A 144,179-nucleotide genomic window follows, 5' to 3' on the forward strand; every position below is an offset into this window, starting at 1 on the left:
TCTCACTTGTGTTTCCCTGGGGCAGAGACAGAGGGAATGGGGACTATGGACAGTTCATCACATCTCTGCCATTCCTTCTTCCTCATGGAGAGGAGATCTCTCCCTGCCCCAGCAGCAGACAGTGCTCCATGAACTTCTCCAGAGTGAGTCCTTCCTGAGGGCTGCAGGACCCTTCTCCATGGAGTGTGGTCCTTCAGGAACAGGCTGCTCCAGCATGGCTCACCCAGGCTCACAGCTCCTGCCAGCAAACCTGCTGTTGTGTGGGCTTCTCTCTCCATAGTCTGCAGCCTCCTTCAGGCACCCCCTGCTCCTTTGTGGGGCCTGTAGGGGCTGCAGGGTGATCTGAGATCCCTGCTGGACCCCAGGGCTGGGGGGGATGGATCTCTGGTCCCTGCTGGAGCCCAGGGCTGGGGGGGATGGATCTCTGGTCCATGCTGGAGCCCAGGGCTGGGGGGGATGGATCTCTGGTCCCTGCTGGAGCTCAGGGCTGGGGGGGATGGATCTCTGGTCCATGCTGGAGCCCAGGGCTGGGGGGGATGGATCTCTGGTCCCTGCTGGAGCCCAGGGCTGCAGGGGATGGATCTCTGGTCCCTGCTGGAGCCCAGGGCTGGGGGGGATGGATCTCTGGTCCCTGCTGGAGCCCAGGGCTGCAGGGGATGGATCTCTGGTCCCTGCTGGAGCCCAGGGCTGCAGGGGATGGATCTCTGGTCCCTGCTGAGCCCAGGGCTGGGGGGGATGGATCTCTGGTCCCTGCTGGAGCCCAGGGCTGGGGGGGATGGATCTCTGGTCCTTGCTGGAGCCCAGGGCTGGGGGGGATGGATCTCTGGTCCCTGCTGGAGCCCAGAGCTGCAGGGGATGGATCTCTGGTCCCTGCTGGAGCCCAGGGCTGCAGGGGATGGATCTCTGGTCCCTGCTGGAGCCCAGGGCTGGGGGGATGGATCTCTGGTCCCTGCTGGAGCCCAGGGCTGCAGGGGATGGATCTCTGGTCCCTGCTGAGCCCAGGGCTGCAGGGGATGGATCTCTGGTCCTTGCTGGAGCCCAGGGCTGGGGGGGATGGATCTCTGGTCCCTGCTGGAGCCCAGGGGCTGCAGGGGGATCTGTGATCCATGCTGGAGCCCAGGGCTGGGGGGGCACAGCTGCCTCTCCCTGGGCTGCACCCTGGGCTCAGGGGAACCTCAGCTCCAGCACCTGAAGCAGCTCCTGCCTGGGTTCTCCTCACTAGTTCTCCTTCCTCTCTCCTGGCTGCAATTCTGCAGGGTTTTCCCCCTTTCTGAATGGCACCAGAGGTGCTGTTGCTGATGGGCCCAGCCTTGTGTGTTCTGGACCCACCTGGGACTGGCTCTGCCAGATCTGGGGGAAGCTTCCAGCAGCTTCTCACAGAAGAACCTCACCAGCTACCAAAGCCTTCCCACACAAACCAATATAATTCTGTCAGACTGTCAGTGTGCAAACTCTTGTTCTTAGAGTTAGGGATTACTCATTTCAGGGAGGTGCAATTTCGAGTGCTCTTTGCCTCAAGTGTTTATTCCTTGCTTTTACAGTAATTCTAACAGTGATATTTTAATTTGTAGAGAGCAGCACAGAAGTGCTGTCTGCTTGCAGGTATGAGGATTGGTGCATTTTGTGATTCCCCATTTAGTGGCTTCTCTTAGGGGACTGCAGAAGCCTGGCCATGCTGGGCAGTAATTACATTTGTGCTTAAAGGCAATGATAAAGGCAGATGTGGCAGCTCTGCAGAGTGACCTTGGAGAGGGCTGCCAGAGGCCCCGTGCTGTGGCACCGACCTTGTGATAAACACAGTCACTCTCCTGTGGAAATTAAACAGGTTTAATAAGGGACAATAGGAGACAAGGACCACAGAGCAAAGGTTGTTACAGCCAGGTGCATCTTGGCACTGAGCCAAGAGCACATTATTGTGTTTGTGGGGTTCCCCAATGAAGGCAGGAATGATGAATCTGACTCCATGTTCTCAGAAGGATTATTTATTATTTTATGATACTATAATATATCAAAGAATACTAAACTAAACTATACTAAAGAATACAGACAGGATACTTACAGAAGGCTAAAAAGACAATAATGAAAACTGGTGACTCTCTCTAGAGTCCTGACACAGCCTGGCCCTGATTGGCCAAAGAGTGAAAACAACTCCCAGCAGAATGCACTGGAACAATCACCTGTGGGTGAACAATCTCCAAACACATTCCACATGAGCACAGCACAGGAGAAGCAAATGAGATAAGAATTGTTTGCCTTTTCTCTGAGGCTTCTCAGCTTCCCAGAAGAACAATCCTCTGTGAGGGGAATTTTCAGAAAATGTGAATGCCACAGCACACTGTTATCTTGAGGACACCCCTTAAATACCTTTTCCCTTCCATCAGCCTGTTGCATATTCATAGACCCTCATGCATAGTAAACTTTTCCCCAAACTAGTTTACACATTCCAAGAACTGTTTAGCCTGGCTCTTCCTTAGGTCTGCCTTTTCAGAGCACGCAGATTCCTTGGTTGTGGTTTTAGTCCATTCTGATCCCCTCCAGTGCTGGGCCCTGGTGCACCCTGCCTTCAGAGGGTGAGTGCTGCTGGCAGCAGAGCTGTGCAGGCCTGCTCATGCTGCGTGCACTGGGTGTTAGCCCATCCCAGCAGGCGTTTTAACACAAGCACACTGACATCAGCTATTTCACTAAGCTCAATTAACAACAGAAATAAAAATTATAGCAAAGTTACTTTAACATCACATACATAGAATCCATTTTAATATATGCTAAAAGCCAATATTATAATATGCATCTATAACAGACCTCATTATCTGTGATGGCCATGCCTGGGCCCTGAGATAATCAGACTTTGGAGGAGTGGTGTGCGGGGGGCACCTCATGGCTGTCAGGTTTCCATGCACTCATTACCATGCTCTCTGTGCTGGACTGTGTGAGACCAAGGAAGATCCACCTGGAGGCATATCAGCCTGTCTGGCTGGAGGCATTAGAGACCTTGACAGACTAAAGCAGTGTGTTAAGAGCTTTCACTCTGATGATCCTCTTAAAAATGAGACTTCAGAATATCTAGTGCATAGCATGATTCATCTAAGACATCAAATAACATATGTTCTTAGCCTTTGATGGCAGTCCTAGTGTTATGCTTCAGCTGAAAAGTAAAATTAGTCATAAGTTTTTGAAATGCCAAATTTCTCTGCAGTATTTTTGCATGTACATCTTGTGAAGAGGTTGATTTCTGTAATCAATCATTGAAGCAGTGAAGCGCTGCCAGAGTGAAGTAATTTTTAGGATAAAATATAAAAACACCACCCAAATTATAAGCTTGTTTTTTATGCTGAAAATTAATTGAATGAAATAATCCTTTATAAGGTTTCTGTGTCTGAGGTCTGTTATACTACAGGTCCTGTCCCTTGACAGCAAAACATTTACTTGGCCTTTGCACTATCTTGTGAATCCCTGGCAGAGTAAATCCTTCCCAGGACAGCATGAGCTTGGGAATATTTTTATGAGAGGTACAGCTGACTTCTCAGAATCTCAAACTTCATTTTTCTTTGTCCTCAAGTACAGAATATCCTAAACTGGAAAGGACCCACCAGGATCATCCTGGCCCTGCACAGACACCCCAACAATCCCACCCTGTGCATCCCTGAGAGTATTGTCCAAATTCCCTGCCTAGGAAACCCATTAGGATACCCATGTTTGTGATTTTAATGCAAAGTTAGCATAAGATTGATGCTGTTCCCAGAAGATGTCTAAGTACTTGATCTCCTTCCATAATGCCATCTTCCCAAATAATCTCACTGTCTGGTAACTGACTGCTCTGCATTTGGCAGCTCAGAGGTAATGTGTGATTTTTGTCAAGCTTATGTAACAGAAATGCCTTCAGTCTGATAGTTATGCACTGTTTGTCAGAAAAGAGCTTGAATGAATTCCCACATGTTTTGTGAAGGCATTTTCTCCTCACTGAGAACATAAACACACTGAAAATCACTTGATTCAAAGGTGCTTTACCTATGGCACTTGTCCTTCAGACAATGCCAGTTATAAAACACAATTGGAATTCAAGAAATTCATTCACTCTAAGTAGTGTTGGTCTTGTGATTTCTGATTTTAGGCAGAATTATGAAGAATGAAATGCTAAAGACTATAATTCTTTCATAAACAGTGAGGGAAACACTGGAGGACTAGATCCAAAAAGAAAAAAAAGAGAAAACCAATACTTTGGCTATAATATTTTACTCAAATTTTTCCTTACAGTTATTAACATCTTATTCATCAGTGCTCTATTGTAGTTCTACGATGACAACAGCAAAGATATCAGCCTTTATCCCAAGTCTTTTATCAGAAGACCCTAATTCACTGATGGTTTGAGAGAGAAATATTTAGATTAAAGGCAAGGAGTAGGTTTTAAGATTCTCAGGGAAAATAAGTAGCTTGTATCAAAAATTAAAAGTTTGTAATGGGCACTCATTATTGAACTTTTGTTTTGTATACAATGTGGGTTTTGATCTATTTGTTTGAATTAGGACTCCATTGGTATAACCTGAATCACCAAATTTTGATGCAGGCCAGTATCAGTTACAAATGTGGTCTGTTTGCATTTGCTGTCACAGTGGAGATGTTATATACCAGAGTTTTTAGTCCTGTGAAATCTACATCTGACAGATTTGCTCTGAAATTACCTGATGTATTTCATGCATCCTGGAGGAATACATTTAAAAAGATATCCACACTGTGCTTTCTGTCCTGGCAGTAATAATGAGCTGACTGTTTAGCTTTGAAGAGTTCTTTGTTTTATTTTCACAAGCAATTTTCTCTCTGTGGAAAAACCACAGTTTTAATATTATGCTCTGAAGGAACCCTGGGCTTGAAAGAGGCTGTTGAAGGTTATGTGGTGCTTTATATCTGCATCAAAATACCTGAAGGGGACACACACTCCCTGAATATTGTATAGAAATGTGCTGGGTTTAAAACATCTGGTTGAATGCTAAATGAATATTTGTCTTGCCACTTGTAGGGTTTGGAGACCCTGAAAGGCAACTGAGGCAAATATTCTATGATAATGGTTGGCAAATATTTTAAATGTACATATGGATGTTCCAAAAAGTAACAGCTGCAGTAGATTGGGGTTTGGAAGCATTTAATAACTTTTGATAAAAGAAGTTCATCTCAAAAATAAACCATGGCCTGCAGGTCTCTGTAGCTGTGTTGTCTGACTTGAGCCAACAGTATCCTGTAAACAGGAATTTTGTTGTTTCTGGCCCTCATCCTCAGCTTTACACCCACAACAGTAGTAGAGGAATGTTTGAGTATAAATATTTGTAAGTTTGATAATTAATCGTGTGATAAGTGAAGACAAGGAAAGCAAACCTGACTCTATTGGCTTGAATGAATTATGATTTCACCTACAGCAGAATTTCCACCAGCTGTTTAATGCTATATAGCTCATGCCTGTGAAATTGGCCATTTGTTACCTTTAAACATGAGTAGAAAAAGTCATAAAACATAGCTGGCAATTAACATAATTTTCACATCTCAGCATTTAGTGATATGCCAAGATAGTGTGTGCACTGCACTTAGATGAAATTCAGTAAGTCATAATAGGTTATGGCAATGTTCCTTGTAAAACTTGCCTCTTCATCAGAAATATCTGATTATCATATATTGCTTTTCATGAGTTCTTGAGGGTTTTATCTGACAAATCTTGTGGGGAAACAAAATTTAGTTTAATGCTCAGCTCCTGTGTGTGGAGTTCTGACTTGAGGTCACGGTGCTTCAGATGGTGGCCGAATCCATTCAGATTTTATTTCTGACTTGAGTTTGTTTGCTGTGATGAGATGTATTAAAAACAGTGCAGCATTTATACTTTTTATCATTTAATAATGTGGTCTTAGCTGTAGTAAGAAGCAAAATAGGAGACTCAGTACTGGCACCCACATGTGTGCAAAAAGTGCTCAGGTGCACACTGGCTTCATTTTGAGCCATGAGTTGGTGCCCTTTGAGCAAATCTGGAAATTTATAGCCCAGCCTAGTCCTGTTAGGGCTGAGATATTAACAAAAAAGGGAAGTCAATTGTCCATATTTTTACTAAATATATTTGACCTATAATGCTGGAAATAAAGGTTACACTATTAAATCATTCATTTCTGCATTCTTATGGTATTTGCTTCATTTTCCCTTGAAAGGAATAAATCCAGATTTTTACAGCATCTGGTATATTTAGAGCAATTAGTTCTGGACAGGTTGCACTGCTGTCATTCTAAGTTGCAAAGTCCAAACACAAACAAATTGGGACTAGAAATGATTTAGTCAATGAGTAAGTAGTTTATCTTACTCACTTGAATTGGAAAGCTTTCAAACCTGATAGGTGTGACTGTTTTGATGCTGTTTGATTAAAACAGAGGTTTTTATAAGTGCTGAATCTTTTAAGCATGCATGTTAAACAACTGATGTAAGTATTGTTCAGCAAGATGGCTTTCTTTGAATAAAATATACAGCAATATATAAGAATTGTTGATAAAATAATGCAGAATAAAATACATATTTACTTGTAAAATGGGTGTTCTTATGAAATAAATGGACCAATTATAATACTAAGGCTACTCGTGTGGAAAAAAGGTGATTTATCTTTCAAATTATCTTGTAGACATAAAGGTTGCTGTCAACATCATTCTGTTAAGTCATCTGACAAGTTTTGCTTTTAACTCTAATAATAATGAAAAGCATTTACAGGGCCTACCTTAGTGGATTTCCAACATCATAAAAAAGAACTATGTATATTGGTTGTCTGAAATTGCTTATTATTGGAATAGATTTTGACACCAAAGACAATGACCTGGGCCAACCCCACTGTATTAAGTCCATACAGGGATCAGTAACTGCTCAAATACAGACTTTGGAAAAAGGTTCAGTAACAGAGAAACATTTTTCAACTATGGGAATGTCAGTGTTTCCACTGAAGCTGCTGTAATTTTCTTGTTTGGGAAAGCTGATTGGTAGTTTAAGGTGTGCTATATTAATTGTGGTAAAACATGTTTGTTGGAACTCAGGGCATTCCTCTGGGAGTCTGGAGTTGCCAGGACCCCTGCCAGGGGGCTCAGAGACCCTGGCACACAGCCCAGAACACCAGCGGGTTCGAATATGAACCATGGAGCAAATTGCCACCTTTACATGAAGAGATAAAAGCCATGGCAGTTTAAATAGTGTAAAAATAAAGTACTCGCAGGGTGTAAATATAGTTTTTAGGATTTTTGGTATAGGGGTTTCTAGGGACAAGATGGAGGGATTTGGGCGTGTCTAGTCTTTCTTCTTCTTCTCTACCTCCATCTTGTCTGGTGATGTTGGCACTTTTAGATTGGTCTAGAGTAGAAACCCACTGTCTAATATAGATGATAGGAACTGGAAAATAATTTTAAATATTGTACACGTAGTTTGTAGTATATAAGGATAACACCACCCTGGGGGCAGGCAGAGTGCCTCTGGCTGTCCTGCCAAACGGATCTCGGCTGGACAGGAGAAAGAATTTTATAGATAAGATACAATAAACAACCTTGAGACTGAGAAATGAAGAGCTCTGACTCCTTCTTCAAGCACCAGGCTGGGAAAAGAGACTTTCGAGCTTTTCTCAGGGTCACTCTGACCAGGGAGAGAGACCCTGACAATTGGTGTCCCTTTGGTGGGCTTGCTGAGAAGAGCTTGGCGAGCGGCCAGAACAGCCCGGGTGGGCTGGGAGAAAGACCCAACACATGTCAAACACACACAAATTGAGAATCACAGAATCCCAGGACGTTTGGCTTGGAGGAGACCTTAAAAGCCCATCCAGTGCCACCCCAGCCATGGCAGGGACACCTCCCACTGTCCCAGGCTGCTCCCAGCCCCAGTGTCCAACCTGGACATCCTTGGGCACTGCCAGGGATCCAGGGGCAGCCCCAGCTGCTCTGGGCACCCTGTGCCAGGGCCTGCCCACCCTGCCAGGGAACAATTCCTCATTCCCAAGATCCCACCCAGCCCTGCCCTCTGGCACTGGGAGCCATTCCCTGGCTCCTGGCCCTCCAGCCCTTGGCAATTGTCTCTCTCCATCTTTCCTGCAGCTCCTTCAGGCCCTGCAAGGCCACCCTGAGCTCAGCCAAAGCTTCTCCTGTGCAGTGAGCAATGCCAGCTGTGCCAGCCTTTCCTCCCAGCAGAGCTGCTCCATCCCTCTGCTCATCCTCCTGATATGTGGTGTAGCAATATATGAAATATTTCTTGACTTTTTGATGACAGCATCACTCAAGAAGGGAATTCTAAGGAGCACCTGCATTGTGCTCCTGTCCATATAGGTGCACAAACCTGTGCATCTCATCAGCAGTGGAATACACAAGCCTTGAAATCCATTTAAATCTCTGGGGTTGCCCTTTTCCTCTATCTGATAAAGAAAGTTTGCTTGCTTAAGTACAAAATAAAGGACAAGAAAAGTATGTATTATGGAAAAAGTACTTTGAGTGGCTTGTTAGAAGGGAAAAAGATGTATTTGTGAAATTCCCCTCCATTTTTCAGTAGTTAGTTACTTTAGCTTTTGTCAGTGTAATGTATATTTTAAGGTTTGTTTTTTTTTTAATTTAAGTGTTCAGTAAGTAATTTAATTGGCTGGCTGCACTGATCAGGGGTTTGCTTTTGGCTGGCAAAGAATTCATGTGCTCAGATAATGTTCTTTGTTATCTTGAACAGTCTGATTATGTTGTTTTATGATGCTGCATGCAGCAAACCTCAGAGTGGCTGCTGAGTTGTGGATGTGAGGGCTACAGAGCAAATGTCTTTAAATCAGAAATGTGAAATGCAGAAAAAACCAGCAGTTTAAACTAGTCAGGAGTGCGTCAGCAATTTAACAGCTTTTGTGTAAACAGGTGTTTGCAGCTGGCCAGGAATTGAGATAAATGGTAAAGCAAGTGTGCTTGAAAGCTTTCCTCTGACAATCCCTAGACAAAGGCAGCCTTTGTGACCTCTTCATGTCTTGTTTTCACAGCAAACCCACGGAGACACAGAAATGGGCTTGCAGTGCAGGGCTGGAATGCCTGGGAGTGTTTCCCTCTGAATGCTGCTGTTCAGTGATTTATTGTTTGAAATGTCTCCCTGCACGTGGGACCAAGGCAGACTCAGAGCAGCAAAGGAATCACTTATGATGTGTGATAACAACATATCTCAACACTTGTGTTCTCATCACTTTTCTGCTCTTTTTAAATGGAGGAATTTAGGAACTGTGCAGTTCTTCTCTGGTTCAAAGCAGATGAACAGAACTGGAGTCAATGGAACTCTTTTCAACTCTCCCATCTGTCCCAGAGTTAGAAATAGGCCATATTTTTAGGTAGAACGTGAGTATAAAATATTAATTTGCAGTCCTGAGTAGCAAAGATGTTCAAGGAAAGTCTGTCTGTTGTTGATACCATAACTCTGGATAGGTAATAGCAGTTCAGTAGCAGAAGAAATGGGTAAAGGTATTGCCCCTGTGGATTGCTGATGTTATTCCACACTAGTTTTTCATTACTTGAGGCAATTGGAGTAGCTCTTTCTGCCAGTATAGTTCTATACCAAAATACTTTCCTGGCCTACAGACCGACAGATGGAACAGTTTGCATTTTGCAGTATTAAAATGACAACATTTTAAAGGAGAAAGTTTTATCCATACCTGTGGACAGTTCAGTTTAGAGACTCAGCTTTCAAGGTTTCCATCTGGGTTGCTTTTTACATTCAAGTTCCAATATTAATCCATGCAATTTTTTAATTTGTGAGCTTTCAGCTGAATGATATTTGCAGCCAGTAGAAATTTGCTTTGTTTTGTACAAGCCAGAGTTGCTCCAGGTTAGCTGAGAATGTTGGCCTGAAAAACTTTTAGCTCCTGTCTTGAAGCCTTGAGAATTTCTACCCTAGAGGAGATAAGCTTCTGCAGGAAGACACCCAAGAGATGCCAGAGCTTTAAAATAGTGGTTTACAAAAGATACTAAATTAATGTATACTTTTGGATTTAATTTTTCTGATTAATATACTGGTTTTTAAATCACCACAACTTTTTACATAGATGCTTTCAAATGCAAATTAGTATAAGCAAGTGGGAGAATATGTACAGAGAACACTAAAGAGTGGCAGTTATGCACTGTGTAGGATCTCCTGTGAGAAAGAGCTGCTGGGAGGAGGATAATCCTTCCAAGGAAATCCCTAATGAGCCATATTTTGTCCAGCTAGATGTTACCTCTCTCTGTGGATGCATGTATATGAAATGATTTTCACTACTGTTCCTAGGATGTATAATGCAAGAACCTGATGTGTGTAAAATCCTTCTCTAATGCTCTGAGGTGGTAATTCATAGTTCTATTTGATGTTTAGGTAAGATGCTTGCTCTATCAAATATGGTGATTAGTCCCTCTTGAATATAAGAGAGGGATTTCTGGCAGCAGAATTCTGATTGACTGTAAAGCCTTGGAGGCTGGGAAGAAATCAGTCATACAAAAAATGTCTCTATATTTTTGCTCATCCACCAGATTCTAAAAAGAACCTCTAAGCTGTCAAGAAGTACAATAATGATAAAAGCAGGAATGATGAAAAGGAAATGGCACCTTGCAGCTGACCGTATAAAAGCATGAATTCCTCCTGGGACTTCTGCATATAAAAGATAGGTTTCACTACTTTTCTAAGAACACTGGATCATATTAACTTATTCAAATAGGAGGTCAGATCACAGTGTTTAGGTTTAAAGCTGTCCCACACAGCCCTTGATAAGAAAAAATTGACAAATCACACTTTTGAATAAACTCATTTTAATCCCTTTCTTCCTTTTGAAGTAATAAAAAATATCCCTGTCATGCAGTTGCCATTGCATTTAATAGCTGTCATTTAGTGAAATGGAAAAATGATATCAGAACATAATGCCTTCAAATATGGCTAATAGCATTTTACATGAGGAAAAATACTTTTATTTTACATGAATATGGCTGTTAGTCTATGATTATTATTGAGATTTTTACTGCTTTGCCTATTGCAGCAGAGTGATAAGAATAGCTATAACTCCTGTCATCTGTGTATAAAGACAGAGATTACTTTTTCCTAAGTTCTATATAATTTTAAGAGCTTGACAAATTCTTGGCCAATTATCACTTTATTTTATTTTTATTTGGTATAGTAAGCAAAATATCCCAAACTATATTTTAAAACAATGCAGTGATTTTTGTGTTAGGACCTTCTGTTTTTATCCCAGAGCACATCACTCTTGTTGAGATTTATGGCAGTGCCCTTGTACAAACAGGTATTAATGAATTTTAAATCACAGTGGGTTACAGATGGAATTACATATGATACCAAACCAAAGCAAAGAGTTCTTGGTGATTAAAGTTCCTGCTGCTTCTAATGAACCTGGGTGCACTGGACATAACCTGCACAGATCCTCTGAGCTGCAAACCAGTGCTGGCCCAGAGATGGCCACACAATGTGAATAAAGGTCCACCTGTAGCCTGGGCTGACATCTGAAGGAACCCCAGACAGACCTCTCTGGGATCCACTCACAAGGAAAGTCAAAAAAATTGCAGAGCCATGCAAAAGGCATCTTTGGAAGGCTAAGCATGCTCAGGTGCTCACTCTAGGCACTACATTCTCTGGAGTTTTCACTAATGGAGCAACTAAAAGATTTTACCTTCTTTGTGCCAGAATGACTGTATTCCAAAGTGGGGAATTAGACTCTGATTTGTAGTTAAGATGCAGCAGATCAACTCTTAATTATTGGAGGATTCTCTCTCCCCCTAAGTAATCTGAAGCTCAGTTATTGGGAATGGTTTCAGGAGCACATGGAATGCTGAGTCATGACAGGGTCTGGCTGGGAATTGAGCATGGGCTTACTCCAGTCCACAGCTGATTTTTCTTGGAGCATATGCCTGAAACCTCCAGGTTTTATTTTGTAAGTGGTAGTTAAAAATAAAAAACAGCAGAAAGAAACTAGAAATGTTTTAAAGCATGAAGGAAATACTAATAATACTTCTGAGCAATGCTGAAAGGTGTTTGCTCAGAATGGGGGACTTGAGTCCTGTGCACTGTTTATTCCATGAACCTCAATCAGCTTGCTGTTGCTCTCTGTGTCCACGTTGTTGCTTGTGTGATGCCACAAAATCATTAAAATGGATAGTTTCATGCAGGTGAAACTGGCTGTTCTCATGAATTGCTGGAGATGCTGATGTCTAGAACACTTCTGATGCAGTTTCTGTTAGTTTTAAAAAGGGAGCAACTCCCTCATGTTCTTTGGGGTTTGTAAGTTCTTCCTTGGAGAAAAAGGATGAATGGAATGTTCAATATGGAAGAATGCTAACCAGAGATAATGAACAGTAACTACTGAGATCTCCAGTCAGGGTGTGCTGTTACTCAGTATTTTTCAAAAAATGAATTTAAATTGTCTTCTGTATTTCTCATTCATCCACTGCCTCCAGCAATACTGCTTTGCATTTAGTTGGTAAGATAAGATGCCAAAGGTTTTTAGATAAACAGGTAGCCTTTACTTTAAATAATGCTCTAGATCCGAGCTGTTAACTTGTATATTAAAATATCAGTGACATCACTTTTAGTTAATAGGTCAGAAAGTTTAAGGATGATTGGAGTGTGCATAAACTTTCCTATCTGTTAATTAATTTTTTTCACGATGTCACAAATGTCAAATATGAAACCTTAAGCTACAGTGCTGCTTTCTAATGCAATATGTTCCCCTTGTGACTGCAAGTATGGGATAAAAGGATTTGCTTTTCATCATAGGCCAAATTAAATTTTAATTGCTTGTGAAAATACAAATGTCAAAAGCAAATCTTCAACCTGAGATTATGATCCTTTGTCACAGATGTTATGTCCCCATTTAAAAGTAAAATAAGTGTTTTCTTCACTTGAAGTATGTTTTCCACAGAATATCTTAAAATTCTATTTCAAAACAGTGGGCTGTGATATGTATGTGATGTGTGTTGTTGATAGCAGAGGATAATCTCAATTTGTTTATGATATCAGCAACTGTTATCCTTAAATGTCAGGTTTTTTGATGTCCTATCAACATGCCAAGACATCAGATGGAGTATAAGGTATAGCTGCTTAAATGGGCCCTGAGCAACAGGAGGCAAAGGAGAATTTTCTCTGTGGATATAAATCAATGAAACTTCAGCACCCTTACTGCTGAATTCAGGAAAGAAATGGACCTGAAGTTCCTTTGCTTAATTATAATTGTTACTTATTTCCTGTTATTGCAAGCTGCCTTAATCAGAAATGTTGGTTCAGAACCACAGGATCTGACAGGTTGATCTGCTTGAGCTGTCAGTGTGTGCTGGGACCCCAAAGCCCTGCCCTGGGCTGAGTCCAGCTCCCCCTGCCCCTCAGGGAGAGCCCACCTGCAACTCCAGCCTGGGCAGCACAGGAGGGACCTGGGGCTGCTCAGAGAGCCCAGAGGAGGCTCCAGGGTGAGCAGAGGGATGGAGCAGCTCTGCTGGGAGGAAAGGCTGGCACAGCTGGCATTGCTCACTGCACAGGAGAAGCTTTGGCTGAGCTCAGGGTGGCCTTGCAGGGCCTGGAGGAGCTGCAGGAAAGATGGAGAGAGACAATTGCCAAGGGCTGGAGGGCCAGGAGCCAGGGAATGGCTCCCAGTGCCAGAGGGCAGGGCTGGATGGGATCTTGGCAATGAGGAATTGTTCCCTGGCAGGGTGGGCAGGCCCTGGCCCAGGGTGCCCAGAGCAGCTGGGGCTGCCCCTGGATCCCTGGCAGTGCCCAAGGATGTCCAGGTTGGACACTGGGGCTGGGAGTGACCTGGGACAGTGGGAGGTGTCCCTGCCATGGCTGGGGTGGTACTGGATGGGCTTCAAAGTCCTCCCAACCCAAACCATTTTGTGATTCTCTATAAAACACAACTCAGTAACTCTTTCATACCAGAAACTGCTGGTTCCTTATGATCCAGCCAAGAAAATCACCAGAATGTCATATTTAAAATGCTTTTTCTTGCAAGTAAAGCAATTAAGAACAAGAGAACATTAGAGATTAATTTAGACCCTTTCAGGCACTGGGAATTCCTGATCCAGCACTGAACAAGGCTTTGTTTCAGGGCACAGCCTTCTGTGCAGATTCTGACCATGAATGGGACCTGCTTTTTCCCTCTGCAGAGATTGGATGTGGGTTTTGTTGCTAGGAAAGAACTCATTTATCATTTTTTTCTTTCACACAACAATCATGGTCACATAACTATTGGCTGAAATCTGATAAAGACAAAAGCTAGAAGTTGTGTTATTGCTGGAGTAGTGAGAACAGGGTACAGAGACTTCTGTAGTAAAGCTGACCCTTGCTGTGCACAGCTCCTTGGACTGGCATCACTACAACAGCTATGACTTTTGTGAATGGAAGAAAAGAGGGAATATTATTTTTAAGTCTTTGGAAAGACAGACACGAACATAATGATTTTGTTTCATTCAATTATCATTCAAATATGGCATGTAATTGTAAAACGTAGGGAACTATGAAAGTGGAAATTTATAATGATGCAGTCTTAATTTTATTAATTTAATCCATAAAGCAGATATTACACCGAGACAGACATCAAATTAAAACTCTCAGACTCTAATTAGCTTTAGAAGTCTCTTATGTCTAATTTATATGGCTGTCATAATTAATTTAAATACTGACTTCAACCTGGTCATGATGCAGAAAACTCCATTCAGTGGCAGCCATTAAAGAAATATTAAGTGGGATCTTGTTTTTTAACCTTGCTTTAATTTACTGTACTATGTCCAGTTGGCTTCCATGAGTTGGACCATACTAAGGTCCTTTATAGGAGAAAAGAGATCTTGAAGAGTGGACCACACCAGACTGTAAGGATTGCTTGGCCAGTCATGCAGAAGGAATGTATTGAAGTAGAGAATAAAATGTCCTTTGCATGACACCATGAAGTCATCATTTTTGAACTTGTGAAGATACATTTGTGCTCTTTTGCTTAAAGGGATGCAGGAGCAAGATTTCAGTGTCTGTGAACCAGATTCAGTTTGTGATCCAAGGATCACAGAAACTTGTGTGGAATTACAGGATCAGCTGTTGTATAGTGCTTAAAGCTCTCTTGATGTGCAGAATTCTTGTTCTGTGCATACCCTAAATGCAGCAGGTTTTGAGCAGTTCAGTGCCCATCATGCAAAAAATTAATCCAAATTCTAGAATCCATTAATTATTCCAGCTAGCCTCCCAGTACAGCCCAGTTCAATAGGTATTCTCTGGCTAAGCCCTGTTGATTTGGCATAAAAAAAATATTTATGGGTTCTTTGTATTAAGTTACAGCAGCCAACTGTAAAGTGTTGTTGAAATACAGTGGAATAATTTTGCCTCTATTCTATTACTCAGGAATTTTTTTTTCTAACAGAAAAACACAACTGACACTGAGTAACAGGTTACAAATCTTGGTAGGCTGCAGGCAATAAGGAAATCTTGCCTTCAAATTCAGAACAAGAAAATATCTTCTTTATGCAACAAGAAAGAATTTCTTTGGACTTTAGATACCTCTAGACACAATTCCTCTGTCTTTGGGGGGGAAGATCATCTTCCAGTACATCTGTGGCTTACAATGAGCTTCCTTCAGTATGACAACTAAAGGAATCAACATGACAGAAAACACATTTGCTTGGAGGTTTTTCTTCATTGTTATGTTAAAACACACATATATAACATAAACACCAAGAGAACAGGGTCCTGAAGTGCCTCACCTGAGTAGTTGCTAATCCATTACTGATGTTGAAGCCACTGATAGTAATCTGAATTTGCCTCTGCAATGGTGTTCATAGGGATCACTGGCTGAGATTGGAGGCTTTGAAATTTGCACATACAACCTGGTTAATCCAGCCCTTAAAGAGTCCTGTTAGGCTGCCTTAAATTCCACCCTCAAGTGATGTAAAGCTGCATCAAATATCTCCAGCTATTCCCAAATGGAAAAGTTGGAAAAGTTAGGAAAGAATCATTGATGAATAATAGAATAATTATAAATAGAATAATTCTATATAAAATAATAGAATAAAAATAGAAAAAGAATAATTATTGTTTTGTTGGTTGCTAGACACTCTATAAGTAGTTGTGTTGAATTTGCCAGCAGTTTTGGAATGTCTTTCCTTAGTTTACATAATCTTTAAAATACTATTAAGGTGGAATTGAGGCAAGTGTTTGGAAATTTAGGTTTATATTTAGATTAGGATACTTATCTGCATCCTAGTTTCTTTTTTTCTGATCCACCAGAAAGCAAGAATTAAATCTGTCTGGTCTGACCTTACTACAATCTTTCTAAAATGTATGAATCTTTAAAAACTGGAAAAATCCTTTTAATCCTGTGCTTAAATGAAAAAAAAAAACCCTCTCATTTTGAGAGAGGCTGTGTAACAGTGGATTAGGTAATTGTGTGAAAATGAGTTTAGAAAAGCCAAGGCAACATAAAGACAGTCGTATAAGACTAATTATCACTTCTTTGGCGTATGATAGCTGTCACATTTTTCCACTGAAAATACAGATACTAAGCATCAGAATAAAAGGGAAGGGAAAAACAACTGCAGAAGCATGTAAAAGCTGTATTCTTCCTTGCTAGATGCAATAAAGAGCTGGCACATGAGGAGCCATTCATCGTGGAAATGAATGGAGTAATTTGTTAAACTTATTTCACAGATGTGAGAAGAAGTTTAACTGTCTTCATTTAAGTTTATATAGGCTTTTTCAACTTCCCTTGTTTTCAATGAAATTGCTTCCCTTCAGACTGAGGGGGGGAAAAACCCACCACATTTATTTTTAGATCTATTGCAGCTGACTTGGTTTTTGATGGAATAGTTAATTTGGATCAATTTATGGTGACACAGCATCTGACTTGAGTTGAAAGAGGGAGGTGATTTTGTTATTGCCTGGCAATTCAGGTAACATGACAAAAACATTGTCCCTAACAACTGGTGTGAATAAAAGTTGACTCCTTAAAACTTTCTATCCAGTTAATAGTCTTGACTGTTAGTCAAGACTATTAACTGGATGACTGTGTGTTTTCAAAAATAGGCAAATAAGGACAAATTTCTTCCCAGTATGAAATGGGTTTTTTTTTACCCACAATACCTTGAATGTGGTAAGAAAACACCATGAGAGAAGGAATAGTTAAGGGGACCTGCACTTCATGATTTTTATTTATTTTTTTAAGGAGATATCAGGGACCAAGTTCATGCTGTTGTGAGAAACATTTAAAAATTAAGACTTTTTTCTCTATGGAGGATGCCTTTTGGCCAAGCTAGTGTGACATGTTTCCCTCTCATCTGTAGCTGTCTTTTAGAAAGGGCAAAGTAAAGCTTAAACTGTCTTGTCATGTAGGAAAGAGCCATGCTCCTTTACCTCTCTGATTTAAAATTCATGCTTCTTCATGGCTGTCTTAAAATGCTTTTGAAGGCTGGTTCAAATCATATTCTTCCTACACCTTTTAATCTATTATTGCCACTCGGCCTTGGAGCTCGCTCTCCAAGTCTCAGATCTCATTCCAAATGTCAAGAACCTTTCCCTAGAACAAGTCTGTTATGCTTAGAACAAAATAAAAACGCTGCCATTCTCTAATTTTTCCAAGAGTTCCACAGAGAAATTCAAAATGTTTACTGGAAAAATGATCTATGACCTATAATGAGTCTGGTATTTCCCCCTTAGTTATCCAGGGGAAGCATGGAAACCTTGCATCAGGAGGAAATGCCTAACATTAGGAAAAAAAATCTACAGGAATTCAGGGTATGATTTTTTTAGCAGAATACTAGGGGCACAAATTCTAATATTTGTCAAATATTGTAGATTCAGGTGAGGAGCTCATTCAAGCTGCTGGAGGACTCACAGAACCATTGATGTTGGAAAATCCCTGCCAGTCCATGGAGTCCCAGCTGTGCCCGATGCCCACCTTGTCCCCAGAGCCCTGAGTGCCACCTCCAGCCCTTCCTGGGACACCTGCAGGGATGGGCACTCCCAAGCTCCCTGGGCAGCCCCTGCCAAGGCCTGAGCACCCTTTCCATGGGCAAATTCCTGCTGGTGCCCCCCCTGAGCCCGCCCTGGCCCAGCCTGAGGCCGTTCCCTCTGCTCCTGTCCCTGTCCCTGGGAGCACAGCCCGACCCCCCGGCTGTCCCCTCCTGGCAGGGAGTTGTGCAGAGCCACAAGGGCCCCCTGAGCCTCCTTTTCTCCAGGCTGAGCCCCTGCCCAGCTCCCTCAGCCCCTGCTGGGGCTCCAGCCCCTTGCCCAGCCCCGTTCCCTGCCCTGGACACGCTCCAGCCCCTGCAGGGCTCTGTGGCCATGACAGGCCCAGAAGCGGCCGCAGCCCTCGAGGTCCCTCAGCAGGGCCAGCCCAGGGGCCGGGCCCTGCCCTGGGCCTGCTGCCACCCCAGGGCTGGCACAGCCCAGGTGCCACTGGCCTCTGGCACTCCTGGCTCTGTGCCCAGCCCTGTCACCAGCACCCCCAGGGCCTTTGCCACCAGCAGCTTTCCAGCCCCTCTTTGCCAGCCCAGCTCCATGGGGCTGGGGTGAGCCCAGGGCAGGACCTGGCACTTGGCCCTGCTGTCCCTCAGCCCATGGATCCAGCCTGTCCCGATCCCTCTGCAGAGCCTTCCTGCCCTCCAGCAGATCCACACTCCCACCCAACCTGATGTTACCTGCAAACTGCCTGAGGATGCCCCCAACTCCCTCATGCAGATCATCCATAAAGACACTGAGCAGGACTGGGTCCAGTAGTGGTCCCTGGAGAAGTCACTGAGTGCCAGCAGGATGTGGAACCATCCCACCATCACTGGTGAAATTGGAATGGAAGTTCCCCAGCATATGAGCAGAAAGGCTCCGGTTGCTGAAGCACAGCAGGCAGTGACATTCAAGAAGTGCACAGGGAATGCATCTTTTCCACCATTAGAGCAGAAGTGCCTATGTTTCTTTGTAGTTGCTGGAAACATGAGGGATGATCTGAGTAACTTAGCAGTGGGAGGGATAAAGGAAACAAAATATGACTGTTGCAGTTAGCAGAGCAGTGGAATTTGAAATGCTGATGGTAAATAAATGAATCATTAGGAAGTAATGAACCTTGTTAATTTATTCCTACAACATGATTTCATAATTTTTGATGTTTTAGTCCTAAAACACCCAGAAACCTGCAGCTCATTATTTTATCAGTGACACGACCTCTCAAGACTATTGGTATTTCAGAGCTGGGTACCACTTCAATCACACAGGGAAATGCTGTAGGTAGCCCATATAAAATTCCTTTGGTGTGCCCCTGTGACTCTGGAGTGCAGTGGAACTGGCAGCCTGCATTGTTACACTTGTCATGAGGTACATGAGAAGCGTTCTGTGCAGGATCATGGGGGGTCATGGCATTTGCAACCAAAAAAAGCAACTGGAGACAAGAATGAAACCCCACATGTAAAAGCTCTTAGAGGAAAGGAGTTTTGCAAGTCTCCATGAAGCCATTATAGCTGAGGTCTAAAGTTAGCATTAAAGATAATAATGTAAATGCAAGTCTGTAGTGCTTATTCAGAGAATTATAAAAGGATGTATTCATATCTGTAGCTATAGCCAGCTGCTGCCATGCATAGTCCAGGCACACTTTTGAATTTAGTTTTTTTTAATTGCTTTTTAATTCCAAGAGATGTGAATACTGAAATGTTTAGCCTGTCTTTTCATAACCACCCATGTCATCATAACCGTTATGGATAAGGCAAAATAAGGGCAGAGAAACACCTGACAGAGAAAACTGCTGGGGAAAAGGATGGACTTCAGTGCTTGGGCTAAACCTGCCTCACCATGGCAGCTTTTAGACACAGGTCAGATTGAAAAATTGAAAGACTGTTCTTTCTGTGTCAGTAGTTTGATAACCTGCCAAAAGGGCAATGATTTTTAGCACAGAACTTCATATAGGATCATATAGAAGCTGTGGCTGCCCCTGGATTCCTGGAAGTCTACAAGGCCAGGCTGGACAGGGCTTGGAGACAGTGGGGTGGTGTAGGGGGATAGAATATAAGAAAATAAAGATCGTGTAGAGAGTAACCTTGCCCCTAAGGAGTTGCAGCTGGGCCAATTATCAAAGATTAGGAGCAGCCCTGACTTTAATGGCCACAGCTGTAAGCAATGAGAGGAAGAGTGCTATAAAAGGGTGGGGTGGGTGGTGGAGAAGGGAGCTGGAGTCAGTTGGCTGCTTTGTGGAGAGGAAAGAGTCAGTGCTCTGAGGAGCTGCCCACAAGAAGCACCAAGAAGGTTTGGAACTTTTGTGATAAGGAGACAGCAGTATGGAACCACTGCAATAAGGTGACAATGGGAAGGGGGAAGGTGTCCCTGCCTGTGGGTGGAACTGGATGAGCTTTGAGGTCTCTTCCAACCCAAACCATTCTGTGATTCTGGGAATTTCCCTCACTTCTATCCAAGGAGATGCTTTAAAGCTGCTGTAAAAGGCACACACTTTTCTGCAGCCAAATTAGCCTACCTGTACCACTTCAGAAAAGCTCTGCAGTGTTGTGAATCCATTAGAGGAGTGCTAAGGAATAGGAAATAATTTCACGTTGCCTCAGGTTAAAACATCTGGTTCAAGTGCAAATTGCATTTGTATTGTCTTACAGCTCCCGGGAGCAGTACATGGGGGAGGGGAAAGTCTGGTGCACTTCTCCTGAAATTCATTTCTCTTTTGAGTTTTTACAGACAGTAAAAACTGAGTTCAGAGCCCCTCTCCATAGTCCAGTGCACAGCCTGGAAGGTTTTGTTGGCAGCTGCCTTTGGCTGTGAGTGTGACCTGTGGCGCTGCTCCCCTTGTCTCCTTGGCAGGATCTGGAGATGTCTGGCTTGTGGAGCTCTCTGCTGTCCCTCACTGAGCTCCTTCCTTGTCAGTTCACTGACAGGACATGGGTGCTTTGCTGAATTAATCAGAAACCTGTTTAAATGTTGTAGATTCAAAAAGTCCTTCTTAAAAATTGCCCAAAAACCCCCAAATCCAATATTTTTGAGAATACAGTGAATTTGAGAGAAAATGATTCAAATAGTGTTTTTTTTTCTTGTGTCACTACTTGTCTACCTCCTACACTGCACTAATAGATAATTTCTGCTCTGAGCTCTTTGAAAGAGTTCTAATTGTAAAAAAGTCAAAACAATTAAATGTGTTGTTCCTTTTTCTTCATTATTTAAATAGAGTATGACTATTTATTTAAAAAACCACAAATCTATTTTTAACTAAAGACTTTGTTGATTTGGGTTTAGGCCAGTGTTGGGCAATTCTTTCTAAGAGGGAGTTTAAAAAAGTAAGAACAAAATCATGCTCACAGGCACATCTTGCAGGTTAATATTTCCAGCTTAATTTTAAAATTACATTGTCTGGTTAAAGTGTAGGGATCCAAAATTTAATTTTTTAACTTTTTTATTGTAACTTGATAGTCCTCAATGGTGTTTTTGCTGTTCTATTGCACAAACCAATTTTTCACTGGACTTCAATCAAAATATGAAGGGACAGGGACTCAAACACCACTAATAAAGACCTAAATCTGTATTCATATCAATAAATCTGCATGAATTTAGGAAATGGAAAAACCAGGATCTAAAAGTGTTTTCTCTTACAAAAGTTTCAATTTCTTATGGATGCTGTGAAGGATTCCCCAAGCCTTGACCTATTCCTATTAAATATCTTTCACTAGCATTATTTGCCATGGGTTTTAGCTCTATCTAATGTAACTTTTCACCCAGTCAATAGCATCTGTATTTGGTTTATATCTATCTATATCTTTGTTGCTCTTTTGCCTGTGGGAATACCATCAGGCTTCTCTTGTCATGGACTGATATTTAGGGACAATTATAATCTAATTCTTTTTATCAATATACTATTTCCACCACACAAAAAAATAATCTAGGATAAAATACCACAGATACCCAAAATAGGCTCATTCTCTGTATGTATCCTGTATTTAAAACCCCAACAGCATGACACAGGGAGCTCCAGGTGTGCCTTGTCTTTTGACTTTTGCTTTCAGGCCAAAATTAGGTTGTCTTTGAATATTATTGGCAAATTATTATTATTGTGAATTATCTCCTTATGCTTACCAGACTTAGAGATTCAAAAGAAAGATAATTTAAAGTTTAAGAATGTAGTGCTCAATTCCCTTTGGAATGCTTCAGAAATTAAAGAAATTAAGAATTAATGTAAGAATCAAGTAGAGATAGAAAGGAGTGCTTAATGCAAAAATAGCTAAAAGTTATCTTAAATATACTTGCTCTACCCTGCATGAAGTTTTTTTTTGGGTGTGCGTTTTCTTGGGTGCATTTTGAATTTTTAAAAATGGTTTTTGGGGTTTGATTTCCTTGTTTTTTAAGTTGTGGGGTTTTTTTTTAATCTTGCTGTCTTACTTTTACACATCTGTCTGGACTCTAAAGTGTTCATGCTGATGCTTCAATAACTGCTGGCTCTAACTGATTTGAATTCTGTGCCCCTCTGGTTTTATTTTAATGAATAGCCCATGGGCTGTGTGCAAGCCATGAACTCCCAAACAAAACCACTCTTGCCTCTTGGGAGGCATTTTTCTCCTATTGTAAAACCAGGTTCAGTAGGAGTATAAATTTGTTTTCTGCCTGCAGTATTCTTTTTGGCTTCAAATGGGAACACAGCATTGTCATTTAAACAAGAATCAAATCAGTAGATGGTGCTGTAATCTTAGTTTTAGCTAGTTAGTGCAAGTCTGGAGTGGCTGGCTGCATGGTTTCTTTGCACCTTTGAAAAGGAGACTATAAATATGTAATCAGCATGATGCTATAATTATTTTACATGTTTGACATTTCAAATACTTTAATATGGTCTTTACTCAGAAGGCCATGCTATATTTAGGCTTAATTCTTGATGAGAATCTACTGGACAAGCAACTGGTGTGATTGTAAAGAAAATGCAGGTTTGATTGTGCCCACTGTGGCTTTTTCCAGAGCCCTGCATTGGGTTTGCTGTGCTTCCACCCAGCCCATCTTGCAGAGTGTGTGAGAGAAGGAAATCTGCTGCTTCCTGAGGCTGCTCACCTCCCTGGAACCCAGGATATCTCTGCTTGCTCAGTTGCTCTCTTTCTCCTCTCTTTTTCTCAGAGGGGAAAGGGAAGAAGGGGTTTTTGGAGGGTTGACTGAGGTGTTTGTGCTCTTCAGAGAAGAGGAGCAGCAAATGCAGCCTGTTGCTCAGATGCCCCTTTGGGAAGGGGAGGGTTTTGTACCCCCTCACTGCATGATGTGTGTGATCTGACTTGGATGGCTAAACCCCATATATTTAAATATATGAAGCTGGAAGCAGTGGCAGTGATAAGGGTTCAGTCACCAACTGCAAATGGATTGAGAATTTAGGAAAGCCAGTGGCAAGCAGAGGCTGCATCTGGTGAGGAACCAGACTTTGCTAACAGACTTATCCTGAGTATCTGCAGTCTGTGTGGCATGAGAGCTGTGAAACAGCACAGGTACCATCAAGGAATGGGAAATGTAAACTAAAAAACAAATATTCCTGGAGTCTTTCTAGTTCTAGAGCTGAAGGCATTCCCTATTTCAGAGACTCATGGGAGATCCTGAGCAGGTGCTGTGGGCTGGAAACCCGCAGGACAAACTGGGCACTTTGTGCTGAGGTCAGGAAACTTCTAGCCAGAGTTTCTGTCAAATTTCAGTGCAACTTCTTTGGATGAATCTCTCTCATCTCCTTGTAACTTTGCATGAACCCTGCAGTGCTCCAGCCCCTCTGCAGGCACATAGCAAGCAGAGACCACAATTCCTGTTCTGCACTGGTAGAGCTGTGGGAGGGTGTGGGGTTTCCACAAGGGTACAGTTTCATAGATGTGCTCCTGCATTGATGGCAGGTGGCATTAGAGATGGAAAGAATTGGCTCCCATCTTGTTTTGCATTTCTTAGCCTGTTCATTTGTCTTTACAGACTTGGTCCTTTCAGGGAGGGTGGCAGTGAGAATTTCTGTAAGCCTCTTTCAGGTAAGACTCAGGGTATGAAAACTTTCATATTAATAGCAAACATTAAGTTAAGTTTCACATCTCCTGGTCAATGACACATAATTATATAAGTTATTTATGCTGGTGCAGTAAGAGTAGTTGAAAAGCAATTTTTATGGAAGAATTACTGTAATTTAGTATATAATGTTCCTGTTCTAGAATGATCCAGACTTTGTGATTTTCTCAAAAGTAAACAAACAAAACAACAATTACAAAAAGCCCCACCAAAATTAAAAAAAAAAAAGCAGAAAGCAAAACAAAAAAAACCCCAACCAAAAAAGCATTAAATGCTGCTAATTCTGGCATGCCATGTTTCCTAATGTAAGTTTTGGGTAAAGAATCTGATAAACCAATCTTTCCATCTTTCCTGGTGTGTAGAGCACAGCTGGAACATGGTGTCCAGCCCTGGGGTCCCAAACACAGGAATTGCTTGAGCAAGTCCAGAGGAGGCACCAGGATGAGCAGAGGGATGGAGCAGCTCTGCTGGGAGGAAAGGCTGGCACAGCTGGCATTGCTCACTGCACAGGAGAAGCTTTGGCTGAGCTCAGGGTGGCCTTGCAGGGCCTGAAGGAGCTGCAGGAAAGATGGAGAGAGACAATTGCCAAGGGCTGGAGGGCCAGGAGCCAGGGAATGGCTCCCAGTGCCAGAGGGCAGGGCTGGGTGGGATCTTGGCAATGAGGAATTGTTTCCTGGCAGGGTGGGCAGGCCCTGGCACAGGGTGCCCAGAGCAGCTGGGGCTGCCCCTGGATCCCTGGCAGTGCCCAAGGATGTCCAGGTTGGACACTGGGGCTGGGAGTGACCTGGGACAGTGGAAGGTGTCCCTGCCATGGCTGGGGTGGAATGAAAACCATTCCAACCCAAACCATTCTGTGATTCTACATCAAAACTATTTTCAGTTCTCATTGAAGAACAAGCAGGAATGGGGAACAGTTCAAAGGAAAAGGTCAGTCTGGTCCCTTAGCCCAGTGGCTGTGTGCTTGAGCAGGGAATGCAGTTTAGAGACCCTTATTTGTGACAGCACCACCTGTGACAGTAGCTCCAAGGACACTGAGCAGTTCCTAGAACATTTGTTTATTAAAACACTGGCACTTTTGTACTAAGATATGGATAGCTGTGAATGCAGAACCATTTTAACTTTGGGGGAGCCTTAATACAGCTCCTAAATAGGCACAGAAGATCTTATTGGGTGCATGTGGAGTCTCCTCTGTACCACTTAATTGCTGCTAAGACTTGGGAGGGCCACAAAGCCAGCACACTTTATAAAGTACAAGATTATTTTCCCTCAAGAAGATCTTCACTTGTGGGAGATCCTGAAAGGAACATGTGGCTTACACTAATTTTTGCTATAGCTATAACACAGATGTAATACAAATGCTAACCTGCAAAGGCTAACAGTATGAAACTTGTATTTTGTTTTATGTTGCTGATAGGTTTTTTTTTTTTTAATGAGAGTTCCATATTGCTCCCAAGCAAAGAAACATTGCAATAACACACAAGTACATTGTATTGTTAGAAAGTGGCTCATTATAACCTCATCTTATCATATAAACCACGAGCTCAGGGATGCATTAAAGCACTTAGAATGTGCCTTATGGGCCTGCACAAGAAACAGATTAATGCTTGTGAAATCATATTTTAATTTTTAAATATTCTTTCAAGATGAAAGGAATCCTCTTAGTGCCATGGGTAAGCAATATTTTAAATCTGTGTGATTGTAATGTGGTTATTAATTTAATGTATTATTCTCATACAAAAACACATATTACCCTAGGTCTGGTTTAAAGTGACAATATTGCAGGCACTGAGCATTCCTTTTCTGAGCAAATACAGGAACACAGTCAATCAAAGCCAGGCAATTAGTTTGGTTTACTTTTATGCAGCAATATACATCCTGATGCACTGGAAAGCACTTAATTGTTCTTAATACAGTTGTATTTCATATGACATGGCCAAATGTAGAACACTTTATACACTGGGGGGGAAAAAAGATAAGATAACCTTTGAGCTCGTGTGATGTAACTACACAATATCCCTCTCCACTCTGTGAAAACAAAAGGAGTCTCCTGAAATACTTTATCCTAGTTAGAAATGGAATTTAAAAATTAAATAAGCAGTAGGTGCTTCTAAATTCTTCTTTTTATCTCCAGAGTTATCACTTTTGAATTAGAATAGAGAGCCACCAGGCACTAAAGCCCAAAATTCAGTATTTCTTCTGAGCATTCTAGGCTGCTGCAGATAGGCAAGGACAGGGAAAAAATATCAAAACAACAGCAACCAAAAAAAAAAACCAACCAAACCCAAAAAAATCCCATCCAAACAAAAAAGAAACCCAACCTTGCAGAAATTTATGATGGTTTGCAAATGGTTCAGAGGAAAAATCAGCTGAACTTCTAGAATTTGTCGGAGTTGCAGCTGTTGCCAGGTAAGCAAGTTATCCATGGAAGGATATGGCCTCAGTTGTCTAGAGCTGTAGGAAAGAATAGAATTATAGAGAAGACAACATTAAATCCAGAATTAATCTTGCCAGTTAATCCCAGGAATGTAAGAATCTGAGTTCCTTGATTGTATGTTGTTGATCCTGATCAGGATCTTGTTGATCCTGGTTTGTCCTTCTGCTGAACTTCATGCAAGGAATTGCAGCTGAAGTGAACAATCAAATTTGTAAAGGTGCTACTGAAATTGCAATAGATGTAAGTGATACTTAAACATAATAAAAATTCTCTGTTCCTTCTTCATATTGTCAGATGGCACTCATGAGGGAAATGTTTACTGCACAAACAGCAACTTGTTTACCAATATTTTATAGCTGAACCACTTCTGTTAGGAAAGAGCAAAAATAAATACTTCTGGTATTCTGAGGAAGCTCTGTAGTCACAAATTTCTGCTGAATAAGAGAGAGGTTTTATTTTTTTTTTTATTTTTTTTTTCCTGAAAGACTTCAAGAATCTAACTCTTGACTTAGACTTTAAGTCTTGATCTTCAAAGAACAATTTAGAATAGCATTACTATAAGAAAAGATAGTCAGGATTTTGTGTGTGCCCTCCCCAAACCTCCCTCTCCTTTTCCATTGTTTCTGATGGACAATGGGAATTGTCCTGGGATAAGGGTGGGAATTGCAGGAGGAGCTCTGGGTGCTTCATTGTTTTTAGCTCCCTCTAATTCTCTTGGTAACAATTTTATGCAAGGTGCCAGATTTCTCTAAGAATCCAAAGAAAGAAATGATTGGCATCCCACATCTCTAAAAGTTAAAGAAATATTAATGGATCAGTGTAAAGGGTGAGGAATTTTAGATCATTAGACTAAGCAGAGCCTGAATTCCACATTTCCTCATTCACACAATTAAAGGATAGCACTGTAACACTCCTGAAAAAAATATTTCCTTTTCTTGTCCTTGCATATCTTTTTCAGACTTCCATACCTCAAGCTCCTTCTCTAATGAAATTATGAACTGAAAGGAAGGAGAGAATGGATTTCTTGTTGCTTTTGTTTTGAAAAATTTTAAGCTTGTTATTTAAGTGATCACTGAATTCCTTTAGAAGTATGACAAACTCCAGCAATTTACATCTATTTGCCTGAATTACTGTGTCATTTAAAGCTCTTCACTTTACTTGTTAAACACACAAAACCCCCCTCCTCTTATAGATCCAGTCTATCATGGGCTAAAGGCATAACCAGAGTAATTACACATTCCAGGGTTGTAAGAATATTCACATATAGCACATAACTTACAACAGCATCACTTCTTAGTGCCTGTGGGTGTTCAAAACTGAGTATAATTTCTGCTCTGAAATACTTCAGGATTCACATATTTGATCTACATTTTAGTAGAAAAACATTAATTTTTAAGTCAAAAAGGAAACACAAGAGATACATGAAAAGTTTTTAGTAAATTATTGTAAAAATTTCATTATTATCTTAGCATACTCTATCTCTATTCAGTTCAAAGCATTAGGAAAAGTAGAATCTCTACCTCAGATCTGTTACTTGTGGTGATTTGAGACATATTTTTTTTATTTTGTGTAAACTGAAAGTAAATAAATAATGCCTGGCTGTTGTATAGCAGATATTTCAGCTGCTCCCAGTGCACAATGAGCAGAAGTTGATTGTCATTACCCCTTTTACTGATGAAAAATCTTAATCCAAGAATCTGTTCAAATATCAGAAGGCACATTTATCTTCACAGCCTGGTTCTCCAGGAGCTGAGTTTTGTTGCTGATTGCTTTGAGCTTTCAGGGAAGATCTCAGTACCCTTCCTGATTAGCCTTCCCCACTGGTGGAGAACAGGTTTAGTGTTAGGAAATTTCAGCATCTTTTGGCACGAGCATGAGAATGGAATTCTAAGAAACGGGTGAAATTTTGTAGAAATACACATAAATTGCTGGTATAATGCAAAATCTAATTGCCTCTTACCATGTCATGAGACTGTGAGGAAATTGGATGTAAAAGCCACTAAAGTGGTTTTGGGGACAGTGCCCAAACCCTGTTAGAGCTGTTCAGTGCACAACAGACTGCCATGTCAAACTCTGGGGACTCTCAGCATTCCTGGCCTCAGTTTGTCAGGCAGGGTGAGTCCTGAGGAATCATCTGAAGCTGAATATCCCCAAAACATTTCTGAGAGACAGAGTCAGCATTTCTAGAGCTGGATTGTCACAGGCAGTAAGATTGGGCTGAGGGGAGGAACTGCCTTTGATGCCAGTCACAGTTTCCAAAGGCTGAAGCCCTGCCTTCAAGCTGATGTGCAAAGTGAGGGAAGAGTTTTGCTTTTACTGCATTCATAATTTTTCTACATTTTTCTTGATTAAAAGCCTTATTCTGCCAGTGCTTAATCAGTCGCACCTTTTTAGTATTCTGTGACTATGCTGCTGAGAATTTTTAAAAGTTCTGAAAGTCTTAATTTAGGCAGTGGATGTGCTCAGATACATTGATCTGTGCTGAGGATTGAGGGAAATCATTGTAGGAGTACCAGAAAGTGCAGGGACATCACCCACAGTCTCCATTCATTTGTGTCACTCATCAAAAGACACCAGAGGACTGTGTAGGAATCTCCTTCAGCTCCAGTATCCACCCCCCCAGGTGGAGTTTTCAGTAATGCAGCTCCTCAGAAATCAGTTCAATAATTGTTTCTGCACATTGATTTAATTTCTCTATCAGCACACCATTGTCCTTGCAGGGAGCCTAACTGGCTTCCATAGCAAAATAGAAGATGAATAGGAATAGGTCAATGCTTGTCCATTCCATGTAATGAATATTTTGTTGAAGTCAGTTTGTAATAGGGCAGAACAGAATTTCTCTCATTTAGTGTATGGATTATGGTAAATAATTCACTTATTTGCCACTAAGATGTCCAGAGGATAAATAAAATTAGAAGTAGAAAGAAAAAGCTTGGTAGTATGTCAGAGAGCAGCTAGGCAACCATACTCTTGAATTATTGATATGGCTTATGTAAAGATGGAACCTGGAAAATGGAAAAGAAAGGACTATTATTTATTTATTCTACTGAAGAGTAGCACATGTAAGTGGAAATACAAGTGGGGTCAGAATTGTAGTTCTATCATCTTTTGTGTTAACTTTATCCAAGTGCTTCATCAGAAATTTCTTTGGTATTTTCTTCTCCCTTCAACCTATCCCTCACATCAGCTTGTCCTGTGCAGAGACTATCAGCAATCATGATTTGTTTTTTGTTCCCATTATTCAAAATGGTGCATTAAATGTGCAATTCACATGGGTATACTTTGTATTTTTCCTATCCTTTTTGTTTTGTTGCTAAAGGGCTCTGCCAGCAGAAATATGACTGATAGAGGAGATAGATCCACACACTGTTACTAATGGTGGAAATGTTACACTATTTTGTCAACAGAGCTCTATTGTTGGGAGCAATTTCTCTCCCTGTGTCAATATAGATGCCATGCTGTGTTGATATTAATGGATCTGCCAGGAAAGGCATTTAATTAATCAGTTCCCACAGTAAACTCTGTCAACTTTAATTTCCTAGCTAACAGTAATGCTTGGACCAGCATGGTGGGTCAGTCAACAAATGTTGTAGTTACTTAGATTCATGTTGGAAAAGCCTTGGTTCAGGACCTCAGAACGGTGCTGAGGTCAGCAATTTGTTTCTTTCTTTCTGTGACTGTGTTTCAGCAGTCTGACAGCTCTGACATTTGTACAAGGAAAGAAAAGAGTGGTCTGCAGCCTTCCAGCAGGCCAGAGCAGCCTCTGCCAGACTCTGGAGGAAAACTAGGAGTACATTCAGTCACCTGGAGATCAGGAAGTTTTACTGTTCAGTGTAAAAGGAGTGTTAATTGCAAATAAACTTTGTATATACCTAATCTGGGGTGTATGTGTGTGGTAGTTATGTGCCTGCAAACTATTTAAAATGCTTCTGTTTTTTTCTCAAAATTCTGAATTTACTAAATGTTGATCTTATCTATCAGCCAGGTTGGTGGAATGGCACAAAGATGACATTCATGTGCACAGTCTTTATCATGCATAGCATCTGATTTTTATTGTCAAGTGAGTGGAAACTACCTCATTATTCAAGCATGCTTTATTTTGGCTGTCAAGTTTCCAGAAAATTAATATTTCTTGAGATAAAACTAGTATCTTAAATATTTGTCCTTGACATGTTTTTACCCCGACTCAGAATGATATACATTTTAGTGTAATTTACACAAACACTAACTAGTCTTTTTAAACCCTTAGAATTGTAACATCCTGTTATATCTGGTTATTTACTCTTGGATACTGATGTGATGAATGGTTTTGCATTTTGTCTTTGTCACAGGTAACAGGACTTTTCTATTTGATTATCAGTTGGTTAGGCATGGTAACATCTCAGCTCTGACCAAATTCCTGTGTAACTGGAAGAGGGGAAAGGGGGCTGGGAGCCAATATGGTAATTTGATAATTTAAAAGTTTTCACTCTTTTGGAAGGCTATTTAATCCTATGGCCAAGTATACAGGCTTCAGGCTTGCCTTTATGACTTCTTTTAGAAATAAAACAATCAGAATATCTGTCCATTTAGTATTTAGTTGAAAACCAAACCCAAATTAACAAAAACTCTTCCTCCCAAAAAAACCAAATCAATTTTTGAGTCTTATTTGGCTATTTGTAATATCAAAAGCCTTTTCCAGAGAGTGCAAGTGGCAAATTCTCTTACAAGTGCAGCAGTGGACATGCTTGTGGAACCTGGGGTCATGACTGTTCTACTAAAATCTACTATAAAGTACATTTTGCTTGCTAAATGAAGTAATAAATGAGATTCTCTGTCTCTTGGCTTCTTTTCCCTCCAACAAGTACATTATTTATTGACAGGAAAACTGAGCTAAATGCATTTTATCTGCAGAATTACAGATGGGCATTGTTAAATTGCAATGTTTTTTTAGCAAATTGAATTAAAGGGCTCACCATCATTTGTATTGATGGAAAGTAATAAGAACTTTAATAAAACTGCTTTGTTACCAGAGTAAAGTAAGGTATTTCCTGAAAAATGTGTTTTATTGACAGAAGAGAAATACGATCTTGGAGGAAAGTGCAGGTCAACAGAGTATTGTGCAAACCTTGGAAATTCTTTCTGGTGAAAAATTGCACCTCTAATTCTGCTTCCACTTGTTAAAGCACTGTGCTGGATGTGATGATTTCACCCAACAAAAGGAGTGCCACAGACTCAGGTGACCCTAACAGGTGTCATACCCTTGAGCCAGTGGAGCCAAGCTGGCTTAGAGTGGATAAATATTTGTCAAGTTGAGCTCATGAAGATCTGAAGTTTTGTATTTCTACAACAGCATATTCTTTGTGTGGAAGGTGAAGAGCAATTTAGCAGACAAGGATGAAAGTACTACACCATGTCTGCCTCAGTGTGGTGTTAATATTTTGTTGTGTAGCTTAGTTTAATTCACCTCTAAGTCTGAACCAGGATGGTCTAATTATAACAACTTAAATGTTATTACACTAAAAATAGGGCACTAAAAATACGTTGGATGACTCTTTTCTCATATAATCCATTGTGAAGGTTTAATATTGAATCCATATTTGCCCAGTGTGTCTCAGCAAAGAGAGCACACTTTAGAATGGAATGAAAATCTCCAGCAGAAGAGCTGCACCACTATTACATTTTTCTTCAAATATGTGTATCTAAGGTATACATTCTCAGAACCATAAAAGGTGACTGTCCCAGTGTATTAGGTAGTGATCCAACTCATGTACTAAAATAACAGCACTATTATAGAGTTGAACTAAGATGGGTCATTTTGGGTCTCTTAATCTTTTGATTGCAGTTCTTCTCTTGCATCCTTGAAGTCCTTCAGGGACTTCATTGTTCTGCTTTCAGAAACCAGGACAAATGTGTTATAAAAATCTTCAGCTGGAAATACTGTAATGGAAACCCTGTTAATGTAATATGAAATGGAGATGAAGATAAGGTGATGGAGAGGAGTGTTGATGAATATACTGTTGGGATTGAGTGCTTGTGAATATATTTTGCATTTCTGTTTCTAAAGAAGTTCAAATTTTCATTTTACAAGCATCCATGGAATGATAGCAGTTAAGCTTGAAGCATTAGAAGAATTGTCATTCTGGGGAACTGGTGGAAACATACTTTTCCAAGGAACTCTGCAATCTAATCTCATCTGGGTGACCAAGTGTCTTGTTGAGTACAGTTTAGTAGCCCCTTCACCCTTTGCAGAACAGAATAGACTTCATGTGCAATAGAATTTGTTGCAGATAAAGGTACTTAAGGATGTGGACTGAACTACTGGATGTGAGAATTGAAAACAGAAGTTACTTCTGTGTTTAAAGTCACTTAAAAGGTTTAAGTTTTACAACCACCATTGGACAGTCTTCTCAGTTAGAAAGCAAGCTTTCCTTTGTAACCAGCAAAAACCTCCTTGATTTTCAGATATCCCAACAGAGTAGATACTGCAGTATATTCTGTTCTATTTACATTTTTCTTAATGCATTTAAGACTTGTTTTTAGGGCATGTAGAAAAAAACAATTGTAACAGGAAATAGGAATCAAAATGAAAATTCCACCAGATACAACTGAAGTCTATTGCCTGTTGTGAGCCTGTCAGTAACAGAAGCAGTGCCTCTGGGGTAAAGTACTTAAGAACAAGGGGAAAAAACCCTGCAGAAGTGAAGCTGGAGAAAGGAGTGAGAAGATGTGAGGGGAACAGCTAAGCAAAGGCCCAGGGCAGGAGGGGCAGGAGCTGTTCCAGGTGTTGGAGCTGAGGTTCCCCTGAGCCTGGGGGGCAGCCCAGGGAGAGGCAGCTGTGCCCCCCCCAGCCCTGGGCTCCAGCAGGGACCAGAGATCCATCCCCTGCAGCCCTGGGCTCCAGCAGGGACCAGAGATCCATCCCCTGCAGCCCTGGGCTCCAGCAGGGACCAGAGATCCATCCCCTGCAGCCCTGGGCTCCAGCAGGGACCAGAGATCCATCCCCTGCAGCCCTGGGCTCCAGCAGGGACCAGAGATCCATCCCCCCCAGTCCTGAGCTCCAGCAAGGACCAGAGATCCATCCCCTGCAGCCCCTGGGCTCCAGCAGGGACCAGAGATCCATCCCCTGCAGCCCTGGGCTCCAGCAGGGACCAGAGATCCATCCCCTGCAGCCCTGGGCTCCAGCAGGGACCAGAGATCCATCCCCCCCAGCCCTGGGCTCCAGCAGGGACCAGAGATCCATCCCCCCCAGCCCTGGGCTCCAGCAGGGACCAGAGATCCATCCCTGCAGCCCTGGGCTCCAGCAGGGACCAGAGATCCATCCCCCCCAGCCCTGGGCTCCAGCAGGGACCAGAGATCCATCCCCTGCAGCCCTGGGCTCCAGCAGGGACCAGAGATCCATCCCCTGCAGCCCTGGGCTCCAGCAGGGACCAGAGATCCATCCCCTGCAGCCCTGGGCTCCAGCAGGGACCAGAGATCCATCCCCCCCAGCCCTGGGCTCCAGCATGGATCCCTGATCCCCCTGCAGCCCCTGGAGGGCCCACAAAGGAGCAGGGGGTGCCTGAAGAAGGCTCTGACCCTGGGACAAGGGCTCAAGTTGGAGAAATTAATGTAGGATCCCCTCCCATGGGAGTGAGCCCACTGTGGAGCAGAGGAAGAGTGTGAGGAGTCCTCCCCATGAGGAGGAAGGAGCAGCAGAGGCAACATGGGCTGAGCTTTCCACAGTCCCCATTCTCCATCCCTCTGTGCCACTGTGGGGGAGGAGACAGAGAACTCGTGGGCAAAGCTGATCCCAGGAAGAAGGGAAGGGTAGGTGGAAGGTGTTTCAAGATTTAGTTTTATTTCTCCTTTTCCTTCAAGCCCCACCTCAAATGCTGGGTGCAGTTTTGGCCCCTTCATGACAGGAGAGCCCTGGAGGGCCTGAAGCATGTTCAGGGCTGGGCAAGGGGCTGGAGCCCCAGCAGGGGCTGAGGGAGCTGGGAAGGGGCTCAGCCTGGAGAAAAGGAGGCTCAGGGGGCCCTTGTGGCTCTGCACAACTCCCTGCCAGGAGGGGACAGCCGGGGGGTCGGGCTGTGCTCCCAGGAACAAGGCACAAGACATGCCTCAAGCTGTGCCAGGGAGGTTTAAAATTGGATATTAGGAGATGTTTCTCCATGGAAGGGGTGGTCAAGCATTGGAACCAGCTGCCCAGGGAGGTGATGGAGTCACCATCCCTGGAGGTGTTGAGAAAACTTGTGGACGTGGCACTTGAGGACATGGTTTAGTGGTGAACATGGTGGTGCTGCTGGCTAACAGTTGGCCTTGATGATTTTGGAGATCTTTTCCAGCCTCAATGATTTTATCAGTCTATGACTCTACTGTGAGTTAATTAAATTACTTTCCACCTAATTGAGTCTATTTTCCTTGTGACAGTAACTGGGGAGTGATCTCTCCCCATCATTACTTTGACTCATGAGGGTTTAGGTATATTTTCCCTCCCTGTCCAGCTGAGGAGGGCAGCAATACCTGGCTGGGCACTTGGCATTCAGCCAGAGTCAACCCACCACAAGCAAAGCTCCTAGAGAATTAGAGTTTTGTTTTTATGTTTTCATATAGTACTATAATACTGCAGAGTGAGTCATATAATTATTGTGTTACACTGGTTTTGTGAAAAGACTTAAGTCTACAGAAAGAAGTCAGAGTTCCATTTGGATGTCATATTATGAACCAATTAAATTGGGTGATTACAAAGTGAGAATAAATTAGTTTGTTAATGTGTGTCTCTGGAGGGAAAATTTTGCCTGTTGCATATTGCAGTGGACATCCAAACAGCTACCCAAAACCTACAAACCTACAAGTTTTAATACATAGCAGCTTTCCAAATGACTTGCTCAGTGCTGTGTCAAGACCACAGTGGTAATGATGCTTCATGCTGCTACTAAGCAGTGGTTAAAGCCAGTATTTAAATGACCATATTGAGTGCTACTGAAAATCAGCATCACGTGGGTGGCAGTTCCTAAAGCTGTCAGTGCACCAAAGCCTTCAGCAGCGCTCACCCTCTGCAGGACCAGCTCTTACCTTCTGCTCAGAATGGGAAATTAGAGTGGTTATAAACCTTTAATCTTCTTCCATTCCTTAGAAATAAAAACACAAAGCCACAACAATTAAAAGTAGAAGTGGCTGAAAGGCGCGATTATGCAAATCCCCTTAGGTGTCATGTTAAAATTTACCCAAAAACTGCCAGAAATGAGAAGGGAGAGGAATCCAGGAGGAATCCAGAAAGGATTTCCTTAGCCAGTAGCCATGATGGAGTTGAGATAGGAACCAGCTGTGCTACTGGGCTGCACCTGGAATGGGAAGGAAAGCAAGGAAGAGGGGACAGATGACAATGCAAGCTGTTGGACAAAGCTTTTTCATTGGAAGGAATGAAGAGAGGGATATCTAGAAGCCTACAGAAGGGCAGGAGCAAATGGAAAACAAAAGGAGAAAAAATTGAATCATGCAAAATCAATTTCAAAAAATGTAAAAAGGCAAAAGAACAAGAGAATTGTATAAGTACTGTAGCTTCAAATATACCTGAATGAAAAGAGGAAAATGTAAAGAGAATTATTTAATTGGAATTATTGGTGAATTGATTTAAAAGTGATTAAAATTAGGACTATAAATGACACTGAACTAGGGTATTGGGGTTTTTTGGGGCTTTTTTTTTTTTGTTGTCTGTCTAAAGCTATCCAAAACTCAGTTCCTGCTCCATGGACTACCATGGATGAGGATTCCAGTCTATAGGTACACTCTCTCTATCCCTTTATATATACTTAGCCCCTATTCTCCAAATAATTTTTCTAACTGAATTTTCTTTACTTTCTTTCTGCAAGACAGATACAGAACTATGTAAGATACAAATTAAAAGTGCAAATTTTCCTGCTTTTTGTGCTGTTTTGCAATGGTGTGAGTGGTGTGTATGAGCAATGGGAGCAATAATTACATGGAAAGCTAAAATAATGAGGAACCTAAATTTTGAAATTCATCCTTTGCAGAAGGATCTTGGATCATGGTGCAGGCAAGGAGTCAAATTACAGGAAGGAAAGATCCTTCTATCACAGAACGAGTTGAGAAATGAGTAGGAAGAAGCAGGTTTGTTTTGATAGAGGTGGAGTTGTTAGGGGCTGTATTTATCATGTTATCATTGTTGTGTTTGTTGATATGATAGCATATGGGCCTGTCCTTTCATTTGTTATGGAAAATGATCCTGAGTTCATAATTCTGTATCTGCCTTGCTCCTAGGCCTGACATTTCAAGCAATGCTCTTGAACGAGTGTGGTAGATCCATCTGCCATGGAAATTCCTGCCAGTCTTGCCCTTGCTCAGGTCTAGGTGTTGTTTTGCCATGGTTTGAGATACTGTGCAAGAACAGCTTTCACAGCTGTTCTCCAATCCTGAGGGACTGGTGGGACCCCTGGGCTATCATAGAGTACTTGAATATTCTCATATCAGAGGGTTCTGGTTTGAAAGCAAAACCAGTGAGAGACTCCAAGTCAGAAATACAATTTATTAGGAAAAGAAAACCAAAATACATGCAATAATACAAAAGAAGAACCACTGACAAAGTCAGAATACAACCTGAGAGCCTGTTGGTCAGGGTGTTGGTAGCAGTCCACTTGGATTGGTGGCTGCAGTCCTCCCGGAGTGGCAGGTGTGGGTTTGGTGGAGCAGTGATCCTGTAGAAAGGGTGTCATCTTCCTCTGAAGATCCAGTGGAAAAGACAGCTGTTCCTCTGGGAATCCAGTGGAAAGCCTGACTGTTCTGTCCCAAACCCCAGATTATATCCAGGTGGGGATGCTTAGCTGCTCCCCCCTGGGCGGAGCATCTCACAATGGGCTGATATCATTCTGTGGGTCATGAGGTGGGGCCACTAAAGAGAAATGGCTCCTGGAGGGAGTTATCTCTGAGTCAGGCAGAAAGGCATTGATGGCCCCATCAACAGGAGATAAGGAACAAAAACAATGCCCCTCCTGGTTTTAACAGCTCTAGAGGGTGTGAATAGGATACATCTTTATTTTGTAACCTAAGACACAGAGTTAATAGATATTCCTGCATAAGTCTCTCCTTTGTGGTGATAAAATTAATGTATTTTGAAGCATTAAATCTGAAAATTTGAGTGCTTTGCCAGTGCTCTTTTTATTGCAAGGTATCCCATTTTCATCTTCATAAAATTAAATGCTTACATGTACCATATAATTAAATTTAGGTCTAGCAGAGGAGTTTATTAACTTTTGGCTGCATTACTATTTAATTGCTTTGGAAATTTTATCAGACTAAAATGTGTCCAGGATACATTTATCAATGAAGAAAAAAGTGAAAATGTTGACATAAGAGGAATGGTAAAATTTAAGCCCCAGATAATCTCTATGCTTTACAGTAAATTACAGAGGAGGGGGAACATGAGTCTGCCTCCATTTCTGCTATCAAATCCTAACCACTATTTCCAAAATGTCAGAGGTAGAAGAACCAGAATTTTATTTTGCTGCCCAAGATTTTTACAACTTAATGCTGAGGGAAGTCCTATTCAATTTTTTTTTTTTTTAACGTAAAACTAGAGACTTGATGTTTTGACAGGGATAAATTTAATTCAATATAAATATTAAGACACAAAAGTCTAAAATTATGCAATATTATTAAAGATATTTTCTAAATTTATGTCCTGTGTATCACATGGTGCCCTGGAATTCTTTCATCTTCTTTTTATTTTGGTGGTGTTTTCTAAGCTGCTATGAATGAACTTGGTCTTTTTTTTATTTTTAAGTTATTCCTTCACTGATCTATTTTGCTTCCACTAAAATTTGTTGTACCCTGGCTAGCATTTTCCTACACAGATCTGGAGTTGCTTTTTAAATGTCCAGTCTGGATGACTTTCCCCTGGCAATAGTGAGGTCCTTGATCAAAATTTTATAAGCCTCACCAAAGTCTTGCATCATTCAGTCCTAATAATGGTGTCTTCAAGGTTGGAAACCTTAGTAAACTTTGCAGGTGTGCAGTAGAGCAAATAACAGTCAAGGAAATCACAGGGAGCAAATTTTCATAGATAAATAAATAAATGATTTGCCAGTTCTCAAGCGCATCTCAGAGTGTGTGCACACTTCTGCATGTGCTCAGCAGACCTCACAAGGGAACAGCTAAAAAGCATTTGAGGCACCCCTGCACATGATACAGTGTAATCCAATGATTTCCATGTAAAAATATTTGGTTCTCTTATGAACGCTGAGATGAACTTACTGTATTTACATCTTTGTTTCTTGATGTTCTTTTTCAATTGTTTTTTCTTTTTTTTAATCCTTCTAATGCTGTAAACCTTTTAGCTCTCATCCATCCTGAGGCTGATACTTGCTAAGTGCTCTGGGATGCCTTAGATGATAAGTCTTTAGAAGAAGTGGAAGTTGTTATGATTGTTGTCCTGTTTCTCTTGTAGAGCTGATTTTCTCCCAATATAAAGCCACATACAGAACTCTACTGTAAAGATTATGATAGACTTTCTATTGTAAACCTCATTTTTAGACTTAAAGTGTGAGTAAGAATATATTTTTGAGTGCCAATTCACTTTGTGGGGAATTTTGAAGGAGTTTTGAATGAGTTAGAGATGGGACCTCTGAGTTGGTTTTGATGATGCAGTTAATTTTCTTATCTTCTACACAGGCAGGCAGGGTGAGTTCAGCTCCCATCTTCACCACATGGTTCAGAAGGTCCCAAGACCTTTAGTTACAGGACCTTTTAAGGAGTTATTGACCAATAAAACACTGCCAACAAGGTTATTTATGTTTTTGACCCAGTCCTTAAATATTTCATCTAATGGACCCATGGTACAGTGTCAGCTTTCTTAGCCAATCATGTTATAACACACAAACCTACAGTGCTGCATTCTAAACTCCTTGTTTACCTTTGTAGCTACTTTTATTTTTGCTATATCTTAAACTCTAAAACTCTAAACTTTCCTTAACTTAATGTGTCTCTGCTTTAAACCATAAATCCACATTCTCACTTCTGTCACCTCAGTTTGGAAGCCTTTTCCAAGGTCTCAGATCAAATTCTGTGTTTAATTCTAAGCTAACCAGGCCCAAAGTTCTGAGAGTTCCTTGCATTTCAGATTCCAACAGCACTCCCATATTCTTCATATACTACAAGCAAAACAGCAGAAAATACCAACTATTTGTTTTCAAAGTGGTTTTTTTTGTCCTACAGCAAATCATTATCTTTAGTATGTTATAATTCAGTAGATGTATTTGCCTAATTCTCAGTAGTTATCTTTTGGGTTGCTGCCAAAGGTTTTTAAGGATAGGAAGGGACTGTTTTTCCAGAAACTGTTGGTTGGGGTTTTTTAAATAGGAACATGAAAAGAAAATATTGAAATATATTTCAGCTGTAACTTAATTCAAAATAGTGAAAATTTGGAATATAGTTACAACTCTCTCTCTCTCTATATATAAAAACCAATATAAATATATATATAGAAATAAAACTATTTATAGATATATTTGTCTATAAATATATAGATAATATTATATATTTTAATATATAAAATATATATATATATTTTATATATTATCTATATATAAATATATATTATATATTTATATATAGATAATATTTATATATTATCTATATATAAATATATAATATATATTTATATATAGATAATATATAAAATATATATATATTTTATATATATATATATTTTATATATATATATAATATATATATATAAAAAAATATATATATATTTATAGACAAATATATCTATATATAGATATATTTGTCTATAAATATATAGATAATATAGTTATATCTATATATAATATACATTTATATATAGATATAACTATATATAGATATAACTTAGAAACTTATCGTTATATATAAAGCATAAAACCATATTATTTTATATCTATATATGAAAAGATGCCCTTACTGCTATTTCTACAGAGCTAATGTAGCTAATCTTGATATGGAAAAAAAGTAATGTATGGTCTGGGAGAGCTCTTAAAAAATATGTATGACTTAATTTCCATGATAATTTTATTTTAATTAATAACTTAAAGTGATGTGGTCAAATCTGCAAATATTTCAAAATTATAAGTATCATATAGTTCCCTACCCTTTAGGTTCTTGAATTTGAAATTTAGGCAATGAAAATATTTGAACTTTGAGGTGAATCTGAGCTTGAAATTATTCAATGTATGTGGCATAATTTCTGAGTGACATAATCTTAAAGCAGTGTGGATCAGCTCAGTCAGGAAAAGGTCAGCTTAATCAGTATTTGTGGGTTTAAATCTCCTGAAATATATTTTTTTCAGATGTAGTGTGTCTTCAAAGTGCCAACCAGCTCACACCTCTTGCCCAGGTGAGCCCAGGTTAGCTCCAAACCCTTTGCACATCACATCTGTTTGGAAGTCTGAGGCTGCAGTCTTTGGAATTAATTGCAGTGCCATTGCCTTACATACAATCTCAGATCCTTTTTGAAAAACTGTTAAATTTTAAATGCCTTCCACTGATAAATATTAATCTTTTTATTAAATACATTTTTACTTTATATTTGACTACAAGCTGTACTTGTAAAAAGACTCTACTTCCAGCACTGTGAGAGAGAGGCACATTAGGATATTTCATTCCTTGGAGAAATAGATTTATATTCTATTGTAAAGTTAACTGATTTTGTCTGTATAATAGTTCTGTCTTTATAGCATTGCTTTTTAGCCAATACACTGTGAATTATCTCACACTTATTCTTCTCTCTTAACATCCATATTGCTGATAAAAACCTTAAAAGTTACTTTGATATCTCTTTTGCCCAATGGCAAAGCTCAGCTGTACTCACTGTTGTTCCTGAACAGAAGTTTAAACATTACTCCATTAAAAGATCTCTCTTTATAGGGACTAGGAAAACCTCCCAAGGAGGGTATATTATCAATTCCAATGTTTTCTATCTTATTGTTAAAAAAAAAAAAGAACATTTTTGGAAGCAAAATCCCCTATTTCACTTCCTTGTAGCAGGAATCTTCTTCGTTTAACATCAGTAATACATTTTCTTGGAATAAGCCCAACTTGTTCAAACTGCCTCCAGCTTTGGGCAGCACAGGAGGGACCTGGGGCTGCTCAGAGAGCCCAGAGGAGGCACCAGGGTGAGCAGAGGGATGGAGCAGCTCTGCTGGGAGGAAAGGCTGGCACAGCTGGCATTGCTCACTGCACAGGAGAAGCTTTGGCTGAGCTCAGGGTGGCCTTGCAGGGCCTGGAGGAGCTGCAGGGAAGATGGAGAGAGACAATTGCCAAGGGCTGGAGGGCCAGGAGCCAGGGAATGGCTCCCAGTGCCAGAGGGCAGGGCTGGGTGGGATCTTGGGAATGAGGAATTGTTCCCTGGCAGGGTGGGCAGGCCCTGGCACAGGGTGCCCAGAGCAGCTGGGGCTGCCCCTGGATCCCTGGCAGTGCCCAAGGATGGCCAGGTTGGACACTGGGGCTGGGAGCAGCCTGGGACAGTGGGAGGTGTCCCTGCCATGGCTGGGGTGGGATGAAATGAACTTTAAGGTTCCTTCCAACCCAAACCATTCTGTGATTCATTCTATTCTTGTTGTGAGTTTGTAAGGATGTTAGGAAATAAGAGCTGTTACTTAATCACTCTTTACAAACTTCCTTAGTGACTATCTTCCTTAAAGTATATCATGGTTCTTTCAGACATGCAAGGTCCTCACCTTCTGATGAGCAGTTGAAATGGTGTAAAGTTGTGGTTTAGAGTACTGAAAAGTAGAAGAACCCATTAAAGTTGGAGATTTGCTGTCTGGAAAGGGAGTGATGCAGGATAGGCTGCATTGCAGGCTTTAGGTGACAATTTGTTTTGGTTGATTCCCTCACGTTTCCAGTCAATATAAAAGGGAGAGTTTTAAACAGGAGAGGATGGAGACTCTTTCTGTTTCCATTCATTCAGTCATCAATTACAATGAAACATTATTTTATGAGTTATAATTTTTGAATTATGTATTTAATGTGGGATTTAAATTTTGTTTTAGCTTCAAAAATTAGGCCATTTTAAGGTGTCCTGATCTGAACAATCCCCCCACTCTGCAAGTTGTGTAGCCTGAAAATTAATGTTTTAGCTGAATATATATGCAGCCCTAGCTGTGTGATATCTCATTTAGAATTATTTGGTTTAGTACCATTGAGGTCTTCACGTTTTCCAAGCTAGTTATACAGCAACAGTGTATTAGCCATGCAATTTATCAATATTTATTCATTATCCAAATGGCAGACTACTTGTCATAATTAATTATTGAAGTAATAAATAGTCTTATTAATAAAAATGGATGACAAGAACAGAATGATTTCCTTGATAAAGACTGATGACAGGTTCTAGTATCTGACACAACACCCAGAACACTGTGCAGATTGAATCTAAGGCCTCCTGCATGGATAATAAATTGTTATTTCAGAGAATAAAATGATTGATACATTTGCTTTGTGTGGAAAAAGCACCTGGGAAAAGATTCTACTCCCTAAGTTATTTAAGCAGACTATGGTGAAATTTTCTTTCCTTGTGACAAATTTAACTTTCCAAGGAAGTGACAGCTCTTTGGCAGAGAGAGAGAGGAATTGATGCCTGCTTGGGGTCCTTGACCTACAGCTTCTCCTCGAAGTCACATTCATTTGGAAATCTCCTGGCACTGCCTCTCCCTGTGCCTGCTCCTTTGGCAGCACGCAGAGGAGGGGCTGTGGCAGAGGCAGCTGGGACAAATGAAGCCTGGCACACACTTTGGGGGCACTTTGCTGTTATTGCTGAGTGGCTGAGGTGGCCTCTTGTGGGGTCCCAGTTTTGGTTTCTCTGGCTCTGGATTGAAGGCACTCCAGACAGCAGTTCATGTTCACACTCAGGTGTTTATTATTTCTTAGCCATAAAACAGTCTCACTGCTGGGAGTTTGGCAGTTTTTCATTAGAAGGCACAGAATGTCCAACAATCTCTTGTTCCAAGGGCTTTTAAGACTAAACTATCCAATTAAGAGCTGACACCTGGATTATTTTCCCTTTTAACCCAATAACTGATCCCACAGAGCTGCAATGGGGACTTTCCTGCCCAATTACAAAATGCCACCCAAACCCATGGAGAAGGAGGAAGAAGCAGCATGAAGAAGAAACCCAGGACCACACCCTGTGCCCTCCATCTTGCTTCCATCCACAACATCCTAAAAATCCCAAACCCTCAATTTCTCACCCAGTGACACACCCACACTGCTCTCTAGAATCTATTGCACACTTTTGTGGGTTCCAGTCTGTCTTGGAGTCTGGGAAACTTTCTCCATGAGTGAGGGTCAGAGTCAGTGCTGCCCTGGGGGTCAGGGCACCCCAGAGCAGACACAGAAATATTCCCTGTGGTGCCCTGGGTTTGCACAGCCTCTGCTTCAAACTCGTGCTTTTCCCCTTGGTTGCAGCTTACCTTTGGTGCTTTGGTGACAAAGCAGCCCCAGAGGCTGAGCAGCATTTGACATCTTGGAAATGGCTGGGCTGGGGAAAGGAAGGGCTTTCACATAGAATAATGATTTAATAAACAAAAAACCAAAAAAACCCCACGAAAAAGGAAGAAAAAATCAAATAAAAAACCAAAAGCAAAAGCAAAAACAAAAAGAAACCAAAGCAAAAAAATCCCAAAACCCCAAACCAATCAAAAACCCAAAAAACCCCACCCCAAACAAAAAAAAAACCCAAACAAGAAAATCCCAAACCCAATGAAATCAATAAAAAAACCACCCTAACAAACAAACAAAACTGAAACAAACACAAAAAAACCACAAAGCCCAGAAAACAAAACAATCCCAAACTATACCATATCTCTGGAAATGTTTTATTATTGAAGATGAAAATCTAAACATTACCTTTCAAAAATATCTTCTGAAGGAAGATGTATACATACCATAAAATACCTGGCATTTGGTTTCCTTAGGTTAGAGAAAATAGTACCTTCTGTTACCTTTGGTGCATCTTTTCTCATTTTTCTGTATTTCACTTGAACTTAAGGGAGTTTCATATATATAAAAATTCTGACATTTGCAATGGCCCGTGACATGGAAGTCCTATAGAATTTTCTCTTAATTACTTTCTTAATAGCCTATTTAATGTGGTCTATAAAATCAGTCTTACCATCAACAAAGTCATGATATGGAGATTTATAACAGCTCTTCCTGAGTCTTGTTCAATTGCTGAGCCTGAGATCAACAACATTATAAAGAAACAGTAAGAGAATGTGCTATTCTACTGAATGTCCACCTAATTCATTTATGATTTTTATGCTGTAATCTGCACTTTGCACTAATTCTGACTCATGCTTCTATAACCATGCATAAAATGTAGTTGCACTTCAACTGGAATTTTGAGTTAAGGCCAAACAGATGAGTAAAGCAGCAAGAAATTACTCTGTGTAGTAAGACATGGAAAAGAAATTATTATTGTCAGGTTAGACACACTGCTGTCTGGAACTGACTTTGCATCTGACCTGCTGATTTGCTGCCTAGTTGCATATAATTATTCAGAGAATGGCAATGTTTTTCTGGCTCATTGATGGTGGATATGCCAAGCCAAATCCTATCACAGTCAACTGCATCCAGTCTTTAAGTGACAAGTCATCCATCTGGAAGGCCTTAGATGATGGTCAGGAGTGATACAAGAATAAACATGGCAGAACTTTACATCTGTTTAATACCAATTTCTTTTTCAACAACAAATAGAAGGGAGTAGGGGATAACTGGCTACTTTTAAAACTGCTTCCTGATGTGGATGATCAATAATATCATCACACAGTAAATTCTAATAGTGAATTGTAATTTTGACAGTTACGTGCTATATGCATCATGACAACAGTTCTGTAGGAATTTTATGCCTTTCAAAGTGACAAAAGTTCAAATTCAAGTGATCAGCTTCAAAGGAATTCTGTCAAAATTGTCTGCCTCTCAGAGCAATAGCTGTAACATACAAGGCAGCTGAGGGCAATGAGGATTTTGTTAGGCATACACTTGGGAGTGGGAAGATGTGATATTGTTTTATCTTAACTCCACACCTGAAACCACAGAGTTCAGACCTGGACCTTGTTTGGTTTGACTGATACTAAAATGAAAGGTCTTCAGGGTCCTAGTGCAGTTATTCTTATCTTCACACCCAAATATTTTTGGTAGCAGGGTTGGTGAGCATTTCTTTCCCCTTGCCCAGCTGAGCACATGTAGAGTTCAATGCAGAATTTATGTACCTTAGAGGGTTGGCTTTGTTTTATTACTTGGTTTGGTTTGTATACAAGCAATTCAAAGTGAAATCTAGATGTCTTTTCAGTCTTAGTGTTTCTAAAACTTTTTTCAGTAAGATATTGCTTGCATTTAATAATGAAAGCTATTTAGAATTCTCTTGGGTTTGGCTGCAGTAAATTGTAGAACATTTTTCCAAAAGAGACCATCAAATAGTTTTAACTTTTCAACAAAGAATCAAAGGAAAAGGGAGCAGAATTACATGATGCTGAAGAGAAGCATGCTGCAGAAATTGAGCTGAAGAAGGTGATGAGAACTTATTAATATCTGCACTAAAGTCTGAACATCTCAAAGAATCCCATTTAATATGAAACTTTCCATCACCTGATTGTTATTTAGCAGGTGAGAGGAAATCCAGGAAATTGCCAGGACTCATTTTTCTGTATAGGATCAATAACAGCAGAAGTTTAAAAATCCTTAGGTGCACCAGGAGACTGAGAACGAAGTGATGATCAGGCAGGTAACAGGTGGCCTCATGCAAGGTTGTCCAGATTGGTTTAAATGCTGCAAGAGAAGTTTGTTGTGAGTCAGCTCACAGCTTCATGAATATAGAAGAGCTAAATACCCTCATTTGGGGCCCTTTTAGAAAGCTCTCCTTGTAAATTTTGTTTATACAGTTTCAACATGCACTCAGATGAAACACCCTATTTTCATGTTTTTAAAGTAAATTACCCTGAATGGAGGGAAGGTGATTTGCAATGTAATTAGGCTAAAGTGAAATCCAAGTTTCATACAAAGGTCAAGTTATCCTCTAGTTTATAATTTACAAAGTTTTTACCTTTTCTATCAGTCCATACCCTTTGAAGTGCTGTTTCATATTAAAACTGATGTAATTATGCAGAGCTTCAATTGTTAATAGCACCAGTGGGAGTGAGTGATTCATTTTCCCTGGATTGTAAGACACTGCTTTTGCAAACCACAGACACAGAATTTTTCAAATGGTCCCGTTCTGTGTCTGTTGACAAATGTATTCATCTAACAGACAGACATGTACCACACAGTGTCCTTTTTGGCAAAACTGGACAGAAGCTGCTTCTTAAATTTCTTCAGAGAGTGCTTGAGAAGGTGGAGGCATCTCTTGCACTGATTAAAAGAGGGAGAGTTCCACTGTATGTAAATTAAAACACGCTCGAGCGCTTTTTCTTGCATATCCACAAAAGATTCCATTTTGCAATAGCTCAGATTTTTGAATCTTGCTCTGTTATTGTGCAGCTGCACAGCAGCTGAGTATGATCTAAATGAGGGTAGTGGAGTCCTTCATCTTGCTTAAGCCTTGAATTTTCAACCTTTTCTCCCTTCCCACCATCATCTGTACTCCAAGATGCTTCTGTGGCTGCTTCCTCTGCTTGCTACCTACAAGCAGATGAAATGTTGTGTACATATTGAATGATCCATAAAGAAAACTACCTGCAGTTTTAAAATCCTTTTTACAGAAGGATGAAATTTAGGATTTATATAGTTAATCTGTTTGGGTTGTTAAAGAATTTAGAGGGCCAGCTTATTGATTGGCTTGTGCTTTCTGGATAGCTACTGAGTGATTTGCCTTGGTAGATATCAGTCTGGCACAGTTCTTGCTCCACAAATTCAGGATCTAGGAGGACCAGACCTCTTCACATTATTTGGAGCATCAAAAGATCCTTTATTCATGGAGTTCAGCCTGAGTTTAGGAGCAGGGCTCAAGTGCACTTGACGCATCCAGCTAAACTTCCTGCTGGTTTTTATTTTTGGGGCTTTTTGGTTGTTGGCTTTTTGTTAGGGATTTTTGGGGGTCAAATAAAAATTTAGGCCTGTGTTAAAAGACTGTATTAAAATTACATGGGAACCTTCTTCTCCACGTCATATTCATAAATATGCCTTATAGCTCTTGATCATGACAGCTAATCCAAGGACATTATCCACAGCTAATCATGAATTCATCCATGGTTGAAATCCTCCAAAGTAGAAATGTTATCATCACTTGAATACATCTTTCATACTTTAAAAATCATAATTAAATTAAATTAGTTGAATGCTCACTTTTTTCATTTTGAAGTATGGCTGGATAGGTACAATCTGAGTTCCTTAATTATTCTACAAATTCAGAGTAATATAGGAAGACTGCTGTAATATTTTTTATCCTCAGGGATATTTAGTTCTTTTAAAGCAATTTAAACAGGAGAGCCTTATTGCACTGTCACAGTGTAGTTATGTCCAGAATTATGAGCACAAAGAATTATACTCTCACCCACAAAAATTAAGAGTTCCTTTGCACAGCAATCAACACTGGTTTTTACAGAAATATTGTGTCATAGTTTACAGCTGGAAAAAAACCTTTGGAATTACAGTAAATAGCATAAATCCAAAGGAAGTTCTGATGATGGCTCTGGGATTAATCCTGAATTCTTGTAAAATCTTGCAGTGGCTTGTGCTGAAAGGCCATGATGTTATCTTTGATGTCTCACGTGGAGTCCTCACATGCAGCAGTCAATTATCCAGTCACTGGCAAGAACAGTTAGCTGGTAAATGCTTGGCACTTTTGGAGAGAGCTTTTTCAGGGTGCTCTGGCTTCACCCAGCACATCAGATTAAACTCTGAAGTTCCATGGATGGTGTTTCTCTGCATTGCTTGTTAGACCTGGAGGGAAATGCATGGACACCTGGATTTCCAAGGTTTGGTGCTCCTGCCTTCCTCTGGTCTGGAAGGTGAAATCTCAGGACTCTAGCTGCTCAGAGTGATCCCAAGATGAGTTAGAAAGTCTCTTTTCTTAGCTTGGTGGTCCACGAAGGAGTCAGAGCTCTTCAGGTCTCGGTCTCAAGCTTATTTATTGTTCCTTATCTATAAAATTCTTTCTCTTGACCTGCTGAGGTCTGCTCAGCAAGACAGTCAGAGGCACTCTGTCTGCCCCCAGGGGGTGTCATCTTTTTATACTAAAAACTACATGTACAATATTTACAATTACTTCCCAATACCTGTCACCTGTGTTAGACAGTGAGCTTCTACTCTAAACCAATTTAAAAGTGCCACCATCACAGCAGAAGATGGAGGCCAAGAAGAAGAAGGAGAAAGGCTGGACACACTCAGATTCTTCCATCTTGCTTCTTGAACTCTCATTCTAAAAACTCTAAAAAATCCATTTTTCACTCTGTGATAAATTCACTACCATTCTGCTTAAACTTTTGTGGCTTGTCATTCTTCATCTAAAGTTGGCAATTGTTTTTTCCAAGGGCTAAATCAAAGGCACAGGGGTCTTGGGCTCTGTGCCAAGGTCTCTGAGCCCCCTGGGCAGGGGCTCCAGTCCTCCAGGGCAGCCAGAGGAATTTCCTGGGTTCTGACAGTTAAATGCTGTTGCCATAGCAGAGGGAATTCCTGCAGTGTGCCCAGCACAGCACAGAGCCATTCAGATGGCAAACTGGAAGCAGCTGCTTCTTAGTCTGGGGTCTGTGAGACAGCTTTGGGGTGGCAGGAGATGGGTGATTGGGAATTGGAGAGCAAGGATCCCTCTTCCCTGGGCAGGGAACAGCCCTGAACTTCCCCAGCAGCTCACCAGGGTTTCTGTGCCAGGAACTTGAGGAGTTTTCTGACCCTGCTTGGAGAGTAAAAGGTTGTTTGTAAGAAGGTTTTGGTGAGTAAAAATTCCCCAAGAGCCTGTTGGGGAGTAAGGACTCACCTGGAAGTCTGCAGGGTTCTTGGTGTCCACTGTAGTGCTGGTTCCCATCAAGGCAGGGTTCCCTTCTCACACAGACACCAGGAATCCTTGAGTTCCTTCCTGCCCTTCTCCCAAAACCAGCATCTCCTTCCTACCCTTGTTTGTTGATCTCATTCACACGTGTACTGACACTTGGAAAAGCCCCAAACTAGCAGTTATTTAAAGAGAATCATTTTTATCCTCATTCCTCAGTCCCTTGTGCATAATGCAATCAGACTTTTACCACCATTCAGTGTGGGTTTTTGAATTTAGGCTTTTTCTTAGTGACCATTAATAGAGATGATGCAGCTGGTTTAATGAGAAAATAGGATTTTATTCCACTTCATGCATCAACAGCTCAATTGTTACCTAAATGCAATTACAAAATAGTGTAGCCCAGTTTTGTTAGGTATCAAATACCCAGCTTTTACTTACTGCCTGGAAAATTAAATAAGTACTGCTGAAAATGAGGGCATTTGTTAATGTAGGGAGTGTTAATTAAACCACTACAAGAAGCATTGCTTGACTTCTGTGAATACATGGTCAAGTCTTCCACACCTCTTGTTATTCAGGTGTTATTGGTCATATTTGTAAGTGACAGTGAGATAGGAGGTATTGATAAGTGATTTTTAGTGTCAGGTTTGTTTTTTTTAAAAAAAAAAAAGGCAAACCAACATGGGGAATAAAAATGGGAATGTCTTTCAAATTTACTTCTGGATGCTTGTTAAATACAGACACAAAAGGTAACAGTGGAGCTCACCAAGTTAAAACCACTTACAGAGAAACATAATGTCAAGGACTAATTCATGTAGTTCTGTGTATATTTATACACTAAAACAAGCAAGAAATGCTGAAATTGTGGGAGTGTGGATGATACTGTGCTTAAGAAATCTGAGCCTAAGTGTCAAATAACTATATGTTATGACTATTCAGGTTACATGTGTGCAATTATAACTGATATGTTTAAAAATATTATTTTGAGTATCTTATTTACCACTTATCAGCTGCCAGTTTCAAAAACAGTGGGGACAAACTGATCACATGTTTAACCATGAGAACTCAAGTGTTTTCCTTCAGCTCTGCTTTTGCTTTGGAGCTGAACTGGGTACAGAACAGAACAGTTTGTGGTAGATCTGATCAGACTTGCACAGAAACATACTTTCCTGTAATCAATTACTTTATGGCCAATGGAATTATTTTCCAAATCACGCTTTATTCAAAGATTTTTATGAAATTAGATGCCAGTGCTGTCCTTTTGTATGTGTACCATATTCAGGGCACCAAACCCTCTATAATCACTATTTATAATTGAAAGTGGAAGATATATGATTAAATCTTAATCTCTTGCATGGATGAAATGTTCCCCAAATCCTGGCTTTTTGGTTTTCATTTTGTTTTTAATGTGTTGTTGCTAATGATTCCATGATGTTAATGCATGGAAAGGATAGGGAAGCTGGGGAATAGTGCTTGCTGCAAAAGGCTCAATGATTCTTTGAAATAATTCATTACAACTGAAAGAATACATTAAAATTCTCATTTAATATTTTAAGTTGCTTTTAACAAGAATGGTCTGCACATCTGTGCCAGCCACCACTCACCTAAATGCTGTGTTTGACTGAGGGTTATATTAGGCTTTAGAGTTAACATGGATTTGCTCATCACCATGGTCAGTGGGATTTGGAATGACAATTGGTTATAGTGCATTATACTTTATTTATAATTCACAAATGGCTTAGAGATTTAGATTTCTGTTATTTTGTTCCTAAATCCTCTTTTCATTGTTGGTGTCAGTATCCATTAGATGGGATTGCTAACAGAACATGGAAGGGACATAAAACCACCCTTGTCCTTGAGCCCTGGCAGACCTGGGGGCTGAGCAGCTCTCCAGGAAGCCATTCCAAGCCTGACCCCCCTCTGGGTGAAGAGCTGCCTCCTAATTCCCAGTCTAAACCTCCCTGTGCAGCTCTGAGCTGTTCCCCTCTGTCCTGTCACCATGGCCAGGCTGGGTGAGGCTGGAGGGGCCCACGGGGGCTCCTCTGGTGCCACCTCCCTGCTCCAGCAGGGCCATCCCAGAGCACAGGGCACAGCAGCGTGTCCAGAGGGTGTGCAGCCTTAACTTCTTTCTGCCAAGGTCAGAATCAAGTCATGAGATGGTATTTCTTGCTCAGACTCAGATGTTTGTAAGTTCTTATCTCTGTCACAGTCTCACAAACCCTGAGTTCTGCAGCACTTCACTCCAACAAACTAAAAATGGAGCCCCATCTCTCTATCTCCAAGGCCTTTTAAGGATAAACTGTCCAATTAAGAAATGACACCTCAATTATTTTTACTTTTAACCCAATAACCAACCACCCATGGTCTGCAATGAGGACTTTTTTATCAAATTACACAAAACCACCCAAACCCATGGAGAAGAAGGTGAAGAAAAAGGTGAAGAAAAAGGTGAAGAAGAATTTTATCAAATTACACAAAACCACCCAAACCCATGGAGAAGAAGGTGAAGAAAAAGGTGAAGAAGAAGGAGCAGCCTCTGCCCTAAAACCTCCATCTTGCTTTATATGTATCAATATATTCTAAACCCTTAAACTCTGTTTCCCACCCTGTGATATCACACACTTCTAGTCAAACTCCACAACCCCAGTTCTGTCACTCAATTTTGGAAGCCTTCTCCACAGCCTCAGGTCAATGCAATGTTCTCCTGGGGGTCAGTGGCTGGCAGCACAGAAAATCTGAAATTCTCATCAGCCAGGGTTCCAACAAGAGGGCTCTGGAGTGTCCCCAGGGAGGAGGCTCCACAGCTCCTCTGCACCACCTCTTCAATGCACCAGGGAGAGGAACTCATGGTGCCCCTCTCTGTGTCCCCTCCCCAGCAAGGAGAAGAGGTCACCAGTCATTCTCAAAATGGTAGCAGATAAACAAAACAGCAACAAAACACTTCTCTTACACAAACACTTCCAAGTGCTCCTCTCCCCCTCCAGTGGAACCCATCTTACTGCCCTGAAGAGGTATTATGAGGATGAATTGCTCCTTTATTTCAAATAAGGTGAGAAAATACAACATAATACAGCTTGGAGGTTACCAAAGGAAAAGCTTGCTCATGCTGGCTGTACCTGAAGTGATACAAGTAGAGACTTTGAACAAAATAATCTGCATTAGCAAATGTAGTTTGAATTTTTAGCCCAGTTAAGATTTAATACCAAGTACAGCTTGCAGGGTTTTGCCTGAGGGATTTTTGCCATCTCTTGTATTTGTGCTCTTGCAATTCCTTATCAAGAGCAGTTCTACTATGTCATGATCAATTGTGAAAATTTTGGACAGTGTAAGAGTTTTAAACATTTAAGTGCCAATTATTGCCGAATTTAGGTTTTTTTTTTACTGAGTGTTTGCTATTTGGCATTGAGCAGTTCTTATGCCACCACTCAGAGAGACCTGCTGCTCCCTCTCAGGATGGGAGTGTTTGCAGTTGGAAGGTCACAAGGAAACCCATTCTTGTGCTCCTGCAGACACAAACAGCTGGCTGTGCTCTGAGCAGCAGGTTCTCTTCAGATGCCCTATTGTATTTCATGTTGCATTTATCAACAGCCACGTGACCAGAAACAGGCAAAGCTTGAGGAAATTCCAGCTTTTTCTGTGGGTGGGGGAAGAATGAAGAAGTTATTTTAGGAGTGCTAATATTAGAAACACTTAGAATTGTTCAAATTACCAATTCTCTATTATAGAGAGCTGAGACTGCAACTGTATGAAGTGCTCCATGTAAACAGTCCTCTCAAGAAGCAGAAATGTGCCTGTTGACAATATAAACACCAATCTTTCTCAGCATGCTAAAATTCAAGTATTTTAACAAAACTTTAGAGTTCAGGCAAGTTAAGGATTTCAGACAACCAGCTCATTTTTCACGAGGTAATATAATAGAATATACAAGAAGCAAAGCAAGAGAAGATCCAATGGGCCTTCTTTAAAAGAGCCAATTAAATAACATTCCAAGTCTAATGGATAAGATTCCCAGCTCAGCAGAAACAGTGGAGCAGATGTGAATTTCAGATTGTTGGCAGAGGTTTCCCTGGGTTGGGCTCTCACAAGTTATTATTTCATTGGAAATTATGCCTCTCACCTGTGGCTAAACATGACAAATACTTTAACAGAACCACATTATATCAGGATAACATTCCCCTCTTTAGATTGTCCTAGTTTTACCTTGAGATATTACCCACTGGCAGCTCAGTATAGTTGACAGAAAATATCCTTGTTGAGCAGCCTACAATATCATAGAAATTTAGCTCTAGTCCAGCTACATTATCCTTGAAAATTAGTTCTGTGAGGACATAACTCCCCAACAGTGATGGGTCAGAACTGGGCACTCCCAAAGTTCTGAAGCCTTGCAGAAAGCAGCACAAGGCTCTTTCTAATCTGAAACCACAAAGGTGGTTTTTATTTTTTTTTTCTATAAGAAATTTGGATTTAGCAAAGTCCGTGGCTAAAGGTGTGAGATTAGTTCTGCTGAGAAGAATCTCAGTGTTACAGTCTTGATAAATAAGAAGACTGTTGGGGTCATTCTCAGATCCCTGTGTGTTCTCCTTTCTCTCACCCCTGTACCCTTCTATTAGGTTCTTGTATTTGGCTGTAAGGTTTAAGGTGCTTTGTGCTTCTCAGTTTCTAATTAAATCTGCTTCAGAGTGAGTCTTCTCAAGTGCTTCACTACAGCTGGCTCCACTCAAAGTTATTGAAGTACTATTGTTTTCTGTTAGTGACACAGAAGTTCTTGTGAGGGGAAAAAAGTTCTCAGTTCTTGTGAGAAAAGGATTAACTTTGTTATAGACTGGTAGCAGAGTTACCTGGATTGCAGCCCCACGGGTCAGCAAGGCCAGCTTGCTATTTGAAGAAAAATTATTATGAGCCAACTGCTAGATGAGGTCAACAGGTCTGTCTAGCAGAGGTTTAGGAACCTGTGTGACTGGTGATTTCACTACCTGAAAGGCCAACCTCACCCAAGGCAGCACCATCCTCCCCGTGAATTTGTGCTGGAGTGGTTTTTGTTGTTTGGGTTTTATTTTTTTGCTTATTTAACCTGACCCTTCCCAGCCTGAGTTTTTGCTTTTCTGAGTTTTCAGTGTGACCAAGCAGAGTTGAGGCCCACTGCAGTGTTCCATAACTAAAACTGTATTTACAGAGGGTGGTTTCCTGGCAGCCCAATTTTCCACCCTCAGACACTGATTTTATAGTCTGTGAACCTTTGATTAGGAATGTCCTGGTTTCAGTTAGGTGCTCCAGCAGGGCCATCCCAGAGCACAGGGCACAGCAGAGTGTCCATGTGGCTCTGGAATATCCCCAGGGAGAGCCTGCACAGCCTCTGTGCACCATCTGCTCAGCATGGATTCTGAAATCCCAGCAGGTTTCCCAATTTCCTGCTGTTACTGACTGGCTGATGTTTGTAGCATTTTACTGCAATGGAATCGTGGCTATAAGGGAGCTGCTGGATAACCTGAAAATGAAAGTGGGAATGAAGAGCTGGTCCTATGCTAATTATTGCCAGAGAACCTTTTCTCTTTGCCCAGGGTGACCACAGTGGCTGCTGCAGCCCCGTGGATGGTTCTGTTTCAAAGAATTGATTACCTCATGGTGGCAGGACATTGATCTGTACCTTCCTGCTCCTCTGCTTTATCTCCATGTTCAGCTGCACAAAAAGTGTAAAAATGCTCGTTAATTTTCCCAACAACCTCCTCTCTGGTACCTCAGTCCCACCTAATTGCATTGCAGTGGATTTTGACACCCAAGCTAGTGTATAAAAAATTTCCTTTAAACTGTGGGGCAAACCCTTTCTTAATTTATGCTGGTGTCAAAGGAACTTTTACCACTTGGACACCAACGTGCTGCAGAATGGCATTTCACTGACATTGCAAAGCAAGGTTTTGGTATTTGAATCCCACACTGGGAAATAGAAACTATGGGTTTCATTTGAGAAACCTGGAAAGCTTCCAAATGTATATCATTTTACTTAAATTTAATTTAATCAGAAGCCAGTTATATTTTTTCAGTTTACTTTAGTTAGGAGAAGAAGATGCTGAGGATTTCATTGCTTGATGCAGCAAAACCAAGCAACATCTCCTGTCTTTCCCTGCTGTGTTTCTGACCTCTCCTTCCCTCAGTGGCATTAGCAGTGCATGATGATGAAGTGGTGATATCCATACTGCTGCCAGCTGGTCATTTTCCTCTAATTCAGGTTCCAGGTATTGGAGCTGGTTGCTTTGCAGTAATTATTTGTTTCTCTTGGTGCTCAAGCTGAGGGCAATTTTAGTGCCCATTACTGGAAACATTTTTTAAACAAGGTAATTAGCCATTTACCAGTAATTCTTGAGTAGAATAAGAAAAAAATCCACTGTGCTACCTGATGTATTTTCACCCTAATCTGATATAGATTCTCAGCTGTGTTAATTGGCCCAGCTTGGTGGAAGCCAAATTCAGTAGTGGTTCATATACCTGAGGATCTGGCCTATCTTTATTTTTCTCCCTTTTACAAATCTACATTGCTGCTCTGTTCCATTCTTTCTTTTGATCTCCACTTTTTTTTTTCCTGCTGTCTGCTTAGATCAATTTTAACCACAAAATATAAGTAAAAAAATAAACATTATTTTTAAAGATGTATATATGTGCACACATCTGAAAGAGACTTTGTTAGGGACCATCATCTTTGAGAAAACAAGTCTGTAAAATTCAGAGATGTAGTAATTAAACTTCCATGCATAAATTCCTTATTTTGTCTCCCCACTTGAGGTACCCAGAGCCTGTTGGTTTTCACAGCACTTGACATTTTGATAGCCTTTGTATTTTAAGCCAGTTGCATTTCATCTCATTCAACACCTAGTTCAATTTAATTTCATTTTTGGATTAGTGAAACAGGGACTGAAGACAGCTTGGAAAAGTTTGATTTCCCTGACTTGAAGAGCCTTAATTAGGAAATCTCTTTTAAAGGCAACAAGGCAATCTAATTCTTGGTGCAAAATTTAGATGCTTTACACATAATACAATGCAGATTTTTGTTACCTCTTTTGTTGACTACCTTTCAGATACGGAGTAAAACAAGAGAATTAACACCCTCATTAAGTTTGTGACTCCAGAGCATTTGTGGAGAATCAGCTCTCAGAATCTGTAAAAGAGCCTCTCCTGTTTTCACACCTCCTGCAGATTTATTTGGTCTATTTGAGTTTTAACCCATGGTTATGGTGAATCAACATCAGCATTTCTGCTTCTCCTCCAAGGAGATTGGAATGTTGATAACAGCAGGTTTCTTCCTTTTCTGAGAGGCAGCTGATTATTGACAGTGCAGAAATGATTGGTCTCATCCTCATACTGGGTTATTAGTTGTTTAGTGCACTGTAGATACTTATCAGTGTGTTCAGAGAGAAGTAATTGCCCAACATTTGGGATGTAAATGTTGCTGTGTGAGTTCTTATTAGTTGTTGCCCTGACCAAAGCTTAAACAGCCTAAAAAGAGGGGGAAAAAAATCTAAAGCTACATAGGACTAGGAAAAAAATAATCAGGTGATGTTGTGAATGGTGCATGTATATATACATATATGTATATAAATATATATATATATCTAATATAAAATCCATGGGATTTTGTTTGATTCTATATTTTATTTCCACCATCATTACCATATTCTTCATCTAAAAAAAAGATACAGTTCACACTCCTCCCTAATTTTTTCTCTGGAAAGAAATTCCACACCATCAACTCTATCAATATATAGAATATTTCCTCATGACTGTCACTCTGAGAGGGGCATGATAGGAAGAGAAATGAGATTATATTGGTGTTGTTACTAGTTGAGTTCTGATGTTGAAGTTCCTTAACAAAGAAGGAAACGACACAGGCAGGACCTTCCTGTGAAAATGTACAACATTTAGTGGCCAGCATGGTACCAAAATCACATTTCAACCAACAACATACTCTGTAGTCTTTGTTGCATTTACATACTTGATTAAGAATATATTAGTTATGAATTCTGTCAATTTACTAAAAAACAACCTAATTTCACAAAAAGATCAGTAAACCCTGTTATTTTGGTAGCTTTTTACAGTGATGGTCTTCAGTAGCCACTTACTGTAATCATAGATTGTAGCATCTGCATATTTTAATTGATTTGCATATTGTCTGCCTGTTCTAGGTGGAAAACACTTATTTGATAGCATTCATGGTTTAAAATCAGTGGATTTAGTTACTCTCCTGTTGTGCTGCTCCTGACTGAATCAGCAATGTTGTGCTGTAACCAAACACAACGAGTGCTATGGTTTACAAAATCTGCCAGAAGGAGCAAGAACAGCAAATACTGCATCCAGAATTTGTGGATTCTGCTGAGATGTGTGTCTCTCACTGTTACCAGCTTGTGGGAGACTCTGTCCTTTGCAAGTCTTTCCATGAGAAATATGAAACTGAAAGAGCTGAGGCTTTTGATCTTGTGGCTCATCCCAGCCTCACCAATCTTCAAAACTTTTGTTTTTGGGTGTTTTCATGGACAAAGCCCATTCACCATTGTAGTTCTTACACATGAGACACTGTGGGACTGCTCCTATTGACTGGACACATCACCCTGCCATGAGTGGCTGAAAACATCCTGCAAATTGTACAAAGATGTCAAATTCCAAAAGAAGGCAATCCCACAACATTCTGTGATGCAACATCTCTTGGGATTTTATTTAATGCCAAGACTGCCCATGTGATTAAAGGAATTTGTAGACTCCATGGACCAGACCTGAATGAGAATAAAGTTTTCTATTGGATGTTATTTTTGAAAAGAGATAGAAAAATAGTGAATAAATAAAGTAGAGCTGAAGCTTTAGTAAGCTCAGAAGATCACAAGGTAAAATCTGCTGTCTAAGGGGAAAAGGGATTCTGGAGGGGCTGACAGTTACTTAAGGAAGAAATATTAAGACTAGCAAAAAAAAAAAAAAAAAAAAAAGAAAGAAAAAGAGCAAAAGCCCTCCTAAAAAACAAAGGCACAGGAAGATTAGTGACACACCAAGCTGGCTAAATAATGAATTCTTCAATGACTTCATGATGAGAAGAAGCCTACAGAAAATAGAAAAGAAGTCAAAGTAGCAGGAGTGTAAATATTAAAAAAAACAGCACAGAAATATGAGCAAAACATCAAAAGACCTGGTAGAGCTGACAAGTCACAGGAAGAATAAAAGGCAGGATTCTGTATGTACATTAATAGTTAGAGAGATATGAAGGGAAGAGCTGATCTGCTCCTCAGATGAGAAGGAAAAGAAGTGACAGAGGATGTTTTTAGAAGGTCAGAGAGTTAATATCTCTTCTGCATCAGTCTTAGCTATTAAGCTGTGCTGTGATAATTTTAAAGGAACTAACAATGTCAAAGGGAAAAGGACTTGTGGTGGAGGGAAAGATCAGAGCAGAGACTCATGTGAGCTGGGTGCTCACACATCAGCTGATCTGGGAGACACTCAAACTGCTTGAGAGGATTGACTGAAGCTGCTGGAGGCATTGGGGCTGTCTTTGAAACTGGGGATGGATAAAGGTCCAAAGAAGTGCCAAATGGGAAGGTATTTGGCTACTTTAAGAAGGAAAGTGAGAGCTGTGCTTATGAATGAGATGGGAACAAATAATGGAACCAGCTCTTTCTGAACACACTCAATTAGTGAAAGAACTGATGGAACAGAATCATGAAAGAAATCCTGTCAAAACACCACCATTTCTTTTGTTCTATCAGCTGTTTTAGTGATATGTGTCAGGTATCAGATATCCTATAGATCTTCATTTTTTTATAAAATGTGTAACTCCATCTAATAGCAGGATATTCTCATTGGTAAGCTAAAAATACACTCTAGAAGAAACTGTTATAAAGTACCCTAGAGAATCATGGCCAGAAAGTGTTTTTCAGTGGCCCTCTAACTAACTGTGAAGATTCACTGGGAGAGATGATGTAGAAAGTTTGCAAGATATTAGGAAAATACTTGTCCAGGTATTTGCTGGAGAAATTATCTTGGACTGTTACAGAATGTCATCACTTCTAGCCAAAAATTACCCTACTTACCTCAGAAATAGATTCCATATAGGGTTTTTTTTTTTCCCCATGGGACAGAGAATAGTTTAGATTTTCTTTTAGAACTTTTATTTTAATATTTGTACTCCAAAAATATCATTCTCCTTATTTTCATGAAGACAAAAAAACCACAGCATAGTTTTATTTTCTCCACATAAATTAATAAGATTGTTTAAATTCTTTATGGGTCAGTTATGGTCTGAACTTCCAGAAATTTCTGTTGCTCAAACATACTTCTTAGCCCAAATTCAATTTGAAATTGAATTTCCTGTAATTGATTATTCAGAAGGTTTGAAAAACAAATGATGTCTGATCCATTTTCAGGCTTTCTCAGCTTCGAGTCATTGCTTTGTCCTTGGAACCTATTGCTCTAAACCTCCAGTAATAATTAAAGAACAGGATTTAAAAATGTATGACTTTATATGACACCTCCCTAACAGTATTATACTTAATATTCTGATACCCAGGGCACTGGTATTTCAGATCTCCTTGGGCTGCTCTTCCTGAGGCACAGGGGAGGGCCACTGTCCTCTCTCCATCACCCTTCAAGCACAGCCCAGCCTGATGGTTATAAACACACAGGGCTGATCATGAGACTTCACATCTCAGTGTGATTATCTCAGCTGGTTTGTGCTGAGAGTGTGTATAGAATTTAATGAGGAACAACTTCTGTGATCCTCACTAATAACAAAATGGTGCTGGCAAGTCCTGCCTCTCTCAGATGTGATTTGGTCCTGTCATAGATTTGTGCATCTGGAAGTATTGATCACCCACAAAATGGATGAGGAGCCAGACAAAAAGCAGGTGTGAGGTGTGTGTTTAATATCACCTTCCCTTGCCCTCAAGGTAGCAGCCATGCTGGAGTGCACCAATGTGTGACAGTGGATCCCCACCTGAAGGTGAACACTCTGAAGTAATTGATATTTACCATCCTGGTGTATTTACAAAGTGATATGCTTTAACACCAGCAATAATCTCCATGTCCCTTCAGCTGTGCTGTTTAAGCACAACTCACACCTCAGTTTTAAAATAAATGATAGAATGACTTGGGTTGAAAGGGACATTAAAGATCATCTTGTCTACATTCTGCTTTCCCAGGTTATTCCAAGCCCTGCCCAACCTGATCTTGGACACTTCCAGGGATCCAGGGGCAGCCACAGCTTCTCTGGGCAGCTGTTTCACTCTGTTATTTTTTTTTTCTTAAAACATAGATTCACCAGATGCAGATTCCATTTCCTTTCCACTGCTACCTGTGTTCTTTGCTTTTCCACCCTGGCCTGCACTCACCAATTCAACAGGAAGAATGCTGGTTTGGTTCTTACCCAAGTGAGGGAGACTTACAGGATCTTCAGGAATCACACTGGCACACGGTGATGCTAAACTATATCTGAACATGATAATTATGAAAGTCATGGCTGCATATTTCTCATTTGTATTTAAGACCATGATGGTCACAGAACTACAGAATCCTTTCATTCAGAAAACACTTTCAAGATCACTGAGTCCAAACCTTGACAAATCCTCACCTTATCACCCAGCCCAGAGCACTGGGTGTCATGTCCAGTCCTGTTATGAGGGACAGAAACGTGTCACCTGCTTTTCTGTAGCAGAAAGTGTGAGTTCTCTTCCCCACTGGAGAGTCTGTCCATGCAGCTAAGAAAGTGCAAAGTTCTTTCATTCAAGAGTTAATTTGAGAACTTCCATGAGATGCACTCCCAGTTGTCTCATCAGAAGGGCTCTGGTGAGGCTTTCTTGTGTCACTGCTGAGACAGGACAGGGCAGGGGCAGTGTGACCATTGTCACCTGCTCCCTGCAGCCCCAAAGAATAATCTGTACAGATCTGTGAAATCCTGGGGCTATTTCTGTTCCCCTGAGCCCCTTCAGTCTCAGTGTGTGTGGTATGGATGTGTGGAGGAGTCTGGTACCTCTGAACTGCAGGAAATCCAGGACTCCTGTACAGCTGACCCATGGGATCAAGGAGAAGCTGTTTATTGCTTACATTTCACACACATTTATGGATTCTACAAACTACCACGTGCACACTTCTTGATCGGTGCCTTTGTCTTCTTCACTCATTTTCTGCCTGCATTTCTTGGAGTATATGATTGGTTACAGCCCAGGTGTTTCACAGCCCTCTGCTATCTAGTTCTTGCAGTCTTGGCATCTGGTTTCTCAGCCTCTTCTTTCTTAATTTAGTGCAATTGATGTTCCAACAGCCTTGACAAATTCCTGAGGCTTTGAGAACAAACTCAGAAGCAGGCTGGCTGGTGCACACTATGGCCTAATCCTTGCAAATGCATTGCAACACATCTGCAGTGAAATATGTCTCCAGCAGGACAGGGAGAACATTTTGGAAGGGTTATTCCTCAGAGGTCAGGGAGCTGGAAACGTGGATCAGAGGCATTTCCAGTGAGGATGCTCTGACTGTACACACTCCTCTGGAAACCAGGGTTAGGAAGGCAACAAATAAAAGTGACAGAAAGGCAAAATTAAAGATCTATCATGAAAGGAGGAGGCAAGGGAAGGTTTTTAATAAGTGGAGGAGTTAGTTTTCTCCTAATTAATGACATTAATTTGGCTGACTGAACTGTGATCAGGGACTCTGATTCATCATCTGGTCATCAAAAGGCTTTACAAGCTGACACCTCCTCATTTCTGCTGCCAATTCACAGGGGTGCAACTCTGCAAACTTGTGCTGCTGATTCCAGTATCCTCCATGCACAGCCAGATTAGGAGGAGCTTAAAGTAAATCACTTGATCCATAGCAATGTGAGGATGATGGCCAATTAGATTAGGGCTGCAGGACTGGAGAATGGAGTTAACTTCAAATTTGGAGAGATCAGAGAGGTGAAAACAAAGAAGGGTGCTGGTCAGGAACTTCCAAACTCTCTGAGCCTCTGAACTTAAGGCAGTTTTTCATTTTAAAAAATCCCTTTTATTGCAAGTGGATTTTTTACAGGAAAGGATACCAAAGTTTTCTGTAGGACACTTGTGAAATAGTGTACCTAGATTAAGGGAAACTGAGTACTATGAAACTGCTTTTCTCAGGAAGGAGATCTATCTCCTTCCAGAGGATACTCTCTGATGCAATAATATAATACAAACAAAATGAGAAATCCCTTGTCTGTAGGTTTTGGGTGTGGGAGCTTGTGCTGTCGGCCCAAAAGTGAAATAAGTGTTCCTTAAATGCTGGTGTGGAATGATTTTTAAAAGCCAGGCTTGTTCACGAGTATCAAACCCCCTTTGCTAAAGCTGTCAGTTCTCTTCCCTCTCTATTTAGAGGAGATAATAGGTGTGATACATGATTCATCATGCACAGCCTCCTTCCTTATGCAAACATGAATAAACTCAGGTATGAGGAAAACTGAGATGAGGCTTTCTGCCCTTCCTTCTGAACACAAATCTCTTTGCATCCCTGACATTGAGGAGTCCCAAAGACCTAACACAAATAAAGACAAGCAGATATCAGTAGCACATTGTCAATTATGCATAATTAAAAATTTTTCTTCAAGAACAGCGTGACAGGAATGACCTCTCACAAATAGCATAAAAAGCTGGGGAAAAAAAAGTGCCTGTTAATTACTGTGCATTATTTAAATTGACATAATCCTTAGAGATGAAGCTGGTATTGTTGCTTGTCAGAGTTGCCAGTTTTTGCATGAAGAATTCTGTTTTCAGTAGCTTTAACTACAAATCTGCAAAGGACCAGCCAATATTTTTTTGTATGAAAATTGTGCTACAGTACAATTCACTACACTCCCAAATTCCCTTCATAGCTGACAACTGATAACAGGGTGAAATAATTTCCAAAGGGAAAATGGTTATGGAAGGTTTTGTTTTATTGTACCAAAGAAAATGGCAATTTTGTTTCTATAAAAAGTGCCAGTAGTTGATGCTTTATATGTGGAACATGATCTCTGGCAGATGAAAGTGCTCATTGTTGGCAAAGCTGCCTGGCTTTGAAAAACACCATATTATTCAAGTTACAGTTGGGTCAAGCTGGACCATTTCTAGGGCCCAGTGATATCAACACAAAAATTCCTGTTCTCACTCTAATTCTATTTAGGAACTCAATAAAACCCAAGCCTTTGGTGTCTGTTTATTCCCATCTCTGAAAACCCTGGCTGGCCATGCCAGATCATGATAGTCCCCTGTTGCTATCAGTTAACTGCAGCTGCATGCAGGAGAGTGGTGAATGTTGTATTTGCAGGGTGCCCCAATGAAGGAAGGAATGATGAATCTGACTCCATGTCCTCAGAAGGATAATTTATTATTTTATGATACTATATTATGTTAAAGAATGCTATACTAAACTATACTGAAGAACACAGAAAGGATACTTACAGAATGGTAAAAAGATAATAATGAAAACTGGTGACTCTCTCCAGAGCCCTGACACAGCCTGGCCCTGACTGGCCAAAGAGTGAAAACAACTCCCAGCAGAATGCAATGGAACAATCACCTGTGGGTGAACAATCTCCAAACACATTCCACATGAGCACAGCACAGGAGAAGCCAATGAAATAAGAATTGTTTTCCTTTTCTCTGAGGCTTCTCAGCTTCCCAGGAGAACAATCCTGGGCAAAGGGATTTTTCCAGGGAGTGTAAATGTGACATGGTGAAGGCTTGGTTTTTAACAAAATCATTGCTAAAGACATTGGTGAGACCTTCACTAGACCATTACATGTCATCATGAACATGTTATCAGTCCTCCTCTGGCCTCTCTGAGCAGCTCCAGGTCCCTCCTGTGCTGGCCCAGGCTGGGGCAGCTCTGCAGGTGGGCTCTCACCTGAGGGGCAGAGGGGCAGAATCCCCCCTTGATTCATGTACAGCTCAGTGCCCATGCAGAAACCATCACCTGTATTTTACAGAACTGGCTCCAAGGTGATCTCACAAGGCTTTTCAACACACAGGACACTTAATTCCTTGCAGTTTCAGCTGATCTGGGGGTCGGCTGTCTGTCTCTGCCCCCACACACGCTTAGGATGGTTCTTGCACGCTGGGCTTCAAAGGATGAGACTGGACGCTAGGTTTTTTCGGTTTTCAGTTTGTTTATTATCTCTTATCTAAAAAGTCCTTTCTCTGCCCAAAGGATCTGACCAGCACGGCAGCCAAAGGCACTCTGCCCACCCCCAAGGCGGCCGCATCTTTTATAACAAAAACCACGTATATCATATTTACCTTTTGTCCCCAATACCTATCATCTTCGTCACTAAGTACACCCTCATCCCAGACCAATCCCCAAATGCCAACACCACTGCAGAAGATGGAAGACAGGAAGAAGAAGGAAAAGCCTGGTGGCACACCCAGATTCCTCCATCTTGTCTCTACCACCCCCCTGTACCAAAACCCCAAAATTTGTGATTCACCCTATAATGATATCTTCCCTTCACCATTTACACCTGAGTGGTTCTCGCATGTTCCATTTCCTCATACATCGGTGGCACATCTCTAGATGGATCAAAATGAAGCCACCAAGTGCTTTTGGCAACATTCCAGGGCTCCCGAGCCCCCCAAGGCTTCTCTCGGTAGCTCTGGACATCAGGAGTGATGTGCTGAGCTCCCACAAGCTGAGAATTTTGGCAACACTGTCCACTTTCAGTCTGAATTTTGCCTGCTCACAGCTGAGCCTTGTGTGCTTTGTGAACATTGGAAATGGGCATTCCTGCCTTCTGCCTGCTCTTGGAGTGGGCACTGCCTGCACCTGGATTTGTGAGGTGCTTTCAAAGGCTTCTGCTTTAAAGGTTAAGATAAATATCACACCCTGTAGTTTCTGATAAATATGCACTATATTCATCTTTCACCATACTGAGGAACATTTATGTTTCAGTTCTTTAGCAGGAAGCTCCATCCACACCCCAGGAGTGACAGCTCAGGATTTTTGGCCTGTCAGCTGCACACGCCTGTCTGGTTTAGAGTATGGCAAATTACTTTGTTCAGGACAGAAGGCACAAGAAGTGTCAAACAGTCAATTAGAAGTATGACTAAAAATACTCATAAGCCTTGTTCTTGTAGGCTCAATTTCTCTGCCTATAAGGATAAGACAATAAGATAATTAACACTGACAGCTTCAAATAAGTTACCCTAAATGTAGCTAAGTAGACATTCATGTATAAATTGAAAGTTTTTGTGCATGTGTGTGTCTGTGTGTGTGTGAAAATTGCTTAAGTTTATTCAGAAACCACACTGGGAATTTTGAGAGAAACCCAGAAGACTGGCATGAGAATGATAAAAATTGAAGTATTGGAGAGAGCCCCGAGGAGGCACCAGGATGAGCAGAGGGATGGAGCAGCTCTGCTGGGAGGAAAGGCTGGCACAGCTGGCATTGCTCACTGCCCAGGAGAAGCTTTGGCTGAGCTCAGGGTGGCCTTGCAGGGCCTGAAGGAGCTGCAGGAAAGATGGAGAGAGACAATTGCCAAGGGCTGGAGGGCCAGGAGCCAGGGAATGGCTCCCAGTGCCAGAGGGCAGGGCTGGGTGGGATCTTGGCAGTGAGGAATTGTTCCCTGGCAGGGTGGGCAGACCCTGGCACAGGGTGCCCAGAGCAGCTGGGGCTGCCCCTGGATCCCTGGCAGTGCCCAAGGATGGCCAGGTTGGACACTGGGGCTGGGAGCAGCCTGGCACAGTGGGAGGTGTCCCTGTGATGCTTTGAGAGGCTGAACCTGGAACAGAGGTTGGACAGAGCTAACAGAATAAAATTGTTATTTACTGAAAGGCCTCCATGGATCCACCTTGGGCAGCACAAGAGCCCAGCCAGGGCTGCACCTGAGATGGACCCAAAATGGTCACAGAAGGGATGACTGGTCTGGAGGGCTCTCACCTTTATAAGTTTTGGTCCATTTGCATATTGGAGTTAATTGTCCAGTTATGAAGTCCCATCCTCCTTGTTTGCCTCTTTTTCCATTTCCATTGTTTACACCTCTTGGCCTGAGGCTTGTATTGGTTGTCCTTGGTCTCAAGCTGGAAAAGGAATTGTTTTTCTACCCACCCTGTGAAGAGAACCTACCAACACTTAATATGAACCTCAGAGCTACACCCCTAGGCAGAACAGAATCTAAAAAATACAAAAGGTAAAACTGAAGGCATCACCTGCCCATGGCAGGGGTGGCACTGGTTGAGCTTTAAATCCCTCCCAACCCAACCCATTCTGAGTCTGTGTTTGCTGCAGTGCTCCAGGCCAGGTGAATTTCTGTGTATTTTCAATCAAGGCTCCCTCACCCTGTTGGTTACACACTGTTTTTGTTTTTCCTATTAAAATTGCTGAAGTTAACTGCAACCCACTTTCTTCTGAAATACTGGAATTGAAATGTTTCCATTGAGATTTCTCAGACACGTATTTGTGAAAAGTCTAAGTTAAAAACATGGAACAAATAATAGTGAGGATTGCTTTCCTCAGAAAAATTAATTAATAGGCTGTATTGATATGCTGCCTTTGTATGGTAATATTTGGAGATTCAGTTGTGCATTTAAAGTGCCCTCAATTTAAAAATGTGCTCACATTCACTGCATAGCAGAATTTGGCCAACAAATTTTAAACAAAACACTGACTTCCTTTCTCTTTTTAAAAATTATCCTACATTTGGGTAGATACTGCTTTTTCTTCTATCTGATCTTCCTCTTTGCCTTTTTAGTACCAATTCCTAAGATGCTTATACACACTTAATTTTATGCACTGGCACTGTTCTGAGGATGGATGAGTGGATGCAAAAAATTTTCAAGTGGGGACAAAAAGAATCAAGTTCTTGGCGAAGCAGGAGAATTTTATCTTGGCTATTAAAATGGGACAGACACATAAAAATGTCTGAACTCCTCTATTTATCAGCACTTTTCAAAGCATTCAAGCGTTGCAGGCAGAGACAGTTACAGCAACTGGTGGCTGGGTCTACACAGGTATCATATTTGTAACCATTAGTATGCAGACAGCAGATGATTAAATGCACTTGTGATAAAATGTGACACCATATTATAAATGAGAATGGAAAATGAATTTATAACCATAAATCATGTATTAAAATATATGTGACAAGCTCAGACTGATGAAGACAATGCCGAAATAACAAATACTGGATATGTCAGTTTTATCATAAAAAAGAAAAGATGTTTCCTTTGTGTTCTATGTCTTTTTTGTTGTTGTTGCTTCAATTCGTGTGTCTCAGTAAAAAATAACAAGAGAGGCGTGGCTTTGGCACAGCTGTTAACTTTTGGGGGATGTCAGTCAGCAGTCCTTTCTACCATTAAATAAGACCATTAAATTCTGCAGAAAATTCAATATAAATTGAACTGATATCATCTCTTTAATCATAATCAGCATTCCCCCCAAAGTTTTTCCATAGAAATGCGAAGATTCCATCCAATTAACAGAAAATAATTTACCTGAGGAGCTGTAAGAGGTGTCACCGTCCATGCAGCTTTATTAAAGATTCATTGTCAAGGAGATTGAGGGAATTTTTGAGATCATCTGGGCACACAGACCATCTTCTCAGTCCTGGGCATAAGAGATGTCCCAAACCTGGTGGATTGTCCTATAATGCACATTTCTTAGAAGATTTATTAACATTCTCACTGAACTTGGGTCTTTGTTCAGAGGATCCCAGGTCAGGCAGACCCACAGCTTCAGTGTATAAATTATTTTGTGTGAAAACTCCAATTGGGACTTCTGATTTTGCTGGATCAGAGATTTTATCATTCCAAGCTTTAAATCCTGAAGTATCTCTCTCATTTCTTGCTTTCAGCACTCTGTTTCAGCTGATTATTAACCCTGCACAGGCAGAATTAGTCCAGTGGGCTTTGAGGCAGTGTCAGACTGGCAACAGAAAAGTCATTGGGATGGATATTCTCATCTGAGGTTCCATGGACAGAAGGCTTTTTGGAGACTCCAAAAATAAAAGCTGTCGTTGAAATTTCAGGCAAAACCATGTTGTCCTTAAATGTTGTGTAGGAAAGGGAAATGCTTAAAAAAACCAAAACCATCCAAACCCACATCAGTTTTTTGTGAATTTAGCCTTTAAATAACTTACAACTTTTCTTTAGAAAATTATTTATTAATTATATTTAAACCCACAGCATGCAAAGTTTGATTAGATAATGATATGTACTGTGTATAATACAGATGACTTCTGTAAGGAATAATTCTCTACACAACATGAAATGAATTTTGTTCAAGTTTTTAATCTTAATTATTTTTCTTTTTTTTTTGCAATTTACTTTTATTTCCTTTCTATTTAAAGGCACTAATCAAGCTTGGCAGGAATGCATTAGGTGCTTTTACAAACATGCAGGAAAGGACAAAGTTTTAGCAGAATTATGTTAAATCAGGACACAAAAAACCCCCCATGGAATAGGCACGAGCAGATAAATCTCTTTGTCTAAGGTCACACAGAAGGTTGGTGGTAGAGCTTGGAGCAGAACTCCTGATATCTGACTTCCAATATGAGAGTCCTAATAAATAATTCATGTAATTTCTCTGTTTTTATCTCCTCAGAATTGTCACGAGTGTGCTCTGAGACATTCTGCATTCATTCCAGAGCCATTTTTTGTAAAAAGCTCAAATACTCTTTGATTGTGGCTGTCTGACATTCTCAATCCTAATTCCTGTTTCATGGATGGTTATATGGGAATATAAGGCCTTTTCTCCCCAAAACACAAACCTCAGCCACAGTATTAGACCATCCCAAACCCAGTGGGGCTGAGGTGGGCTTGTGCAGAGGAAAAAATGCTTAGGGTTACTCACAAAAAAAAAAAAAAAAAAAAAAAGGTTTTAGCACTGGCAACATGAAAGACATCTCATTGTTCCTCTCTCCTGGATAGGCAGCACAGTGCTGGTTTAAAAAAAAAATATCAGAATTGAGGTAGCAGTAATTTTAAGTATCTAAAATTATGAAATTTAGTTGAATAGAAAGTTTAGAGTATCACTTTTGGGAACTATTTTTCCTAGAAATGTTCAGTCACTCAGTAATGAAAAAATTGAGATTGAAGTAGAATTTCTATTAAAATTCAAATTACTATTCATGGAAAATACTTTATTCATTCTGCTCTGATATTTATACATTATACAGAAATATATATGTGCCCAGACAGTCTGGACTACATTTCCTAAGTGCCTGACTGTAAATCTAGGGGGAAAATGTGGTAAAATTTGGAAATTACTTTCTCAATCTACAGCTTGGATCTCGTTTACATTATGTCCTCTACCATTCTTACTTTATTTTAGGAGAGAAAATATTCAGATGGTTGCATAATTAAGCTTAGGGAAAGACCCCTGATTGTTTTAGAAAATGTAAAATAACCCTAATTAACTAGATAATGTTTAATGTAATTTCTGAAATAAGAACGAAAAGCAGATACCCAGGAATGAATATTTTATTTTCTGCCTTAAGTTCATTTGCATAACATAAGGGTCTGGCTTTGGAAGTGCTTTCTTAGTCAGAGGTGGCCACTACTTTCTGCACTTGGCATCTTTCACTCAGTTAGGAAAAGAGACTTTTCCTGCAGGGAAGGAAAGCCCAAAGTACCTGAGCAAGGTTTAGCCAGGGGGTCGGGCTGTGCTCCCAGGGACAGGGACAGGAGGAGAGGGAATGGCCTCAGCCCTGTCAGGAAGGACTGAGGGAGCTGGGGGTGCTCAGCCTGGAGAAAAGGAGACCCAGGGGTGCCCTCATCACTCTCTACAACCTCCAGAAAGGTGCCTGTGCTCAGCTGGGGCTGGGCTCTTTCTCCAGGCAGCACTGACAGAACCAGAGCACTCAAGCTGCACCAAGGGAAATACAGGGTGGATAGCAGGGAAAAGTTTTTACAGAAAGGGTGATAAAGTTCTAGAATGTTCTGCCAGGGAGGTGGTGGAGTCCCCATCCCTGGGGGTGTTTAACAAAGCCTGGATGTGGCACTGGGTGCCAGGGGCGAGTTGAGGTGTTGGGGCTGGGCTGGATTTGATGACCTGGAAGGTCTTTTCCAACCTTGTGATTCTGTGAATTCAGGCTGGGCCAGGGCAGGCTCAGGGGGGCACAGCAGGAATTTGCCCATGGAAAGGGTGCTCAGGCCTTGGCAGGGGCTGCCCAGGGAGCTTGGGAGTGCCCATCCCTGCAGGTGTCCCAGGAAGGGCTGGAGGTGGCACTCAGGGCTCTGGGGACAAGGTGCGCATCGGGCACAGCTGGGACTCCATGGGCTGGGAGGGATTTTCCAACCTCAGTGATTCTGCAGCTGGAGTAATTAATTCCAATATTTAACAACCCTGAGATTAGCTCAGTTAATCAGAGCATGGTGCTGGTAACACAAAGGTTGTGGTTGTGATCCCCACATGGGCTGTCTCACGGAAGAGCTGGACTTGATCCTTTTGGGTCCCTTCCAACTCAGAAAATTCTGTGATTCTATGAACCCTTTGTAACAACCCATCACATCACTTCCATGGGCAAATTCCTGCTGGTGCCCCCCCTGAGCCTGCCCTGGCCCAGCCTGAGGCCGTTCCCTCTGCTCCTGTCCCTGTCCCTGGGAGCACAGCCCGACCCCCCGGCTGTCCCCTCCTGGCAGGGAGCTGTGCAGAGCCACAAGGGCCCCCTGAGCCTCCTTTTCTCCAGGCTGAGCCCCTTCCCAGCTCCCTCAGCCCCTGCTGGGGCTCCAGCCCCTTGCCCAGCTCCAGCCCCTGCAGCTCCTTCCTGAGCTGTGCAAATTCTCCCTGCTCTTCCCTCCAGTTTTCTGTGCATCACAAAACTGCAGCAGCATTTCCTGTTGTTGTGGCTGGGATTTATAACCTGATGAGTACATTCAGTATTTCAGAGAAGCATTTCTTTGGAAGGTAGTCTTGGTAACCACAGCAGAAGTGTCACTACAGAGAGCTGTCATGCTTAATTGTTCAAATTATACTGTGACCATTATTTACCAAATATAAAATTAAATACTTTAGGTATAATTGCTAAAGAAATTGAAAGAGAAAATTATACAAATAGAGAGCAGGAATTCTGTTAAGTGAACTATTTGTACTCATTATCTTCAGTACCATTATTCTGTGGTCAGAAATATACATTAGCTCTGATGAGAGTGTGATGTTTTCAGGAAAGTATTATCGTGCTGTTAATAAGATAAATTGTTTCAAAATAGCCTCTAAGACACCTTGATGTTGTGTGTCACATTTTAGAATATCCATACCTTATTTTCCACAGTAAATGAATTAGCTGTCATTTTATCCCCATCTCTATATTTTATCACCTCTTCCCATGTTTTGCTTCAATAAACACCAGGAGCAAATCAAACACAGAACATAAATGTCTACATGAGGTGGGAATGGCTGAATACATATTCCCACAATAGAAAAATAATTTTCTTCATCAGCAGTGGTTCAGGTCCCTGATTCTGAGGACAGAACCTTGACTCTTGTGGTGATTTATTATCTCCTTCAGCCCTCCTTCCTCTGTGTATTTTGCTGATCTCTGTATGGAATCTGTAAGGATGACACACGATTTTGGGAAGTGTTCCAAATTTTTTATGGGTGTTGGTCTCTTCTCCCAAGCAACAATGTTTTCTCAAATGTAATTTAGCTGCTTTCAAACATTTGAATATATGAGACTTTTCCAGTACAAATATGTAATTTGGATGCCAGTATGGTAATCAGAGACTGACTAATATTAATATAATGAATAATAATGGATAAATAATGGATAAAATATGAAGTGAAATACCACAAGGATTGACTCCCCAGTTTAACACAGAATAAAATACATATTTGGATTGTAGCTTTGTTTCTTTTTCAGCTAAATAAATTTTAACTGGGGTAAAATCAATATAGCTAAGGATAATTTAATGAAAAGACACAAATTGTATTTTCTTTTCTCTTCGAAATAAATTAATTCACAAGGCACTTTATCTTGTTTAAAACTCAGCCCCAGAGATACCAAATAAAGTTATTTTAATGTAGAAAAATAAACTCAGTGCAGTGGAGAGGAGTTTAACAACATTGAAAAATAAAATCTAAACATCAATACTTGTTAGCATTCCTTTACCTGCACTTCTCTCTGATTTAATGAAAACCTTGCAGTATTTCTTAACACTAGAGCACTATTGATTATATAATATTATCATTTGCTACCTGAAAGCCCAGTTTATTCAAATATATATACACATAATCTATGAAAAACAGTGAAATAAAAAAGTAAGCCATCTAAATAAATTTTAGCCAAGGCACTAATTTCACAGTACTTAATAAAAACAATAACTTGTAGTGAAGCCTGGGAATAGCCTGAAAATTTGACCAGCAACTGGTTGTAGTGTCAAAATGATTCAATATAGAAAATACATTTCAACAGATTTAGTTGTTGCTCTATCTTCTTCTAAACTCCTATCTTTAAGAAAATGATTACATGAATAATTCAGAGAATCATGGAATGTTCTGGGCTGAAAGGGACCTCAGAGCCCATCCAGTGCCACCCCAGCCATGGCAGGGACACCTCCCACTGTCCCAGGTCACTCCCAGCCCCAGTGTCCAACCTGGCCATCCTTGGGCACTGCCAGGGATCCAGGGGCAGCCCCAGCTGCTCTGGGCACCCTGTGCCAGGGCCTGCCCACCCTGCCAGGGAACAATTCCTCATTGCCAATGTGAGAAATGGTTACTCACTTTTCATAGTTTAGAAAGGTTTATTAAACCTTACCAAAAACACAGCAGAAGACTGAACAGAGAAAAGGTCACAGCCCCGGGAGCAGAGGATTTCCCCACCCTGTGCTCACCCACACAATGGAGATTTCACCTTTTAACCCTTTCACCCCTCCAAAGTTCTGCCCATCGACCCCTTCTTTGCTGTCCAGGGGTTGAGATCTCTTCCTCAAATCCTGACTGGAGCTCAGATGTCCCACAGTGACAGCCAGCCCTCCCAGATGTCCCTTGATAACCATGCAAGGGGATAAAACATAACTATAAACCTATAAAACTTCTCTTAACCTATATACATGCCATTTGTCTGTTAATTGGGAGAGTCAATCACATAACTCATCTATCACACCAAGATCCCACCCAGCCCTGCCCTCTGGCACTGGGAGCCATTCCCTGGCTCCTGGCCCTCCAGCCCTTGGCAATTGTCTCTCTCCATCTTTCCTGCAGCTCCTTCAGGCCCTGCAAGGCCACCCTGAGCTCAGCCAAAGCTTCTCCTGTGCAGTGAGCAATGCCAGCTGTGCCAGCCTTTCCTCCCAGCAGAGCTGCTCCATCCCTCTGCTCACCCTGGAGCCTCCTCTGGGCTCTCTGAGCAGCCCCAGGTCCCCCCTGTGCTGCCCAGGCTGGGGTTCCAGGTGGGCTCTCCCTGAGGGGCAGAATCCCCTCCCTGCTGCCCACACTGCTTTTGCTACAGGGCAGTTCATAGGGGAGTCCTGGGGGTAGTTTTGGGCACTACTATGTAAAAAAGGACAATAAAGCACCACAGAGGTTCCAAAAGAGGCCATGAAGATGGTGAAGGGTCTGGAGGGGCCACCCAAGGAGCAGCTGAGGGCACTGGGCTGGTTCAGCTGCAGCAGAGGAGCTGAGGGCAGAGCTCCAATACCAAAATGTTCAGTTAATTCATGCTTAAGGTGTGAAAAAATAATATATATGAAATCTAAGATGGGGGATGCTTAGGCTTGTGCTAGAAGAAAGGTGGATTTCTGTACCCAGCTAAAAGCTGGCAGAGTGTCAGAGCTAAGGAACACATTCTGTAAGATAGACAATATCCACATGTGCCATCCTTACTTGTGCTCCTCTGGAATGAGCACTGTGAGGCCACAGGACACTTCTTACTACACATTTTCATTTTGGTAAGTGCTGCATGGTGTGCAGACTTCACCTACTGCCCAAAAGGAGAGATTTATTTGGATTATTTTATTTTGGTCTCTTGGTTCTCAGATCCTGGGTTTGATCATGTCCTCTTTGGTGCAAATCATTGAACATGTTTTTGTTGATGGATGAGGTTTGTCATAATTTTAAGTGAAATATGTTTTGAAAAGTTCAAAAGTTTCAGCCTTTGCAGATAAGATGAAGGCTGTATTATGACCCACTTATGCAGAAACATTAGCCAAAGTGGTTTTTGGCTGTCTGATTTTCATAGGACCCACAGAGAACACAATGAGCCTCTCAAACTCCAGCTGCTCCCAGCAGAACTCCAAGGAAAACCTGAAGTTGTGATGTTAAAAAAGGCAAACATGTTTACTATTGGTATGCAGAAATCAACTGTCAATCTGTGCCAAAATTCAGACTAGACAAAATGTCCCCCCATGTTTGTACTAGGGAAAAATTCCTGCAATGATACCAAAAAGAATATGGGAATAAAATCTGTTTGGAGAGGAGATAGGAGGGAAGGGAAGGGGTTTCACTGAGATCACTGGAGGAGGATGATGAGCTGCTGGTGATGCCATCATTCTCTCCATGGATGTCTGTAACACAAAATATCTGTAAAAAACCTAAAAATGATGGCAGGGTTCATTGCCTGGACATATTCACAGGGCATTTCTTTCTTACTGATGGAGTAGGAGGATTGAAAAGGGAAACATGCACAGCCTTGGAATCAATTTGCCACCTCTTCCTCCTGATTCTTGTGCCTTTACTACAAAATATTCTGGAATACCTCAGATTTAGGATAAGGTCCAAATGTGTCTTGTTGCTGTTAGAATATTGTATGAATCATAGAAGGTTATTCCAGGCTTTGGGCTGCCTGACAGCAGCTTCTGTAAACTGGGAGAGACAGCTGTTGCAAAAGCAGTGTTTTCATTCCTCTGATCAATATTCTACTTAAGGAATTCCACTGAAGTCTCTGGACCTACCCAAGATAACTTCTCATGCCTCTGTCACAAGGAACTGTGGAAGAGAAAGTTGTATCCTGTATTCCTGCTGAGCACTGGAATACAGAAGCATGGTGAAATGTATAAAATATTGACTTAATTCCCTGAAAATTTGTCCTCTCCATCATTTCTACGGGTCTTAGATAAAGAACAGCATTGCTGGAGCAGGGCATTTGCATTTTGTGCCAGGCTTGCTTTATATCACTTTGGAAAATATCCCAATGAATCCTATGGAAACATTATTAGAAAACAATGCTTTATTAAGACTCCAGGGTCTGTCTGGTTAAACAGCTTCTGTATCTCCCAGCAGTGAGTATCAATCTCATTTTTTATCTGTTTTACATTGCATTTTTGACATTGCAAAAGTAACTTCACAAATTAAGCCATTATTTTAAAATTTGCATGGGAATGTCTGTTTTCTGGGGACTTTCATAAAAGTTTAATGAAACTGAAGCTATTAGGTTCAGTTTTTTTCTTCTGGAAAGCATTCTGGCTTTTGGAACACACATTACGTTTACATTTTAAGTTGCCCTAGCATATCAATTAGTAAACATGCTTATGAGATTGTCCATTTAAAACAACATTTTTACACTACATATAGCCTTGTAAATCACAGGATGCTGACAACATGGAATGCCAGCTGTGAAATGAGAAACTGATGAAAACGCAGTAATTCTGAATTTTAATATAATATAAATCATGTCAGCAATATTTGTGAATAGCAGCTGTCAAGATTTCATTTGAACTGCATGTATTATGGTATTTTTATATTCTCTTCTTTTCTGATAAATTAGACCTCCCTCTGCCCACTCCCAACCTTGCTGTATGATAACCTTTGCAAGGATTGGAAATTGGTGTAAAAATTTTGACTGAATGGCATGAAGTGGATTGTCACAATGTTCAAACAGAGAGAATAATGGCTTCAAACTTACAGAAAGCAGGTTTAGATGGGATCTTGGCAATGAGGAATTGCTCCCTGGCAGGGTGGGCAGGCCCTGGCACAGGGTGCCCAGAGCAGCTGGGGCTGCCCCTGGATCCCTGGCAGTGCCCAAGGATGTCCAGGTTGGACACTGGGGCTGGGAGCACCTGGGACAGTGGGAGGTGTCCCTGCCATGGCTGGGGTGGGATGGGATCAGCTTTGTGTTTCCTTTCAGCCCAGGACATTCCATGATTCCCTGAACTGACATTGTGTTCAAAACCATCACCTACATTACAGTGGTGCTGTTTATTTTAAAAACTCAGCATTTAAAATTTTCCAAAGCATGTTTTATTTAAAGATGGGACGGGGGCTGGAGAATTCTATTGAGCAGATTGTGATCTGCAGAGCCTTATCCTGCAAAGAAATCCAATAGATCAGAATGCTTCTTTATAGTGGTGGTTTAGATATGGAAGTAGCTGCAGAATCAGATCCCCAGTGTCAGGAGGTCTGTATCTCTGCACTGCCTGCCAGTGCTGTGTGCATGCTGAGAAAATGAAGTTCAGGCTGGAATGCCTAAAAGGAACAAATATTTTCTGAGGTTTTTCTTATTGTCTATGCATCTAAAGCAAAGGAATTTGTCCATGACTGCAAAACCCCCTCTGTTTTCTTGTCTGCTCTCTGAATGCTGGAGTTTGTTCCCATCATCTCCTAAGGCATCAAGAAAAATCAGGAAATGCTGCTGTATTTGAATGTGCTCTGAAATGCTGGTGTTTCAGTGAGTGATACAATCACAACTAAATGAGTTGCCTGTAGGATAAAGAATTCAGATGTCTGTCAGTGGAAGTGACCCGATTTGTATTGAATTTTAGGAAGATAAAATTGAATTGCTAGCATTATTTAATATGATTTGCTTCAAAAATCAGTGTATGAAATCATTTAAGCCCATTCTTTGAACAGCAGAAAACAAACAGTATTAAACAGTTGTACCAGCAAGGTGTGATGTGCAGATCTTCCTACAGGCAGCTCCCACTTTGGAGCTGAGGCTGGATGTGGGACACAGGGAATTCCTAAAGCTGGGAAAGGCAATCATGGGGAAGCTGAGTTCCATCAGAGGAGAGCAGCCAACAGCCCTTGATTTGATTTCCCAACAAGTGTCACTTGGCCTTTCCACAGTTTAGGTTGGGAAATGAATTCTCCTGGAAGGAATTCTCTTGAATTCTCTCTCCTGCTCGTGGCACGGGGATGTCACCTGCTGGTCACACTGTGCCACCCTGCTGGCACCCCACTCCTCCTGTCTGATGCAGAAATAAAGATGGAAAAGCAACACCATCAAGAATTCTTTCATGAGGAAGCCCCCATGTTTCAGCAGCATGATTTCATGCTCAGCTGGCAGGGGTTGGAGTGGAACCCAGAGGGCAATCACAGGAGTTACAGAACTGTCATTTGGAGGAAAAATCTTTTCCCTTTCCCAGTATACAGACTGGATAGAGCTAAAGGGAAGGGAACTGCAGCAAAAACAAATGTCAGTTGAAGGTAATGAGGCATAAATATGCTTTATAGTGGGAAGGAACTCATAGAGAAATTATTAAATAGCTTTTCAAAACATAAATACTTACAGAAACTGCTCCTGGAGTCAAAAAAGGGCAAAGTTTGCAAACACAAGAACGTTGGTCCAAAAGAGAGGAGCAAAATCCCAGTGACTTTCCCTGCAGGAAATGTCCATGCAGCTCAGGGATTCTAGAGAGAGGATTCATAGCCAGACTGGAACAGCCAGGTGGTTTGCAAACACATACTCTGTAATTCCAGGAGCTCACACTTGGGCTTGGAGGGAACTTAGGACTTTCTAGTCAATAAAAAAAAATTGGTGACCATGCTGGGAAAGTTTTGTTAACTTTGATTTTCTGATTTGCAATTGCCTTTTGTGGAGCACAGCACTGAGTACAGTGACTTCCTCTGCCCAGCACTATCAAATCACTGAAAAATGCAAACAAAATTAGGTACTTTGATCCCCTTCTGATTAAATAATATACTCCCCAACATAAAGGTGGCTGCTGCAATATTCTGCCAGCAGTCTGGAAGTTGGGAGTCCTTTATCTGGGTGAAAATACTGAGCATGTCCTTCCACTCAGAAAACAGCAAATGAGTAGTTTGTTGGGAACTTTTAAGACTGAGGAAACAGGCTGGGGCAGAAAAATCCTAAACTACTAAGAGCATGAGAGGAAATATTTGCTGACTAAGACAAGAAGCAATCAGAGATGGATTTTTTAACATTTTAAAGTTTGTTTGTTAGTCCTAGAAGGCAGTCACCAAACTTTTAATACAAATTAGATAAATAAATAAGTGTGTACATATGTTAGTCCTAGAAGAACTTTTAATACAAATTAGATAAATAAATGTGTACATATATATATATATATATATAAAAGTAAATGAACCTCAGAGCTAGTATTATTTGTTGCCTTTTGAGAGCTTAAAAATAAATTAAATTCAAATCAAAAGGCTCTTTCTTTTAAGGGCCTGATTGCATCTCTGGCCAGTACCACATCTATGCCACAGGGCAGATGAAAAATGATCTTTCCTTTTATTCAGGCCTGTAATTTCTAAAAGTCTAGGTTTAAAAACTTCTAGAAATGGTTGCACCTTCAGAACCACTGTGCTTCTTACCAGATGATGAATAATTCTCATTTTAATTTTGTTGTGCTGTACATTTTTCTCTCCTTGAGAATTTAGTGATTACTCCTGAAATCCTTTGTGTTAGAGTAGATTTTTTTTAAAAACCCAAGTTGTGATAAATATTTCTCATGGACCCTGTAGGGGATTTCTGCTCCCATCTGAAGAGGTTTAGTCTCACTTCTCTATTTAATTTCTGTACAGATGCTGTCTCCTAGCTCTTATCAGTGATGCCTCTTTAAATCTTTTCTGGTTCTACTTTATATTTTAAGCTGAAGTGATCAAAATTGTTGGATTGTGACTAATTAATGTAGTGACATAGTCATGTCTTTTCCCTTCAGTAATTTTTAATGCTCTACTTCCCTTTTTGAACAGTTCTGTTCTCATTTGAACGTATCCAAAGTGAAATGAAGTTCTGGCTCCCAAGTGAAAATAGTAGCAAAAATAAAATATATCCTGATGCTGATTCTTTTCCATTGGCATTTCTTTGCATTAAGCATTATTTAATTTCAGTTGTTATTTTATTACCCTTAATATTGTGAATCCTTCAACAGCTTTTCACATAACTGTTTTCTTTCATTATCCAGAATAATTCTGTATAATCAACAAAATTTTACCTCAGCATTCTTTTGTTCTTCTGGATCCCCTGTGTTGAATAGCCAATGTCTTAACATAAATCCTTCTCTAATTCCCTTGGTACCTTTCCTGTTATGGCAACAAGTCTTTCTTCTTATCCATTCTATCCAATCTTTTACAACTGTCAATATTCCTTAAGAGAAGCTTCTCCTTTATCTATTGCCATGTCAGTTCTCTGCTGAGCTTTTGAAAATCCATCATGTGAAGGAAAAGTTTTAAATAATCCTCTGGATCTGCAGTTCCTTAACAAATGGATCCATAAGCTTGGGTTCCCTCTATGCAAATTTATTGGATTTATCAGTTTGCTTATAATTTTTGTTCTTTATTTATTTATTTTCTACAAATGTACTTAGTGTAGCAGTCAGATTTTCTCATTTGTGCTCATGAAATCATCCCTGAGTCCCATTTTAAACAGAGATGTTGCACTTACCACCCTCTGCTCAAGTGGGGAAGAAGTTCATTCAATAGATTACACATCACCCTCAGAGTCCAGCAAGTTCATATTTAACTCCATTAAAACTTTTAGGTAAATAATTTCTTCAATTGTCAACTTATGATGACTGGTTTTCACTTCCTGAAACATTTTTTTAATCAGCATCTAAAACTGAGGCAGGTCCAGAACTCATAATTTTTGAAGAATTATTTAATAGCTGCATGTAGGTAAAACCTTACAAAGGGAAGGGCTTGTACAATCATGGCTCAGGCCTGCAGCCTTGGCTGAGAAGGAAAGGACAGTGGGAAAGTGACTCAGCTGAATTAGAGGCAGAAAAACAAGTTTTGTCACCATTGCACGTTCACAGGGTGGTGTGAGGGGGTTGGTGGAATTATCTTTGTGTCTCAGGTTACAAGCTGTGGCTGGGTGTGCATCCTATCCCATCTGTCAGAGCTGGGCAGTTCTCCTCTGTTCATGGGGCAGTTTTCTTTATCCCTCCCACAGCCAACCCTCCCTCCAGGAGATCTCTGCTGTCCATGACCAGGGAGTGTCCCTGCATGGCTGATCAAACTCCACCATCCCATGGGGAGATGCTCCGCCCAGGGGAGGAGCCAAGCATTCCTACCTGGATCCAATCTGCCCTGGGAACAGCCCAGCAGCCTTTGGCCACTGCATTCCCAGAGGAGCAGCTTTCTGCTGCCCTGCATTCCCAGAGGGAGAGCAGGCCCATCTCCAGCAGCCCTGGAGCTGCAGAGGAAAACTCCCCCCTAGTGCAGGATCCCTGCTCCAGCAGAACCACAGCTGGCACTGCAGGAGGGCTGAGCCCCCCTGGGATGGGACTGTGCCACCACCCTGAGCCCCCCTGGGATGGGACTGTGCCACCACCCTGAGCCCCCCTGGGATGGGACTGTGCCACCACCCTGAGCCACAGGGATGGGACTGTGCCACCACCCTGAGCCCCCCTGGGATGGGACTGTGCCACCAGCCTGAGCCCCCCTGGGATGGGACTGTGCCACCTCCCTGAGCCCCCCTGGGATGGGACTGTGCCACCACCCTGAGCCCCCCTGGGATGGGACTGTGCCACCACCCTGGGATGGGACTGTGCCACCACCCTGGGATGGGACTGTGCCACCACCCTGAGCCCCCCTGGGATGGGACTGTGCCACCACCCTGAGCCCCCCTGGGATGGGACTGTGCCACCACCCTGAGCCCCCCTGGGATGGGACTGTGCCACCACCCTGAGCCCCCCTGGGATGGGGCTGTGCCACCACCCTGACACACAGGGCTCAGCCCCTGCTCTCACTCTGGCAGTGGGTTGTTTTTTGTACTCTTGCATTTGTATTTTTAATTTTCCTAGTCAAGAACTATTATTCCTACTCTCATATCTTTGCCTGAGAGCCCCTTAAATTCAAAACTCTAATAATTCTCAGCGTGGGGGTTTAACATCTTCCATTTCAGAGGAGGCTTCTTCCTTCCTTAGCAGACACCTGTCTGTCCAAACCAAGACAATTTGTTATGATTTAAAGCTCTGTTACTGATAAAGGCCTAACTGCTCAGAAGGGCCTGGGTTTTGCCATGAAGCAGCTCTGCTTTGCACTGCCTGGGGACTCTGCCTTGCTTTGCTTCCCATATTTAATGAATCTCCCACACCTTCACAGTAAGCACTGGTGGAAAGAGTTTGTTTAGCTTTTTTGTTGTGTTCTGAATTTCCTTGAGTTCTCTTTTCATTCCTTGATAATCTGTCAGCCCTACCAGCTCTGGCATGGCTTTAAGGTCCCTGATAACCCAAAACACTCTAGGATTCTGATTCTCTGGTTGGTTACAGGATCTCTTCCAGCTTATGGCTGCTGAGACACAGTCACTTCTTTTTATTCCACTTGCAGATGTTCTATAGGGACTGGAAAGCATTCATATGATAATTAAGTAAGTTGAGATTGTTGGAATATGAATAAACAAGTTTGTAAATACCAATTATATGCATTTATTGAGCGTGAGCTGAACAAATGTTTCTAAATGCTGTATTTGAGATAGGAAGTTCAGTTACAAACCAAGTCTTAAAAAACTCTGCCTTGGGACTTCATAAGTAAAAGAGAAAGAAATAATTCATACATTGCATCCACACAATCTCCTTTTCTCATAGCTTTCTGTATCCCAGAAATCATATTTGGAGTGCCACTATTGCAGAGATACAGCTCCTTTTGGCTGGAATAAGCTTTCATGCATCAGAGCAGCAACAAAACTAAAATTTGATTTTTCCAGATACATTTTTTATGATATGTCAAGCACTGCTGAAAACTTTGGGGATGCTTCATGTGACAAGGTGAACTGTAACATCAAAATATTCTGAGCTTTCAAGTTGAACCTGGCAGTCCTTTGTTCACTGCTCAGTTCAGAGCTGCACATCTGTGCCCGCTGTCACTCCGGGGTACACAACATGCAGCTGGTAGGACTTGGGGAAATGGAGGTGCCCAGGCTGCCAAACTGATCCTTCCTCCACAGGGAAGGGTCTCCATCACTCATTCATCACCTTGTCTCTCCCAGTTTTTCATGTGGTTCCAAATCCATTTGTATTCATCCAAGAGGAGGAGTCAGGGTATGTGAGGCACTGTCAGATCTCTGTGCTGTCCCACTCGGTCCTTTTAATGTCCTGCTGTGTTTCACTGAAGTTCTTCATCATGAGGCAAGCAGCTGTTGTCTTCTGCAGGTGGATTTTTCAGATTCTTAGAACTGATCCCTGGGTCTGACGAGTGTAGGAATTTCTTGGAGAAGTGCTGTGAAAGAAAACTGCCAAAAGAAAGTACTTGCATCACAATTTTTCTGCATTTAGAACAAGCATCAAGTTTATTTCTGACTAAAAGTTAATAGAAAAGAATCCCTGACATCTAGAAAGACTTAAGGAAATCATACCAAGCACTTTCTTATTCAGGCAGTTCCCTTGTAAGATATTTTAATTTTGAACTCTTATTATCTCATAAAGGCCAATTCCTCAAATGCAGCCAAAGCATTCACAGACCCTTTTCCTTGCAGGGATTCCCATACTGGTATCCCACATCTCCTGAGTATTTCAGGAGTCTTGTTCTTCACTGCCTTTTACTGGGAACTGAATTGGAGGAGTATAATGAGTACTGAATAAGTAGCTAAGACATGTACACAGTGAAGCTGAACACCTCATCCAGCAGCCAGCCTCATGTTCTAGACCAGATTTTTTATTTATGACAAAGGAACTTAACATTAAAAAACAAAACCAAACAAACATAGCAAAAAAGCAAAAAAATAAAAATCCCAACCTTAAACGTGTGCAGGTTTTTTTTGTAATCATCTGCTGAACAAAGGAGTGCAAAATATACACAAATTTCAGATTATGTTTAATTTGATTGGTTTAGGACTTTAACTGCCAGGTCACAAAGTTTAAGAGAAGTTGAAAAATCATCTTTTTGGATGATTCAGAAGTGTGTTGGGTTAATCATCTTTATCTTGTAATTTTTCAAGAAATATGCAAACATAGATGATGATTATTAACAAAGAGAAATTTGATTATTACCCAAAAGTGGTTATTAATTAAGAGAATACTGAGTTTCTGTGAAAAACAAGTAAATCCATATAACTTCTTTTACTTCAGTCTGATCATATACAGACTGCTAATAGCACCTAATATAAAAAAAGCTGTTTTTTTTTTTTCCTGTGGTTCTGAATGCTTTAAATGCTGCCATTTTTAGGATACTTTTTGCTTCAAAAGTGGCAGAAAAGCTATTTCAAGAATTTGGAAGTGAGCACATAGTTCTCTAAGGGGAAAAAAAATCAACATAAGACACTGCAAAAGTTTAATTTCTGAGCCAGCATATATAAAATCCCAAATTGTTTGAATTTTACTCTTTTTTATTTTTCCCCTCCCTCTTTCCCCCTTTCAAGACAGTTTGGCCACATGTGCTTAGATCATGAAATAAGTCCTTTAAAAATCTAAACTTACTGCAGCCTGTCATCCCAGCGTGCCTGGCATCTTCAGATCTCTTGCAGGAAGAAGGTGACATTAATCTGCCAGTCCTCCTTCACAAGTTTGTGACTTTTTTGAGGGCCTGAGGCAAACACATGTGCCCAGTCACTAAAGGATTTGCTAATGCTCCTGCAGAGCAGCGAGTCTCTACCCCAGCAGCTGTTGTTTAGTGATAGATCACTGAAGCAAAAAATTATGCTGGTATAAAAAATAGATCTTGAACCACAGCTCTCATTCTTATGCCTTTGTTGTGCATTAGTGGCAAACCTCTGGGATTTATTTAGCTGTAATCACTCGTTACTGAGGGGCAGAGTGTCTTTCAGACACTGGTGATGGAGTCACCTTTGGAACAAGTGCAAATGAGTCCAAATCATTCAGCAATCCATCCTCCCCAGGTTACATTTTAGAACTGGCACACCCTTCTAGAGACTGTGCAGCATGTAGAACACTCACAGCAGTACAAAGAAAGACATTTTACTTCTTTATCCTGTATTTCTGAGACAGTTTAATTAGTTTATTGTCTGGATTTGTACTCCTTTATTGAGCAGCTATACACAGCAAGCACCAGGAGGCAAATGCTGCTCCTCTTTACACTGAGGGTGAAAAACACCTGTGGGGCCCAGAAAAGTGGGCAACAATTTGGGATTGACAGCAGAAGTGTCACCAGAGTATTGGGTTTTTGAGGCAGGGATTGAAGGCACCTGAGACAGCAGTTCATGTTCAGACTCAGGTGTTTATTATTTCTTATCTGTGAAACAGTCTCACAACCATGACTTTGGCAGCTTTTCATTAGCAAGGCACAAAATGGCTAACTATCTCTTGTTATAAGGTCTTTTAAAACTAAACTATCTAATTAAGAAAGGACACTTAGATTATTTTCTCTTTTAACTCAACAACTGATTTCTTGAAGCCTGCAGTGCAGACTTTTTTGTCTAATTACAAAATATTACCTAAACTTACAAAGAGGAAGGAAGAAGGTGAAGAAGGACAATTTGCTTTCACCCTAAAACTTCTATTTTGCTTCATATTTATTTTTATATTTTAAAACTCTAAACTCTAAATTTTCTACTTTGTGACATTACACACTTTTAACTAGCTCTACCCCTATAATCCCAGTGCTATCAATCCATTTTGGAAGTCTTCTCTACAGCTTTAGGTCAAATGTAGTGTTCTCTTGTGGGTCTGTGCTTTTAAGGACAGAAAGTTTAAAATGCTCAGCATCTAGGATTCCAACACCAGAGGACGCTCAGAGCTGCTTGGGGTGGGGTTGTACTTCAAATACCTTTTCATGCTCATTCATTTCCAAAATCAAGGGAGAAAATGTAAGTTTTAACATAGAATTTAGTTTGCAGTTCAGAGATGAAGATGAGAAAGCTCCTAAGACAGCTGTGAGAGCACTTGAGGCACTACCTGTCCCAAATATCTGATCAGAGTGGGGAATGAATGCATAGGTTTTGAAGTTTTCATACTGAATAAAAACATTTCCACTCGTGTTAAAAAAATTTAAACCATCCCCAGAAAGTTGTTGGTTTTGGTTTTAAGTTTTTGTTCTGTTTTGTTCTCAGAAAACTATTTGATGCACTCTGAATAATTCAGACAATGTCTATAGTTTGAGAGTGACAGCTAATATATGGATCCTTGCAATTACCAATTTCATGCTATAGTTAGTGATTAAAAAAAAAAAGCCAAACAAAAAAACCCCTGAAACCAGGATAGACTGTAGATTTCTCTTTTTGAGGAAACAAAGAGAGCTTCTGAAATTTTCAATCTCTCTAGATCCTATTTTTTCCCTTTTGGTGATGGATTCTCAGCTCTCTCTCTAAAGTCCAAAGGGTTGTCACTGTGCACTAGCCTGAAAACACCCTGGACTGAGCAGAATCACAGCTTTTCCCCTCTGATTGTCTTGGGAGGGCTTGATCCTACCTCACTTTGTGAGCAGTTTTCTAAATCGTATTTTTGTGTGAACAAGTTTTCTGTTAAAAGAGCTAAAAGGAAAAGACAAGAATGCTTTCATTTAGCAGTTGAGTAATTAAATCAGGAAACTTTTCACTTCTTTGTGTCCACCTGAAGTAAATCATGGCCAGTTCCCACAAAGCAGGTCCCAATGACTGTTCCAAGGCAGGAATTCTCAAATCCTTCACCTTGAGTGGAAAGGACCTGACTGCTTCAGTCACACAGCGCTCTCTGGTTCCATTTTTACTGCTTGGAACATTCTTCCCAGTACTAGTTTCAAGTGAAATACAGTCAGGAGTAAGTAGGAAAGCATCTTCTATATTCTCACTTAGCTAATATTTAACTTAACCAAGTGAGCTTAACAATTATGCCTCTGTCACTCTCCCTCAAATATATATATATATATAGCTGTTATATATAGTACCTTCCTCAAGCTTAAATATATCAGCACTTTGCATAATTATCATAATAGACAACTCACATTTAGTCTATCATTTAACACATATAAAATAGCCTAGCTAAATAAATAACCAAAATAACCTAGCAAAATCTGTGAACACTGAATTATATTTATTGTCAGTAATTCCCACAGAACTGCTGCATTTGAAAAAACAGAGCTGCTTGGTTAGGTCTAAATACCAAAGTCCAAACCAATTTTTCCTGTGATTTTAAGGATCAGTGAAAGGCAGGTGTGTGTCCTGCACCATTGTCTTGGTTGGGACAGACAGGTGTCTGCTAAGGAAGGCAGGAGCCTCCCTTGAAATGGAAAATGTTAAACCCCCTCCCTGAGAAATATTATCATTTTGAAATTAAGGGGCTCTTGGGCAAAGATATGGGAGCAGGAATAACAGCTCTTTACTAGGAAAAAAAATAAAAGAAAATATATTTTAAAAAATGCAGTAATGCAAACCATTACTCAAAACATTGCTCTGACTACCAGAGTCAGAGCAGTCCCTGCCCCCAGTGTGTCAGGGTGGTGGCACAGTCCCATCCCAGGGGGGCTCAGGGTGGTGGCACAGTCCCATCCCAGGGGGGCTCAGGGTGGTGGCACAGTCCCATCCCAGGGGGGCTCAGGCTGGTGGCACAGTCCCATCCCAGGGGGGCTCAGGCTGGTGGCACAGTCCCATCCCAGGGGGGCTCAGGGTGGTGGCACAGTCCCATCCCAGTGGGGCTCAGGGTGGTGGCACAGTCCCATCCCAGGGGGGCTCAGCCCTCCTGCAGTGCCAGCTGTGGTTCTGCTGGAGCAGGGATCCTGCACAAGGGGGGAGTTTTCCTCTGCAGCTCCAGGGCTGCTGGAGATGGGCCTGCTCTCCCTCTGGGAATGCAGGGCAGCAGAAAGCTGCTCCTCTGGGAATGCAGTGGGCAAAGGCTGCTGTGTGTTCCCAGGGCAGATTGGATCCAGGTAGGAATGCTTGGCTCCTCCCCTGGGCGGAGCATCTCCCATGGGATGGTGGGATTTGATCAGCCCTGCAGGGACACTCCCTGGCCATGGACAGAAGATAATTAATAATTAATGGTCCATTAACAGCAGAGATCTCCTGGAGGCTGTGGGAGAGATAAAAAACTGCCCCATGAAGAGAGGAGAACTGCCCCACCTCTGACAGATGGGGATAGAATGCACACCCAGCCACAGCTTGTATTGGCAGCCTAAGACAACCATGGGAATGCTTCTCCAGTGTCATTCCAAGCACTTTATTAATGTGACTCAGCTGGGATTTCCTGAGGTAGAGACACTTTTCCTTGCAGGCTGTGTTTTGGATTTCTCCTGAGCACAGGGTTGATAACTCAGGGGTGTTTTTGTTGTTGCTGAGCAGGGCTCACACAGCCCAGGCATTTCCTGCCTCTCAGCCCTCCCCACCACCAAGGGGGCTGAGGGGACACAAGGCAGGGGGGGCACAGCCTGGAGAGCTGACCCCAACTGACCCAAGGGATGTTCCACACCATGAAATGTCAGGCTCAAGGTTTAGAACTGGGGAAAGAGGAGGAAGGGGGGACATTTGGAGTGATGATGTTTGTTTTTCAAAGTCACAGCTCTGAGAGATGGGGTCCTGTTCTCCTGGAGATGGTGAACCCCTGCCTGCCCACTGGAAGTGTGGAATGAATTTCTTCTTTTGCTTTGCTTGACTGTGAGAATTTTGCTTTACCAATGAAACTTTATTTATCTCAACTCACAGGTTTAGAATCATGGAACCATAGAATGCTTTGGGCTGAAAGGGCTGTTAAAGCCCATCCAGTGCCACCCCTGCCATGGACAGGGACACCTTCCACTGTCCCAGGGTTCTCCAAGCCCTGTCCAGCCTGTCCTTGGGCACTGCCAGGGATGGAGCTTTTCCCATTTTACATTTCAGTTCTCTCCCCCATGTTGGTGGCAGAGAAGTGAGTGAGTGGCTCTGTGGGGCTTGGTTCCCATCTGGGGTTAAACCATGACACCAATCATGAGCTTTTAACCCACTTTTCTACTTCTACACATCTCTTCAGTTCAGTCCTGGGCAGTTTATATCAGTTGGTTATTGGGAAAACTGCAAACTTACCAAGGCAATAGTTTGAAATTCTTTGGTTTTTTTTCCTTTTAGATGCAGAATAACAGATTTTTAATGAGTTGCTAGGGGTTTTAACTTAAGGATTTAGGACTGCATTTATGAAGCTGCCTCCTTTTTAAACATGACTGATAATGAGCCAGGCAACAACAAATAATTTGAACATGTAGTGGAATCAAGCTTTGCTATTTGACTGTATGATTCCTCCCAGAAAGAAACACACTTCTCATCTCTTAAAAATATCATTACAGAGAGAGAGAAAAATTAATTCTACCAAGAACATGAAAAGAGACTGAGAATAACATTAATGCTTTTTATGAAACTTACTATTATTCATCATGTAGTACTGAGAAGATTGCTAATAATCAAATTACAGACAAATAAACATCAGCAGCAGTAAGTGTTGCTGTATGAATAAAGGTAATCTTCCAACTCTTGTGGTTTTTGTCCCTGGGCTAAACTAAATAATGACTTAGAGAATTGTAACTTCTCCTGTAGTATGGCAGCATAATCTTTCAGCTGCCTGTTTGCCAGAGTCAAGTGAGAAATATTGTTTTACTAGGAAGCACTGAGCCTTAGAAAAAGGTGTGACCTGGCTCCTTCCTCCAATTTCTCTCTTGTATCATGGGGCAAAATGTTGCCTTAAAAATTCTCTTTCTAAACTTAGGGAAGTGGGGAAAAATTTCCAACATATTCAAGCTGCTTCCCATCTTCTGCTTGAAAGCAGTGAAAGGAGAGGACACAAGGCACTTGTGTACTTCAGTGTTTTACCTTGTTAGTCTGAAACACCAAGAATAAAACATTTTTTTACTGTACTGAGCATATTTTTCCTGTGCTTGAGCAAACCCTTAGCAGCTGCCTGTTGGGGAGTGCATGTCCCATTTACTCTTTGAAGCTTTGCTGCTTCAGAAGGAAGTGAATTCACATGCTGCTGTTTGGAGGAGCAGGGCTGAGGTAAGGAGGCTTGACCTGTGAAATGTTTGTTACTTTGGGGTCTGCTCTAACTGTTAGCCAGGCCTGCTTTCGTTTGGAATAGTCAAAAATCTTAACAACTGTTGTCAGGAGAGGTTGAATGAATCTGCAGGAGTAGCTGCACAAGGAAAAAATGTTATAGATTTTGTGAGGGGGAAGGATCTTGGGGCCACAGCTCTTTGTGGGAACAACAAATGGAGAGTTCTGGCATCAGATTGGTTCAGTGGTCACGCAGAAGTCAAACAATGGGGAGAATTGTTCCATCCCAGCCCTGGAGTGCACAGATCAGTGATTTCCAGCAACACTGGAGAGTAAAAGCAGCTTTTATACCAGACATCAACACCCTTCAGACATGGGAAACAGTACATTTTATATAGCATTAAATGTTATGTATCTGGAACATTAAAACATCACATTTCACTGAACATTTATAATAGTCAACTTACGTTTTCTCAGCTTTGTAATTCATAATACTCATCAACATTTTCAAGTGTGCAGAATTCATGGAAATTTTATTTCCTAAGAGTATCAACTGCTGTCAATATTTTGTTGTTGAAATATAAAGAAAAATTGTGAATAAAATTCCTTGTTTTGCATGGTTATTTATTAGTCCAAGTGAGAAAATTCTTCTGCGTTCCATTAATCTTATTTGATTTTTTTTTACTCTTTGCATTAATGCTCAATTATAATAACATTTTGTGTTTCATTTCACTCCTTGCTAGCTAGTACAGAATCAAAAAAACACTATTAATAGTGGGTTCAATCAATTTCTAAGTGCATACATTTCCTCCAGGTACTGATCTAATTGCAATCATAGGAGACATTAAAGAAACATGCTCTAAAAATGGGAAAATTGTCTAAGTACCAGTGCTGTATACAATGAGTAAACATGTACATGATTCTTCTAAGTGCTTCTGGAGTGAAACTTTATTAATTCACATAAATTATCAAATACATAATTCAAGATGCCTCCCAAAATGTGATTTATACACTTGACCTAAAAGACAGCAAACACTTGAGCAACCATTTCTGTATTACAGAGAGGATGGCTCAGTTTTACCCCAGCTCTGCCTCTTTGCTGGTGGATTTTGTGTCCTTTACAGGACCTCGAGTGCTCAAATGTGACCCTGAACAGCTGCACTGGGGCTCTCACCCACATGGGCCCTGGGGGGGTTTGGGCTCTGTGCAGGCTCAGCCCCCAGTCTTTAGTCCTCATTTGAGGCACCTCACAGGGGTCCCTGGTCCTGTCTCTGGTGCTGCACATGTGACACTGTGGCATTCACATCCCCTGAAAAAATCCCCTCGCCCAGGGTTTTTCTCCTGGGAAGCTGAGAGGCCTCAGAGAAAAGGAAAACAATTCTTATCTCATTTGCTTCTGCTCTGTTTTGCTCATGTGGAATGTGTTTGGAGATTGTTCACCCACAGGTGATTGTTCCATTGCATTCTGCTGGGAGTTGTTTTCACTCTTTGGCCAGTCAGGGCCAGGCTGTGTCAGGGCTCTGGAGAGAGTCACCAGTTTTCATTATTGTTTTTTTAGCCTTCTGTCTGTATCTTTTCTGCATTCTTTAGTATAGTTTAGTTTAGCATTCTTTAATATATTATAGTATCATAAAATAATCAATTATCCTTCTGAGAGCATGGAGTCAGATTCATCATTCCTTCCTTCCTTCATTGGGGCACCCCACAAATCCAGTAGCACACCTGATGTCCCCTCTGCTCGGAGGGTGGCCCAATGACTCCTCACATGCACATTTGTGCCTGGACCTGCCTTTGGCCACATCTGCCCAGTCACTTGCACCTGTGTCACAGCCCTGCTGTCACTTGTCTCAGCCCCAAGCCCCTCTGGGCTTTCTGTCTGGGCCCTGTTCCTGTCTCAGCACTTGAAGTATTTGAGACAGCCACTGGACCTTGCCCCAGCAGCAGTCCCTGTGTGCTGTGCTCAGATCCAGCACATCTGCTCTGGGGAGCCTCCCTGGCTCCCCAACCTGCCCCCAGGGAGCAGCTGGCCCTGGCTGATTCCTGACATGGCAAATCAGTATTTGTCTGTCTTGGATGGTGTGGTTTCCATCCTGGGAAAGCTCTTGCATCTCCCCAGAAGCAATCTCAGCGGGGCAGTGGCAGAAACAAAAGGCAAGTTGTTGGGAGCACCCAAATTACAGCTGCTGGGAGTGGAATGGCAGGTGAATACTATTGAATGTCAAGCTAAAAAAAAGAGACTTGAACTTCTGAGCTGGAAACTCTGCATTTTTTTCCTATCACACAAGAGCTTTGCATTTCAGTTTCAATTCTAGTGCAGTTTCAATTCTAGCATTCTGCAATACATCATTTTCTAGTGAAAAGAAATATAATATGAAATAGTTTCTTTTTTTTCCTATCAGCCTTGATCTCTGAATGATGAACTACATTTCAACCAAACAACTTGGTATTGAAGAGGTCTAATTTCTTGCCATTTGAAATCACTATCTGATTCATATGCCAGTACTAATTAAAATTGGGAACATGATACCCTGTCCTTACCACCTGTCTGCCCTCCAAGTGATAGAGGGCTGGGAGAAATATTCCAGTAAGAACCAGAATAGCAATTTTTGCCGGAAAAATAAGTAATACTTAGATGAAATAATATTCTTCAGCTCTGGCACCATTTTCTAGATCACAGTGTTTATGTATGCAGACTTTAGGCAGTTGCAATAGAAGTTGCTCTAGTGCTGAAAATAGTATTTCATGCAAAATAAAGAAATGTGGGGAGGGGAAATTGGCTTTCTATCTTACCAGATTTTAGTGGTCTAATTAAAAAGATCCAACTGCATTTCTAGATAAATATAAAATGAAATTATCCTAATGCTTACTTTTAAACTGGTGGAAAAGAGCTTTGGTGTTTGGTGGGATCTGATGAATGCAGCTAAAGTGGAAATAGCAAATTTTTCATAGAAGATTTTTCTTCCTGTGAGCTCAGAGTACCCTGATGTTCCCTTTCAAGGTCTGTGTAGCAGCTGCTGAATGTATTATTCTGCTAATGATACCTGCGTTTGTACTGAAGTTATCAAATGTATTATTAGATATTTAGGCATGTATTTTCAGTTTTGCTCTTTTATGCTTGCTCAGGGCAAAATATTTTTCCAAGACAGGATTGAACTGTAGCTTCTAGTCTGGGATGAGATCCATGTGTAGCACAGAGAGGTGTTTGTGTGTTCTGCAAAGTAAATGCTGAGGAGGCAAAGTGTCAGTGTTGGCTGAAGTCCCAGTCCACCCAAACACAGGGCAGAAAGAAAAAAGGTCCATATTCACAGAATCACAGAACTGTTGGGGTTGGAAGGGACCTCTGGAGATCCTCCAGCCCAACGCCCTTGCCAGGGCAGGGTCACCTGGAGCAGGTGACACAGGGACATGCCCAGGTGGGTTGGGATGTCTCCAGCCCTCCCTGGGCACCTGACCCAGTGCTCTGCCACCCTCCATGCAAAGAAGTTCTCCCCCACGTTGATGTGGAGCTCGCTGTGGTTTTGTTTGTGCCCACTGCTCCCTGTCCTGTCACTGGGCACCCCTGGAAGGAGCCTGGCACCATCCCCTGCCAGCCCCTGGAGATATTGGTGAGGATTAATGACCCCCCTCTCAGGCTTTTCTCCTCCAGGCTGACCAGACCCAGCTCCCACAGCCTCTCCTCCTCACAGAGATCCTCCAGACCCAAAATCATCTTGGTGGCTCCTGCTGGACCCTCCCCAGAAACTCTTTGTCCTTCTTGAGCTGTTGAGCCCAGAATTGAACCCAGCACTCCAGCTGGCTGAGTGGGGAATTGTGGGCAATTTAGGATTCTTGTATAACTGATGAATATGATTAAGTAGAAGTTGTTTATTGTTTGTATAACACACACTTTTATAGATTTTACAAACTGTTAAGTACACTTTTCTTGATTGGTGTTTTTGTCTTGCTCTCTTGATTTCTGCCTTTATTTCTTAGTATTTGTGATTAGTTACAGTTTAGATGTTTTACAGTCTTTTGTTAGTTAGTTTTTGTGATTCTGGTATTTGGTTTTTCAGTTCCTTCATTCTTATTTAGCACAGTTTATGTCTTAGTCACTGTAAGAATATTGTGTTATATCTCAAATCACCCAGTGCAAAACAAGGACTAAATAAACTATTTAGTGCAATACAACAAGTGACCTTGATGAATTCCTCAGTGCCCTGAGACAATTCTGGTAAGAGCAGTTGCCAGCTGTGTGGCCTGAGTTGTTCAGATACATGGCTACAGCTGGGCAGAGGGGCAGGCTCCCCTCCCCAGCCTGCTGGAAATGCTCTTCCTGATGCCCTCCTGGCTGCAAGGACCTGAGTTCACTTGTGACCCACCAGGACCCCGGGTCTTTCTCCAGAGAGCTGCTCCAGGAGGTCAGCCCCAGCCTGAGCCTTGCTCGGGCAGCTCCTCCAGGCTCGCCCCTCTCTCGTCCCTCTGGCTGTGGGGTTTGTGCTCTGAGCTGCCATTTCCTTGCTTTCAGACCTCCTGCTCAGGAGAACTGATGGTGAGGAGGTGGATAATTGAGCCCTCAGCCGACCACAGTTTAATCCCCTCAGCACTCAGTGAAAGCCAAGGGCTCTGGGTTCCAGCTGTGTGAATTTATCAGAGCAGGGAGCCCTTGGGCAGAGCTTGACCAAGCAACCCTTTCCAACATGTGATGTGGCTGACCTTGAAATTCCTGTAATTCCTGTCAATCTTTTTTTATGTGGAACAACTGCTCATCCTGGGAACAATATACATGACACAGGCCTGGAAGTAATTTTAAATATTAAAATATTATTCCTCAATTGACATACCTTCATCTTTTTTTTTTTCCAACAACAAAGCTCTGTAAACCTTTGGTTACTGGTGTATTTATGCACTATCAGTTATAGCAAAATTAAGAGGTTTAAACAGGGCAGTTCTCTATTATAGTTGTCAGTATTTTATATAAAATCTGAGCAGGATTAGTCAGCAACTGGATAAAACAAACCTCTGTATCAGAACTGTGTTAGTGTTCATGGTGTTGCTACTGTTGACTAAATGCTGGAAAGTGTTTAGCAGACCAATAGTAACCATTTGATATCTTCAGAATGATAATGCAAAATTAAACTCCAATTAAAATGGCTTAAAATAGTTTTAAAGACCATTTCTATATAATAATACATTACTTTTTGTGCATGAATATAATATATGAATGTAAGCATTCTGCGTTTGTTTATTCCTTTAAAAAGATACTATTACTGCTACCAAAAAAAATTGTTTATTGTGCATTTGAACACATATCTAACAAGTTTACAGAAACCCACACAAAATATTCTGAAATATTCTGACCTTTCTGAATAATTGAAGATGGCTTTGCATTTTTACCAGCATCTCCATAAACTCAGTATGGCATCAATGACAGTTCACCACAACCTCAGCCATAGAGGAGCTTTTACAAACATATTTAGAGGGCTTTACTGTAAGTAATGAAGTTATTGGAGAGCAACTAGGACAAATATATCTGAATGTTAAAATGTGCTTTATGAGCTCAATAATTCTCATGGTAAACATATTTTTTTCTGAAGCCCTGGTGGCTAAGAGCTAGACTTTGTGCAATTGTGAAGTGGGTGGGTGATGAAATTGCTGTTTTGCTGTTTTCTTCCTGCATGAGATTGTAGCCTACATGCAGAAAAACTGATACTATATTTCTGGGAAATGTTTTAGTTGTGGCTATTTTCTTTCTTTTAAAATAGAATCATAGATGCCTTGTCTTCACCAACTGAACTTCTGCATTTTCCTGAACTGTTCTTCCTATTAATATTGAAAAGACTTTTTACTGTCTACACCTGACCTAGTAGAGGAGAAGCAAACTCTCAGAACTGGAAATATGTGACTCAATGGAGAACATCCATTTTTATGAGTTACTTGGGGGCTGAGGCAGGTCTAAGGCAAACTACTACAAGATTTTCCATTTAATTTCTTTATTGTTCTCACACCTATCCTCCAAAAAAAAAAAAAAAAAACAAAACAAACCTAAACAAAAAACAAACCAAACAACCAAAAACTCAGATGCACTTCTAAATTTAGCTTTGCTGTTATCAGAGGAGAAATAACTACAAAACTTGCTGTTCCACCTCTTTAGCTGTGTGGTCACCTTTCTTCTTGGAAGAGAACCTAAACTTTATTTGTGAAAAACATTTGTGATCTTGAAAATTTTTAGTTAATCACAGCCCTTTTTGGGAACAGGACTAATATAATGAGAGTATTAATAGGGGTCAAGCTAAAAAAGGAATGTTGAAAATCAATACCAAATGCTGAACTGTTACAGGGCTAGAGCAATTAACATCTAAGTTAATTGTCTCCAAGTGCTCAATTTGGAAAACCACGACTCTCCTTGTGGTTTAGACTCTTTAATATTCACATATAATCCCCATTTTTTCAGCACTCAGATGCCCAAAGCTCCTGAAATTCTATGTTCATCAACATAGGATGAGCTGCTTGGAAATCCCTGTAATATTTTTCTGACAAGAGGTGTCTGCATGTCACTGTACCCAAAAAGCTTCAGGCTGGTCTCAAGACTGGGGCCCTGCTGCAGTTGGATTGAAATGAACTCTGCACTTTTGGATTTCCAGCACCCCTCTGTGAGTGGATATTTATATGGATGCTGTTTGTGACACTTTCCACCCATTCTTCATCATACCTCTGGGATGCAGGAGAGAGTTCTCATTCTCATGGAAGTGTCAGCACCTGTGCAGTCCCTGTCTGTGGAGAAACAATTATTGGCTTAGACAATTAACAAAGTCATTGAGGTGCTTTCCTTGCTGCCAGTGCAGTGGCACAAGACTGGAAAACAGGAGATATTGTGCCCAAGATTCCCTCCCAGGAAGCTGATTTTCCTGTCTCTATAAACACATCTTTCGTTTAAAGTCAGCAAATGTTTCCCCCTCTTGTTTTTTTCATTCTTCTCCCACATCACTGACAAAACATTCCCTCAGTTAACGTGCTGAGGGCAGAAAATGCTTGGAGCACACAAATAAGACTTCAAGAGCTGTGTTGGTTTTATATTAGGAGTGGGTTGTGTAAAGAAGTGCCAGGATAAGGTTATTTAAAACACTCACTTGTCCTTGACTTCTCCAATGGTCAGTATTTATACAATCCAAGTAGAATTTCTAAATTATATTCAAAATTTCATGTTACTTAAATGTTTAGGCAACTGCTTTATAGTTTTTTGATTCTGGCTGTTGTATCAGAGCAAAGCTGGACCAGTACAGACCATGTGCAGATGTGGGAGAGTAAACTGTTTCCAAAATACAGAACAATGAATTCTTTCAAGTTTCATTTCCTTTTGTACTCATTGAGAAATTGTAACAATTCAAGGAACCATTGATTTCTGATTCATACTGCAATAATTTAATTTTTACTTTTACTTTTCATATCAGTAGAAGTAAAAAAAAAAAAGCCATTTACATTTATCACATCAGATGAAATACTTTTAATTTGGAAACTTTTCTACTTTAAATTTAGTTTGAATTTGAGAGTGAAAAATTCTTTTTACTATTGTTACACTGCAAAGCAGGCAATACCTTTCTGATTAAGCCCTTTGAATTGAGCACATGGAGATGGATCCCTGTGGTTTGTCTCAGTGTAAAGTGCTCTTTATTCCATATGAAATGGCTTCCAATAATCATTCCTCTGGAACACAGAAATCCTTTTGTTCCCCTTTCAGACGTGCTTATCTTTCTTTCTTAGAAAACTGTGAAACAGAAGTGATCAAGAGAGAGTATTGATTCCAGAGAGAGTGATCTGAGCCCAAACTGGGACACCATAAAGGGACAGGAGGATTGTGATGGCTGTTTCCATGGGCCATGGGAGTAGTTTGTCAGTTTTGTTTCATATTGCCAACAGGTGGATGGAGAGAACATTGCTCTAGGAATGGAAGCAGTGAGAGCCAGGAGAGTGAAACTTCCTTTGGTGGAATGGCCTTTATGGGATACAGAGTCTGCTCCAAATATCAACAGAAAGGAATCTAGTGCATGTAACATATTTACATGAATTCAGCCTGCAGAACAGATGGTTGTGATTCCCTCCTGGTGAACTCTGTCCTGCTGCCAAAGGAGGTGTCACTGCAGAGGTGTCTCCTGTTAGTCAAGGGTGTGGCAACAAAAAAAGGAAAAAGGGTCACCAATTTTGCTTGCTGGGCTATGGCCTTAGTCTGAAGTACATTCTTTATAACTGTGGCCTTGCAGGGCCTGGAGGAGCTGCAGGAAAGATGGAGAGAGACAATTGCCAAGGGCTGGAGGGCCAGGAGCCAGGGAATGGCTCCCAGTGCCAGAGGGCAGGGCTGGGTGGGATCTTGGCAATGAGGAATTGTTCCCTGGCAGGGTGGGCAGGCCCTGGCACAGGGTGCCCAGAGCAGCTGGGGCTGCCCCTGGATCCCTGGCAGTGCCCAAGGATGTCCAGGTTGGACACTGGGGCTGGGAGTGACCTGGGACAGTGGGAGGTGTCCCTGCCATGGCTGGGGTGGGATGAGATCAGCTTTGTGTTCCCTCCCAGCCCAAGCCATTCCATGATTCTACAATGCAGAAAGGCTTGGAAACACAAGAACTCTTTTTCAAGTCTGGGAATAAGTGTTCTACTGCAATCTGGAAGTGTGGAGAAAAATAAAAGGCACTCCAATACTCTGTGCCATTTTTTCATATCACAAGACCTGGCTGCAACCTGTATTCCCAAACCTTTCATGACAGCAAAATCTAAGGCAAGCCCTGTCTTTCTAAAATGATATAAACACCCCCAAATACTTCTAAAATAATTGTTTTTATAGATGCCCTGCACTGTTTCATCCACTCTGCATTACTGTGATGCTGTGAGGACATGTTTTCTTGTGCACTCAGTAGCCAGGATGTGTGAAGTCTTACAGAATTTCCTTGGTGGGCTGTGCCATCTGCTGTGGATCAAAGGTCAGCAAGTCTCTGAATAGTAAATACCACACAGCAAAATTTCATAGGAAGAAGCTTCACATTAAATTAGTTGGAAGATTTAATTTAAATACATTAATGAAATAAGCAAAAATGTGTCTGTCACAATAGTTCTGAATGCCAAATCTGCTGCCTAGAAAAAGTTCTTTATTACCAAGCTTGAAAGAAAATGTTATCTCTTAGTTATTCCATTGTTTAAAAGTTAAAAGTTCACACAGTTAGAATGCTCAGGTCAGATTTGTATCATCTTCTTGCCACATTCATGAGTTCAGCAGTGATTCGATAAACAGCTTAAATTTTTTGCTCATAAGCTGGGATTCCAGTTAGAGGATTTAATTACAAAGCCTATTTTAGGCTCTTTTTTTAATACTGTGGTGTGGTGGCAGCACACTAATGTGATGTTTTGTGATTCAACATGTGCTGAATAAAGTGTGTCTAGGATGCAGGAGTAGGGTACTAATCACAAGAAATGAGGAAAAAATGCATAATTCTTTTATACATTCTTTCAATGAAAAATTGTGCTGCATTGCAAAAATGTAGAAAGGCAGGATGCAGACTTGTTTAATGCAGTTTATATATATACTCTTTTCACCTTTCTAAACAGGAAATTAAAATTTACAGGAATGTGATTTCTCTGTTTTGAAAGGTATTCTTTCTAAAGGAAAGCAGACTGTCAGTGCTGTAGCTGTATATTGATTTTTAGGTTTTGGTTGAGAAGCCAAACTAAGAACATAAAAGGCATATCTTGATGTTATGATAAAGAAATGTGAATTCTGCAGCCTATGCAGAACAGACCAGGAGTGTCTGTCAGTTCTGTGCCTCCTGTGCTGGAATCTCATCACTAAGCAAAGATTTCAATTGGACAAACATTTCCAAAGTTTGTTCTAATTAACCAGGATTTACTTCAGCTGATACTGTTGAGCATCCTGGTACTGGCTAGGAAAGGTAGAGACACTTGGTTCCAATTCTTCTCATGGTCAGCTGGAAGATGGAAAGACATTCCTTGGTCTGGTTGAAAAACCAGCTGCAGTTTAATTAGAGATGTCTGTAAATTTACTCTGACAAAACTGGTTTTCCTGATGCAGGAGAAGACTGAGGTCAGATCATTTTGTTTCCTTGCAGAGTTTCCCAGGGTGATATAATTCCTAATGAACACAGCATTTGCAGGTTGAGTCCACCTATGGCAAGGGTGTCTCAGACCCAGGGGCTGAATTTAATGGAGTAGTAATTAAGCAAGTTACTATTTTTAATCTCTATTATGTAAGTGTGGTTTGGTGGTTTGCCATTTTAAGATGTTTGTCTTGTGTATGAAAGGATCATTTTTCCTCCTCTGTCCAAACATCATTGTAAGGATAATATGACATTGACTGTTCTGATCATAAGGACTTATTTCAGTATTTTCCTGCTTCAGAAATCAGTAAAATAACAGTACTATGACAATTGCAAAGACAGCTTTCCTTTCAAAATGATGGTGAGTCCTATTATAATCATCAAGGCTACCCTATATTCTCTGCCCTCTGAGCACCCCTTCTAACTTTTTACTTTGGGCTGGGAAGATGTCAGAGAAATGAGTCATTGAATGTGGAAGATCATCAGGGTAGGTGCAATAATATTGGATTTACTTGTATTTCCTTTTCACCACCCAGTGAACCTTTTTATAGTTGAATGCAGGAAAATGAAGCCCCACCCTGCCCCAGTCAGGATCTGATTTGTGTCACCTGCTGGAGCCTGGAGGTGGCACCAGATGATCCATTGTTGTCCCCTCCAGCCTGACCCATTCTGGGATCCTCTGACTCCTCTGTGATCCCACTGATTCCATTTTTCGTTCTGCTTTTGTGTTTTTACTGTGATTCTTGTCCTACTCAATCTGTTGAATTCATTTAAGAAAGCCGTGACCAGTGTGTTTCTCACTGGGCAAATTTGGGTCAATAGTTGCTGTGGTGCAGGAAATACTTAATTAGAGAATGCTGTAAAATGATAATTTCTATTAAAAGAATAGCTTCAAAGATCTGTATTTATTTTCACATTAAGACAGGATTTTCCTTGATTTAAGTGAATATGTTTATTGATCTCTGCAATAACTATACTGGTTTCGCTGAGATTTTTCTGTTCCACTTTTTTGAACTCTTTCACTAAATGAGCTCTTTTAGTTCATTTTTCCACATGCTTTTCCTGTCTTTAGGAATTCATGTCCATGCAGCAAGCAATTTCCATATATCAAGCTCTTTCTTACCATTTCCTCCGTCCCTCTGCTTTAAGAAAATGTATCACTCAACTTTATTAGTGATTTGTGTTGGTTTTTTAATTTTCAAATGTATCAGAGTAAATCTGTGTCTTTATCTGCATGATTCTTCTCATTGAGGTAATAGTGCTATTTGCAAAATAAATTTAATTTGAAAGCAAAAAACCCCTCGTTTTAAAGCAAATGCTTTCAAAATTTTATCTCCATGGATTTTTAGAAAATGCAGTTCAGGGGTTTTCTGTTTCTCCTTTCAGAATTTATCTCTGTTTCATCTCTCCAACTTTGTGTAGTCCACTTCTGACTGAGCAGGTAAAGGCAGAGGATATTCTTGCAATTCCTAACACAATGGTTCTGAAACTTAAAATAAATTTAAAATGTTGTTTATTTCAATAGTGAATCTCAGTTTTTCATGAATACTTGATAAGAAAAATTCAAAACAACAAAAACCAAACCAAAAAAAGCCCCAAAGTAAATATTTTCACAACTACAGATCATTGCATATTCTCTGCAAAATGTGCAGCAATTATTTATGGAAGCAAAAGTTTTCATGATTTATGTTCATTTGTTGTGTGGACAAAAGAGTTCACAGAAGAACACAGAGCTGGAAAAGCCATTTCTAGAGTCTGTTTCAGGAAAATACCATTTTAGTGCTCTTAATTTACATCATTTAGCTCAGACACTGCATTCTGATAGCTGGAGGGGAAGGAAATGTAAGAAATGTTCAAAATGAGTGCTGGGATATTTTCATGTGTTCTGTTTGAGAGATTCACCACTGCTGGCTTTTGTGATTCCTCTTAAACGACTGCACATGCATTTCAAGCACAGATTGCTTTCTCTGATCCTGCACATCTTTGCTTATAATTAAAATCAGTTCAACAATAGGCATAAAACTAATGTTGCACCAACAATGCAATGTTGTTGTCTCCTTGACTCTTTTAGTGCTTCATTTGCAGACCTTTCATTTTCCCACTGAAATGATTTTGTTCAGTGCTTGCCATACCCTTTTAAACTGAAATTATCAGCTATTATTCTCAACTCGAAAATAGTACTTTAAAACAAATTTTATGGGGAAGATCAGAGGAAAAGAAGTGAAGCAGAGCAGCTGGACATGATGGTAGAAGCAAATGGGAATAGCCAGAGTGATTAACTCCTCTTCTGAGCAACAGCAGAAGTGCTGAGAAGATTAAGAGCCACTTCTAGAAAAAGGATGAGTTTGGATTCAGAGGAGAGAAATGTGTGATAACTTCTCTCTTGGATTTGAATCAGTAGAGATTACACAAAATTCCTTCTGGCTGAAACACTATTGCAGAGTGGCTGTGCTCACTTTTCTGCAGAGGTGAGTGAAAAAAGCAATATCCAGCTTTAGGAGCAGGTAGAAACAACAGAACTCCTAAAAAATACCAGATGCCATGAACCTGAATTATTTTTCATTCAACTGTTTCTAGAGTTTGTCTAATATGTGTATCTATACACACATATATATTTAATTGGCTATTTTCAGAAATTAATACAAGACTTAAGCAAAATCCTTGCTTTCTTCTTAGTGCTACCTGAAAGAACTTTTAGCCTTTAAAAACATCTGCAATATCCCAGCAATTATGGGAAAATTAAAGCTCAGTGGTCAACGTGGTGGAAGAGGATGATTTGATTTTGATAACTGAAGAGGTGCAAAATAAACATAGAACTTGGGAACAAGAATCCAAACCAATAAAAGTTTGAAAAGACACGAGGAAAAGCATGGAAATTAATGTAAAAGAAAAGAATGAGTAGCTTATACTGTCTCATTCTTTTAATACCATTAATTTAACTCATTTTAGTATAGGTGTATTTTTATGGAATTATAAGTCAAGGTCAATGAGCAGGTCTGAATGGAGAAGTGTCTCTGAATGCTAACTTGGATTTTAAGGCTTTGCTGAGCTTGAGGAAGTGCTCTAAAAGTTTTTGATGTTTCCATCTCTGGTAATTCAGCTTTCTGAGCCTTGGTTACAAGGAAGCTGAGTTGAATTCGGTGGCAAACTCAAGAAACAATTTTTGGATAAAACATTTCATGGCTTCTGCAACCCTTCAGGGCTCTCCTCCTGTTTACCCTGTCTACCTTTATAGGTTTTGGAGCAGGTTTAAACCATTGGAATTCAAGGCTCCAACCCCAGACATTTCATATTTCTGTTATCATAGGAGGCTGTATGGCATCACGAGAGAAATTACTGGTTTATGGATGATTGCAGAGGTGAGAACAGCTCTGGCACTGCAGGCTGGGAGCTGAGGATACACAGAAACACTCAGGAGCTGTGGTGCCCAAAGCAGGAGCAGGTTCCACAGACAGCAGCTCTGCAGCCCTGGGGTGCTCCTTAAAGAAAACTGGAGGTGTAACATTCCTTTTGGGGTTTGAAGGACTTGCAGCGACTGGAAAGAGATAATGAAGGACTGGAGGTGAAGGAGGAGTCACACAACAGCTCCAGCTGAGTGCAAAGGACTGGGTAGAGGGAAGGAGGAGACAGATCAAAGCTTAACAAGTGAAGCACTTCTTAATTAAATTAAAAAAAAAAAACAAAACAAAACATAGGACATCTGAACTGTTTGTAAAAGTGCCAGGACAAAAGTGGCTGTTTTAGCCACAAAATGGATTATACTTTAACATTTTTATTTATCTTCAGAGTATTGCACAGGAGCATCATAAGTGATGGGAAGGGGGATTGTTTAGTGCTGCTGACATCTGTTCCAAACCAACAATGAATCTCCCTGGGAGAGAGATGAATGAAAGAAGTGGAGGGGCAATATGAGACAGGGCATTAGCAGGCAGCATCAGGTTACTCACATTGATTTTTACTTACAATTTACTTTGTTATGAAGGGAAGGTTGGAAATTTCTTGCACACGAGAAATTATTTCATTCACTGTGAAGTCAGTAAAACAAACCATTGATTTCCATATGACAAATATTAAAATAATCTCTAGCAGTGTATTTAGTGTGAAGATATTTCAACCTATATTACCTAAAGTACTTTACTTTAGCAGAGACAGGAGCTGCTTCCTAGAAGAAAAGATATGCTGATATTCCTTTAGTTTTCATTATGATAATCATCAACATTCTCAAAAAGCACCTATATTCCAGTGCTTGGTATTTACACAATGCTCTTCCTATATATATGTTTCAAAACCATTAACTAAGGGATATTTAAATCAGAGGCTAATGCTGTAACACTACAGATACAGCTGCAGGGATTCCCTTAAATTACAGATTCCAAAATACTCACTGCAATTTGACAGCTTTCTGTCCTTGGCTGATGGCTGCTTGGACTGGAACCTCAGTGAGTTAATCAGATTCTCCCTCACTTGTGCACATTTGCTTTAATTACGCTGTCAGCTGACCCTGGTTAGATAATGCACAGATTCTATACGTGTGTGTGACCCAGGGAGGTGTTACAGAGGATTGGGGTGGGCATGGCAGAGAGCAAACCCTGCAGTTTGCACTCCTGGATTTGTGAGGAAATGAATCTCTGATTTCAGCCAGCACTTGGAGGATTCCCCCTCTTCTCCCGCTTCTGTGCTTGCAGCTTTTGAAATACACAGCAGAGGGATTAAAAAACCCCACAATATGAATAGTGGTGAGATTTTTCTGACCAAGAAGATCTTCAGAGCATTTTGCCTTTCCCTGCTGGCACAGTCCCAGCTGGCAGAGATTGCCTGCTGGGTTTGTCTCGTGGCAAGCAGGCCACGTCTGCTGGGAGCCACAGAGAGAAACGTCACCTCCTGCCTGGAAAGCATCTCAGCAATTCCACAAATCCCTGTGTAGTTATTTCTGCAGGAAAATCCCCTATCCCAGCAGCACCATGAGTGCTGTGGTTTGCAGAGATAGCCACGTGAAATACAGAGTTTGCAGAGAACAAATGAAGCAGGAGCTGCTTCTAGTAAGGGATTGTTGTATTTTTGTTGCTGTACTTCTGCCTTAGGACTCCTATTTACATATATATTAATACAAAGATATATATATTCATATATACACACATAAAATATATTTTAATAAACATTTCAAACATAAAATATGCATAAATATGCATGCACTTATATGCATACTTATATATTTACATATGTATATTTATATACATATGTATATTATTATATTATCTATGAAGATAAACCTGCTGTAGAAAATACAAAATAACTGGTTTTTTTTTTTTTTTTTCCTAAGTGTCTTTGGGCCTGCATGTTCCATCTCTGAAAGTCTGAGTTCCCTATTGTGAACATAAAGGAAATATTGGCTCCCCTGAATCTCACAAAGTCATGTTTGAAGTTAAAATTCTGCCTGATAAGTGAGCCTGAGGAGGGTTTACCCAAGTTTGGTAGAACTGTGGGAAGGCTGAGTGTTGGTGGAGTACCTACAGCTGAGGGGGATAATCACTGTACAGCTGGAGGGGATGGTTAGCCTGCTGTGCACCTGAGGGAGAGTTATTCATGCAAGAACAAAGAGATTTTGAACCCACTCATGTCTTACTCATGGTAGGGAGACTATGAATATTCGAGCTCAACATTCAGAGCCACAATAAAAATTAATACAACAATAATTGCAGCAACCACAGAAGGAATTCAAACCACAGGGATGGTGCATTTCCAATACCCCCAAAGACTCTGCACTTTAAGCCACAGCTTCTTTTTCTTTAGGAATATGAGGAATTGGATTGCAGCCGGCTTGGCAGAGCCTTGGATGTTTCTACCAGCCATAAACATACCCACCACTGCTATCCTACAGAAATGAGTACTCATTCTGCTCCTTCTGCCATTAAAGGAGCACTTGAAAACAATTTTCTGTCACAATCACACTGCTCAGTCAAGCTGGTGCTTGCAAAACGTCAGTGTTTGCAATAACTCTCATTTTGCTAATTAATCTTGCCCTGGTAAGGGAATTGAGACAAAGATTCAAGTTAAAATTTTCTGACACTTTTATTTGCAGTGTAGTTATCCCACTTCACTTTTTTTCTAGACTTTAATTTGATGGTCAGACTGGGCTTTTTTCCCCCCAAATCCTCAGAATCCAATTTCAACATGACAAGCAGAAGTTCTACTCATGAGAAGAAGTACTCAGCAGCAAGATATCTGCTTGTTCCTAAAAATTCTTCTATGCAAAAACATCAAATATTTTACAAATCTGTGGGCTTTTGATATATTTATAAAGCTGGATTAAATTTTTTTGCCTTTTTTTTTTCCCTGTTACTTTGTTACCTGAACAAGAGGATATGTTACTGGTTTTCCTGGTGTGATTGAATAGGTCAGTCTATTTTTCCACCAAATCATATTTAGAAAGGATCTAGCTGGAATAAAACTAAACAAGCTGCATTCTCTCACCCTGCTTAAAACTTGGTTTTTGAGGGAAGGTGGAAACAAAAGCAAGTACTGATTGAATTTTGGCTGATATCACATCTGATTCCAGTTCAGCTGATCTTAATTTCAGGAAGGTTTTACACAGAAAAAAAGTGACTGATGGCTGTTTATGCTGTCACTTTATACTCAGGGCTTGCATAGTGGTGAGTCTAACTGTGAATATTCATGCTCAGCTATAACAGGTATTCAGGTATTAGGTGTAATATTGCACTGCTCAGTAGAATTCATGATACTTCAGAAAAACATGGTACTTTAGGAATTACCATTTTTCATAGGGACCTTTTTTCATCTTTTTTCCTGTTACTGTCATGGAATTAGAGCAAAAAGTTCTGAATTGCAATAGCAGCTTCTAACTAGCTTTTTAATACCAGAATTTTATCATACCTCCTTTGTAGAAGAAAATATTTCAAAAGAAGAAAAAGTAGAATTATTTTCATTTCTGCTCTTATCTGTTCTGTACGTTCAGTACCTTACACTGAAAGAACATGTTCATTGAAAAAGAAACAAGCAGAGAGGAGACCTGGGAAAACAAAGAAAAGGAAATGGTGTTTGGAGCATATGATGCCACAGAAGACAGAGAACAGACAGAGGTTTAGTGCCCAACAATTGAACAGTTTGCTGCTCATACTCTATGTTGGACAAACATCTCCACTACTCTCAGCTCTGCAGTACTCTTGGATCTTATTTATTCAGAGGGGGAACTTTAACAACAGGTTTCCTTCTTCATTTCTTCTCTGGGGAATATCTCAACTTTGGAACAATTTCTGAAGGCATTAGACAAAGATTATTTGAACAGGACAAGTACAAAGATTCTAAGTGCTGGTGTCCTTGCAGTCAGGAGCTGCTGTAAATACCTGGTGTAAACCAAAGTGTTTATGACCAAGATGCTGATTGATAAGTTTATAGAAATTGTGTCAGCTGTACTGCACTGACACTAATAAATTAACCTGGGACTGGAGATTTATCTCTTACATCATTTTCAATGAAACAAACTAAAGAGTTTTTTCACTTGTTAGTAAAGCAGGTGAAGCCAGGGGATGGTGAGCTATTTACTCCTCAAGAAATGGAGTTTTAGGGTATCTGGGACTCCTCACATTTTTGTAAAAGTGTCACACCAAGGTGCTTGGGAGTTTTCTATTAACCTGCCAACATACAGATGCAAGAAATTCCACTCATGTCTTTTGAACTTCCCTTTCTTCTTGGCAGCATGTCCTCACCATCTGCTAATTTTGCTGTCACAGGCCTTTGGGTGAATCATTTCTGCTCTGCTCATTCCAGTGTCAAAGTGAGACATTGGCTCCATCACCTGGTGGTTGGGACAACTTCCTTAGAACTGGGACCAAGGTGAAAGGGTTTGGCTTCCAATCTGCTTTTTTCCTGATACAAACCAGAATTTTCAGATGGGTGGTTCATACACACATGACCTCTGTTAGAGTAAATATTGTATGCAGGGAAGAAACATATTTTTTCAGAATTTTATCTAAAAGTTTTTTGTCCCAAAACAAAGCATACCCTTTTGAGCCCTTATTTATTAAATGTGAAACAAATGTACTGATGGAAAAAACCTCAAGATTTATTGGCCTAACTTGGTCCAACTAATTTTCTTTTTGTTCCCTTTGTTCAGCTATCAAACTAAAGAGCAGTCTTCATTCAGCTCTTGAAACTACTGTGTTTTGACAAAGTCCAAAATTTTCTTTTATTCTTCAGATTGACTACAGTTTTTTCTTTTGCAACAGCTGGAAGTAATTATGTTTTATCATTTAGCTGGATAAATGGTTATTGTTGAAGCAGTCTCTAAAGGAAGTAAAGTTTTAATGGAATAAACTAAAAAACCCAACAATATATGAATATATATTAGGTTTAACTTGTTCCCAATGTTTGCATAGTCAAGGAAGGAAGTAGAAAAAATTGAGGATATCTCATTTCCATGATACAATACAGTTTGATGCTCCCTTTCCTTTGAGCTTGGAGAAGGCTGATCCTTAATTCCTTCAAATTTAAGTCAGTGTTTGAGGGTTTAGGAACACACCAAGAAAGGGAGCACAGAACTCATCCCATTCCACCCCAGCCATGGCAGGGACACCTCCCACTGTCCCAGGCTGCTCCCAGCCCCAGTGCCCAGCCTGGACATCCTTGGGCACTGCCAGGGATCCAGGGGCAGCCCCAGCTGCTCTGGGCACCCTGTGCCAGGGCCTGCCCACCCTGCCAGGGAACAATTCCTCACTGCCAAGATCCCATCTAAATGTAGTTTGAGGCCATCACTCCTTGTCCTGTCTCTGCATTTCCTGAGGAATTGTCCCTCTCTGGTTTCCCTGCAGCCCCTGGAAAGTGCTGTGAGGTCTCCCCACAACTTCTCCTCTCCAGGCTGAGCTGTCCTAGCTCTCACCAACTCCTGCAGAAGGCCACTACATTAAGTAGCACGAAAAAGTGAGTCATTTACCTTTTTCTCCTAATGAGATGAATCATGAGGAAAAAGCCAGGTTAATGTTCCAAGGAGCTTAATTAGAATCAGGTGAGAGCTTGAAAAGGCAACTAAGGTGCTTTCAGGCAGTGCTTATAGGAAAAGGCTTAATTAAGAAGACTGATGGCCTTTTACTTAAGTCTCTTCAAAAGTGTAGAGAGTCTTGTTTAACTCCTCCAGATCCAGCAGCCAACCAGATTTGAAATTCCAGCATTTTTCTTAGTAAAACAAAACTGCTTCTTTGTGGCTGTAGTGGGCTGTGCTGCAGTCTCCTTTCTCTGGGGTCTTGACAGGAGTGGTGTCATGAGGGGCACAGGGGAAAGTACAATTAAATAGGAATTAAATAAAAAGTTTCTGGTAATTGAAGCTTTCGTAAAATTGCAAATATTTCAGTACAACTGCAGTGCAAACAATTGAATGGTAGATTACAAAACTATTTTATAGCTAAGACTGCTGTGATTTTTTTTTTTTATTTGCTTGTAATACACAAATCTCACACGGAATTCATTTAGTCATCTTAAAATCCACACAATCTTTAAATTTATCACTTTAGTCAACGGGTTTTTTCCTTCCTTTTTTTTTTTTTTTACCCTGCAAGAACAATAAGGTATATGAGGTATTTTAGCTGCAGGGTGCATATTTGGAGAAAGTGCTTCCTGCAGAGTTCCTCTGCCTTTCTTGTAAATTAGCTGCAGAAACCCTGGTCATGTTACAGTATGACATTTAGTTTTCTAATCTGTTTAATGCCATGGTTTGCACACGATGTGTTCTGATGTGCTTTTATGTTTTTGATAGTAAAAAACCACATTAAAGTTGCAGTAGGGATTCTTTCCACAGACAATATAACTTGTAACAAATTGCATATTTCAGAAGAAATATAACAAAAGGCCTAACCTTTTATCATGTTCATTATTCTAGAAATACAGCCCCCATCTTATCTCTCTGTTGGTATAATTGACGAGCACCATGTTGGACACATATCAATGCTGCATCCATATCAGTTCCATTCATGCATATTTCAGTGACTTGAGACTGAAAAAACCCCAAAGTTAGCATTTGGCTGGGCTCAAATAGTCACTTGAGAATTTTGTAATCAATAGTTACATGCATTTGTGTACCTGTAAGTTTATACACAGACACACACACACAAGTACTGCAACTCTTCCAGGGTGGAAGAATTGTCTTGTATTTCAGCTGCACTGAGTTACAAGTTAATCATCATCTTTTTGCAGTTATTCATACCAAAGAGTCTGTAAAAGAAAATAATGACTTGTACTCATTCAAGCCTTCACACTGCTCTTACTCCAGTTTGGCTGAAGCTGCACCAGCTTTGCATAACCAGTATTTCAGAATAGTGCTAATGATTATTTTTCCAAAGGAAATTGGCATTTTTCCTGCAAAGATTGTTATCTTCTTTCCCCTTACTTAGCAGAATTTCAAAATATAAATATATGTAATGGGAAAGAGTCTGGGCTTAAGAGGGGTGCAAGATAAGAGAGCTGAAAGAGTTGAAATTATTCAGAACAAAAGGTAAAGGCTTTTTCTTTTAACATGACCTTCACCTTCTGTCTTCTCTCCCTCCCCCCCACTTTTGGTTTCAATCTATTTCTGTAATCACAGCCTTGGAAATTCTCCTTTCTTTAACTTCAGTGAATCCTGTAAGCACAAGGAAAAAAAAAAATCGAGATGAATGTGCAGGAGGATCCAATCCCAGCAATTTGTCTGGAAAATGAGTTACAACGGTACTGTCATCATCAAATGAATTATTCACTGAAGAATACTCAGCTGGAAGTTCTACTTTTGTGTTCCTATCCAGAACAAAAGATTTCAGATTGTTATCCCAGTTCCCAAAATCTCCATGCACAACAAACCACCATCATCTTGACACCTACTAATTACTCTGCACAACAGTTGCACCTAATTGTGTGTTCACCAGCAGATGATGAAGAGCTGAACCTAAATTCCAAGGTTTGTTTGTCTGCTTGAGGCTCTGTAAATTAAAATGTTCTGCATGAGGTGGATGGGGTTTGTCAAAAAGCTGCAGGAAGCTACAGATGTGGACTGTTCATTTTTATATCCTGTGTTGAGCAAAATAGACAGTGGAAGGAGACTCCTACAGATCAGTGTTAGAAAAACTCTGATTTCTAAGGGAAGAATGCAAAGGAAAAATGGTTTTTTTCCTTAACTTGCAAGAGTCTATCATGTCTGAAAGATTTTGGCATTTGGGGAAGGTGCCTAATGACTGGAAAATTGCAAACATACCAGGCAAGGATGGGGATGTGGGAAATACAGGCTGGGCAAGCTAGAAATATAACCTAGAGAGGAATGCAAAGCCTTGGGACAGAACAAGCCCAGGTGTAGGCACACAGTTTGGGGTCACTGGGATGGAACTGTGCTGTAGGCACACACAGTTTGGGGTCACTGGGATGGGGCTGTGCCGCAGGCACACACAGTTTGGGGTCACTGGGATGGGGCACACACAGTTTGGGGTCACTGGGATGGGGCTGTGCTGCAGGTACACAGTTTGGGGTCATTGGGATAGAGTTGTGCTGCAGGCACACACAGTTTGGGGTTAGTGGGATGGGGCTGTGCTGCAGGCACACAGTTTGGGGTCACTGGGATGGGGCTGTGCTGCAGGCACACACAGTTTGGGGTCACTGGGATGGGGCTGTGCTGCAGGCACACACAGTTTGGGGTCACTGGGATGGGGCTGTGCTGCAGGCACACACAGTTTGGGGTCACTGGGATGGGGCTGTGCTGCAGGCACACACAGTTTGGGGTCACTGGGATGGGGCTGTGCTGCAGGCACACAGTTTGGGGTCATTGGGATGGGGCTGTGCTGCAGGCACACAGTTTGGGGTCATAGGGATGGGGATGTGCTGCAGGAACACAGTTTGGGGTCACTGGGATGGAACTGTGCTGTAGGCACACACAGTTTGGGGTCAGTGGGATGGGGCTGTGCTGCAGGCACACACAGTTTGGGGTCACTGGGATGGAACTGTGCTGTAGGCACACACAGTTTGGGGTCAGTGGGATAGGGCTGTGCTGTAGGCACACACAGTTTGGGGTCACTGGGATGGGGCTGTGCTGTAGGCACACACAGTTTGGGGTCACTGGGATGGGGCTGTGCTGTAGGCACACAGTTTGTAATAATTGTGATGGGGCTGTGCTGCAGGCACACAGTTTGGGGTCACTGGGGTGGGGCTGTGGCCCAGCCCCATCCCCAATGGGTCACAGGTGTGAGAAGCAGGTGAGCAGCACTGACAGCAATGAGCCATGGAGCGCCCAGGTGTGCAATCACTGACCAGCCACCCAAGGGAGCAGAGGGCACACAGGTGCAGTGCATCAGCAGGAGGGGGTAAAAGGTTGGGATAAGAGCCAGAAGGGAGATGCTTGGAGCCTTCTGGAGTGGCAGGGTGTTACTCTGAGTGGGCAGGCTCCTGAAGGCTCCTGATGAGGTAAGGTGTTGCTCTGTGTGGAGAAATGCTCAAAGCCTTCTGGAATTGTGTGGGGGTACTCTGTGTGTTGTGGCTGCCTCAGCTGTGATGTGTGCTGAGACACTGAGGGACCTGAGCTGCTCCTGCCTGGTGAGGGGTTCACCATCTATAGGGATCAAGGTGGGGTGAAGGTCAGCAGTGAAGGCTTCCCTCTCCCAGGTGCTTCATGGAGAGGAGCCCTGGAGAAAAGGGGGCTCCCCTGTTCCCATCAGCTTTGGGGAACCCTCTTGAGTTCTAGTTTTGGGCTCATGTGGGTATGAGTGACCCCCAAGGTGTGGAGAGGCTGAGGGATGGAAGGTATGGGGTCGGCTGTTTGTCTCTGCCCCACACACGCTCAGGATGGCTCTTGCACGCTGGGCTTCAAAAGATGAGTCTGGATGCTAGGTTTTTTTGGTCTTCAGAATTGTTTATTATTTTTTATCTATAAAGTCCTTTCTCTGCCCGAAGGATCTGACCAGCACGGCAGCCAAAGGCACTCTGCCCACCCCCAAGGCGGCCGCATCTTTTATAACAAAAACTACGTATATCATATTTACCTTTTGTCCCCAATAGCTATCATCTTCGTCACTAACTACACCCTCATCCCAGACCAATCCCCAAATGGCAACACCTCTCCAGAAGATGGAAGACAGGAAGAAGAAAGAAGAGCTTGGTGGCACGCCCTGATTCCTCCATCTTGTCTCTACAACCCCCCTGTACCAAAACCCCAAAATTTGTGATTCACCCTATAATTATGTCTTCCCTTCACCATTTACACCCGAGTGATTCTCGCAGGTTCCATTTCTTCATACATTGGTGGCACATCTCTAGATGGATCAAAATCAAGCCACCAAGTGCTTTTGGCAACATTCCAGGGCTCCCGAGCCCGCCAAGGGTTCTCTCGGTAGCTCTGGACATCAGGAGTGATGTGCTGAGCTCCCACAGAAGGAGCTGTGTTTGTGCAGCTGGGAAAAAGGGATGCTGAGAGGAAGGGAATCTCATTGCAGTATTCCAGGTCAACAGACACACAGGGCATGTGTTTATTTAATTACTTTTACTATTGTTATATGAAGTTATTTGGGATTTATTTGTTGCATAAATACTGGGTTTCTTTACAGTATAAGCTATATATTGATATTCTCTTTACACTATAAGTTTAGGATTGAAATTAAAAACACCTTTAGGTTTTCTTAGTACTTTGTCTACTGCACTCTCTTTCCATCCCTGCCAGTTGCTTTTCATCTGCCTGGAGCATTCAAGGTAAATTCTATGTTGTCTTTGCACTCTACCTTTTCAAGATAAAAATAGTATCTTCTTAATATATAACTTCCACAATTGTAATTGGAGTCAGTGTGGGACAATTCCAAGAGAGAAGCTTAAATTAGAAGGAGTGGACTATATTTAGAGGTGTTAGGCAGCAGAAATCCTGGCTCAAGGAAAAGTGAAGCCCTGGGTATGTACCTGAGGTGCTGAGCCCTGCTTGGACTCACCCAGGCACTGCTGGGTTGCAGAGTCCTTTCCCAGGGCCTCTGGCAGTTCACCCAGGTGTCAAGAGCACCTTCAGAGCATTTCCTGTGGAAGTTTCTTTACATTCATTTGTCCTATGGTGTTTCAAAGAAAAGCAAAAAGTGTGGCACATTGTTTGGGGAAAGAAAATGTCAGTTCTGATGCTTTTTTTCTGCTATGATAAAAAATTGTGGAAGCAGAATAGACAATAGAAATAGAGTAAACAAAATCTGAACTGTTGGGGGGAAGCACTGCGTGTGCAAGCTCTCCCAAATTCCTGACAGGAAAAACAAATTTAAATCCAGCAGTTCCAACTGGGATGTACAGACCCCATCTAATGAGCAGAACTTCAACATTAAAAGCAAAAAGCATATTGAGGCAGCTAATGTTTAACTTAATTATTATTTACTGACCTAAGTATGACTGATTATGTAGGTCAATGTGGATTAAAGACAATACTATGTGAAATGGTCTCTTTGCAGATATTTTTTTTCTGTATGTAAAGAATTTTCCATAAATTTTCAGTTCGTAAACCTCTACTCAGCAAAACTCTTTCACCAACAGCCCCCCTAAATCAAGATAAATATTAGTCAGCTCTCACTCAGTGTAAAAACCCTATTCTGCTTGTGCCTTTTGAAATTTGTCACGGCTGTGTCTTACCTTGGTGCTGCCCTTTTCCAAGGAGCTGGCCAAAGTGCTGTTTGTGCCAGAGGCACTGCCTCATCCAGACTAATTCTGGATAACTGAAAGGTCAGAGCCACAAAGAAACAGCAGGTGCAATTACTGCCACCAAAGAAGGGTGCAGCAAACACAGAGTTCACTATTGTCTCTTGCACTGGTGTACACAGAGTCCTGATCTTGGAACAGAATGGAAAGCAATAATTAAGGCCTTTGATTTATCCCTGAAATGTTAAAAGAAGTCTGACAGAGTAAACATCAGTTGTGACAAAAAGAGCAGGAGTTGTGTGTTTATGGAAAAGATGGAGGTTTACAGGGAGTTATTCTTTCACTGCTGGGCAGGAGGCCCCTTGACGACTCCAAGGGATATTATTATTTCCTTCCTTTTTGTCTCAGACTTGTGGGAGAAATAAACACACGTTCTTTGGGTGACTGATTCTGGTAATTAGCAGAGAACCTGAGTCTGCTAATAAAGCATTAGCAGAATGTGATATTTTTTCCAGCAGTTTCATTTTTAATTCTCTATGAAGAGACATAACTGGCTGTACTAATTTAACTCAGATAGCTTTTTTGTTTTCTTTTCCTGACCTGCCATGTCACATAGGGTGTAAAAATGTGCCCAAAGAAAATGTAATGCTGGGATGCAGAACAAGGTTTTTCTTCAAATAGAAAGTTTCAAAACCTCAGAAGTGGAAAAATTTGTGCTTGTACATTAATGTCTTTTTTCTTTTCTTTTTTTTTTTTTTCAAAATACCTCATCACCATCTTGTTAGAGTAAAAATAGCCTCCTCTCTTTTACCAGCAGAGTTCAGAGAATATTTCAATTTAGGAGAAGCTTTTGAAACTTTGCCATTGTTTCTTTTTCTGTATAAGACAAAGAATTGGATTGTTTTTGCTAAAACAATTTGGATTGTTTTTGCAAAAACAAAATTGCCGAAGTGTCAGTGTTCTGCTTAAAGTTTGATTTTTGACTTGAGAAGATTTGTCATGTTGGAAAATGGTGATGGTAGGAACACAGTATGTCCTTCCTAAAACTTGGGTTGGTTGTGAATAATTGCTCATCCATGGGAAACTGAGGATTTGGATCCAGGTTTTTCCATCCATTCCAGTGGGACGTTCCTACCTTCTGCACAGAACTTCCTCTGGGATGTTCATTCTGCATTCTGTTGACTCTGTTCACCTTTCTAAAGGATAAATCAGATTCCTTAATTTCTTTACACATTAAGCACAATGACATTGAGAAAGTCAATTATTTCTGTTATGTGTTTCCCCTTATCAAGGATTTGCTCTTGTCTCCTTGATCAGGACAGGCTGCAGCTTTCTCCTGTGTCTGGGGAGTTTGGGTGAATTTTGGCTGTCCCCAGCTCAGCGTGGCACAGATCAGCATGGGAGGGAGTCCCAGGGCAGTGTCTCAGGAGGGGCCAGGATGGACTTCTGTGACCTTTTCACTCCTGGGAAAGATCTTGAGGGGCTGGAGCCCCAGGAGGGGCTGAGGGAGCTGGATCGGGACAGGCTGGATCCATGGGCTGAGGGACAGCAGGGCCAAGTGCCAGGTCCTGCCCTGGGCTCACCCCAGCCCCATGGAGCTGGGCTGGCAAAGAGGGGCTGGAAAGCTGCTGGTGGCAAAGGCCCTGGGGGTGCTGGTGACAGGGCTGGGCACAGAGCCAGGAGTGCCAGAGGCCAGTGGCACCTGGGCTGTGCCAGCCCTGGGGTGGCAGCAGGCCCAGGGCAGGGCCCGGCCCCTGGGCTGGCCCTGCTGAGGGACCTCGAGGGCTGCGGCCGCTTCTGGGCCTGTCATGGCCACAGAGCCCTGCAGGGGCTGGAGCGTGTCCAGGGCAGGGAACGGGGCTGGGCAAGGGGCTGGAGCCCCAGCAGGGGCTGAGGGAGCTGGGCAGGGGCTCAGCCTGGAGAAAAGGAGGCTCAGGGGGCCCTTGTGGCTCTGCACAACTCCCTGCCAGGAGGGGACAGCCGGGGGGTCGGGCTGTGCTCCCAGGGACAGGGACAGGAGCAGAGGGAACGGCCTCAGGCTGGGCCAGGGCAGGCTCAGGGGGGCACCAGCAGGAATTTGCCCATGGAAAGGGTGCTCAGGCCTTGGCAGGGGCTGCCCAGGGAGCTTGGGAGTGCCCATCCCTGCAGGTGTCCCAGGAAGGGCTGGAGGTGGCACTCGGGGCTCTGGGGACAAGGTGGGCATCGGGCACAGCTGGGACTCCATGGGCTGGGAGGGATTTTCCAACCCCAGTGATCCTGGATTCTGTGATGAGAGTCCTGTTATAGTCAGTGCCTGAGTCATCTTAAAGTCTTCCTTAGAAAACAGAACTTATGGATGCTATAAGGAACCAAACTGAAATCCAAGGAGAGATGAACTTGTAAAACAAAATTTCACTGCTTTTTCTTGCTTTTCATTCCAAGTGTACAGTGTTTCTTTAATATATAAAAATATGAGGAAATCAACACTCCTAAAAATTTTAAATTGCCTTTTTTATTTTGCCAAGGTACATGACTGGAAAATTTCTATAACAATTTATGATTTTTTTCTTTCCTTCACCTCTGTGCAAGAGGGAAGAAGGAGTTGAATGAAACCTTTGAAGATTAGGTTTTTGTTGTTTAAAATGTAAAGAGAAAACAAAAAATGATCAGAACTGCTCCTTGAGAAATCCTGTTAAAATAAATGGTAGTTTGGAACTTTTTAATGTTGGATTCTTTTGTTTTAATTGGCTTACCAAAAAAAACCAACCAAACAAACAAACAAACAAAAAAACCAAAAAAAACCAACCTAAAAACCCAAACCAAAACCACCTTTCCCTTATAAACTTGAGAAAAAGGGAAAATTTTACCCGTTGTCTCTAGCAACTTGGTGGAAATGACAGAATAATTAGAATTAATTAGTTTAAACTGATGTAGCAAACAATATATAATCCCTAATTGTGAGATAAAAGTGGCTACTTGTGACACTTAATGTATTCCAGGCACCTAAAGTGGAGCTATAATGGCTCTTTTTAATGTTGCTGTGTTTTCACTATGCTGGATATGTCACTTTATAGCCTCCTTGCAGCTTTTAGACAATAAAAGCCCCAGTGTTCATGCAGCCAGCAGCCCTTGCAGACTAGTTAAGCTCAATATGCAATTGTTGGTCTTAATGTGGCCTAAGAGAAGGTGCCTATTGAGACCTGCCCCAGCTGCAGTGCCAGTCAAAGGAAAACACTGCAATTTACAGGTTTTGCATGCCCACACCTTCCAAACCTGGTACAGTGGCTTTCCTAGGTGGAAAATAAGCAAATGCTGCAAGTTCAAGCATTGTTTAGAAATCAGGTCAGTGAAAGTGGAATGTGAACCAGCCAGGAGATTGGTGCTGTCTCTGAACTCCTGCCCTGTGGCATGGATTCCACTGCCAGCAGTGGATTTGTTAATTGCTGCTGTTGTGATCCCAGAAGCTTCTCAGAGCTTGACACTAATATTGAACATCTAAATTAAATTCCCTCTTGATGATGCAAAGGTACCTCAGAACAGCTTTCTGCATTGCCTCATGGAAATTTTCCGTTCCAAAGGTCTGCAGCAAATTTTCTCCTTCTGCCATTAGTCTCTCTGCAATGTACTGTCTATCCAACTAGCAATAACATTTTACTAACTATCAAACTGCTTTCCAAATTAATTTCTGTCATTATTAGAACATGGTGGTTTATAAATTTGTCTGTTGGTGTAGAGTAAGTCAATTTTTATTCACTTAAATATATCTTAAGATTTGACTTGCTATTTTTTTGGATATCAATAAGTTAACTTACATCCAGGGTTTTATTTCAGCCAAATGAGATGATATTTCCCTTTAATATTTAATTGTGTTAGGTATGTGAAAACTCACTACATCTCTCTGGACATTGCTTAATAAATCACACAAGTCTGAGAGTAATGAACTACAAACATGACCCAGCTGAGCTTGCTTGGAGTCACAGCACCTACTTCACCCCCATTGTGTTAATGTGTGTTTATTACTGTGTTTAAGGCTGTGAGGTGAAGGTAAAACATCTAGAGAAGGGTCCAGATTGAATTTCTGCCAGATAGATAAGCTTTACAACAGAGAGAAATCTGCCTTTTCAATTCCACATCTGTCTGCAGGGCATTGAGCAGGGTCAGCCTCAGCTGACAGCAGTCAGGTCCGATGTCACTCTGTGCCTGGAGAGGAAATACCTGGAGTTGGTGTCACCTAGACTATGTAGGAACATCCTAAACTTCAGTTGCAGTGTTGTGTGCCTCAAGTACAAATGAGGTGTGCTGGTAGAGTTGATAAGAAATGTCTCTCAGGCATTTTTGGGAGGTTCAGATGTCAAGGTGACAGGGACATGTGGCAATGGCTCACTTTGCACACACAAGAGGCAGCACAAATCCAAGCTTGCATCCTGGCATTGCTGGATTTGCCTCAAATCATTCACCAGTGTGGTTTTATACTTTAGGAAGAAAATCTTTATTTAGGAGGAGATTCCTGGCTGTGAGGGTGGTGAGAAGCTGTGGCTGCCCCTCAGCTCAGAGGAGTGACAGAGCACTGGGATCAGCTGTGCTCCCCCAGAAAGGATTTTACAGCTTTTCCTCACACAGCCTCCTTTTCCCACAGCTCCAATCCAAGCTTAGGAGCAGCACTGCCCCAGAGCTGGTTCTGGAGACAGGCAGTGAAAATTCTCCTGTGGGAGAAGGTGCTGCAGAATCCCCACACCTTGTTCAGAGCCCTGACAGCAATGGCTGTGGACACTAATGAGGATTCAGTTGTAATTAATATAATCTGATCAGAACATCTTTTATGTAATTGAGACTATTGGCTTCAGGTGTAGTCATTTTCAAGATTTTATGAGAAAGGCTATCACCTTGTCTGGCAGAAGATAGTTTTAGTTCCCTGCTTTTCAGAGATAAAAACATTCATTCCTTAAAAGTTGTTATTTTAACCTTTTAATTTCAAACTACTGCTTTTGAAGTAATGAATGCTAGGAATCTTGAGAGGACTTGCTGTCTATTGCTCAAGAATAAATGCAATTAGTTTTTTAAAGATTTTTCAATTGCTATATGAAATGTGATTTTTTTTTTCCCTAGAGAAATGAAGTTTGCTGCTATAAAAGCAATATCTGGTGGGCACCTGTACCCATCAAACTGAAGGAGTTTCTCCAACATGGCTTATGGGGGAGAAAGTACATTTTTTTAAAAATCCTGTTCTTTTCTTATTTATATGCCTTTTTCTCCTCTTTATATCAGGTTTTCTATTCAGATCAGAGCAGTAGAAAAGTATTTAACTGCAACTTACTTGTTGTGTTATAATTCTCAACCTTTACCATAACAGGTAAATTTATTATTTATGTAAATTATATGTGACTGGACTTTGTCATCATGAATCAGTTCTCTCATGTGAGAACTGAAGTTCCTTCTTTTCTGAACATCATGATTTTAAAAATTTGCTTCCATCTCTGGCTTAGTTCCACTTTTGTACCTTCATGTGTTTTAGCCACGCTGCTCCCATTCTGTTCTGGCTGTAAAGTGGTAGAGGACAAGGGGGAATGGCTCCCAGTGCCAGAGGGCAGGGCTGGGTGGGATCTTGGCAATGAGGAATTGTTCCCTGGCAGGGTGGGCAGGCCCTGGCACAGGGTGCCCAGAGCAGCTGGGGCTGCCCCTGGATCCCTGGCAGTGCCCAAGGCCAGGTTGGACACTGGGGCTGGGAGTGACCTGGGACAGGGGGAGGTGTCCCTGCCATGGCTGGGGTGGTACTGGATGGACTTTGAGGTCCCTCCCAACCCATTCTGGGATTCCATGATTAACTTTGAATGGTACCTAATTCTGTAACTTTTGGGTCCTAAACCTACCTTTTCCAGGCAATAATCCTTCCTTTCCTTCCCTGTATATTTCCCCAGTTTCACACCACCTTACAAACAAACCCGGAAATTCTGTTAATTCAAGGAGAATTCCATGCTGCCTCACAGTTATTGCCAGGTACCCAGGGCTCCCAGAACTTGAACTCTTGGCCAGAACATTTCAGGAATTCTCCCTTTCTAGATCCTAGTGGAGTTTGTAGAACCATGGAGTTGTTTAGGTTGGAAAAAACCTTTCAGATCATTGAGCTCAACCATTAACTCACCAAGGGCCCCAATGCCATGTCTTGAGGATTCATTTAAGAGAGCACTGAAACTAGATTTAGAAATGTCTTCAGATGAGTAGGAGTAGTACTGAGAAAAATAATTATCTTATCCATCAAAATTACGTGGGAAACTTATGTTGCTTTCCATTATTTTCACTGTCATTCCAAATGCCAAATTTTCTGTGAAATTTGGAGATTACTTTCTTGAACAAGTCACAGAGAACTTCAACATCACAAGTCAAATAAATAGGAAAATCAATTCTTATAACTGAGGCAAATGCTATGAACAAGTAATTGTAATAGCATTTTTTCTTGCAGCCTCACATCAACATATTGTACACTGACATAAAAATAGATTACAGTATCTCTGAAATTAAAAATGGATCTGTATATCTATATTTCCAAAGACATTCTCATATTGTGCAGTATTTGATCAATTCTCACCCTCTTTTATTACAATTGATGGAACAACAAATTATTCAGAAATAACTGATCAGTGTTGGAATCCGTTCCCGGACTTCTTATTGTATCCATATATTATTTTCTAATTTATGATTGTGCTTTCTTATTTATTCTTTCAAAGCATAGGCATATTTATAACTCATCAAGAAGTTTTGTAGACACAATTATTCTGTAAAACCCTGCAGTGAACTTTCATCAACAGGTCATTTTTACTTAAATGGTTTGGTGTGGAATTTGTAGAGCAAGGCTCTGTTGGAAAACATTTTGTGTCATCTGTGAAAGTATACCCTGGTGGAGGTTTGTGTTTATCAAAAAGGTAGTTTTGCTCTTTTTAAGTAAATAGAAAATCTTTTTCTCATTATACCGCAGATGTTTTTTGCAGGCTTAATAAACTTTTCCATAGAATATCAGTAATTGCTAGATGGACCTAAATCAGGTAGTTTAAGCTTCTGCTAACTGCTCTGGGGAGCAAAATAGGTAAGATATTGGCCAGTATTCCAATCGCTGAGGTTTGTTCAGAATTGCAGATGTCTTTTGACAAATCTGCTCTACCATGAGTTTTTGCAGTACAGAAAATATTTGCGACCTTGAGTTCTTCAGGCTGGGCTGCATCAATATTACCTCTAAATTTTTGTTACTACCCCCAAACAGTTTCCAGGCTGATGAATTTACATGCATTAAATCCTAGTTAAAATTCTGGCTTGGTGTTCATCTTCATGTAGATTCAGTTGCCTGATTTTTGATAATCCTGCAGCAGTTTAAATTCAGAATAATTGTGAAAGCAACAATGACTGTTGAACAGAAAAGCTGTATCTATCTTAGGAAGAGTTAAGCTGAGACTTAAATTTACAGTTTATTATGTCAGTTTATGAGGCCAGACCGACTGGCAAGGCCATAATGAAATTGGTCCAAAAGAAATAAAAAAGAAGAGTAAAAAAAATAGGTGATGAAAGAACCACAAAGCACAGCAGAAAAATTAGCAAAAGCATGAAACAAAGTCTTTGTGATAAGAAAATATCAGTACAAGTGTTACATTATCAGAGAGTGGGATAAAATTTACTTAGACATTCAGGACCTCCTGCATTGAAAATGTCAGGGTAACTAATTCTGTGCTTTACAGGGAGTTTCCTGAAAAACTGACAGGGGTGTCTCTGAACAGTACAGCAGAAAGAATAGGAGTGGGTGAAAAACTGGAATTCAGATGGCTCTCTTTAGCAAGAGCAGAAAAATCACAGTAATCCATATTAAGATAGCATAATATGTGCTACAGAGGGCTGGAAAGCACTGGGGAAATTGGATTCATGTCCTCTTTGCTTTAGTAGAGAAATAATAGTGGTTCATTCTGTTAATTCTAATGGCAGGTTTAGGAAGTGAGGTTCAATATCTGCAGGTACTGCCAGGAGGGTTGTTGGGGTTGCCTGTTCTGGTCTGGGATGGTGGATGCCAGACACTGATCCCACCTCCCAGTGGGGTGCACGAACATTTCTTCTGAGCCAGAGGCTTCTGGGGCCCTTGGAGTCTAGAGAACTGATCATATTTAGCCACAGGAATGCAGTGAAGTACAACTTTGCATGGGAATTGCAAGTACTACAGACAGACATGCTAAAGTCATTAAGTGATCAAGAAGCAAAGCATGCTAAATTACCATGGCTTATTACCAAATATTTAGAGGCAAATACATTCATTCATACAAATTTTAAACTGGGCAAGACTGTCAGCTTTAAATTACACAACAGTTTCAGAAATGGAGCAGTCAGTTTTTTACACAAGCACTTGGGAAGACAACGCTGAGCTTTTTAATCACCTTCAGAGACATTTTCTAGTATGCTTATTAACATTTAAATCTATACATTGCTAAATCATCATATTAATTCATTTAATTAATTACGAGTACATGGTGTTTATAGAGTCCACAAAAAATGTTACAGTCATACCTATGGTTACTTTTTATCTGTGTTGTTTTAAAAGAGGGCATTAAAGATTTTGAGGTTCTTTTGCCACACTGTCAGCCTCATAGAAGGTTTTCTAGCAAAAGCATCATTGGTCATCTAAAGTCACCATTCACAGTTGAGGCTTGTTTTAGGTAGAAACCATCCCTTTGTTCTTTTAAATAATTCTCAGCTCTGGTTTATTATCCTCTGATTTTAGTTCTGTGGCAGGCAGAAGAACTTTTCTGTCATAGGAAAGAAAGATAAACCTTTCCAAAACTTTTCACTGTGATCTATACCAGCAAAGAGATTCTATCACTTGAGCTGTGCTCAGATTGTTTTCCTAACTCAGCAGAGCTCTGGCTAATTTTACCTGCCTTGTCTCAGGATTTTTGGAAATGCAGCAATGAGTGGAGCATCATAAATGTTAAAAAATATTGTTCATAAACATTTATCCATTTCCAAGTGGAGTTTAATTCAAACCAGATTGTTAATGTCATTATTGTTTTCCTTGGATTTATACTAAAGAAAATCCATTAATTTGAATATTGACCAAAACAGGCTTTTGCTGTAATTACAGCAGTCATGGAAAAAAATTTGCTTTGGGCATCATAAAAATGATTTGGGTTAAATTTTTAAAACTTAATAAATAATTTATTAAGTCCCAAGATAAAAGAATGCAGTGTGACTCAGCTGCTTATACAGCTCAATTTGAATTGTGAATATTCTCAGTGAAGAAATTGGAGTCAGCTGGGATGGAAAGTTATGTCTACAAAATATTCCTCCCATGATAAACAGAATCTTTCAGTGAAGACCTGGAATATGTCTACAGACAGAACTCTAACAGGCATCCTCTGCTGAATAAACTTTTCCCATCAGTATTTAGTCCATATCTGCCCATGAGCAGCTTGAGCTTATTTATTCCAATGAAGTCATTAGTCTATGGGGTAGGAGTTATGTTTGACCAGCCAAATTTGGATATTCTGCACTGAAATCAATTTGACCCAGGCTTGTAAGTGCCTCATATTTTGTATTATTTTCTGCTGTCTTAGTTACACGGTGAGAGGGAAGAGCAAAAGGACAAATAAACATGCCAATAAAAGGAGACAAGTAAGCTATTATCCATCCTTTGGCTGTTTACACTGAATAAAATGGGAATTATTATTCCAGGCTTGTGGCTCTACCTCTTGGCTCTTAGACTTTTAAATGCAGTTGCTAATAATCCCCATGCATTCCTGCTGCTGACAGATATGCCACAATACTTTAATCAGCACTGGCTACAAGGCTAATAAAGGTTACTAATAAAATAAAATTCTGTAGGGGCTTCCTCTTTACAGGCAATATCAAGCCCTATGAACTTTTAATGCCTCCTCTCTCCATTTAGATAGTCATGGCTCAAAGCCCATATTAAAAATAGCAAGGAATGCTTATTCTGAAGTATTTGAAAATATTGCAAATTACACTGTAGGACTGGCGTACTCCAAACTAATCTTATCCCTTACTGACCTTTGCAGAAACACTTCTCTTTCTTTTGGGAGCTTCATTTCCCTTCTTTCCTTCTGTCTTATTCCCCTGTCCTTTTACCTGTGGTTTATTTAGTCATCAGGAACTGGGGAGCTGTGGCTGCTGATTTGAACTATGTAGCTGATAGGTTTGTTGTGCTCACCCAGAAGCAAATACCTATTTCTCATTCCATTTCCATTGCAGCTTCATTTTCATCTCAATATTGTATTCCACAGCAGCTGCACAATACATTTCTTCTGAGGCAAGCAATGAATGTATTTACTCTTTTTTTTGCCTCTGAATGGGGTACTGTGGATTTTTCCATCCTTTATATTCCTGTTCATTTTATTAAAAAAAAAAAAATTAATCAGGAAGGTAAAAAATGCAACAGAAATGAACATTTGGAATAAAGGTCTTGTTTTTAGCATTATTCATTAAAAAAAATGGTAGAATACAATATAAAAAGTGCAAAAATTAAAAAGCCCTGTGGAAAGCTAAAATCTTCTTACAATGAAAAATGGATATATCTCATACTTTTTAAGATCACCGAGCTTCTATCAGGTCTAATTCTACCCTGATAGTTGATATAATTTTCCAGACTTCATAGTGGAAATTGGATCTTTTTACAGTCATGAAGGAAGAATTGAAGCTGGAGTGGTCTTGACAGAATGAGTACATTTAACTATGGAGTCCCTATTTCATTTCAAACCACATAAAGTAAAATACCCAGACACTGATCTGCACCATGGAGTTGTTTCAGTTCAGTCTCTGCTCACAGCACTGAGAAATACTGGATTTTTGTTTCCAGGCTCCATCCTAATCCAGCAGTCAATGGGCTTCCCATAAATAATAAATCCCATAAATCTGTGGCAAAAGCAGTCTGGCACTGGTGTCCCCATCACAGCCACTGCTGCTGAGGTGGCCTGTGAGCTTGTAGATCATCAGTAGTGGCATTGCCATTGTGTTCTGAATGTGAGACATTCCAGTTGGGCCAGAGCCACTGCCAGCACAGAGTTAATCCCAGTGCTCTTCAACAGGAATCCCTCCCATAATCCTGTAGTGTTGGAACCCTGATTACTGAGAATTTCAGACTTTCTGTGCTGCCAGGCACTGACCCCCAGGAGAACACTGCATTTGACCTGAGGCTGTGGAGAAGGCTTCCAAAATTGAGTGACAGAACTGAGATTGTGGGTGTGGAGTTTGACTAGAAGTGTGTGATATCACAGGGTGGAAAACTTAGGGTTTAAGGTTTTAGAATATAGTAGTATATATATAAAGCAAGATGGAGGTTTTAGGTAGGAGGCTGGTTTTTCTTCTTTACCTCCTCCTTCTCCTTCTTCACCTTCTTCTCCATGGGTTTGGGTGGTTTTGTGTAATTGGGTAGAAAAGCCCACATTGTGGGGCATAGGTGGTTGGTTATTGGGTTTAAAGTAAAAATAATTTAGGTGTCATTTCTTAATTGGACAGTTTATCCTTAAGAGGCCTTATAGAGAGAGATGGGGCTCCATTTTTAGTTTGTTGGAGTGAAGTGCTGCAGAACTCAGGGTTTGTGAGACTGTAACATGGATAAGAACTAAGAAACATCTGAGTCCTAACAAGAAATACTATCTCACATATTTAATCCTGACCCTGGCAGAAAAGAAGCCAAGACTCCATTACTGTAGCACATCATTCCTTTGTGCTCCAGGCACATCCAGTCTCTAGGGATGAACTCTCCATGCTGTATTGACCACCAGTGTGTTTTGGGAGCTGCTCCTTTGCCTGGACTGTGCTCAGCAGTGGTTTAGGGGCTGATGCTCACTGATGATCTCATCCATACCCACAGCTTGCCTGGATCACCCTCCATCCTCAAGTATAATGTTCAAGGTGCCTGGGAATGGAGTTCCCAAGTGGCACAGGTACCCCCAGGAGTTGGGGGGATCCATAAAGAGATGATTGATCTGATCCTGCTCAGGAAATGAGGATGGAGAGGGGCCCAGAGTCACCCCAGGAGCACAGAACTGAGGAAGGGCACTCCTGCTTCCTTTGCAGGAGCCCATAGCTCTCAGGTAAGGATTTAGACCTTGCTGGGAGATTTCAGTCAGGCTCAGGGGCAGGGAGGATTCTGTACCCACCTGAAATGTCTGACCAAGCCTCTTCTCTTTCTGATGCTATCTCTCTTCCCTCACATGACACAAAATACAGTGCAGGGGAGTGCTGCTCCACTGGAGCCTTCTTCAACCTGTTCTCAGATCCTGAGCTTCCCCCTTGGCGTTTCAGTCAGGGTTTTTTCAAGATCTGCCAGAGATGCTCTGGGGGTCAGGGAGCCCAGAGCACCCTGGGCTGAGCATCCTGCAGGGCTGGACATCCTGCACTGGTGGCCAGAGAGACCTGTGCCTTTGCCATGCTGATAAGGATCAAACAATTCCAGGAGTGTCAGCACTATAAGATGACAGACTAGATACTAAAACAAACAAACAAACAAAAAAACTCCAACCAAACAAAACCAACAGTAAAAAATACAAATCAGGTCTTAATTTGTTATGAACTTGGGATCTACTTCTTGCTCTTACTGCAGGCATCCTAATTTTCACTCTTTCAGCCACTTTCCTATAGGCCAGAGGTAATGGATAATCACATCTAAGCAATGCATCTCAAAATTCTAAAGCCAAAACAAGACTAACAAGCCCCAAACCAAATACTTAACATAAGTATGTCATCAAGATGCTTTAAAGTTTAAATCTATGCTCTATTCAAAGATTTCTGAGGGAAAAACAAGACCAAATTTCTTGATTACAGTATTTGTTTAGACTTTGCGTAACTTAAGAACTAATTCTCTTCATTTAAGATTAGGAAAAAAAAAAAATTCAATTAAATGATTTTTGGTGAGGAGGACCAGCAAAGTGACTATTCTGCTTATGTTCTAATTTCAGGGCTAAAGAAGGAATAAAATGTTGTTTAAGTTTTTTGTGAAATTCATTAGCAGAGGTATGAGGGGTTTTTTTGGCAGAATAGGACAACTTAAAAAAATTATTTCCATATTCATGTATTACAGATGTTTAAAGATGTTTCTAGAAGGACTACTTGGAAAAAAAAAAGGTTATATACTTTTTTCCCTTTCTAGCTGTTTTTAAAATGCTTCATTTTTTTCTAATAGCTTTTACAGTCTGTTCATAAAAGAGAGTCACATACAATCAGTTAGCTGTACAGAGAAAGTCTTATATTTTGTAATAATATGCCCAATTTGCTGTGCTATTTTTGTAATCCTGACAGTGTTTAAGACTTCCCTGCTCATCACAAAGTCAAACCCAATTTTTTCACTGCTTGATTTCTTCACTAGTACTACAATTAGCATGTCCTCAGTCCTGTTCTTCCTTTTTATCAACAACTGCCACACCTACAGCGTTTGTGGTACTCCAGTGCTGCAAACATTTACAGCAAAGGATTTTAGGCAATCCAGGTGAAAATTCTGGATGCAGAAGTAGAACAATTCCTCCTGACTGCAACACTGGCCTCTTGTTCTTACTTGACTTTAACACAGGTTTTTCCACTGAGGAATCTTGTTTGGAATTCCTGCTTTCCCATCTGCTGGTGCAAAACTGATGAGCAGCACGAGAGTTCTGCTTGGGCCGCTTCTGAAGTGGCCTGTGAGGTTTGCAGAGTAAATATAAAACTAGATTATATCAGTTGTGGAATGCAATATTTGTTGAAAAACAAAGCTATCATTTTTCCTTGCTTGCACTATAAAAAGTAAGGAAATTATTTTCACCATCTAGTTACCCATGATTTTCTGTTCTGGATCCAATGGCATCATTCTCAACAAGCTTTATGATTAAAATTTGGTCACAGTTCAACCTCAACTGCACTTTTTCTCTGAGAAGGACAGTGCTGAGGTGTGGACTGACCTATATATCCTACTTTTCCATTTAGGACATGTCTGTGGCCCATCAGGCCCAGAGCCCCACGTGAATGCAGATTTGGGATTTGCAATGAGTTGACCTGGAACTGTCTGCCACTGAATACCCTGTGGCATGGGGGTTGTGTGGTGTTTCTAAAATAGTCTTGTATCTTCTTTTATATGGTCTCCAGATACTAGTGAACTACAGCTAAACAACAAAAACCAAGCAGTTACAGTTCTAGGTCTGCAAAAAACTTTGCCATTTTTTAGCTGTCAGGAAGCTCATGGGCAGTTTCTGTGCAGCAGCTGTGTGGTTGCTCAAATACTAAAAATCAATGTTTTGCATATTCCTAAAAGTTAATATAGTTTCAGTCATAGATGATCCTACTCATGTAAGGTAGTCATCAAGAAAAGTGTTACAGTCCTTGACTGTTATGTTTAAAAATCTTTAGTAATTTATTTCTCATCTTTTTTCCCTCAGTGTCCATTGCTTGAAAATTATTTTGATGCAACGTAACAGCATATCTTTTATTACAACCCTTTTATTTTTCTGTACTTTTACTCCTGCTTCCAGATTTTCTTTCCCTTTTTGATGCACAGCAGTAGCCACACATTTTCTATACCCACAATATCAAGTGGTGTGACACAAGGCCATGTCTGCAAAGCCAAATGGTTGGTGCTAAGAGCTTACCCACGTTAGGGGAATTTCAAGGCTTATTTCAGACCAGTTTTCATATGGTCCCATGGACTAAATATTCATTAGTGGCTTCATCTAATGCAGTGCAGTGATGTCTCAGGTTTGAGCTTTTAATTTTTTCGCATTCTGTGCTGCTTTAGTGTGTGGGTCTGGGCTTCATATTATGGGATGTTGAGCTCTGTGCACAGAGCAGGGAGACAAAACAATTCCTGCTCCAGCTGGGGACCAAGGACAAATGATCCAAATCTCAGCCCAGGAGCACAAACCCCGTGGGCTGGAGAGAGAAAAACAAGCAGGGTGGGAGTGCCTGGGCTAAAGCTGGGCTGGGACAATGAACTGCAAGGGGCAAATGGAGCAGAGCTGATCCCAGGGAGAGACCCTGTGCCCGGCCGTGCATTTTGGGGCCATTTTGGGTCATCTTGGGTGCAGCCCTAGCTGGGCTCTGGTGCTGCCTTTTAATAAATCCCTACTGGATTGAGTTCTGCCCAGCCTCTGTTCTAGGTCAGCCTCTCGAGGCTGCAGGAGCACAGCTGCAAGGAATCCAGCATGTCCTGTCCCATGGTGGGTGGAACAGGCAGAGCCAGAGCTGGGTTTGGCAGTGCTGCTGTGATGGAAACCAGAGCAGTGGGGCAGTGACACAAAGCACTGAGCACACAGGGTGGTGCTTGGGCCTTGCTGGGCAGGTTTGGAATGCAGTTTGAGCTTTGTGTGCCTCTGTAAAGTTACCCCTTTGCACTCTGAGGCACTGAGATGGACCAGGTCTCCAGCCAGGCTCTGGGGTAGCAGAGGAGCACCCAGGAGTGTTGGAAGAGGGAACAGGTCCCTAGATGTTTTTTCTTCCATTTCCCTGAGCAGATGCTGCCGAGTCCATGCCTTCACTGATCCCCTCAGCTTGTCAGGGAGGGTGATCAGGCTCTGACAGGATGGGCTGTGTCAGGCTGCTGGTACCAGGGCAGGGGCTCCAAGCTCTGTCTCCTGCAGGGAAGCTCAAAAGAGGCAGAAGAAAAGGCAGCAGCAATCATGTCAGCCTGTCAGAGCCCAGCCTTCACACAAAACAACAAGATCCAAGATGGTCAAAGCTGAGTGACCCAAAAAACTCTGCCTGAAATTGTTGTACAGAGCCTGACAGTTATGGACAAGGCCTGCTTTAATGGAATAAAGCCACTGCAGAGGGGTGAATGGAATGAAGAGAAAATTACCGTGTGAAGAACTTCTATCTGATTCTGACACTTTCTTTTTCCATGTAATTATTAACGTGTTTTTTAAAAGGCCATTAAAATTCCATTCAGATTAGGATGAACGATAAGAACAGGAATAAGGGTAATGCATTGAAAGATCCTGTGTTGACAATCAGTTTTAGGCAGTAACCTTAATCAAGGTTAATTCCATTTCAGTGCCTCATCTCAGCTCCTCATTTTGTGTCTTAGGCAAGCCTGGCATTTTTGGGTTTTTTTCCCCCAAGTAATCTGTTTATTTGTGATATGTGCTCCAGACTAATTATTCAGGCTTATCCAATGTTTAAATAACTTCTCTGGTGAAACTTCATAAAATATTTATTGATCAATGTAAAGTACCCAAGATCTAAAAATATTTTTGTGTTTTTTTATTTCAAAGCAACAACTCTTTATGTGGGCCTTCACACCAAGTTGTCAGTAATTTAAGTACTTGATTGTTTTCTTCTTGCTATAGAAAAGTCTATGGGAAGTTAATTCTATTTTTAGGAATCACAACAATTGTTCTTTTTTTTTTTTTTAAGTCTCTGCAAGATCCCATTATGCTGTGCATGTGTACATTACCCTGTATTAATTCTGGCTCATTAAATGGGGTTTATTACAGCATGGTTTCCACCATAAGCCTCCTGGTTCAGCTGCATAATACATCCTGCTTAGATTATCTATTTGTCTGTACCACTGCTGTGCCCCCCTGGCATTATTTAGCCTCATATCTTCAGTACTTTTAGCTGGCCACTGATACACCCCCAAATGCAGACATAACCCCAATATTTGTGGTTTAATCTTGTGGAGGAGGAGGAGGAAGGAGAGGGTGAATGGGAGAGTTGTCAAAGTTTTCAGTTGTTGAAGATCAGGGTGTGAAGTCTGCAGAATCCTTCCTTTTCTGGCAAAAATTCAAATCCTGCCTTCAAAATGCTGATCTGACAAACTTTGTTAGATGATTCATCCTAATTAGGTAAGTGACCTCACTGGCTGTGTTCCATTGCTTTGCAATTTAAGGAAAGATTAAAAGATTTGGTCATTAGGAGGGGGGATAAAAATTGCTGCTCTCAATTGAAAATGCAGGGATCACCAGAATGACAGAATGGTGAAGCTTTTGTACCTAAAGCAGCCCCTGAGAAAATGGATGTGTTATTCACCACATTTTCTGTGAGTAAAGTTGTGGATTTCATATACTTGTGTTCACAATATCATTTGTATTTTGGTAACAGCACCATTGATTGGATGGAAAGATAGAGTTAGGTCACTTTTAAATCCATTTCCAGAGCTAGAGAAAATAAAATAAATGGTAGTCTTTGCTTTAATATAGGCAAAAATTTCTTCTCAGCCAGAAGGAAAACCAATGAATCTTCTGTACCAGTACAATTAACATTAATGTAATCTGTAATTAGCATTATTCTTCCATCTCACTCTGAACTGTCCAGCAATTTCTCAGGTTCTGTGTTGGATAGGGAGGCCTGGGGACTGGCCAGGTGTTATCAGCTGTGTTGGACCTGGCCAGGGCAGTGAGCTACAGGGGCACTCTCAGGGAACTGTAGGGAAGTTTCCCCTGGTGCAAGAGGGGATTGTCCCATTTTCCCAGGTGATGTGCTGTGGGTGAAAGGCACCTTCCATCTCCCTCTAGTAATTCCTTTTTTGACTGGCTGTTAGTACTGACCATGGAAGGCACCCCTCCAGGCTGACAGGGGATGTGTTCCTAGGCAAATACGTTGGGAATGAGATTTTTTGGGGGCCTCAAGCCAGTGTGGGAATGATGTGTGAGGCAAAAATATACAGATGGTCATAATCTCCTATATCCATCTGATTTATTCTTTTTTTAATCACAGTACATTCTGATTATAGCTTTGACTTTGCTCTGCCTTTGCTACTGTTTTCCACTGCATATCAAAAAAACTTTTGTCTGTTCTAAAAAATATTAAGCAATGGTCTAAGCTGCTCATCTGCTAAAAGCTACCCATATTTATCCACCTCTGTTGTTTACTGTCATTAATAGCAATTGCATTTCACAACCTGACCTTGAAATGACAGTTTATGTGCATAAATTCTCTCTCCCTCTAACACACATAAACACACAGTATTCATGAACACAAACATTACATCAAAAATCTCTAATTTCATACTAGAAAAATGCAAGTGTGAAGAAAGAATGCCTAACAGTATTTAAAACTTTAATATAAAAATAGTTTTCCTTAAATAAACACTTTTAATTTTAATTTTTTCAAAATAATGTCTGCATTCTTTCACTCCTCCCCAGCATAAAGAACATCTAAAGCAACTGCACAGTTAGAACAGAGGTTGTGGTGCTGGTCCAGAAAAGAATGATAGCATAAACACCAGGAATTCTGTTTTCTAATAAAAGTGAATATGCAGTTGGTTCAATGTAAAGAATTATTTGATGTACCTATAGGAAGTATCTGGAGACCATTTGATGCAAAACTGTTGTGCCTGCCACTTGGTAGTGAATTTTAGGAATATGTTCTCTGTGTTCAGCTGAGAACCTGCTTTCTGTTTGCCTTCTCCCCTGTGAGCATGGAGAGAGTCACAGCCCAGAGGATGGGAAAAGGAAGCTTTGTCCATCCAGCAGGGAGCTATGATTTTTGGGATGAGTGAGTGCTGCCCAGGGACACATTAAAACACCTAGGAATCCTTCAAGGGAAAAGGCACCATAGATTAACTTCTGTTAGAATTCTGTCCCACACCCAAGTGTTCATTTTCTGGGGAGGATTGATAGTGTTTCTCATTACAGGAATCACATTAGATCTCCTAGCCTTGTATCCAGGCACTGATGGAAAGGAAAGTCAGCTGAGAAGTGCTCAGAATCTCTTTTGGCAGCTCTCTCTAGGGGGGCATGTATTTTCCTTACCATAATGAGGACCATAAAGAAGAGAAATGGTGTGGCCTGGTATAGATAGGGAGTCACATTACAGTAACTTTTCACCAGAATTACAGTAGTTAGAGACTACTATATTACAGCAGTGCTTGGTAACTCTTCTGCTCCTAAGAGCCAACTGTCAGCATTTCTGTTATAAACCCCATTTTTCAGGAGTTTATAACTCCTCTGGAAATTCCACTCATGGTGAAGCTTACTTTAGAAAGACTAAGTAAAGGAGTGATCCTTTGAAAATGAAATAGAAGGGAAAATGAAACCTGAAATCCATGCATTTCCCATTCTCTTTCCTTTACCTTAGTACAGTTGCTTTGGGTTTAGGAGAGGGCACTTACAAATAGAGTTTTCAGAAGCAGTTCAGTGCTGACACAGAAGTTATTACTGTGCAGTCAGAATCCAAGACTCCATCCAATGAACAGCTTCCAAAGAGCTCTAAATGTGGGCAGAAAGGGCTGACTCCTCTGGGACAGTCTGGTAACAAGAAAAAAAACCAAAATACAACCAAAGCATTGCAAAGTGAGATGGTGGATTGTTCCCTGGCAGGGTGGGCAGGCCCTGGCACAGGGTGCCCAGAGCAGCTGGGGCTGCCCCTGGATCCCTGGCAGTGCCCAAGGATGGCCAGGTTGTACACTGGGGCTGGGAGTGACCTGGGACAGTGGGAGGTGTCCCTGCCATGGCTGGGGTGGAATAAGATGATCCTTCAGGTTCCTTCAAACCCAAAGCAGTCTTTTGTGATTCAGTGATTTTTAAGTCTGAAGAGAGTCTCACCCTGGCATTAGAGGGCAATGAAGGTGCTGTTTTCCAACAGAAGGTTAAACTAATAACCTCCTTTAGGCACTGAAATTTTTGTGGAACTCTTCCAAGGGCCTGAAGTAGCCTCAGTGGCACAGCCAAATTTCCCAGGTTGTTAGTTCTTAGAGTGAGTGAGCAGTGCAAAAATAAAGCTGTGAGTTTTCATCCAAATTTCCAAGCAAATTTATGGCTGCTTTTCGTGACCTTTTTGAATACATCTCTGGAATCATCCTTGTATTTGAAACTTTATTAGAATGCCCCTTAAATATCAAACTTTAATGTTTTGCAAGATTTTATTTCTATTTGCAGTGCATCCTCTGGTGTAATTTGCAGAATCTCAGAATGGTTTGGGATGGAAAGGACCTTAAGGATCATCTAGCTCCAACCCTGTGCCAAGGGCAGTGAAAATGATCCATTATTGATGGTAACTCCATGATCTAGGAGATCTTTTCCAACCATAATGATTCTATGGTTCTGTGATTCAAGGGTGTTGTAATGCAGTATGACACATTTAAGTCATCAGCAAGGTAATTAGAAAAGAAATATAGAAATAAAGAAATGTTGGGAAAAAAGCCCACACATTTAATTCATATGCAAAATTAAAATGATGGGAAAAGTATCTCCCAGCTGTTTGGCTCTCTTGTGCTGTTGAGCATTCCTGATCCATTGCTTTTGCATTTTGGATTTCTGTCTTCCAAGCAGTAACATCTATTTATTACCAGCAGTGTTGGTGAATATTGGGATCATGTGTGATTCACTGAATCAAGCTGCTGGTGCCTTTTCACTGAGGCTGAAATGGCTGAGTGGGTTTTGTGTCTGTACATCTGACTGCTGCAAATGAGAGCTTCCACTGCAGGCTGATAAAAGTCCCTGACAGGAGGTGGTAGCCAGGTGGGGGTCGGGCTCTTCTCCCAGATAACAAGTGTGATAAGAAAAAAGGAAATGGTCTCAGGAGGTTTAGTTTGGGTATCTGGAAAAATTCCTTCACCAAAGGGTTGTCAAGGACTGGCACAGGCTGCCCAGGGAAGGGTTGGAGTCCCTGGAGGGATTCAAAGTCGTGTAGGAGTGGCACGTGGGGGCATGGGCAGTGCTGGGAACAGCTGGACTTGACCTCAGAAATCTTCTCCAGCCTGAAGGGTTCTGCAATTCTTTGACATTGTGTTGACATTTTATATATATATAAATAAATAAAAGTATATATATTTAATTTATTTATAATTGTATTTTATAACTATATATTTATATTTATAGATACACATTATGCACACACACACCCACACCAAGATTAGCAAGGTCTCATAGAAGATTTCCATTTCTTCTATAATCTTCCATTTTCTGGAACAGGATGATGTTCCTGCAGCCTGGTTTCCCACAATCTCTGCCTCGTGTCAGGCATTTTCTTGTGGGCCCATCTGTTTCTCTCAGTGTGTAAAACCCATACCTACACCACCTTCCTTTTGCAGCCATTTCTCTGCCCTTCCTGCAACTGAACTTTCCTCATTCCCCTGTATCAAGCAGAAATTTTTTCTGCATTTTATATTTAATTAAATTACAGGGAAAATTAATGCAAGGTAAAAAAGAACAAGCACCAACAAGAAGAGCAATAATTGTCCATGTGCAGTTTCACTCATATTTTATATTGTTGCCTTGCACTCATTGATTGTGCCTTGAGTCAAGAAACAGATGAATCCTCATCTCACATTTTTCCTCTCCTTATTTTTTATGATTCTCTGTTCGTTCCAGGACAGTAAGTAGGAATAATTAATTGCTCAATTTCTTTGCTGGGTATTCAAATAATTACTCACTGTATATGTGGCAGAACAATACCTCATCATTAGTGCATTTTTTTAAACTTGTTTTTGGGGTGTGTGTGTTCATTTTCAAGATAGACATGAAAGGTCAAAGGCTTTATTTTATTTTATTTTTTTATTTTATTTTTTACCCCCATCTTGACTTTCATACAAAAAAAAAAAAAAAAGATTGTGAAACACAGGGGCAGATTATTTTCTCTGAGAGTTAGGGAGCTAATGACATTTTATGATTTTCAAAATCAAATTTTCTTGCTTCCACAGTGTTATGACAACACAAGATAATTGTGATTTGTTATTCAAGGGCCAGAATGCACTTACAGTCTCTCCCCTGCATTTCCTCCATAAACTAAAACTCTTCTTTTCTGAAACAGCCACTTAAGAATTTTGATTATTACTGATATCTTACCAATTGAACCAGAATAAAAATCAAAATTGCCATTAGTACAGTAATTTCAGCCTCTTTTACAATAAGCATTTTTAGTGCTCCAGTTCTGACAAATAAAAACAGCAGCACAGGTGGATAAAAGCTTTTGCTGCAACTCTTGTCACAAAGGGAGATGGTTTTGAACACACTTTTAATCAAATCAGAATCAACAATAATTTTTTTAATGACTTTGTGGTTTGAGTGATATATCAAAGTATGTAAAACAATACTAATCTCTGACATGAGTAATAACAATCACTTTAGGCAGGATAATTTACATTCTTCTGGGGAATGTGTAAATCCAGGTGGAAAAATCTACAGAAAAATTAGCCAAACAGGTTGTTCCAGCATGTCAGGTAGCCTGTATGAATGAAGTGTCTGCTTTCAAAGATAATTGTGTCTATAAAGAAAAAAAAAATTATCCTTTTTTTTGGATTTATAATAGAATTATACTCCTTGTTGAATGCTAAGAGCAGACTTATGTCTCTGAGAACATGTTTAAATGCATACTACTATTCTGGGCTGCAACCTTTTCTGTTGGGAGCCTGAGAGACTGGCAAACAAAAGGATTGAAATAAGTTTTATTTTCCTATTTCTGCTGCTCCTGAATGGGGTAACGTTGTCAGCAGAGATAATGGCACCTTTAAATGAGTTGGAATTTATTTGGTTCACAAAATCACACGGGAAGATTGACAGCATCTCTAAGAGCAGCAGTCAGGGAGGATGTGGCTGCAGTATTGACAGAAGTGATTTTTCAAGTAATGACTTCTGTGATTAAGTTCCCTGAAGCACACCCTGCCTGCCGTGGGCACTTACTGGATATTGTCACCCTTCTGTGGCACACAAGAGATTCCTTTTTTCCAGAAGCAGGATCAATAGGATTAGGGGATTTGTGCTCAAAGCTTGCCTGTGGCTCCTTGTTAAGCAGGTCGTGTGCTTTATAGCTGCCTTTGACTGGCTCCTGCACTGTGCCATGGTATTCATCACCTAAATAATATTCCTCCAGCCTGCTGGCTTGGGCAGGGTTTTTAGTTGTCTAAAAAATATTGTATTTAAAAAAGAGTCAGAAGTCAGACTCTGAAACTCATGTTAAGAATTTTAAATAGCCTACTCCTCAGGATTTCTGAGCCCTCTTCAACTTTCCTAGAAGCTGGAGATGCTCACAATTATTTTCTTATTAGAAATAAATTGGCTGTCAGAGTTCTGCAGAGGAGCTGCTGCCTCTGTGTGTCAGTCAGGGTGGGTGTGCACAGCCAGAGGGGTGACCCAGCAGGGCAGAGCCCTCCAGGAGTGCTCCTGGCAGCTCCTCCAGCACCCATCCCACCCAACACCCCTTGGGCAAGCCAGGTTTGCTTTGCAAGACACGATTTGCATGAGCTGGTCCAGCCCGACTTGTGTGCTCCAGTTTAATGGGCTTCCACTGAAGTGTGGAGCTTGGAATTTTATCCCTGCCCGTTGTTCTTGCTGGTCCTGTGGGCTGGGAAAAAGGCACAACAACAAAAAAAGTGATTATGGAGAGGGCTGAGGAGTCAAGTCCTTGGCAGAGCCCTCCACGAGGCACATCAAATTCCAGCTTTGAATGATGGCACATAACATTTCACTGCCCCATTCAACAGCTAGCAAAGAATACTGCTGTTTATCCTGCCCACTTTAATCTAATTTATAACTCCTGTTCCATGTGTGCCCCTGTCTGGAAGGAGAGACACTCAGCTCCATCACCCTGCACATGGAGGGGCTTGTGGAAGGGCAGGGGGGCAGCTAAACCTGGTCTGGACACACCAGGACACCCCCATCCCTATGGGAAGGAAAAGAGGGGGAAAAGGTAATTTTGTCACTTGTGAGGTAAATTTTTCAAAGGTTTCCTGTTGAGGAGTTACAAGGAAAAAAAAAAAAAAAAGAAAAGAAAAAAGCAAAAAGCAGCTTACCTGTAGCTTTGCAATTGAGTAGTTCATTACAGAGCTAATTAGATTAAGTGCTTGATCAGTGATGGGTAAAATATGTCAGAACTTATCTGAGCACTGGTTTAAGAATAGGCTTATCCTTCTCCTCCAAAGGAACAGAAATAGACTCCCAAGGAGAACGAGCTGTTTCTCAGGAGAATTTGGCTTCAGAAGTTCACTGTTACAGAAAGAAATTGAACTCAAGTTTATTGTTTTGGAGCTGCATTAGTGGACATGAATTAAGCTTTGCCATGGAAAGGAAAAGGCTCATCAAGGAGCCCAGGAGGACAAGGACTGCATAGGAGAGTTCTGTTGAAACTCAGTGTGTGTAGATTTGAATAGTTGGGACTTGAGCAGAGTCAGGTCATAGTGGCTGAAATTGCAATAGGAATGGACATTGGTGCTAGCTCAGTGAAAATAAATGTACTGGAAAAACTGGGCATGAGAAAAATCCTGGGTATATGTACATCCTCAGCTGTTTTATAGAGGACAAAAGGACAGAGGAGCCATTGAGAGCAGTGAGTTATCTGTCTGCTAAAGGATTAAACTTTCCCTGATGCTCCTTGTCCAGCAAACTGCCATGACTTTTGCAATGATACTGTTCAACTGCAAAAATGGTCAGCTGAAGAGAGGAAAAAACATTTTTCCTAAAATTGTCATAGAGATGCTTAATGAGAATCTTTAAGGTTACATTTTAAAGGACCCAATCGACCATTTTGGAAAAAAAAGTAAAGAATTTTATATTCACAATTGAATACAGCTATTCATCCAGGGAATTAAACAGAATAGATTACAGATTGCAAATACTTTTCTAATTAATTCTCTGTTAATTACCTGATGCCCAAGTTGACTGGATGACTTCAGTTGTGCCACAACACCAGCAGTGACAGTCAAATTAAAATTTAGCATCATGAAAGAAATAGTATTGATTAGAAGGTGTAAAAAGGCAGTGACAATGATAATAATCAGATATTTTTAAAGTGATTATTGTCTTTGATTGGGGGTAAAAAAGGTATAAATATTGGAGAAATGTAGAACATTTTCTACATGGTGGAGCACATGTATGGCTTGAGCTGATTCAAAACCTATTCCTAGGTCCAGATGTGAATAAATAGAGATATAAAATTTCACTGTATAAGTTAGGAGGTAAAATAAGGAGAATATTCATTTTTTTAATGTAAGAGTACTAGCTAAGAAAGTTTAAGCTTGGTTGCAGGAAAGAAAGTTTGAGTTTGGATACAAAAAGTCATAGCCATGTTTATCAGCTGTTATAGTAAGAAAATCTGTGGAACTTATTTTTTAATTATGGATCATCTGGATCCATTTATCAAAGAGAAATCGCTGTGAAATATTTTATAAATTCTTCTTTGGAAGAGCATTAAGTGGGAAATCCCTCACTGAAATTTACCAGGGCATTTAGGAAATCACTTTCTATATACAATGAAAACATTCCAAATTTTACTCTAAACTACAAAGGGCAAATCAGCAAGATATAAATTGTGAGCAGCTCTGGATCCCAGTGAACATGAGCAGGGAGACTTTGGGAACTAGAGGTGTAAATGCAGGGAAGATCAGATTCCTGATTGCCATTGGAAACTCTCTGAAAGCAGAAATGTATTGTAAGGCAAAGAAATATGGTGAGAAAACAAATCCCAGGCAGGGTGGTCAATGCCAAGGGCAGGACAGGAACAACAACTTAGCAGAGAGGAGGTCATGTCCCTCTGTGTTCATGAATAATGTTGAAAAAGTCAGTGTTTTCATGGAGAGAAGCCTGGAAAAGTCCAGGTAATAGGGCAAAAAGGGACCTGAAAATGAATGCTTGCAAAACTTCTCTGGAAATGTAAAAAGGCAAACCTCCCTGTGAATTTAATGGGCATTTTTATTTTCTGCCATAAATGGTTTTTTTAGCTCATAATCAGAAAATAACTCTTCTTTGTGAAATATAGTATTCATCTAGAATAGGGAAATGTTTGAAGGGTGTGAATCAAACCCAGGAATTTTTTATTCTTTAAACTTGAAAACCCAATCTCTGAGTTATGGTTGTTGCATTACAGGATAAGTAACAAAACTAATTCACAAAAGAAAAATAGATCTCATCTGAGTATAGATTTTTGCCTATCATTAATCTTTATTTAGTTTATTAATATATTTTTACAGAAATAAACATCATCACACTTCTGAGAAATACTATTTATGTTATTGTGGAAAGGGAGATAAAAGTAATAAATTGATAGAAGATAAACTAATGTAAGAAATGAAAAATCCTTCTGGAAGTGGAGGCAAGAGGTAGTAGCACCAACCTTTTTTACTCTTAGATTTTTCCTGTGAGTTGGTCACTGATCATTACACTCATGTAACAAAAGGGAGAGATGTGGTTCAAATGCCTGTTTGAAGCCAATAATTAATTTACAGACGTGTTCAGTGCCACTTTCCTGGTAAATCCAAACCCAAAGAGCTCGGGGGAAGGTTAATATTGATTTGCCATTCATTGTTCTCAGATTAACTTCCTCTCTCTCTCCTTGGACAGTCCCATTCCTGTGAAGTTTGCTTTCTTTTAACTGGAATTTTTTCCCCATCGTGTCCTGACAGATGTGTAAGAGAGCAAAAAAGAAATTTAATCTGAGAAACTTCTGTCTCCTCTGTTGAGGAGCAGAAATACAGCCCTGAAAAGGTTTTTTCCCATTTTTGGACCATTTATTGAAAATTTTTGATATATAAACAGAGAGATTAAAAAAAAAAAAAGCCCAAAAACCTTGTAATCAGTCTTAGAGTAATAATCTTCTGAGTTTCCCTTTGAGCAGGGACACTCCAAACTGATTTTTGTTACTGTCTACATTTTGGTATTTATTTTCCATAGGTGTCACCATTTTTTTCCACAAATTCTACTACATTCTCACATTTGGTAATGCTTGTGTCCATGGAAATGACTGTAAGACATTAGGTAAAAGGTGGTTTTCTCCTAACAAAATAAGAAGATATTTTTTCTTAAAAGAATATTGTCTCTCTGTCAATTTCATTTACTTATCTTAACAACTCCAGAATGTTCTAAAATCTCAGGCACCATTTCACATTGCAAAAGCAATTTGTGTTCCTAAGAGAGCATCCTGAAGGAACGTGAGGAATGGAAAAGAGCCAACTTAAACATTCATTCAGTTCCTTCAAAATCCAGCCTTGAAATTCCAGATATTTTTCTCCATCTCTGCATTGGCAGACAGAGTTCACACAGCAGTTGAGCAGGCAGCTTTTGCCTATAGACATTTTACAGCTTTAAATGTGCATGCTACTAAAAGCTTCTTCAATTAATTAATACATGAATTAATTAATTAATAGGATGTTCAAACTAGATTTCAGTACCCAAGTAATTTAAGAACCTTTTCATCCACTTCCACTTAAATGTTTTAAAATCTAGGACTTGTCAGCTTTGTCCCCAGTCATTTTACTGAAGCTCCTTCTCTAAATCTTATTATTAATATTTCTGCAGGGTTGTTTTCTGTCATCCTAGCTACATTTTCTCTCCATAGTCATCACTTTTTTCAGCTTTCCTGAGACACATCTTAAGCACTGAGGATGTACCACTGTGAAGGTTTTGCTCACATTTTCACTGGAAGACGTGCTCAACATCAAACAGAAAAAAACCCCCATCTAATTACCAAAGAAGAGTTGTAGGTACTTTACTTATAAATTGCATTTCCATGCTTTTAAGGACTTCTGGTTCTAGGTGAGGACGTGAGCCTTAGAACTTTTGAAATCATAATTATACTAGAAATTCTGAAAGTAATTTTTCTTTGATAAGACACCCTTATATTGGATTTGAAGTGCTTTTTGTGAAGGTTAGTACTAAAAATATGCAAACAAACAAGGACTGTCTTCTACCCTTTCATTTTATTTTGTAATTATGTTTGGAGCAAGAACAAATAACAGGCTTTTTTTTTTTTCCCTTCACAAAAAATCATTGCATTAATCATGGTGTAGAAATTCCTACAAGGTGTGGCACCTGTGAGGAAGATGGGAAATGCAGCAGCAGCTGTGCACAAACCCCCAAAGCCTGTAGGAATTATGCTCTGTTATAAAAGACATAAATCTAGGAGTACACAAACACCATTTTTTCTCAGAAAAAACCATTTCTGTGATCCTGCTTTTGCCATACACCTGAGTTTCAGAGTAGCAGTGGAAGAGGAGAAATAAATCACCACAACAACCTTTTGCTGAGACAATTAGCAGGCTGGGCATGACTCATTGAATAGTGTGAGATAATTAATTTTTATTAGAGGCAGGGGACTTGATACAAAATAAGAATAACATTGCAGCTGAATGGATGGACTCAGGGTGTTCCTACAACTCGCACAGAAGGGTATGCAGTGATTTTTAAATACTTTTTTTTAATGTATTTAAGGAAAAGGAGCATGGGCAGAGGGAAGGACATGGAATGGGGATCAGGTTGCTCAGAGTTTGCCTGCCCTTGAATCCTTCCAGGAGTCTGTGGTACTTCTTCATTTTATACACATCCAAACATGTTTTTATTTATATATATATATATCTATATATATATATATATAGATATATATATATAGATATAGATATATAGATAGATATAGATATATATAGATATAGATATAGATATAGATATATACATAGATATACATATATACACATATATAAACAAATATGCACACATATATGTATATACATATATACACATATATTTACATATAGACACACACATATATATTTATATATACATATATATACATATACACACACATATATATTTATATATACATATACACACACATATATATTTTTATATATATATATATATATATATATTTATGCACACACAAAAGCATTAACACATACACTTGGAGTAAAATATCACAGGGCTCATGGCCTCACTGACCCCCAGGCAGAAATCCCCTGATTTAAATTTTTTTTTTTCTTTTTTGAGCTGTAGGATTTCACTCCAGCAATATAATTCTTCCAAATTGCATTTGGTTTTTACTTTTGTGCTTTGCTTCCTTGCTGAACGCTGTGAAAGTGCCACAGCAAAGATGAAATGCCAAAAATCACCTTTTGCCCTAACATCAGAGTCAGATTTTGTTCAGATGTGTCACAAGAAACAAATTCCATCCCCTCCCAGGTCTCAGAAATGGTTCTGGAAGAGCACACAAAGTGTCTTGGAGCCTTCCCACACTTTCCTGGCTGGGCTGGCCCTGGTAAAATACACAGCATTTTAGAAGAACTTAAAAGAATTTTAGTTTGAAGCAGACTCCATTAATGTTACCCACTTGTTTGAAATATATGCTTTTAGTCTTATCATCAAGAGCTGTACCCAACTGGTTTTGTATTTCTACCAGGGAAAATGTGATTGCCATAGTAATTATGGCATAAAACCTTTAAAATTTATGTACTTTTTCAACTTTTATAATCATCTAAAATGGCATTTTCTTCAAGGCAAAGCAGAGTCAAATCTTACCATGTAAATATTCTGGGATGCACCTGTATGTTCCAGGGTAGTTTTGTTTGGTTTTTTTACTTTTTTGTTTTTTACATTGTTACTTTAATATATTAAAGAAAATTAAAATAATGCTCTTTGGGATATGTCCACTCCAATCCCACCCACACATCCAGCAGAAGCTCCAAACGAATTAGAGTCACATTAAAAAAAAAAATACTTAAAAGCCCTACTGGAATCTCACAGAGTTATAGAATAATTTATGGGAAAGGGAGCAGTTACCAGGCTCTTATGCATCTGAGTAGCTAATTAGGAGTTATCTGTAAAATTGGGAAACACTTTTTTTTATTTGAAATTCTTTAACTTCATGAAGCCATGTTCTTCAATAACATCAAAAGGAGAACTTGTCCAGTTTTTGTCACAGTATTTAATATCTGCATATCTGTGCAGTGGTCAGAGCTACAGATAAGACTTTCCTATAGGGAATTAATGTAGCTTCACTAAGAGACATTTATCTATACCATATGTTAGACAAATAGGAAAGTGCTGCTGTATTTCCATTTCTTTCCCAAGGGTAGCCATTTTAAAGATTTATTCCCCACCACCTACTTCTGTTATTGTGCTCATGCTTAAAAAAAACCCTCCTTACTTCTTCTGACTGTGTTCAACCCCATCAGTGTCAGTACAGCCATACCATAAGATCTCAGAAACTTTATAGGATGGACAGAATAGCAATTATATCTTAGTTAAGATATTAGAAAAATTTAAATATTCAAACATTAGTATCAAGCCTTAATTATTTAGAGGGAGAAGTTAGAAAAAGTACCTCTTAACTTCCATCTAAATATTCCCCCTTGAAGAAGACAAAGGATTCTGAAAGCTTTATAAATAATAACAAAGGAAATGGAAAACACAGGGCTTGTGCATGGTTTCAACACAGTAATTGCTACAGCTAATTAATCAAATCACATGAGCAGAACAGTTGCTTACCTCCTGCTAAGGCTGTGGTGAGTGTTCCCCTGGCTCCATGAGTGCATTTGGCATGGCACTCAGCAGCCAGGGAATGTCACAGCTC

This window comes from Haemorhous mexicanus, chromosome 12 (genome assembly GCF_027477595.1).
Source record: "Haemorhous mexicanus isolate bHaeMex1 chromosome 12, bHaeMex1.pri, whole genome shotgun sequence".
NCBI lineage: Eukaryota > Metazoa > Chordata > Aves > Passeriformes > Fringillidae > Haemorhous > Haemorhous mexicanus.